Raw genomic sequence first — 144179 nt, 5'->3', positions numbered from 1 at the left:
TTTCTCTCTTTTCCTTTATCTTTCATAGGTGTGGAGATAAGGGTTGAAAAGAAAGAAGGGGGAATATAGAAATATATAGGGATAATAGAACAAAAAGTAGATTATTGAATCTACTCCTCAACTTGAGGACTTAATTGTTACTCACAAATAAGGTTATTTTTAATTCATTGGTATAGAATTTTGTATACTGATGCAAAGTAAGTTTAATTCTGATACATTGGTATGGACTATTCTTTTTTTTAAAATAAGATTTATTTATTATGTATACAGTATTCTGCCTGCATGTGTGTCTGCATGCCAGAAGAGGACACCAGACCTCGGTGTATATGGTTGTGAGCCACCATGTGGTTGCTGGGAATTGAACTCAGGACCTCTGGAAGAGCAGACAGTGCTCTTAATCTCTGAGCCTAAGACTATTCTTCACACATTGTATACTTAGGATAATTGAGTAATAAAAGCTAACTGTTAGTTGATCAAATCATGTCAATTACTAGTCTATTTTTATCACAAGAATATTCATCCTAGGTTTAACAGATAGATATGATTCTATAGGTATATAGCGTAAAATAGTTAGATAAGATCTTCAAAAACCTCAGAGACCTACAGAATAGGCATTTAAATATGTTTTTATTATTTTAAAGATTCTTTGACAACAAGACAGGTTAACTCCTGGCAACACCCAACCTACCTCAAAGAAGATAATGAGAATCTCCTTATGGAGATGGTTTCAAATGCGGCAAATCAGCCACTGGGAAAAAATGTCCTCATTTCTACCACAGACAGAATTCTGCCTAAAAATGGAGGCAGAGTCAACTGCCAAACTCTGCCAAGACAAGTTAGGCAAGTCCTCAATAGTCCCGACCTCACAAATATGTCTGAGGGATATACTGAACCTGAAGGCTGAAGATGCTCCACCGTTATAGAAAGTTTTGGGTGACTGTTCAGGCCACAATCTGTCTCTAGCTTTTTTTTTTCATTTTGGAAGCTGCTAGCCTGCACTTCCAGTTTACTCGGGTAATTAAATTTTATTCCTTATCAAATCTCTGATGGGGTTAAAGACCACATAGTTTAGTCTTATAATTAAGCTTAGTTGTTTAGGGGTTAAGATGTTTTTAGGTCTAAATAGATGTTTTAAGTTGATAGAGATGAGATATGGTAGATATTGATTTTCACTCAGAATTTTAGACTCACCAAGATAGGAAAGATGTTTCAAGGTTGCCAAATACAAATAGCCAAAACACTATGAATGTAACATTTATATAATTCCTGATTGTTTCGTGGTTCTTCTTGCTGTGTATAGTTTATTTTATTTATGTACCATAATATAAATGTATATGTAAAAAAGAAATATAATTTTAAAAGCCTGATATTGTAAATAAAGAGAAAACTCTTAGATCAACACTTTAAACTTCTATCTTAAAAAGCTAGAAAAAGAACAACAAAAATAAACTGGCGAACCCAATTAAATAGAAAACAAGGAGAAAGAAGAGAAAACTCAATGGAACTAAAGTCTGTTTTTAAAGATCAATACATTTGATAAATTCTGACAAAATGAGGAAGGAAAAGGAGGTGAGTGCATGCGTGGCTAATACTGAGAGTGAACACAGGACAGGCCTCCACATGCATGTACACACATGTACACCGTGTACACAGCCACCTTTGTACACACATGCTCACACCCATGCAAGTATATCCAACACACACACACACATACACACACACAGACACACACACACACACACAGACACACACACACACACACACACACACACACACACACACACACACACACACAGGATTTCCATAACCAGACAGGTGGTGAAGGAATGTACCTGTAATCTCAGCACACCAGAGGCAGAAGCAGGCTGATCATGAGCTCAAAGCCAGCCTGTCTTACATAGCAAGAGCCTGTCTCAAAGCACCATGGGATGCATGGTGAACCAGAGTAGTAGAGTCCTGAGATCCATCCCTAGCACTGTAAAAGAATAAGGAGAAACGTCCTAGGAAGATATACGTATTTAAGAGCTGTGCGTGGTGGCGCACACCTGTAATCCCAGAACTCGAGAGATGGACGTAAGTGGATCTCTATGAGTTCTGAGGACATCCTGGTCTACAAAGTGAGTCCAAGACAGCCAGGGCTGTTACACAGAGAAACCCTGTCTCAAAAAAACAATATATATATATAGCTTATACACATATATTAACATCATATTTAATATTGAATGATCAAACGCTTTGCCTCTTAGAGCAGAGACGAGCCTGAGAGAGAACTGCCAGTCAGCTCCTCACTGGAGACTGTCACAGGTTCAGTAAGGCCAAGGAAATGATACATGAGAGCATGGCTGAGCTGCGGAAACATTATTCTGAGTCGGAGAAACCCAGCAGGATGAGTACACGTCATCGGACTGCGCCTGTATGAATGCTAAACGCAAACCGACAGTGAGAGAACACAGGCCAGTGTCACTCAGGGCTGGGACTGCAGTAGGAATGGGAAGGACTTAAGCATTCTCCGTCTTCTGTGACAGCAGACATTTTTCAAAGATCCTAAAACATCTGGAATAAGTTACATTCTATTGCTTGTAAATCATACCTCGGTAAAGCTGATCAACAGTTTGGGGACCAGGACTGTGACCCTGCTCTTATTCTCTCTTGATAGGGAGTAGCTGCCTTGCACCCAGGGAGAGACATGGAGACTTGAGAGGGGCGGAGCCATCCCTGTATCCTGCTACCACTGCACACACCAGGCTGTTATGACATCAAGAGGTGCTGCACACTGGCCACCCTGCTCACTCTAGGCATACCCAATTCCAGGGGCTCAGACAGATGCCACCCACTCTTGGATGCACTCACCCTGTGGAGACTTGCAGCTCAGCCTCCATCACCTCACAGACGAGTCCAGACACATTCTTTCTTCTGACAGTTCCAGCCAAAGACTCCGTGAGCTGTCCCTGGCCCCACCTGGACCACACTCTCACTGCCAAACCAGGCCCTGAGGCCAGGGGAACACAGAGTCATTTTTGTAGGTCCTCAGTGGTGCAGTGTACTCAGACTTAGGACAAAGCACCAACAATTACCAACGAGGAAGCAAGGAATGGGTCCCCGGGGAAAAGCTGGGATGTGGTGAGGAGAGATAGAAAAAGAGCAGCACTCAGGAGCAGGTGTAACGGGTGGTCCCTTCAGTGAGGGAGATGAACGGATGGGTGCCTGCCCCACTGTCACTCAGGGAGTGACAGGTGTTGAAGGCTAGCCTCTGGGAAGATCCTAAGTGACAGCCACGTCATACATCTTCTTTCACTGGCACAAAACATGACATTTTGTCTTTAATGCATTTCCCTCAACTGGAGTCAAAACTACCCTGGCTAAGGAGGGGTTACCGATGAAAAACATGGCAGCAAAGTCCATGCCTTGAGTTTGCGTGCGTCTAAGGAGAACAGGAGAAAGCATGACAGCGTGACATGTCTTAAGCTGTGATCCCAACTCCTAGATCACAAGTTCAATGCAGGCTTAGCTCTGCAAGCACACTCCAGTCCTGCTCTAGGGCAGCTGTGTGACTTGGGGCAAGTCTCTTTACCTCTCTGTGGCTCAGATGTGTCACCTATAAAGTGTGGATCATACTACTTCCCAGGGGTGTAGTGACAAATGGTGTATGTGAAAGCATGACCAGCTGTTTGCATGGGCACGGTCCCCTGTCCCTCCCCGTTCCATCTGACCGGATACTTTCGACCTTATCCTAGCTTCGTTTTCGGTTTCTAATACTTCTAATCAGATCTAGGAAAAGAAGAAAACCCTCACTTAGGAAATACAGGGCCTGTTTGCTGTGTGCAGTCGGCTTACAACATCCTAAAATGGTTTATTATGTCACAAAGCATTGCAGATCTAAACAAGAGTGATGGGGCCACAAGACCACAGCCTCAGCCACTGGTGGCCAAGTCTGAGGGAACTGGAATTGCCATAAAATCTGAAGGAGGCATCAGATGAGATTAAGTGGCCTTCACGGGGCTGGTGTGCCCAGAGGCAATCCGAGCCACAAGCTCCCCACCCCGTGCCAGGGGAGCACTGCTGGCCTCACTCTGGCCAGCCAGAGAGTCTAAATCAGCTGTGCGGCCTTGGGGCTGGAAGCTAAGGAGCTTGTGGTCCATCTGTCAGGATCTTTTGCTCAATAGCCTGGTTGTTTGGGCATCATCTAAACTGTACCTGGGAGGTTCAGGTCATAAAACACCAACAGGCTCTGCAGACACGCGCAGGAGAAGTGACCTGGAGCTTGCTTAGCCGGGAGCGTGGAGCACGATGTATTAACATGTGCACCCCCACACCCCCGTCCACCACCCTCTCTCAGAGCGACTCAGCTGAGACTCTGACGGCCACATAAACTCTTTCACGTTCACGCTGGTGAGATCATGCCCTAGCGACACTACCACTTACACACCCACACACTACCACCTGTGTTCCCCTTCCCCCCAAAACATGGCGGCACACAGCCCCTTCCGAGCACACAGTTCCCCCTTAAGGCATCACACTTACAGGCTCACAGTTACCCTCAGACCTCAGCACACACATACATGACCCCGTGTTCAGACACGTTGCTTCAAACAGACCCAAGCACCCACTTCACACTCCTCATAGGCATGTCTGCCTGCACGTACCGGAAATCCTGCATCCAAAGGCTGAGGGCTCTTCTGTGCCTACCTGAGTCTTTCCTATCTTCGCTGACTTGTTTTCACTAGAAATCTTGTTTCAAATGGGTCCCCGCTGAGCATGTTATCTGAGGGTTCCCAACCATATGCTTGCTACAAAAATTCTGCCTGTGTGTCAGAATCTGGCATGAATGAATCTCAGCTCACACACGTGTGTATACATTGCAGCCAGCAGCCAGATTTGAGTTCTCACGGCAGGAGTGGTGGGAACCTTAGAGAGAGCTCTGGAGATGAGCCAGCAAGGGCATCTGTCTGAGCACGGCTTCCAGAAAGCTCTCCTAAGTATTCCCTCTAGGATCCATCAGCCTCAAGGACCAGCATCCTAGCAGAATTGGGGATCCTTTTATGGCATGCAAGAAGGGTACAACTGGGACCTCCGGGACTCATGCCTAGAGGTGAGGATCCTCCAGATCAGAGAGAAGATTTTAAACAAACACGGGACTGCTCAAAGGTCAAGGTTTGGGCTGGAGAAGTGACTCAGTAAGTATTGGCCATGAAAGAACGAGGACCAGAGCTTGATCCGCAGAATCTACAAAGCAAAGCAGAACAACAGCCAGGTATGATGGCCACCTTTACAATCCCAGTGCTGGCAGATGGTGTGCCTGAACATGCTACCCAAGGAGGTCACCTGGCTTCCTCACGTAGTCATACATAAACACGAGAGAGAGAGAGAGAGAGAGAGAGAGAGAGAGAGAGAGAAGAAGAAGAAGAAGAAGAAGAAGAAGAAGAAGAAGAAGAAGAAAAGAAGAAGAAGAAGAAGAAGAAGAAGAAGAAGAAGAAGAAGAAAAGAAGAAGAAGAAGAAGAAGAAGAAGAAGAAGAAGAAGAAGAAGAAGAAGAAGAAGAAAAGAAGAAGAAGAAGAAGAAGAAGAAGAAGAAGGAGGAGGAGGAGGAGGAGGAGGAGGAGGAGGAAGAGGAGGAGGAGGGAGGAGGAGGGAGGGGGAGAGAGAGAGGGAGAGAGAGGGAGGGAGGGAGAAGGGATAGATCCTGGGTGCTAAAGTCTGCAGCTCAGTTCCGGCCCTCTCATTCCTCCACTCCCAGTGGACCTGGGACAACCAATCAGCTCTCAGAGCCCAGGTTTTCTCCACTGTAGTATAGGAGGGCTCAATACCTACCTACAGGGTGCTTTATGGATTAGGAAAAAAACTATTATTGTCCTTGATATTCTATCGCGTGATTCAAACGGTATCTGCCTTATAGTTAGAACTTGTCCCCAGAAGCAAAGAAGTGGTGGCCACCTTGGGCAGTTCTCAGGCTTTGAGAAATAAGGCCCAGAATAACAGCAGGGCAGCAAACGCAAGGTGTAGACAGCAGAAGGAGAGCAGGCTGCAGTGAGGGTAAAGAGATGGGCAGAGACAGGAAGAGAGCACCAGTGTGGAGAGGGTATGGGCAGGCAGAGCGGAAAGGAAGTACTCCAATTGGGAAGGTTTTTGGGGTTTTGTTCCCATCATCGTAATGGAATGCCTGACGGAACCTACGAGAGTGAAGGTTTTATTTTGTTCATGGTTTCAGGTTTCAGACAATGGTGGCTTGCTTCCCCGTGCCTGCCTACAACGTCTTTGCGGCAGATCCATGTGGCAGGTGACGGCCGTCCCCTTCATGGTAGACAAGAAGCTGTATACAGGAAGGAGCCAGAGATGATGTTCTTTCTCCCAACAGCCTGCTCCCAGCGACCAGCCAGGGCCCACCTCCCTAAATAACCAGAATCTCCCAAAATAGCACTGCTATCTGGAGACCGATTTTTGAGTGCTTGATCTTTGAGGGCAGTGGTCCTCATCCTGTGGTCGTGACCCCTTTGGAGGTCAAACAGCCCCTTCACAGGGGTAGCCCATCAGATGACCTGCATATTTACGTTATGATTCAGAGCAGGAGCAAAGTTATGGTTATGGAGTAGCAATGGTTGGGGGGGGGGGTCACCGTATGTGTGCGGCTCTACACTTGATGTTTTATCCATCCTGCCTCACAAAAGCTGCCTGACCACGTGGGAGGCAGTTACACTCATCACCAGATGCAGTAAGGAAGCCGAGGTTCCCAGAGCTTCTCCCAGTGTCCATCCCTGTCCCCGGTGTAATGTCCCCTTGATCATCTGAACAGCAGTTCTGGCCTTTTGGTTGCCGATCCATCTCCAAGGCATCCTTCCCAACTTCCTGCCTCTGTGCCAGCCCCCTCCCTCTCCCCACTCTCGTGTGTGTGGGAGGGGTGAGTGTATGCGTGCATGTGTGTATGTGTGTGTGTGTGCGCGTGTGTGTAGTGTGTGAGTGCATGTGTATGTGTGTGTGTGAGTGTATGTGGTATGTGAGTGCATGTGTTTAATGTGTGAATGCATGTGTATGTGGTCTGTGTGTGTATTTGGTGTGTGTGTGTGGTATGTGAGTGCATTGCATGTGTAGTGTGTGAGTGCATATGTGTGTGGTGTGTGAGTGCATATGTGTATGGTGTGTGAGTGCATATGTGTGTGGTGTGTGACTTTGTGTGTGTGGGAATGCATGTGTGTGTGGTGTATGTGTGGTGTGTGAGTGCATTGTGTGTTGTGTGAGTGAATGTGCGAGTGGTGTGTCAGTGGTGTGTGCGTGTGTGCATGCATGCATGCATGTGCATGTGTGTGTATCTGTGGTTGTACAGTGGGAGGTGTGATGGAGTCAACCAGCCGTTGTCAGCCACCTTCAAAGCGCTGCCTTCCCTCTTGCTGCTACTGGTTATGATGGTCTTCCGGGCTGTGTCGCCTACCATGGTTACTATCTCCAACTCCAGAGGGCCACATCAGTTGCCACAGACTTTTATTCCTGCAAATAAAAATGTGAGTTTCATCCCCAGAAAACTGCTAGCTAAAGAGGCAGAGCCTATAAACTGGCATTTTAAATGTGGCGAGCCAATGCCAGCACCCCTCAGGGCACCGCCTCCCATGTCCTCTCAGCACATGGACACACAATTCACCACACTCCCCCAGCATGCCACCTCCCTGGCTCAGAAGGGCCCAGGTGGGAAGAGTAACATTAGAAAGGGTCACCTTGAAGCAATTTGAGTCATCCCTCACTCCCCAGGATACACACAGACTTAGGTTAACCTCCTCTGGCACCACAGAACAATAAAAATAACCCAAAGCCCCCTTGTGCTCTCTGGTTGTTGTGTTTTTGAGTATTTTCTGGGTATGTAGACACTTTCAACTAATTTCCAATGTATTGGCCTCAGTGGGGAGCCTGGGCCCTTCAGAAGGCAGGCTGGCTGTTCTGGCAGCCAGAGGCAGAAGAAGCAGCTGTCACTGGGGAGCAGAGAGAGACTTCTTACAGGCAGGGACATAGATCTTCTATAATAAATGGTCTTGTCCTCAATAGTTACAAGGGACCTCCCCCTTGGGGAGATAGGGACAGGAGAGGGAGCCATGCAGACTCTGACCCACAGCAGGCTGTGCCTGGACCCTCCAGCTGCCGAGATGAGTTCCACAAGGGCACAGCCCCAGGGGAGCAGGTGCCAGCAGGGGAGATGTGTAGGGAGGAAGATAAAGAAAATCCTGGCATTGAAATGGGAGGGTCAAGCATGGGAAAACCCAGCAGAGCAGAGGAGGGTGGGAAGAAGGGGGGGAAGAGGGGAAGGAGGGCTAAGTCAGCTTTTAAAGTTAGCACTGCTCCCCCAGAGAGCACCTTTTGACCCCCAGAAGAGGAAATGGTCCCTGCGACACCACCCAGCCTGGGTCACAGCTCTTCTCTCCCACCCATACACATGCTGGATGTTTGTGCCTGGGCGCCCACCTTCTTGGGTTGTTTGTTTGTTTGTTTGTTTTACCTTCTTTTTTAATTACCATTCATTCATTCATTTATACAGTCAAACTCTTATGTGTCATATGCTGGCCTTGAACTTACTATGTAGCCAAAGATGGCCTTGAACTCCTCATCCTCCTGCCTCTAGTGTGTTAATTTCCACAGGCAAAGCCAGGGCCGTGTGTGTGCATGTATGTGTACACGTGTAGACTTCAAAGGGCAACTTGGAGAAGTCAGTTCTCTCCTAGTATGTGGGTCCCAAGGACAGAACCTGAGCCACCAAGCTCAGTAGCAAGCACTCTTACCTGCTGAGACATCGCATTGGGCCCCCCCAATAAGCTCTCTAAACCAAGAACAACTTTATTATTTTCTCTGTGTATTCTCTGCCCAGCCCAGTATCTGGTACATAGCAGGTAATCAAACATGCTGGACAGAGCACAGCATGTGGGAGGGGCTCTTAGGTCAGCTCCTTTGCTGGATGTGTGGAGAGGATGCTGGGAGGGAGACAGTGTGGAGAGGGAGCAGAGACTGGATCACAGAGACTGTGGGTAATGGGGAAAGGGTGTTGGACTCCATCCCACAGCCACGTGCCAGAGCCTCAGACAGCCCTCGAATGCTCTCCATTGGGCCATGGAGCCAAGCTCTAGCTTCTTTCTATATTTTATACTTACTTATTTTGTGTGGGGGAGTCTTGCCCGCATGCATGTATGTGCACCACATGGTTTCTAAGGCCCAAGAAGTCAGAAGAGAGCATCGGATCCTGTGGAACTGGAATCCCGGAGTTGTCAGCCACCATGTGGGTGCTGACTGACAAGCCTGGGATCCTCTGCAGAAGCAACGTGTGTTCTTAAGCCTCGAGTTGTCTCTCCAGACCCCAAACTCTGGGTTCTTGAACTCAAACAGCCAGTGTTTGGGCAGGGGTGCAATGAACCAGGACCTGCCTCCCATCCCCCCACTCACATCAATATATCATCCTCCTCTACCCATACTTTTGTAATGTGTCACCATCTACCTTGTTGCTTCACTCCAAACCAGTCTCTGTCTATCTGTCTGTCTGTCTGTCTGTCTGTCTGTCTGTCTGTCTGTCTGTCTGTCTGTCTCTCTCTCTCTCTCTCTCTCTCTCTCTCTCTCTCTCTCTCTCTCTCTCTCTCTCTCTCTCTCTCTCTCTCTCTCTCTCTCCCTCCCTCCCTCCCTTCCTCCCTCCCTCCCTCCCCTCATCTAGTCTGTGAAGATATCTCTGGCTCATAACAGGCCCATACAAACACTTCATCCATCCCTACCAATCCTCTCAGTCCATCCTGCCTCTCCACCCCCCCACCCCCCCAGTCTTGTAGCTGGGGTTTTTTTTTTCTGGTACAGTGGCTTCTTCTCACTTCTTCTGGCTCCCACTGTCTAAGCCTCATCAAAGCCAATGTGCTCTTATGAAAATATACCCTGAGCATCTTACCTCCTCACTCAGATTTCAGGTGCTGTGCATAGCCTTCCCACATCCACATGGACCATCCCCTCCGTGCATCTCTGACCTGGCCTCATCCCATCACCAGTCACTCACTAACCACCATTCGGCTCTGCTTTCTCATTGCCCTCTCCTCAGGGCCCTTGGACTCATGGTTTCCCTTACCTGCAATGTTTCTCTTCCTTCTCCCCTGGCATGCTTTCCCTCACAGTGCAGTCTCTGTTCATGCAGGGGAGGAAGGAGACCAGGACAGAGAGTGAGGTCCAGGCCTTATGCAATAACCCTGTTGGTAAAGAGAAAGGCTGAGACACACCCCGCCACCAACTGAGACCAACAGGAACTGGCTGGAGCCATTGGTGCAAGGACACGGGTACTCCAGAGCATCTGAAGATGACTCATGGCTTCTTATGATACTGAGAGAGAGAGAGAGAGAGAGAGAGAGAGAGAGAGAGAGAGAGAGAGAGAGAAATTAAAGAAGCTAATGAAACATACAGTGCATGAAGTTATATGTAGAACTACATGTAACGGAGCCTGAACTATGATTACACAAATGAGCCAGAAACCCCTTTTGTAACCCCCATAGATACTCAACAAACCCCAATAGTCACTAGTATCACAAGTCCCTGCTACATCTCTGCCGCCGGGACTGGAAACCACCCTTGCAGCCTTCTTCCTTTTCAGATTTGCCTGAACACCCCTTTGAAGACACACCCTGTGTATCGTCTGGCTCCCGCCCCCCCTGCCCCCCCCCACCACCACCACCCTCACCTGGCTTTTTCTCATTGTCACAATGAAAATGATCTTTGCTGGTAGTGTGTGATCTCGCCTGCTAGGATATATGCGTGCTCCATGACAGCTGACATGTGTGTGACTTGTTTGTCTGACAGTGTGAGTGTGGTCATCATCACTGTGGTGACACACTGTCAATTAAATTTACTATGCTGTTATTCTTATTATTGTCTTTATTGCATATACCCATGTCCCTAGCCCTTACCTCACTGCCCCGGCCTACAGTAGATACTGAAGAACCACTATTAAATAAGACAGACAGAGAAGAAAGGCTCCTGGGTTTGGGTGGAGGTTAAGTTGAGCACAAAGGTCTTTCCAGAGCACAGAAGACCCACAGTAGAATGACTTCCTCATCCTACCCAGTGTCCTCTGGGTACAAGAAGACTCAGGCTCCTGTGCAGGCTTATCCCTGAGTCACAGCTATTTAGGATTTGGAAGGACATATGAGTCCACCCACCGAGCACTGGCGCCTCCTCCTGTGTGTCCTGAATGAAACCCGTAGTCTGTCCTGTCTGTCTCCCAGATGGCAGGAATGGACACAGTTCTCTCCTGCTCAGAATGGACCCTCCTTGTCTATTCCCAATACTAGTCCTGATTCAGAGGCCTGGGCCATTCCAGGATGCAGAGATGAAACCAGCTCTCATGAAACCAGCATTATGCTGAGAACCAACCCCATCAGCTGGACCAACCATGTGGACAAGTCTAGGAGTGACCCTTTGGGCTTCATCTGGAGGGTTCTACTCCGTTCCTACATCCACCACCTCCCCCCTGCTCCTGCATCCCCATTCGTGACCCGTGAGCTGCACTGAGTTGTCCACACTCCTTTAGACACATGCCGCCCTGACTGAGACTGTCGCCACAAGTGGGCTCTACCCTCTTTCTGCAGTCAGCAGGTTCCTTCTAACACAGCGTTGGGATTAATTAAAATTTCCAGAGTAGAACATGAGTGAGAAAAAAAAAAGACACAGTCAACTCAGAGAAAATGCCATTGTTATTATGAATGGGGGTGGGGGTAGGAAAGAGGCAGAGAGGTATCTGGAGAACACACTGAAGGACTGGAGCTTGTCCCAAAGCTGCGGTCAAGAGCCATGCGATCTTGTGACCAATGTAGTGAGACAAGCCAACGGGAGAAGGCAGTCTTTGAGTGTGCTCCTCTGACCTGTCAGGGTTTTTAATGGCAAGGTGAAACCACAGATCAGACTACAGGGAGCCCAGGAGAGGAAGAGGGATGAAGGGGGTAAGGAGAAGGCTTTGAAAGTCTATGCACAGACAAAACTCTGCTCCTGGTGGGGGGGGGGGGCGGTCAGGGGACTGGTGCCTCCCAACTTGATTCTATGGCTGACAAGCTGGTTTGTGTCCAGAACCATGTTTCACCCAGGAATCGAATGCCCACTTCCTTGCGGCTGGTTTTGCTTCTCTCAACCCAGATGTTTAGTTTCAGTGGGGGTGGGGGGGTCTGGGAGCAGAAGAGGGCATGAGTTCACACTATGCCTGTGCCTACCTTCAGAGCCCTTTTCTGGGATTTCTCAAACGATAACTGAGGAAGGCACATGTGATGGCTCATCTTCATTGTCAACTGGACTGGATTTAGAATCACCATGGAAACCCACCTCAGGGTATGTCTATGGGGACTTTCCCAGAAGGTTTAGCCAAGCAAGGAAGCTTGAACGTGGGCAGCACCATACCATCAGCTGGGATACCAGATTGAATAAAATCACAGCTCACTCCCTCCTGAGTGGAGATATGAGGTGACCATCACCTCAAGTTCCTGCTGCCATGTGATGGACTTTATCCCTTTCAAACACGAACAAAAATAAATACATTCTCTTTTAACTGAGTCACAGCACAAATTACCAAAATAATAATTTTCTTTTAATGGGTGACAGCTGAGGCTTATGAATCCAGGAGTAGCCATGCAGAAATCCCCTCGCATATAAGGCAAGCTGACATTCAGAGAGACAGGGGGGCATGCCCTAACAGTGTTTGAGTGGCTGAGCCCTCCCCTGACCTGAGATTTGGTCACTCCAAATCAATAGAGCTCCTTATAACATGCACTAAATTGAATTGGGTTTCTGTCACCAGCAACCAAAAGATTCTGAGCTCAGAATCACAGGCCAAAGGGTAGATACACAAGGAGCATGCCCAAGATGGCTCACTGCAAAGTCGGCCATGTCTGGAGCCAGAGCAACCCACAAGACTTACTTCTCCTGAGCCTAATGCCCATGGTCTTGTGACCAGAGCTGGTGGCACCTGGCACATGCCCCTGCTCTACTGACAGAGCTGCCCTGGCCGCCTTAGGAGGTGGTTGGTTATCTACTTCATAAGCAGGAATGCCTGAGGTGCATCATGGCAGAGTGCAAGCTTGCCTCACTTTTTTATTTCACACTGTATTTCACCCTGGCAAGAGGGATTCTTCTTGGCTGGAAAATTGATTTTAAATCACTCTCCTCACTGCCAAAAATCCTTCCCATCCCTACCTTCCCCAGGCGCTTTGCCCTCTCTCCCCTCTGTAAAGCTCCCACTCCCACACCCCAAGGCCTCTCTCTCTCTCTCTCTCTCTCTCTCTCTCTCTCTCTCTCTGTCTCTCTCTCTCTCTCTCTCTCTCTCTGTCTCTCTCTCTCTCTCTCTCTGTCTCTCTCTCTCTCTCTGTCTCTCTCTCTCTCTCTCTCTCTCTGTCTCTCTCTCTCTCTGTCTCTCTCTCTCTCTCTCTCTCTCTCTCTCTCTCTCACACACACACACACACACACACACACACACACACACACACACACACCAGCCCAGCTCTTCACCACACTGGGTATTTTATCTTTCCCAATCCCACTTACAAATGCACTTTTATAACCAACTCCATTTGCGGCTCTGAAAGCAGTGTGGAGAGATCAGGTCCAGAGTGCGGAAGAAGTTGGAAGAGATGTGGACTGTCATCCTTGGCATCTACCTAAAGGGAGTGAGCTGGCATTGGGTACCACAAGACCAGTAAGCAAGTTCTCAGAGACCAGGCTGATCAAGGGGATGAGAATTCAGAGAAGCTTATGTGTGCCACAGACAAACAGCTAAGACCCGGACGCCGAGTTGGGAGGGGATGAGAGACAGGTAGGTGGGGAAGGAGACACAGTCACCGAAGCCCTGGCTCTGTCCCTTGCCAAGTCTTTCATGCTCCCATGGCCACTGTGTGTTGTCCCTCACAGCTCCTGTTTGCAGGAGAGATCCATTGTAAATCGGAGCATAAATTTGGAATTTCTGGGCTTCTGCTCTTTCTTTCCATCTCAGCTTAGTCACTTTCTACCTATAGAAGCTTGCCTGATGAGACTACGCAAAGCTTTATCCTTTTATGTTTAGACGTGTGTGTGTGTGTGTGTGTGTGTGTGTGTGTGTGTGTGTGTGTGTGTACACACATGCACTTGTGTCTCCAGAATCCAGAAGACGGTACCTGATCCCTTGGAGCTGGAGTTACAGTGGTTGTGAGGTTGCTAATGTGAGTGCTGGGAAGTGTACTTCAGTCCTTTGCAAGAGAAGTAAGCTCTTTTACCACTGAGCCTTTGCTCCAGTCCCCACAGAGCTTTTCTGATGGCCAGACAGTCCATGATTTAGTTTTCATGGGCTATAAGGATTCTGCCACAACTAGTTGCCTCTCCTAAATCACATTGAGGGCAGCCACAGAGCAGCATGTAAATGACTGAGGGGGGCCCCCACCTCTAAAATTTTTATTCATCTGAATACATGGTCACACCCAGGGTAACTCGTAGGCCCTCCAAGATCAGGTGAAGCTCTGATAGTTCTGGTGGCAAGCCAGAGGCTCGGCCCTTCTGCTCAAAACTATAGCATGGCAACGCTCTCTGCTGTTCATACAGCATACATGCTATGGCGTCAGGGTCACAAGCATGAACCAAACTCAAGCTTGGTTTTCTTACACACAAGCCCTGAGATCATGGATAAGCTCTGCCCTGCTTCACATCTCAGCAGCATCTACAGAAGAAATACACTAAATGGAAAATGGAGTAAGTGCTACGTACGTCTATTCGGTGATGGAATCGTGTCCGGTAAGTCCTGTGGGCTCTCTCGTAAGAGGTCTGCTAAGCATTCTGCATGGAGCATGCCAAGAAGCTTCTAAGTGATAGCAATCCCAGGCTGTAGCTGAGACCCTAGTGGTAAATAGGAGCCTGGGTGAGCATCGTACTGAAGACAAGAAGCAGCAAATCTTACTTGGAGACTTACAGGGATTCCCAGATGAGTAGCCATGGGGGGCAAAGCTGGAGATAGAACCTGAGTGGGGCAGGGTGCACAGGGCTGTGATCTGAGCAGTAGGACATGGGTTTTACCTGCACAGCAGTGGACCATGAGAAGGTTTGCCCAAGGAGATATGTGCCTGGAGGTGCACTTCCTCTGGTGGCTCATACAAGGGTGGATCAGAGAGTGTGAAGACAGAGGCAAGGGACCACTAGGATGCCCTTGCTTCAGTTAGGGCCTGAGAGGCAGGGCAGACACAATCAGGAGATGGTAAAGGAGTGAGACTGATGATACAGGCAATGGGACAGAGAAGTCAGGCTGGGCCTGGTATCAGCCTACCCCATGCCTTGATAGCGCCAAGCAACAGCTTTATCATAGGCTGATCCTAGGACCGAACTCAAAACCCAGCATGTATTCCAAAACTGAAGCAGGAAGGAGCCTTTAGGGGTCATTGCATGCATCCTTCAGTCTCTGAATCTCTGTAACCGGTCCCCACGCGCTGACCATGGGTGCCCCAAAGGACGGACATTTCACGAGTGCACAGGTGGGCTTCGTTGTCTCTAGTAAGCTGTGCCAACGAGAGGTGAAGGCCCCTAGACCCAGGGGCAATGGGCTTTTATCTAGGCAGAGAAACAGAATCCTGCTTTCTGGGTCTTTTTCAAATCAGCCAGCAGAGTCAGCCCCCTTGCCGCAGGGAGAGGAGGGTCTGGCAGGCAGCCACTGCAACCTCATGACCACTAAAATTCCACTACCCGAGTCACGACAGAGGCAATTTATCTGCAGTCCAGGGGAACTGGGAAAGGAATGCCTTGCTTCCCTTCTTGCTGTTTGGGACCATCCATCACCTTGGTTATTTTAATGCAGTATGGAATCACTCTATACCCCTGCGCCCCTCAGGAAATGTGAACAAATGAGGACTCCAGGAGCCATGGCTACCGAAGAAGGCACGTGAGTGATTACGGAAGGGAAGTTGCATTGCCACTCCCAGCCCTCCCTACACAGTGATCCCTGTTTACCCCCCCATCCCGCCCCCAAATTCCCCCTCATTGGACCTCAGACATCATCTGAGTTATCGTCCAGTACAGAAAAGCAACCCCAAAGCCCCCTGAGTCTGCACACTCCGAACACGGTGTGTTCATCGTGATGTGCTGGGCACAAGGCCTCATAACTGAAGTCAGCGAGTCAACACAACAGTGGTTCGGGTGACCCAGAGGTGGAGTTCCTAGAAAGACTGGAGCCGAGGTGAGGAAATGCACAGTGCTCAACCCAGGCCACTTAGGAACCCAGAGATGCTGTGTGTCTTTCCGCCTTGGGGAGGTGTGTTACACAGTGACGTTTGGATGCTGTTTAAACCTGATTTGAATTTCAGCTCCTCCACAGCTTTCAGAATCTGTGAATTGGATGTAGCAATGTCCACCTCATAGAGTGGTTATGAAATTTTTCATTTTAAAAATGTCTGCATTTTACTCTCCGGTTCGAAATACAAAGCTTGCATTATTGTATTTTTGCTGCTTACACAGTTCCAACCTTGGCCATGGGGCCCTTTTACCCAGTTGGCTCCTGTTTTTCTTCCACAAGATCCCCACCCCCACTGTTCTCACCTCATCTTACGTGTTCTAGTCTCCAGGTCTGGGATCAACTACCTCTCCTCAGAACCCTGGTTCCTTTCAAAGGGTGATGGTGTTTAGAGGGCACGGTCTGGAGTTCCGCATGGTCACTGTGTAGAGATGTCATTTTTTTTTTCTGGTCCCTATCTATCATCATCAAACCATCTTGGAAACTGAGTGTTTATAAAATTCTGCATTACCTAGCTGCAGTGCTGAGAGTGACTGGGAACGCCCCCCTCCCCTCCACCAAGCTTTGTGAAGGCTTTTCCCCTACAGGTGACACCATAGAGAGGCAGCCAGAATATGAAGATGATAACCTCACTGGTGGATTCATCCACTGATTACATAGATTAATACACTATGTAGAATGAATGCCATTGGAGTGTGTTACTTTCAAAGCTATATCTTGCTGCTAGGTCCTATCTCTCTCTTTTTTCTTTTCCTCCCCTCCATCCTTCTTCTCTCTCCTCTCTGAATACATACATACATACATACATACATACATACATACATACATAATATTGTTCACTATAAGTTAGGCAGCTCTACTCTGCCACATACTCCCTGTTATGACGTTTCTGCCTAGAAAGCATGGAGTGATGCCACTGTGGCCTGGGAGTGTGAAGTAGCAAGCCAGAATAAATTCTTCCACCTTTAAAATTACTTTTATTAGGTATTTTGTCACAGCAGCAAAATGAACAACGCAGCCAGGGCTATGCTCTGGGAAAGGTGTGAGTTAGCTGACGACTTTCCATCACGGGCCATGCGTGGACAAACCCAGATGGTACAGCCTACTTACTACACACCTAGGCCGTCTGGCGTGGCTGCTCTGGCCTGCAGACAACTATGGCACGGCGAGAGGTGCTTGTATATGCAAATATATCTAAGCACAGAAAGAGTGAGTAAAGATACAGTTGAAAAGGTGTTTATATGGTGGCTAGAAGGGGCTGTTATGAGAAGACTAGGTACTTCTCAGGGTGAGAAAGTGAGCTGGGAGGACTCCCTGTGTACAGGCATAGGTCATCCCTGTGCTCTGGATAGTATAAACGTTCTACACCTACACTTAAGCATCAGATTACTTAAAATTCTTCTTTTCTCCATACTAAATAACTATACATTTCTTCAAAAATTTAGCTTACTGAAAGCTTTGTACTTTGTAAACTTTTAGGTTTTTTTTTTCACTTTTAATAATACTTAAAGCATAAATGCATTGTACTGATGCAAAAATACTCTCTTTATACCATTATTCTATAAGGACTTTTTTATTATATAAAGCTTTAATTTAAAAGAAAAAACTTTTTTTGTTGAAAACTAATACACAAACACTTATTAGTATAGATCCATCAGAACCATCCATATCCCTGTTTTCTACCTCACAGTTTGTCTCACTGGGAGGCTTTCAGAGGCAGTAACACACACACACACACACACACACACACACACACACACACACCACTGTAATTTCTGTGGTAACAGCATCTTCTTCTGGAACCTTCCTGAAGGACCTGTCTGAGGCTATTCAGGAGCAAGTATCTTCAAGACTGTACCCATTATGGGGCCAGGAACGTAGTACAGTTGGTGGAGTATCTGCCTAGCAGATATGAAGGCCTGGGTTTGATTCTTAGTGCTATGTAAGCTAGGTGTGGTGGCTTATAATCCTAGAAATTGAGAGGTGAAAGCTAAAAAAAAATCAAGTTCACATCCTCGACTAAATAGAGAGTTCAAGGCTAACCTGGGCTACATGAAACCCTGCAAAAGAGAGAGAGGTTTGCCATATATTAAGTATGTACAATAGATTTCCATTATTTAGTTTCCGATCGTGTACATAACATATCCTGATCACCTATGAACATAAACATAAATATTTGGGAGGCAAATTGACAGTAGCACCATGTCCATTTAGCAAAACAAATAGCATCCACTTCAGTAATAAGGCCCATGACTTCCTAGGCCACAGGCTTTTGACCAGGCTTACAGTCCCATACATAAGTTCCCTCTGCTGGAGTGGGCCACAAACCCAATCAGAAATCGGTTGGTGGCTCCCGTAACAGTCATGCCACTGTTGCATCCATGAGCACATCGTTCCACGCTTATCAATAATGTGGCAGATTTACATCTAAGCAAGACCACCAATGCCAGTTCCTTCCCAGCAGCCCACACAGCACTTTGCATCACTGTGAATTCCAGCCAGAAGGGAGGGGGCTTCCAGTTCAGTTCCAACTTGACTTCTCTATGACATGCAACCAAAGAAATGTATTGTCTACAGCAATGGCGTCTTGCTGTCTAGTTCTGCTTGACAACCAGCAGCTACAGAAATAGCTTATAAACTTTGGAGGCCTCAGGAACTTCTCTGATGAGCAACTCGTAGGGAGACAGCTACTCCTAGCATGCATATTGTTGTTTAATGACCTACTGGCTTCTAAGAGCAGGGATCTTCCATTCAGACTTCTAGAATTCTCTTTTTTTTTTTTTAAGCTTTTCTACCAGTATGTCATGTAGATTGAGCACATCCTTCTGGTTTGTTTCTTTATTTCATCATAGAAGTAGCAGTGCACCATGAACCCTCCTCTCTGTTAATAACAACAAATTTGTATTGGTCCAGATGTCCAAGCATTTAAAAGAGCTGTCGAGGCCTGGGAAATGCTTCCACTTACCCTATCACTGTGGATTTTCCTAGGAATTATTATTATGCTACTACCACGACAACCGTCTACCTCCTCTTCCCCCTCTTCTTCTTCCTCCTCCTCTTCCTCCCCCTCCTCCTCTTCCTTCCCCTCCTCCCATGGTTTCTTCTCTCCCCAGCCACTTCTGCATTCACACACCCCTTTCCTAGTTCTACATCTTAAGGGGCCACAATAAAAGATGCAGCCTGCCTCTGACTGGAGCATTGATATGCATTGTACAGCTATGTGTTCATTTCTGCATCTGTCTATTATATTGCAGCTTGGTAAGATGAAAGAAAGATGAGAAATATAGGAGAATGCTTCATCTTGTTTGTACCTTTTATGTTAGCTCAAAATTAAGTCGTTTTTAGTATATGAAGCATCTAGGATAGAGTAAGTATGAAATAGCTTCACACTTCTCTTTCACCCCTGCAGTTCCTGAGCTCAACTCTCTCCTATTTGCCTCTGGAATTTATAAATGAGAAAGCAATCTCTGCCCCTTGGGGTTGTGGTAAACTCACTCACTGGCTATGTTTTAGGATGTGTGCCTTAAATGTGGCCTGAAGCAACAAATCCACATCAGGGTCCACGCTAACCCACTGCACTGGACCAAAGCAATGAGCTGACTTTATACAGAGTTTGAAGCCAAGCCTTTAATATGAACAGAGATGTAGCCTAGGTTCTCTCTTAAGAAGCAGACCCTGAGGCGGGGTCCAAATGTTAATCCTTTATTTGGAAAGTGCCAGAAACCGCAACTTGGGAATAGAGAAGTAATCTAGAGAAAAGGAGGGCAGTCAAAAACCAAGGAGTTTCCCTCAGCGAGGGACCACTGTGTCCTTCATGGGAGGGGTCCAGGAGATGCTGTAAGGTACCAGCCCTGACCTTATCCCTGTGCAAACAAACCAAGCAAAGTGGATAGGAGGCTTTATACACAACCCCTGACCATAGCTTGTTCAAAGGCTACTTCAGTGGAGGCTTGCACCTGAAGCACATGGCAGGTGGCTTCCAGCACCTTTGAGGAAGACCTCAAGGACAGTGCTACATCTGCAAGCCGTGAGGCACGAGGGAGAAGGGCACAGATGGTGCTCACACTCTGTCCAAGCCACCCATAATCACGCCAAGCCCGGGTTCAACCCGTTATCACTTCCTTAGCTCTTCGAGCTCCCCCAAACAGCCTGGAGGGTGACCATGGAAGGGGGAAAGAATTATAGCATCACCCAATCTTTTGGCTTAGGAGGAGAGAATTTGTCAAGGAAAAGCTGGTTTCATCTAACCAAAATACTCATTAATCTGCAACAAGGTAGCCAGGTCTACAAATTTCCTCAACGTGATATTAAAATATATTTACAGAGAGAGCAAGGTGGTATTTCTACATAGATGAATATGTAAATCTCTGAGTTTGTGAGCATCTGTGGTGGGGAATGAAAATGAGACGGTGGATACAGAGCCATGAATTCATAAAATGTTTCAAAGGAACTCTCTCCAACCGTGCGGTGTGTTGTGTTATTAAAGTACAGTAGACTTGCAAAGTACTTGTAAATTTAAAAGTTTGGTGCATCATTTGTGGAAGTTTTCCTCTGAGATTCCTTTAAGAAAGGGCAATGAGGAGAAACGAATGCTAGCTCCATCTTCTCATCCCATTGGGGAGAGGGGCTGAGATGGCTTTCCCAGTCAGGCCTCCCATCTGCCACCTAAAGTGTCCAAAGTGACCAAAGGGGCAAGCATGTAAGGACATGCAGGATATGCCCAGCATAAGTGTCGCTAACATAGTTGAAAGAAAGGGACACTAGATCCCACAGCTTTCCAAGTGAAGCCATCCAGGGGCAAGAATACATCTACTTTTCACAAGGGCATCTTGACTTCATTTGCACAAAAGGACCCTGTGAACAGCACACCTTCTGATGTCCATCACATGAAGTGCCTGAGACAAAGATGGAAGAGCTAGACATCATCCAGGATGCTAAAGCCTTGTTCAAAATGGTCATTGACTCATAACCTCACAACAGCTGCAGACAGCTGCAAAAGACCTGCACAAGGTAAGCCCATCAACAACTCCTCAGCAGTGATGAGTTTAGACAGATGATGGATAGATAGATAGATAGATAGATAGATAGATAGATAGATAGATAGATATTAATATATTGCTAGAGAGAGAGAGAGTCAGAGACAGAGGTAGGGGATAAAGCTCTCTGAGGAGCTATAGGTTGTGAGTGGTTGCTGACAGAAAAGGAGTCATTTTCTTCAGTGATGTAGTCTATTAAGTAGCCCCCTCACCTGTGGTCGTGCAAGCAACTCTAATTAATCTCAGTGGATGGGGGCAGTGGCAGTGGAATAGGAGGGAGACTTGGAACTTGGGAAGAAGAGATCCCATGTGAGTGGAACAGGGAAGAAAAGTGGTAATGGGGAGTGAAAGTGACCAGACTACATTGTATAAATGCATGAAATTATCAAGAATAAAGGAAAAAATCTTTGTTCTGAGTTTGCTGGACCGCCATACCAAAGCTCCCTAGACTTGGCAGCCTCAATAACAAAACTCTATGGTCTGCCATTTACGGGAAACAGAAGTCTCAAAGCGAGGGGCTGCAAGGTTTGTTTTATTTTCCCCTGCACCTCTTTCTTTACCATGGAGGTATCTATCATCTCTCTGTGTCTGCACAGGATCCCCCGCCCCCCTGAGCCCTGTCTGTGGCTCCGTCCTACTCTGCTCTTTTAATAAGGACACCAGTCACGTTAGAGGAGGACTCTTTCTCTTCACCTCTTTGGAGACAATCTCTAAATATAGTCACGTTCTGAGCTAGTTTGAAGTTAGGTCTTCAAAGTATAAATTTAGGGGACAAACCATAACAGTGACCCAGAAAGTCACTGAATCCAGAAACAACTTGGTCATTTCTGATTTCCCGTCTAGGACACTCTAGGAGGGCTTTTCTAGCAGCACTGTCACGTCGCTGTCAGCTTCCTTTTTGACAGAAGTGCAAATGGAACTGCAGATGCTTCGAAAGCAGGCTGCCGTGTCTCGCTGCTCTGCATCTTGAGTCACGTCAACATTGCGAGGTGGAGCCAGACCTGCTGTGACATCCTGTTGCGGTTTGAATGTGAAATGCTCACCGTGAGTGAGCTCATGATCAGGAACGCTTGCTGCCCTGGTGTTGGTGACAGCTTGGGAAGGTTACGAACTTTCGAAAGGTGAGACTTAGCTGCAGGAAAGGTTGTTGGGAGGCGGGGATCGACTCCTATAGCCAGGCCCCAGTTCTCTTCCTTTCTCTGCTTTCTGATCCGCAAAGACAGGAAATACACAGCTTCACAGTCTTGGCTGCCGTAGCCAAGAGCCACACCCATATCATTGTTCCACACCATGGTGCACTCAGACCATGGGCCGAAACACACCCTTCCTCCACTAAGTTGCTTCTTATCAAGTATTTGGTCTCAGCAGTGAGGAAAGTAAATAATATATGCCTGCATCCTACCATCCTCCAGTCACCCCCAGCTGGTTTAGTAGAAGATATCATCCCACAGACAAGAGCTCAGAGAAACGATTTAGCTCTGATCATTGAGTGGTCACCTTCCCACAGTACACCATAGGATGGGCTCCATACACTAAGACACCAGCTTCCACCGACACTGGAGTTGATACTGGATGTGAAAACACTGCTACAGTTAGGTGACTTCCGTAGCCAACTTAAATGGGGGTTGGGGGGGGGGGGAGGCTGCACGTCTTAGTTACTTCCTCATTACTTTCACAGAATGCCCTGACAAAAGCAACTTCAGAGGTAAAAAGCTTAGTTTGACTCACAGTTACAGAACAAGACTGTCTATCCTGTCACAGAAGACACAACAGCAGACAGAGAAAGAACTGTCCTGCGAGTGCAGGAAACTGGCTGATCAGAGTGCACCTGTTACTCAGGAAGCAAAGAACAAACAGGAAATGCAGCCAAGCAATAAGGTCTCAATGTGCACTTCCTAGCGATCCACTTCCGCTAGTGGTCCCCCGCCAAAGGTTCTATAACCCACTCAAACAGAGCCACCACTTGGAGACTAAGTATGCAAATACATGAGCTCATGGGAGGCATTTTACATTTAAACCACAATGGCAGCCCCGAGGCAGCTTCACAGTCTTTGGGCCCCAATTTCCTTCCCACCATTCCCTCCTTTTCCGCTCCTCAAACCCTTTATCATCCCCTCTTGGTCATTGTGTCAGACAGGCTTTCTCCTTAAAGCCAGTCAATGCAGAGGCCAGGTGGTAGCCAATCTCTAAGACTGCCACCTCCAGCCATGGTCATCACCGTCACCTCCCTCACTGTCCTAAGGTGACGCGTGAACTCCGGTAAGAATGAAGACGCGTCACTCCCTCCACCAGGTTGAAAAGACATTGTGACTTCTGCATTATTGTCTCATTTCTCTCCAGTCTGGGAGAAGTCACGTCATCAGGAACCTTCTGGTAGCACCCAGTTAGCAAGCATCCTGCCCAAAGACTCACAAGTAAGCTTATGGCTTATGGCAGGTGTGGAGCTGAGTAAGGGGGGGGGGGGGGAGGAGGGAGAATCTGCTAGGCCTTGGCAAGCTTCTGGCCCAACTGACCCACACCTGGAAGCTCCTGGAGCTCTTTTCTGAGGCATGGTAGTTGTTTTGTTTGGTTGGTTGTTTGGTTTGGTTTGGTCTGGTTTGGTTTGGTCTGGTTTGGTTTGGTTTGGTTTGGAATCACTTGTGAGTCATTTGTCATGCAGAAATAGATAATCCATACAGGCAATCTACATACTGGGCTCTATCAAGGTGAAAGTCATACAGAAAAGGCTTCCCCTACCTACATCAGCATGCTCTGCCCCAAAGTTCATCAGTAGCACTTACAAGAAATAGCCATGCAGCATGTGTCACTGGTATCCCTAATGCCTGCTGTTAAGTGGATTGTTGACCACTTCTTTAGCTTTGTGAACGCTGTTGCCGAGGAAGATGGGAGAAACCCATTAAGAGTTTAGAGCAGAGGTTTCTCTGATTCGGGTCTTCATTATCTGAGCCCCCATAGAGCAGAGGTTACCTTGGGAAGAGTCAGATAAGCTCAGGTCTTGCTTCATCTCATCCTCTCCACGTTCTGGCTGGGGGGTTCCATCCTTTCCCGTCTCATCAACGTCATTGTTTCTCTGCTGCTCCCCGGCTGGCACATAATCAATATGCTGGGGATACAATGCAAACTGATTGTAAAGTATAATCACAAATTTCTCAGAGAAAGGGGTTGGGGTGGGGGGAGGACTGCATAAAGCCTGCGGAAGTGAAATGGGAGAGTCACCGACATTGCAGGCAAAGGCTCCGACCAATCCGAATAGAGAGCCTGAGCAGTCAACAGCTTGAGAGCAGGAAGCAGCAAGAACAATGACACTATAAAAACTTGAAAAGAGAATGAGGTTGGAGGATCAAAAGAATAAGAGGGGCTCTTGAGAAAAGTGGCCAAGTGCTCAAAGAGGTTTTGCACAAGAAGAATCTGTTTAGGATGGGACTGTCAAAGTCAAACCTGAACTTGAGAATGTTATGTCATTCTGTTGTACATTTTTGTTGGGCAAGTTCTTTCCAGATATTTTTTTTTAAAGTTAATTCTTGGGTCAATCTGTTCAAAAAGTGGGTGATTAGAGAATTGCACACACAACTTCAATGTCGAGGCTGGCCTTGAACTCGAAATCCTCTTACCTCAGCCTCCCAAGTGTTGGTCTACAGAAACGCATCCCCACGCTCAGCTTGGTCTCTTTCATTTTAATATGGCTATATAACGTGAATGTGTGCACCCTCACACAAATGTGCATTCAGATATAAACATGTGGACCTATGTGTGTAATAGAAAGGTTGACACTGGGGACGGGGAGCATAACTAATGACTCTTCCACCATGTTTCTTGAGGGAGTGTCTCTAAATTAAACCCAATATGACAAATCTCCCTAGCCATCTTCTCTCCCTCTTCTCAGGCTAAAATTACAGGCAAAGCCCTTGGTCTCTTTTGAAAGGGTCACTTAAACTAATATTTTCTATTTGCAAAATATCAAAAGCCACTTGGAATGCAAGGAGTGGGGTGTGGTGGGGTGTGGTGTGGTGTGGTGGGGTGGGGTGGGGTGGGGTGGGGTGTGGTGGGTGGGTGGGGTGTGGTGGGTGGGGTGGGGTGGGGTGGGGTGGGGTGGGGTGGGTGGGTGGGGTGTGGTGGGTAGGTGGGGTGGGGTGGAGTGGGGTGGGGTGGGGTGGGTGGGGTGTGGTGGGGTGGGGTGGGGTGTGGTGGGTGGGGTGTGGTGTGGTGTGGTGGGGTGGGGTGTGGTGGGTGGGGTGGGGTGGGGTGGGGTGGGGTGGGGTGGGGTGTGGTGGGTGGGGTGGGGTGGGGTGGGGTTGGGTGGGGTGTGGTGGGTGGGTGGGGTGTGGTGGGTGGGTGGGGTGGGGTGAAGTGGGGTGGGGTGGGGTGGGTGGGGTGTGGTGGGGTGGGGTGGGGTGTGGTGGGTGGGGTGTGGTGGGGTGTGGTGGGGTGGGGTGTGGTGGGTGGGGTGGGGTGGGGTGGGGTGGGGTGGGGTGTGGTGGGGTGGGGTGGGGTGGGGTGGGGTGTGGTGGGTGGGGTGGGGTGGGGTGGGGTGGGGAGATTCTACTGAAGAACCAGCCTGTGTCCTCCCTTCTGTTGAGATGAGTTCTTCACGTCCACATTTCCCCTTCTTCCCCACAAGATTCCAGGGAACTAAATCAAACTTAACTATGAACGTGTTTTCGTCTCGCTTTACCTTGGTCCCAGTTTTCCCTTGCTGTTCACCCTTTACCAGATGAATCCAATATATGCTCTGTGGGCCAGAATCGCTAACAAATCCTGACGCTGCTCTATGGGTGCACTCTGGGGACTTTCTAGCTGCTTCACTAAGTAACCCTGGCCTCCTCAAGCCTGGGACCAGGTTGGCTCTATGCCCTCCTTTACTCTTCCTGCCCTGCCCTTCCCCAACACAAAGCACTCTGCTAATTTACCTCTGGAATTTCTCCCTCCCCCTCTAGGCCTCCTTTTCCGAGGGTAGAAATTTCCCCACCTAAAACACTAGCTTCCTTTCTAGGTAGTTCCAAACTGTTTCTAGAAAGCCACAGTGATCTGCAACAGCCCTTCCCCCAAAGCCACTCTGTGGCCACAGGTTCTGATGTCCACTCCCTCCACCCCATCCAGGCATACATTTCTTTAAGTTCCTCGACTTATTCTACAATGGTTGAGCTATACAGAAAGGCTTAACGAATCCCGCCATGAGTATGCGCACGCTTTGCCCAGCCTAAGCAGTAAAAACATTACTGCCGAGGTGAAGCCTTCCACCTCCAGCTCATTTTCAATTATTGAAGAAGCAGACAGAAGGGGTTGTATTTGAGGGCAGCCTGGGAGTTGGCACCACCACGAATAAAGCACACCGCAACCATAATTCCTGGCTTATGTGCACTCCATAGACACCACTCACTACGGACTAATGAGGAATCTATTGTTTTTCTAGCTTAAGGATGAGGAAATAAGTTCAGAGGTCATATGATGCCATAGAGTCCAGTTGTTAAGAGATAGGCGAAGGAGCCAGACTGCCTGAGATTGAGCCCTGGTTGCAGTATGTATGCAAATGCTCTCTGCCCCTAGTTTTCCAGTATCTGGAATAGGAGTGGTGTGGGGCTACTTTGTGGGGTTTGTAATACGTGTTTACAGTGAAGCTTGGGCTGTGGTAATATATGAGGGTCTGTTGCTGCCGTTACCACTACCATTACTATTATAATTATTATTTTTTGATCCTTCCATTAAAGACAATGAGGGTCTCACATTCCTATAACTACAGTCTATCAGCCCTTGCTTCTCCAGGCTCAGAACAAATCATCTAATATGCAGGAGAACTCTTAAACACCACAGGTGAAACACCCTTTTGAGGAATTCCTTCAGAGGAATCCAAAAGATGCCCCCCTAAAAAAATAATATATGTTATTGGAATTACCCTTAGCTCCTTCCAGAAAAAGAAGGGATGATCCTACTGCTGAAGACACCATCGTTTGGACACAGAAGTTAGCAAAATCAATCTGAATCTGACCTGGAAGTTTTATCCCTAAGAATCAACTCTCATAGTACTGGGGAGGAAACATGCAAGCTGCCAGGGGAGAACTTCAGTCAATATTCTTCTCCAGCTGTGATGTCTAGGAACCACACAATGACCAGATCAGCAAGACATTGCTAACGATGCAATAGTGGCACTTATATCCCGGGGGTAACCAACAATGACCTAATTGGACTTAAGTCCCGATCAATAGGAGGGAATTCGTGTCTGGCACTGTTAACTTAGCCAATTACCTATGGCTGGTGAGGTTATAGAAACCAGAGAATCTACCACTACCACCTTCCTAAACCATAATAGTCTCTAATTGCATTGTAAATACCTATGCGAGTGAGTTGGTATTCGCCTTCTTCCTCTGGGAGTCTTGACTAGTTAGAGGGTATCTTCCTCAGTCTCCATAGCCCCTACTACTAGGCGTCTCAGCTAGAGTCCACCTCATATCCTTCCAGAGGCATTCTCTGACTTAGGCCCCCAGTTTGTCACAGAGATACCCCCACCCACAGTTTCTCTTTTCTCTGCAGGCCTTCTGTCCTCCTGCCCCACCCCGCTCCTGTCCCCTCCCCAGGCCTGATCTCCACCCTCATTTCTTTTTGAGTTCCCTCCCTTACCTTGTTCCCTCTCTTCAACCACAACCTCTCATTCTGAGGGAGGTTTAAGCATCCTCCCTTGGGTCCTCCTTGTTACTTATCTTCCTTGGGTCCGTGAATTGTCCTTTGAGAGGCTCCACCCAGCAGTGCTTTAAAACAGATGCAGAGACTCACAGCCAAACACAGGGCAAAGCACAAGGAGTCAGGTGGAAAAGTGGGGGTGGGGGGGAGGATAAAAGGACCTAGAGGTGACAAGAGCTCCCCAAGAAAACCAACAGAGCCAACTAACCAGGGCCCAGAAGGGCCTGCGGAGTATGAAGCACCAACCAAGGACCATGCATGGACTGCACCTAGGTCCTCTACATGGATGTAGCCAATGGGAAACTCAGGCTTCATGTGGGTCTACTAGTAAGGGGAGTGGGGGTTACCTCTGACATGGACCGTGGTGTTTGCTCTTTGATCCCTTCCCCTGATGGGACTACCTTGCCAGGCCGCAGGGAAAGAAAATAGACTCAATCCTGATGTGACCTGATGAACTGAGCTGGGTAAGTAAGAGAGCTCCCCTTTTCTGGGGACTAGGGGAGGGAGAGAAGTAAGGAGTTGAGGTTGGGAGGAGAGGATGGAAGGGGCTATGACAGGGATGTAAAGTTAACTAACTAACTAACTAACTAACTAATTAATTAAAAAGGAAACCACCATTGGTCGAAGTGAATAGATGAGCTAACTGTGGTATGCTCATGCCCAGTTAACACATATACAATGCAACCCCTGTACCTAAGGTTCAGGTGACACCACAGAAGAAGAAAGAACGCTTTAAAAGCCAGAGAGGACCAGGGCATATTCTGTGAGACAGTCTCTTCTAAAACAAAAACAGGGCATGACACAGGGGGAAGGAGGGTAGGAAGGAAGGGGAAGAGCTGGGAAGAGCTGGGAGGAGGCGTGGGAGGATGCATGTGCTCAAGACACACCATATGAAATTCTTTTTTAAAAAAAAAGAATTATCTTTTAAGAAATGTAAAGCCTAAAGTTCATGGTTCATGATTCATCCTTTCTAGACTCGATGCTTGGTCTCATTCTGGCTTTGTATCCCGCTGGCACTGAGATCTGCCTTGTGCCTCAGTGTCTACTTTCCCCGGGCTGTTAGGGGACGTTTCTGTCCAGAATCTCTCTAGAGCTGATTACCTACCAAAAATACCTCCTCACCATCCTTTCTCCTCTCGTATCCTTGCCTGGTTTGGTGGCCTGCCCGTGGGATTTTGATAACTACCTCACCAAACAAATACCTTGAACTAGTAAATATGCCTAACCTGGGGATCTGAGTGCCATGCCACCCTTGCCTTCTCCCAACCCCGTCGCTGCAAGCCCACTTCCATCAACTCCCCACCAGCGAGGTCCTCTTTGGACAAGTCACCCATCTTGGAAATGATAATTCTTCACCCCTCCGGGTTCCACTTCCTCCTTAACTAAATGACGAGATTGGTTTTTATATCTATACCCTCTTTTTAATCAGCCTCCACACTTGGCGTTTACCCTCAGAGCTTATAAGCAATTTCAAGTCAAGAGCTGGGTTAGGCCTTCACACAAATGCAATCGCACTTTTATTGCTGCCATCATTTTGAGCTGCTGAGTAATGAGATTGATCTCTCTGAGAACTGAAAGGCAAATATGTGGCCACTTAGCAGCCAGCTCGTGTTTCTTTATCATTTGCTGCTGCTGCTGCTGCTGCTGCTGCTGCTGCTGCTGCTGCTGCTGCTGCTGCTAAGGACCGTGTCTTGTTCGTCCTCATTTCTGGTCATGATAACCTCATAGTCAGATTTCAGGGGGCGATACTCAGCCAAAGCAGACTCCGCTTCGTCCCATCAATCTCTCTTTCAAAAAAAAATTGTCATGAAGAAGTAAGCTCCCTGAACAGTATGATGAAGAACATAGTAGACTCTTTACCACAAACAACAACCATTTTGTGAAACATTACCTTGAAAGTATAAGGCAAAGGGAGAAAATGCCTCCAGGCAAGTCTACCAAGTCTCATTAGAACAATGAGAACCTGTAACACTTGATACCAAATCCACTTTCTATCTCCCATTACGCCCCCAGCAGCTCCATATTGTACAAGCTCTACCCAAGCTAGTATGACCATGAAAAGATCTTCCTTTGCCTCTACCTCCCACTCTGGGACTATTGTCTCATCCTGAGAGGAGAAGACTACTGGGAATTCTCACCTCCTTCCTCTACACTGTAAAAGTTCAACTACAGTTGATGCAACAGGGAGCACCAACCTTCCCCTTCTGGCCCCCATTCTTAGGCCAGGATTCCTACACTGGGCACAGATGGGCTGACAGCACTGTGGACAACCTTCCCAAGCCCCAGCTCATTTGTTGACAAGGGGTTTCATATTACTGAAGACAAAGGAAAATATTTCATGATGATATAAAGAGTTCATCTGGAAAATACAAATATGCAAAAACTGATATAATTGAAAAGGGGAGTAGATGATTCTCTGATAATTAGAAGCATTAATAATAATGTTTATACAAAGTACAAAGTTGATTATCAATGGTTGGTAAAACAGTTCTGCGGGAGGCTGAGAAGAAAGAAGAAGATGCAACAAACCAACCAGACCCAAAATGCTGCAGAACATGTTGTACAATGCCAACATTCTTTGAAGGGCACGTGGATTCCTTTCTAGGATAGACCTTATGCTAGATCACAAACCAAGGCCAATAGCTATTAAATAATTGGAATGAAAAAGAAAAGGATGTTCTCTGACCATACAGAATTAAAGACAAAAACAGAAGTAAAGTTGGAGATTTAACAAAGATATGAAAATTAAATAACACACAGTTAACCAAGCAATGGACAGAAAGTACTTGCTAACTTTCACGTGGAACTTCATAAGCACTTTGTGCTGAGTGGAAACAAACGTACAGCCTACGAAAAATAATAGCGTGCATCTAAAGAAGCACATGGAAGGAAATCCACCACTGTAAAGACTTGCCTTGAAAACCAAAAAGAAAGAACTCGTTGACGGCTTAAAACTCCTCCTTAAGAAACCTAAACACTAAGAGAAAACTGAACACAAAGCTAACAGAAAGTATGACATGATGACATGATGACAACTAGCGCCAAAAATAAATAAAATGCAGAATAGAAAAACAGAGAAAGATGGTCCTTTTAAAAAAAATAATAAACTACCAAAACAAGTGTATGGAAGGAAGTTCAGTGGGTAAGGTGCCTGCCATAGAACCCTAAGAATCTAAGTTGGGGGTGCCCAGAATCCATGTAAAGTCAGCACTGCGATGAACATCTGTACCCCCAGCACTCCTACAGTGAGATGGGAGGGGGAAGATGAGATTCCCTGAACCCTGCAGGCCAGCTAGGCTGACGTATACAGAGGCAGCAGTAACACCAGAACCCGCCCCAAGGTGGGGATGTGGACAAACACACAAGATTACTCAATAACCTCTACACAGGAGCCACATCATATGTGTGCATGCCTACATGCACGGACACATAGAGATGCAGGTGCCATTGTGTGTGTGTGTGTGTGTGTGTGTGTGTGTGTGTGTGTGTGTGTGTGTGCACGTGCAGAGTACTTGCCTGACATGCACAAAAGCTTGGATTTGATCCCCAGGATGATACCAAATCAGGCATGATAATATATTACAACCCCTGCTCTTGGGCGTATAGACATGAAGACCAAGATGTTCAAGATCATCCTTAGCTACGTAGTAAATTCTTGGCCAGCCTGGGCTACATGAGACCCTGTCACAGTTAGTAATATATTTCTTAAAATGTAATGTATTTGAAAAAAACCAGTAATATTGGCAAACCATTATCTAAAATAACTAAGACAGAAATAATGAATCCCCAAATTTCTCAAATCAAGAAAGAGGTTATTTTTTTTCCTACAGAAATGAAAAGAATTATGAGGGAATTCTAAAACTGACTGTGTGCCAACAAATGTGATAAGTTAAGTGAAACTGTCAAATTTCTAAAAAGACAAATTACTAAAACTAACCCAGGAAGTAGAAAATGTGAATAACATCCATAATAAGTCAAGAGATGAAATTATCAATTTTGAAACATCCTACAAAGAGAAGGCCGGTTCCAGATGGCTTCCTCAGAAAGTCACCATCTGGTGACTTCTGTCAGCCAAGGAACACCATGAAGGTTCCTTTATGGACTCTTCCCGAAAGTGAAATAGGATGCTCACCTCCCCGACTCCTTCTGTGACACAAGTACGCCCTAATTTCAAAATGAGAGCGGTATCACAAGAAACAACAACAAACTACAAATGACCTTTATGGACACACTTGAATAAATTTTTTAAAGAGTTATTTTTTTATCATTCTGTATTATGTGTATATTGGTTTGTACACATGGGTGCAGGGTGCCCTTGGAGGCCAAGGGTCCCCTGGAGCTTGAGTTGTCACGAGCTGCCTGATATAAGGGCTAGGGCTCAAAATCGGGTTCTCCACAGCAACAGTACGTGCTTTCAACCACTGAGACATTTGTATAAATTTTTAACAAAACACCAGAAAATCAATTGCAGCAACATGTAAAAAGGATTACACACCATGGTCAAATGAGATTTATATTAGGAATGTAAGCAAGTTAATATTTGAAACTCAATTTAAGTAATGTACTAGATTTATAAAGAACAAAAGTCTAGTCATTTCAAAATACATGGGAAAGTATTTGACATACTCTAATACTGTGTGTGTGAGAGAGGTGGGGGAGGGAGGGAGAGGGTAAGGGAGAGGGGGAGAGGGAGAGAGAGACAGAGAGAGAGAGAGAGACAGAGAGAAAGAGAGACAGAGAGAGAGAGAGACAGAGAGAGAGAGAGAGAGAGAGAGAGAGAGAGAGAGAGAGAGAGAGAGAGAGAGAGAGCATAAACAGGTGTTCATATATGGAAACCAAATGACTACATGCTCTATCCATCTCCATATTATCTCCTTGAGATGGGGGTGTCTCCCTGAACCCAGAGCTCACTATCTTTTAGCTTGGCTGGCCCTCAACCCTTGCAGTCTCCCCCAGTTTATAGCCCCTGCCTGTCTTCAGAACTGACATTACCGGTCCTGTGAACCCATGCTTGGTTTATCACATGGGTACTGGGATTCCAAACTCAGGTCCCCCATGCTTTCCCAGCAAGCATTACCTACTGATCAATTCCCCGGACACTAATATTCTTTTGTTTGGGTTTTTTAAAAATACTTCTAAAAAGTAAAATCTAGTTACCTTTTTTTTCTCCCTTCCCTTTCCTCTCTCCATCGCCTCCCATGTACTTCATGCTGCTCTCTCGCAAATGTGTGGCCTCTCTTTCTTTACTTGTGTTGCACATATATTGCTGAATGTGTAAGCAGAACCCGCTCACTCAATATGATGGTACTTCTATGTGTCATTTCAGGCCCGACCACGTGGGATTGGATAACCAACTGAAGGTTCTTGCCTGGGGAATGCTACTTTGCTCACTCACTCAGCATTCCTGAGTTGCCTGTAGTTTCTTGTCTAGAGTTGGGGGCCCAGTGAGCTTTCCTTCTTGCATTATATAGCATGCCTATAGGGTAGCATCCTTGTTCTGCTGTCCATTGGACAGCAATGTTGCTGGGATTTCACGGGTGAGGAGTCCCTTGTGTTTCTAGGAGATACGATTTCACCCACAGTAGGCCCCCTCTTTCTGTGGCTCTTATAACCTTTCCACCTCCTCCCCAATATTGTTTTTTAATGAAATTACTGAACAAATTGGAAATAGACATTTCCTTGACTTGGTTTCAAGGGGAAGCCTACGAACAATCCTCAATCAGCAGACCATTTTCACCCAGATGAAAGTCTGGGCACTCTTCCCCTGAGATTAGGAACAAGACAAGGGTGTCCATCTTTGCCATGCTGATCCAGTCCTGCTGCACAGTTTCTAAGGCTTATGCCAGAGTAATTAGGTAAGAAAATGAAAGAAAAGGCATACAAACTGAAACAGAAGAGAGCAAATCATTTCTATTTCAAACGGCATGCACGCCCACATATATGTCTGCATGCATGTGTACATGTGTGTATGCATATATACCACCAAAACTATTAGAATTAGTGAAGAGATTTCAATAAGGACATAGGACACCCGAGTCACTTACGAATATTTTTCTGTCACTGGCAATAAGCATCTGAAAATGAAGTTAGAAAAGAATCCCATTCATAACATCCTCCAAATGAATAAAGTGTTTAGGAATAGAATTAACAAAAACGGACAAGATTTGCACAACCACAAACATTAAAAGAAATTAAATCATCTCTAAGTGAATGGGATGATCTCGTGGATTGGAAGACTCAATGCACTGAAGGTGGCCATGCTTCCAAATTGATATATCAATTTTCCATAATCCTTGTCAAGCTGCCGGCTTCTTTTTGGCAGAGCAAGGAGAGCTAAGCTTCAAATTCATATGGAAATTTAAGAGCTAAGAAATAGCTAAGAAGCATCTTGGAAAATGGCAAAATTTGGAAGAATCGCATTTCAATATTCTAAACAGTTGACACAGAATTCCTGGGTAATCAAGATGGTGTGGTGCTGGCACAAGGAAAGACAAAGAAACCAGTGGGACTGAGTTTGAGAGACAGAAATAAACCCTTACTTTACGGTCAGTTCGTTTTCAACACGAGGACCGAGGCAGCTCAACAGGGAGGCAGCCAGCATGCAGCCAGTGCAGCTGAAACAACTGGAATTGCCCAGTGCACACGAACACACTTAGCTCCTACCCCAATTATAGAATAAATTTAATTTTAATAATAATAAAAGTAATATAAAATGGAATAGTATTATGTTAAAATAATAAATTTAACTTCTGCCTCAATTATTGACAAAGTTAATGTAAAATTGATTGTAGCCTTTAAAATATAAATTTTAAAACTATAAAAGTAAATGTATGCCACCTTAGACCAGGTAACGGCTTTTTTAAAATGTTATAACAAAGCATACCCAGTAAAATAAAATTATAGGAAAATTAGAATATACATCAATATTAACATTATTGGTGCTGTAGATGAGGCTGTCAGGAAAATGAAAAAAAAACAATTTGCAGGATGGTGGAAGATATTTGCCAATCATTTATTTAATAAGAGAGTTAGATCCATAATATATTTCAAAAACCTCTTATAACTCGGCGATGAAAAATATTAATAACCCAGTTTTAGAATGAGCAAATGATGTGAGTAGTAATTTCTCTAAGGAAGATACACAAATGGCCAGCAAGCACATTAAAAAGGTGCTTAACATCATTACTCATCAAGGAAATACAAGTCAAAGCCACAATGAGGCACCACTTCACCGAATAGGATGGCTATAACTTAAAACTCAAGCGCTAACAGGGCTGCAGAGATGGCTCAGCTGGTAAAGGGCTTGCTATGCAAGCATCCAGACCTGAGTTTAGACCTTCTGCACCCATAAAAAAAAGTAGACATCCATAGTGTCCCACATGATTAGCACCAAGCCTGTGGGACAGAGACAGACAGACCCCCAGGGGCTTGTTAGCCAGTCAGTCTAGCCAAAAACAGAGGCTTTGGTGCAGTGAGAGATTCTGCCTCAGAAGCTAAGGTGGAGAAGTGATTGATTTCATGTCTCTACATGCGTGTGGTAAGGACACACACGGGCACTCACGCACATGCAAGCACACACATACACAAGCAATAACAAAAGCTTGCAAGGCTATGGAGAAACTGGATCCTCCGTGGCTATCCCGTGGCTAGCGGGACATCAAAGTGCCACAGCAGTACATGTTGTGATGTGATAAATCTTAAAGTATGATGTTAAATGAAAGAAGACAGTCACAAAGACCACATATTGCATTTATTTGAAATCACCACTTAAGTAAGATGTCCAAACTAAGAATATCTATAAAGATAAAACGTATATTATATGTAGGGCAGAAGTAGCATATAAAGGGATGGGTATGGGGAATAACTTCTGAGGGGAGAGTCTGAGGGGGCCAAAATGCCCCCCAAATTAGACCATGGTGACAGTTGTACATACCTTCCAATACATAAATGCATGCATGCATACAGGTATACATGCAGGCAGGCATAGTACACACACATATAGACACTATTATCTTGTGAGTTAATTGTTTGGTACGTGAATTATATTTCAATAAGCTTGTTTAAAAATTTTTGTCTATTCTTTTCAACCTGGTCTACAGATGCAACGCAAACCCAGTCAAAAATCGCACTGTTTTGTGCCTAGTGACAGACTAATGCTAAATCTTATATGAAGAAGCAAATGGCCCAGGATAGCCAAAATCCTGAGGAAAGGGAACAAGAGTCAGAGAAATGCTACCCAGCTTCGGCATAATCAAGACAGCGGGGTAGCGGCAGAAATGCAGACAGACAAGTTCACAGGATAGAACGGAGAGCTCACAAATACACAGTCAACTGGTCTCCGACAAAGGGGTTACAGCAATTCAATCGAGAAAGGAAATTCTTTTCAGCAAATGACTCTGGAACAACTACCTCCATGCTTAAAAAAACACATATAGGTGCACACTGAGAGCCCCTGCCTTGGTGACTAAGGTGGAGAGAGTTCCAGGAAGACTCCCAGCTTCATTCATCCTTGGGCCTCCAGTGGATGCACTCCTCAAATGCATACATAGGAAGAGAGAGAGAGAGAGAGAGAGAGAGAGAGAGAGAGAGAGAGAGAGAGAGAGAGAGAGAGAGAGAGAGAGAGAGAGAGAGAGAGAGAGAGAGAGAGAATGGAAGCAGCTCTGAAAAAGACACTGTTAAGAAACGGAAAAGCTAAACCTCTGAACAGAAGTGAGAAACACACAGAGTGTGACCAGTAAGCGAGTGGCACCCAAAATACACAAGGAATGCTTGAAAGTCAACAAGATGATGACAAACTGTCTAATTGAAAGAGAGAGGATCTGAACAGATGTGCCAACAAACATGGGGAAATGGCAAAGAAGCCCAGGGTAGCTGCTCAGCTTTACATGAAGGTAATTAGGAATGAAAGAAAGGAACACCACTGCACTGGCAATATCCAATATTGGCAAAGGTATTGTTGTATGACCCTATCCCTGTGAAGAAATGAGCAGACATCTACTGACCTCAAGCAGGAAACTAACTGCAGGCCAGATAACAATACAAGAAAGTCCAAACTGGCAAACCAATGAGCTTATTGACTTTATTTACAGGAACATGGGAGACCAAAAGGCATCTACATCAATGAAATCCCACGCTAGCATGGGTGACAGCTCACTACCAAGCTGGAACTCTGGAGCTCCTTACAACTTACAAGCAGCAAAGGTCAGAAAGTCTCTTCCCCTCCCCATCTTTATTGCTTAGATAACCTTGAGGAAGACGGTGTCTTGTGCATTTGGTAAACTTCAGGGACTTCCTGAGACTTGTGAGTTATTTATTTTCTGATTTTTTTTTTTTTTTTTTTTTTTGGTTTTTCAAGACAGGGTTTCTCTGTGTAGCCTTGGCTGACCTGGACTCAATTTGTAGACCAGGCTGGCCTCGAACTCACAGAGAGCCACCTACCTATGCCTCCCAAGTCCTGGGATTACAGGCATGTGCCACCATGCTCCATTCTTACTTCTTAATTCTTAAGAAGCATGTCTCTAGAACTCCCTGAGTCCTGCAGGGCCGCCATGCAGCCAGGGGGACTCGTTCAATACTGACAGGAAAGTAGAGTGGTGCAGCCACTCTCAAATACAGTTTGTCAGGACCCCATAACACTGAGCACCCCCTTACCATATGATCCCCCCATCATACTCCTTGGTACTTACCCAGATACACTTACAATAGATGCCTGGGCAAAAGAACCTCACAGATAATTGCAGCAGCTCTATTATTGACTGCCAAAATTTAGCCACAACCAGGATGCCTTTTAATAGCTACAAAAATAAACAAGCCATGATGTGTATGTGTACAACGGGAAACTATTCCGCGCTAGAAAGAAATGGCCTAGCTAGCTGTGGGAAGATAAGAAGGAGCGTCAAAGACTACAAAGAAAAACAAGCCAAAAGGGAAGTCTCTATTGTTTGACTCCAAATATGTGTTATTCTGGACAATGGAGAACCATGGCAGCAATAAGATCTGTAGCCGCTTGAGGGGTTGGAACAGACAAGGAAGGTACGGCGGGTTTGAGATAGCGAAACTCTTGCATGTGAGACTGTAATGACAGATACAAAGAGTGATTCTACTGTGAGTCCTGCACTTTAGTTAACGACACTGTAGAGCGAGGGCTCAGCAATTGCAATAGATGAGCTGACCTCGCTGATGAAGGTACAGCTGTGAGTCTCCGCTTCATAATTGTGAAGCAGGAGCACAGAAATTATGGCATTTTTTCCTAAGACCAAAATTTCTGTACCCTTGTGTGAACTGGACCCAAGACGGCTGTGACAACCTTTCTGGGAACCACTTCCGAGACTGAGCTGCAGAAAGAGCCTGTCAGCTGTCTAGGCTTCTCCTCCTTAATTTTTCTCTTGCTTACTGTGATGGTAGCTATGGTGGTTTGGATAAGAATAGCCTTCATAGGCTCATCGATTTGAATGCTTTGTCACTAGGAGATGGCCCTACTTGACAGGGATTAGGAGGTGTGGCCTTACTGGAATAGGTTTGGCTTTGTTGGAGGAAGTGTGTCCCTGAGGGTGGGCTTTGGGGCTTCAAATGCTCAAGCCAAGCCTAGCGTCTCTTCCTTGTGCGTGCTGATCCTGATCTAGAACTCTGAGCTACCTCTCCAGCGCCATGTCTGCCTGCTGGCCACCATACTTCCTGCTATGATCATAGTGGGCTAAACCTCTGAATGTAAACAAAACCCCAGTTAAATGCTTTCTTTTGTGAGCATTGCCATGGTCATGGCGTCTCTTTAAAGCAACCGAACATTGATGAAGACAAAAGGCAAATCTTACATGTGAGCTGCCCAATAGAAAGATTCACATGGCAAGAAACAGAGATCCTCAATCCAAGAACCTCAAGGACTGTGATCTCGCCAACAACCCCATAAGTGAAGGTGGAAGTGACTGAGCTTGGAGGTGACTAAGCCCCAGTTGTATTTATGAGGAACCTTGAGTCATGACTTAGTTCAAATCCAGAGACCTACACTATGGAAGGAAAAAATTGACTCCTGCAATTTGTCCTTTGTCCTTCACATGCATACTGTGACACATACGTACGTTCACAAATAAATACATGAATAAACAAATTAATTAAATACTTAATGATATTAGTAACTATCAGTAAATGCTAGGTATTTTGGTTGTATGATAGACATCTTGATTATTCATTAACTATGATTTGACTCTGAAGTGTCTCCCCCTGATGTCTGAGCATCTGGGCTCTAGCAGGACTGTAGCTGTTTGAGGGCCTTATGGATCTTTGGGACACTGGTCCTAGCTGGTGGAATTAGGCACTAGGAAAAGGCATTTGAAGGTCATGGCTTCCTCTCTGTTTCTTGGGCCACAACTGCATGGCGACGCACTGCTATACCCAACTAAAATCCTCCTGAAACCATGAGCCGAGGTAAAACGTTCCTCCCTTCGCTTGGTTTCTAAGTTGTTTCTGTCAGGTATTTCTGTCACAGTAATGTGAAAAGTAACTAGTACAGTATGTGAGACCCACCCCCTCCTGACCTAAGCACTCGTGACTCATGGTTGAAAGTGGAGAAGGGCAGGTGGCACGTGCTAAGTGTCTCTGTCCACAGGAACTCTTGTACCATGAAGGTAAGGAGGCCAGTTTCTGGAACTGAGTGCCCCATTAACAAGCTATTGAAATCTGTTTACACAGCCCAATGTGCCATCAAAGGTTCTTCCCATAATGCACTTGGTGAGCCCTATCTGAAGCTGCTCCATCCAGGAGAGAGCCTACTCCTTCTCTGCCTTTGGTTTTCCAGTCTTACAAACAGATCTTTGCAGTTTCTTCAGTTTTACCTTCACTCCTTGGGGGCCTCTTTACATCATTCCACACTGGAGTGGACAGAAGCAAGAAAGAGATCTGGATCAACATATGAGAAAGTTAAGCAAGATGCTAAGATACGGGGTTTTTTTTTTTTCTAAAACTTGGCAATTTGTGCATTCCTCATGGACCAGCACTGAGTAGCTATGCCCAAGGGTCTTTGGTTTGGATTTGAAGATTGATGTAGGGTATTTGCCTACATGTAGGTGCCTGACACCTGTGTCTGTCTGAACCATTCTTCCTTCTTCTGACCCCCACCTTCCCTCTTCCCCAGCCCCCACCCCATCTTTACCCCACCCCCACCCACCCACCCCCACTCCATTGCCAGGGACTGGCTTCTGTTGCCTTCTTGCATATCATCCTCTGGGCAGCAGGGAATCCTAAAGACTGACCTTCTCTTAGAACAATGCTTCCAGGGTTGCCTGTCAGGAATACTTACTAAGTTCAGATGCCCACACCTCACTCTGAAGCACTTGGATTCATATCTCCTGGTGAATAACCTGGGATCTATTTTTAACAAGTACCTCCAGGTAATTCTTAGCATCCGTCAAGTTTGGGAAACACTGTCTTAGAACATTTTCCTTTCATCTTTCCCCTGGTTCTGGGCTGGCGAATAACTGCCTATAGCAGGCATCACTAATTGATCACAGGACTCTTTCATACAGCTGAACCTGGTTAAGACCTCACAACCCTTAACAAACACTTGAGGTGGCCACCAGTCACCATACAGAGTTACACCGAAGGGGAAGCGTAATTGTTACCACCGCCCTAGTTAATATATACTCATGGGAGCTTGGCAGCTTCCTGGCCTGTTGGTGATGGACACTCAAGTCATCCAGGTGTAATGGCTCCAGGAAACCTTAACTCCAGCTGGAACCTTCTGCTCATAACTGATGGTTCCCCAGCAAGACGACTGCAGAGAAAGCCCACGGGCTCCTGTCTTTAACATTTTCCTCATGTTTCTTCAGGTAATAGGTCTGTCTTGGCTGCAGGGAGCGGGGCATGGATTGGTAGCATGACCGTGTCTACTGTTCTTGAGAAGCATCGTGGACAGTGTGGAGCGGGGAAAGTTTTATATGGTTTTTGTCAGTCTTGGTGAAACGATAGGCCCTTGAGTTCGGTTCAAACCCCTGCGATGGCAGCAGCTCCCATAGCACCTCCTTGACTTCTGGCAACCACAGGGCCACACTTCAAATAAACCCACTAATACTAATGTTGAAAACCAATCCCCAAATTTAGACTTGATGGTATTTAGTAGTCAAGTCCCAAAGAAGTAACAAGGACTGGATGAGGTCATCAACAAGAGTTTCCACAATAGAGCTGATAACTTCCTAAGAGGAGAGGTCTGAGCTGGTTCTCACTCTGTGACTCTTTGCACCAGGGTATGATACAGAAAGAAGACCCTGACACATGCCAAGGAGATGCACACACCATGTTTTAGGAGTGTTCAGCTTCTAGAAATGTGAGTTATAGAAACTCTAGCCTATCACCTCAAAAATCTAAGGTTTCATCAAAGAAACTAACCAGACCAACACCAGATAAGAGAGTTAAAAAAGAAAAAAAAACATGCCTCAGAAAACACTTGGATCTGGTGGAGCAAACAGGAAGCTCAGTCGTTGCAGAATATGGGGTGTCTACTGAAAGCCAAAAGGAGGCAATAAGGAGGGACTTGTATCCTGGGATACAGAGCAAGAGATGTGGAGGGAAAGATGGCTGCAGGAGAAGCCTGATGGGGGATGGCATTCCAGGGGGCACAGACATCTGCATGGAAGCCTAAACTGCATGCTTCTGGGGGGTCAGCATGGTAGGCAGCTGTGGGACTAGCGGAGCCAGCCAGGAGAAAAAGTGAAGTTGAGGCATGTCCAAACCCCAAAAATCTCATCTTGAGACCAGTATGAGTAGAACTGCTCCCTCCTTGGCCTGGGCCTGCATGTCTGATAGCCCCCACCTCTGCCACCCTTGAGGTGGTCATATATCCTGACCCTGACTGCCAGGTCACAGGTTATATTTCCTCTTCCCTTCTAAGGGTCATGTCCAGCAAGTCCCTGGGTTCCTCTTCATGCAAATAAGGCATTCCCAACACCTTGGCCCTGGCCAATGATGTACACTCACCTCAAATGCCTCTACCCACTCCCCAAGGGTTTAAATAGCCTTTGTTTCTCCCCTCCCCAATTAAATGAGTTGTCTCACTGAAGCTTTCACTGATCGTTTTAAGACCTCCCTCTGATAAAGGCCAACCAAGGTCCACCAGATGTTTGAAGAACCTCTCTCGGAAGGATACAAAAGACTAAAAATAAGCCTAGTAGACAGAAAAAAAAAATTCAGAGGATATAGAAGCAATGTGGGAAGGAGAAAACAACCGTATAATTAATATCTTCAGAGATAAAGGCAGAGCCATTGCATTCTTAACCAGAACATACAATTATTAAAGAGGAAACATTCAACAGAGTTCTTGAAAATTAAAAATATTGAAACAAAAATAAACAACCCAATGGGATGGCTCTAAACCTAAGAGGAAAGAGTCTTCAAAGAGAAGCAAATGACTTCAGAGATAGAGAGTCAGAGAAAACGGAGGAACGACAGATGTCCCCGGAAATGAAAGTGAGAGGATGGGGTTACTGAAGCATAAATGAGCACTTGACTGTCTAGAGTGAATGCATCAGTTGATGCTGCAACAGTGGATAGAAACAGCATCTACTCACAATGTCCCAGAAGTAGGAACTGAAACAACACCAGGCTCCTCACCCTTAGCCCTGAAATGTGAAAATAATGGAGAAACATTTCAGAACCCACTCTATGCTTTGATATCCAAACCATCAACCAAGTGTAAAGCTTTAATGAAAAAAAAAATCTCCCATACACAAGTTTAAAAATATTGCCCACGTGAGTCCTTACTCAGAAAACTACTAAAATATGTTCTCTGCCATTACCAGAGGGTAAATTGCAAAAAAAGGATGCCCAAGATCCAGGAAACAAAATTTTAAATATACTTAATGGTTTATTTATTTTTATTTTATGTGCGTTGGTGTTTTGCCTGTATGTATAACTGTGTGAGGGTGTCATATCCCCTTGGAACTAGAGTTCCAGATGGCTGTGAGCTGCCATGTGGGTCCTGGGTCCTCTGGAAGAGCAGCCAGTGTTCTTAACCTCGGAGTCATCTCTCCAGCCTCCCAGAAACAAATAATTTAATTCAGGAGCCGTCTAAGGGAATTCCAGATTTGATGGAACAGAGAAGGTCCAGGTGACAGATGAGTGGCAGGCTAGGGCAAGAGGCAGGAAGAGAGTTACATCACCACATAGTTCAATACATGTCAACATATTTAAAAGAAAATTATAATCCTGTCAGAGAGCTTGGAATGAAATAGCAATCCCTACATAGAGAACCAAATAAGTGACAATTGTGACCAATTATAACCCAGCACAACTGTAAAATAAAGAAAATACAAGCACAGGGCACCATGTAACTCAGCCCCAAAAATAATGCAATCTCAAGAATGTTGGTGCTAAATACTGATCTCATCCCCCAAAATGATATCGCCATATTGGGAGGGTTGGTAAAGGACATTCGTGAGAAACAAAGTCATGTCTTACATAAAATGAGGTTAACAAATGATAAGTAGGTTTTAAAAAAAAAAACAGTACAATATAGAGTTATTTACAAACATGGAATTCATAGCTGGAGGACACAGCTTAAGAAGGCAGAAGTTGTAGCCTTGGGAGAGGAGCAAACAGTAGAAGGGAAGAATACTGCCTTCCCTTCAAAGCCTCATTAAATATTTTTAGATTCAGCACATGAAACTTTAAAATGGAGTGCATACAAGAGGATAGTGAGTCAGTGTAAAGTTTTTTATTATAGCAATGGTATTGCTGTGGGTGTTGAGGGAAGGGATTTTAATTCTTAGGAGATGCATGATGAAGCACTCAGTGGTAAAGTGACTCCTTCATAACGTAGTTTTAAGTCACTCATCAAAAATGATGAGAGAGATGGTAAATACATGATTGATAGATAAGTGTGTAGATGATAAAGAGATAGATGATTGATTGATGGATGGCAGGCAAGAGGTAAATGACAGATAAATAATAGAGAGATGGGTATGTAGATTATAGAAAAAGATAAATGATAGATCAGTGATTGATTGTGGGTAGTAGATAGATTATAGACACATAAATATAGATGGATAGATGATAGATAGATAGATAGATAGATAGATAGATAGATAGATAGATAATTGATAGATAAATAGATATAGTCCAAAGTATTAATTGCTGAACCCCAATATGAGTCTACAGTTGTTCACTGTGCTTATCTTTCAGCTTTTCCATCATTAAAAATTTCAAAATTAAATGTTTGGCAAAGACTATGCATATTATTCTGATAAAGCTAACATTTTTTTTAAAAAAACCACACTCAGCCTAGTGCCAAGTACACACCAACACCCCAAAATGTCAGCTGTCATTATTGGTTTATCTCCATCACCATATCATTTTTACTCACCTAAAAGGACCTAGGTAAGATCACCCCTCCTGGATGGCGACGAGCAGAACACTCACCAAAGGTCACTTGACACACCTTTCTACTCACCCAGGGTCTAGGGCTGAACACACTCTGGACGCATAACCATAAGTATCTCTCTCCCTCTCTATGACACTCTCGGGCTATTACTAGTTGGCAATTGGGGTATCCTCAGGCTTGAGGTGGTGGAGGGCGCACCCTGTGGCCTAGTTATAGGAGAAAAAGTAGGACGGAGATAGACAGTAGGGTCTTCCCAGTGTCCACTGTGAGGTGCACTACAGCACTGTGGGCCACCATGGTCTGTCTCCTCACACTCTGCACCAGGGTTGTTTGGTCATTGCAAAGCCTAGAGCCTGTGTTTTTTATGCGTTCATTTCTAAACACGCTGCCGCCACACTAGTTGGTAAGTTCTTCCTAGAGTCTAGCCTAGGAAATGTAATAGCTCATCTCCTTCCAAGCATGATAGAGATGCAGATTATAAACACCAGCATCCACCACTCCCTTCTCCCCTCCTGGATCACTGGAATTCACTTTTAAAAGATCTTGTATGAAGCATGTCTCATCTTCAGAGGACCCCACTATGGCATGCCAGAGCATGTTCATGTTAATTTTTATTTCTATTTTAAGACAGTGTCTGTGCAGTCAATATCCTCCTGTCTTCAAATGATAGAATTATAGGTATAAATCAACATACTCAATTTTCTAGATTATGTCTAATTTGTGCCTTCTACTTCTAGGTAGAAGCCACAACTTCAGAATAATAAGTTGTGTGTGTGTGTGTGTATCTGTTTCTGTGTGTATATATTTCTATGTGTTTGTGTGTGTCCATCTGTGTGTGTGCACATGGGTGTGTGTGAGTGTGTTTGTGTGCATGTGTGTGCATGCCTATGTGTCTGTGTGTATGTTTGTGTGTGTGTTCCTGTGTGTACATGTGTGTGTGCATGTGTGCACACAGGCAGGCCTATGCATACTATACACTTGGACCTCATTATTATTGTCAGGCACGTTCATTTATAACAGCAAGTCCTCCCTTTCAACAATGCATATGTGTTTCTGGGGAAGTCTAACAGGAGAACCTCTGCCCTCTCTTTTCAGCCCCTACACTGTAAACAGTGTCCTCGCCATGGTCTGTCTTGGTTTCACTTTCTTTTGCACTTTGGTGTTTCTCCTTGATCATTCTAGACTATTGATCCCAAGCATGTTTTTGAAACAAGGCCTGTAGTCCTAAGTACACAAAGGCCATGGTATGTCTGACAACAACAAAATATGTGTGCTTTGACAGTGTCATTCAAAAATGCTGTGAGCTCAATGCTCATCAGTAGCTATATATTAAGTAACTTGCCTTTTAATAGAAGCACAATAAAAGGCTATGTGCTGATGGGTCTGTGGGCTGCGGGAGCAGAGCCCTGTGTCTCTCCAAGGTGTGCAGAGTCAGTGATTCGTCATCCACGAGCTCAGTGTTTGTGGTAACTCTGCTGAACATGAACGTCCATAGATAGCAAGCATTCACTATATAGGGGCTGGATAGGTGGCCCAGCAGTTAAGAGCACTGGTTGTTCCTTCAGATGACCTGGGTTCAATTCCCAGCATCCACATGTCAGCCCACAACTCTCTACAACTCCAGTTCCAACAGACCTGACAACCTCTTCTGGCCTCCATGGGCACCGCATACACATGGTACATAGACATACATGCAAAAATCAAAAACAGAAACAAAAAAAAAACCCACTATATCCAAAAAGAAAAAAATAGTAAAAGTGAATATACAGGCATCCCCCCCTCTGCCCCCCCCCCCCCGTATCTAAGCTCTTACCTTCTATGTTTTCAACTTCTCATGGACAAGAACAATCTAAAATTATAGTATAGCATGGGGGAAGACAACATTCACATAACTTTTAATATATTGTTAGCACTAGTTATTATTAGTTTCTTGATATATATATATATATATATATATATATGAAACAGCATGCACAGGCTTCAGTATTGCCATGGATTTGACATCTATGAAATGCCTTAGAACTACTATGGGGGCATGTGTGTGTGTGTGTGTGTGTGTATTGTATACTTGTATGCACGCATTAATATAGTTACATATTCCTTTGTTTATTTTCTGAAACAACTATCAAACGTATTTCCTCAAAGGTAACATAGTAACATCCTAGGGAGTGGCTAGAAAGAGGAGGCATGAGGGAGGGCTAGAAGCAATCGAGCCGGGTGGCTGGACAAGTCAAGCACTCGCCTCTCTTTGCAAACCATTCTGGTCTCCTCGCCTGTGCACCCCGCCTCTTGCCCTAGCAACTCCCTTCTCCCCTGGGCACCGCCCCCACACACATTTAGGGCTGCCATTGCTGCCTCTACCAGAGCTCCTCATGGCAGCTGCTGGATGGACCCAGGCCTACCACTGGGTTCTTCAGATTGAGAGTAAAGACTGGGGCCAGAGAAGAAACGGATGATGGTCTGCCTCATCCCCTTCCACTTTCAGCCACAGCAACCACACTTGTAGAATCCCGCAAATATTAAACTGAGTCCAAGTGCTTTGTCTTGACTCCAGGTCACCTGTTTTCAGCGATCTTATTCTTACAAAGGCACATTACAGGCATTCAACCAGTATTTGTCAACCAACTAAACACCTTGATTATAAAGTCATTGTTTGCCCTGAAAATCTGATTCTGAAAGATCTGGTCCACTCCTAATGATGCCTTATTATTCTTGGGGACGTTTTATTTTCTTCCTGTCAGACAGACATATCTTGAATTCTGAAATAGAAATCACTGGGCAAAGCTGACATGAGTCAGTGACCTTGATTGACTGAAACTTCTTGATCCACAAACAGCAGTGTGTGTGGGAAAGCAGGCAGCTGAGATGGGTTCCAGTCTCTGCTTGTCCCCTGCTGGCTCTTTTGTTATGACAGATGGATCCCAAATCAACATAACTGGACCTAGCTTATGCCAGCCTCCATGCTGGCCTCCTCAGCCTCATCCCTACACTCATCTCCACACTCCCATACCTGTCCCTATCCCCCAGCCTGGCTTCTCATCCCCACACCTGCTCTTCCTCACCATACATGGCTTCCCATCGCTTTACACACATACCTACCCTTGGCAGGCACCACAGTAAACACAGCTGGCATCCAGAGCTATACAACTGGCCAGCACCTTAATCTTCATGGCTGGCATTCCAGGCCACACAGACAGAACCTAGTTTACACACAGCTGGCTAGCAATCCAGTCTACACAGCTGGAACCCAATCCCCACATCTAGCTGGCACCACAATGCACACAGATGTCATGTAGGGCCATATGACTGCAGCCCACACAGATGGTGACCCTGTCTAGACAGCCGCCTCCTAAAGCCAAGACCCTAAAGCCGGCGGCACCTTGCCCCCTGCACTGACACCCATGATGGCTGTTTCCCCAGGCCAGAAGCCTCTCTTTGTTCTGTGCATCATACACAGCAGGGTATGCTGGCCTCTGGACACGCTCTAGTGAGCACTCTACTATCAATAAGCCAACTAGGATGAAATCACACCGAGATAGCCATGCCTTGGCGTTGATAAGTCATTCCTGGGTGACTCTCTTGTGTTGTCACGGGGTACAACCAGGACTTAGATGGCCCTCTCAGAAAGATTCACCCATCACCAAAGATTAGACCTTGGAGAACTTCCTCCCACAAGGAGCTTCTTCCTTTGAAGGACTCCAGATTTCAAGCCATGGCCAGTGCCTCCCATGTATGTATAAATACAGTGCTCTTCGGAAGCTTCTTGGGCCAACTGTGGCCTGTGCCTCTATACAGTACCAATGCTGCATCCAGGAACCAGTCAAAAGCACGGTGCAAGCACACATCAAGAGTAAGATACCCGTGAAGGCCAGGATGTGAACCTTGCCCGTTGCAAAAGTTTAGAACAGTAGTGCTCAATCTGTGGGTCTCGACCCCTTTGGAAGTCGAATAATCCTTTTCACCGGGGTCACATACCAGATGTCCTGCATATCAGATGTTCACATTATAATTGATAACAGCAGCAACATGACAATTATGAAGTAGCAATAAAAAATGACAGGGCACTTGAAAGTGAAATGAGAGAGGCCGCATAAGGTCACCATGGCATTTCTCTGTTTCTCCCTCCCCTCTTCCATTCCCCGGAGGTTGTTCCCTGTCTGTGAGTTCATCTCTGGCTGCCCACCCCCCCCCAGCTGGATTCTGGTCAGCTTTGCTACTCCCTAAATGTGGTGCCTGTGGAAATGCCTGGGGAGAGACTCGGCCGAGAAAAATAAGGGAGCCAACCCCCTAAGCTCCCTCTCTCTCTTCCTGGCTCCACTGGCCACGTCTTCCCTATTCTATATCCTTGGACAGGTTCAGAAACTGTCTCCTCCTCCTTCCCACATCCCCAGGAAGTCAGGGTGTCCCACTGGCAGCCCCAGGACTCTCCAGCCTCCCTTGTTGGTTTCCCCGACTCTCAATCTGTCTTCTCACTAGTGCCTTACAAAGACTCCTTGTATTATCCCTTATGAGCAGGCCATCTGGGCTCTGCTGGACCCTTAACCATACAGACAGTCAAAGCGGAAAGGTCAACTCCATCAATTCCATTGCCCAAAGTCACAATTTGTGAGTACTTATAACAACGACTCACGAAGGACCTTGAAAACGCTGGATTCAGGAGTGCCGAGTAACTGCCTGGTGACTCTCCGGGTCTCGGCTGTTCATAGCTCACCTAGAACCCCTGGGTCTCTTACAACAACCCCTGTGGCTGAGCTCTCAGGAGCAGGCTTCTGATTTCTGAGATACCTGAACCCTAATTCAAACACTGCCCCCAGGCCACTCATCAGTGGCGCACGCCTTTAATCCCAGCACTCTGTAGGCAGAGGCAGGTGGATCTCTGCATTTGAGGCCAGTCTGGTCTACATAGTGAGTCCCAGGACAGCCAGGGCTACCTGAAGAAACCCTGTCTCAGAAAAAAACAAAAACAAAAACAAACAAACAAACAAAACTGCTCCCAGGCCTGTAGAAACTGGTAGAGGACTTCACTGACGCTGATTCCCAGAACCCAGGTCTGATAGCTCACAACTACCTGTGACTTCAGCTCCAGGGACATCCAGCACTGCTGGTTTTGCCCCTTCACTCTACACACACACACACACACACACACACACACACACACACACACTTAAGATAATAAAAACAAGTAAAACTTTTTAAAAGGAAAACATTGACCCCTCTCCACACCCCACTAGGATGGCAGCTTTCCACCATACTGCAACTCCAGGTCAAAGAGCTGGTCCCGCCCCTTGGCCAGCAGGTGCAGAGTGGGAGGGGCCTGAATTCAGTCTTGAACCAGGCAGTATCCTCAGCACTTAGCTTTGCACGTAGCCCAATTGGCACTTAATGCATTGCGCTGAGTGGATCAAAGAAAGTGGTCTCCAAGGCAATGCATGTGAGGGGTTCACTGGCCCAGGATCATTATGCTGAAGATGCTCACTTGAGGAGGCCCTGGGCACACTGCTAATTGGCGGGACACACAGCAGTGTCTGCTTCTCTCTTCCACCCAAATTGCCTTTGATTTATCGATACTCTGGAGAGCTGGCCACCCGTGGCAGGCCAGGGATTTCTTCCAGGTCCTAAAGATGTTCTAAGGGAGTTCGCACGACATGAGCATTTGCTTTCTCCTTGTCAAATTCCAAGAGTAACAAATGACAATAAGGAGTAATAATAATAATAATAATAATAATAATAATAATAATAATAATAATAATAATACAGGAAAGAGGGGAACTCTGTAGATGACACTTGGGAGGGTTAATTTTAATCATTAACTAGACTGGCTGAAGAACCGCCTAGAAGATTAGCACACTTCTGGGTGAGGACTTTCCCAGAGGTGATTGGATCGTGGGGGTGGGGGGAGGGGGGAGGGGGCTCTGGCCTGTGGAATGAGTGCCTAACATGATGGGATTATTAGAGGTGGTGAAAGACAGAAGGGAGGGCCAAGTTGAAAGGAGCAGGGGTGTTAGGGGTGTGTTCTTACTGGCTATGTCTACTCAGGCCTCTTCCTGCATTCTTTTTTGTCTCTACTTCCTGTCCACCAGGAAGTTAGAAGAGCATCTACCATAAACTCCCACATCATGCCATCCTGCCCAAGTATATGTGGTCAGATGACAGTGGGCCAAGTCCTCTGAAATGACGAGCCAAAAATCAATCCTTCCCCAGGTTGTTCTTGCCAAATAGTTGGTCCAAGCGACCAAGACGTACCTGATGCAATAGTACTTGCAGAATTGCAGATCTTCCAGATTGTAAGGGGCACTCTGGCCAGTGAAGTCCCACCTTCATAGAGGTTCAAAGGCTGGGGACTCTTCTCTGCCAGCTTAAGAAGTTCAGAGCAGCAGGTGCCTGGTAGAGTGCAAAGGGGAACAGGGAGAGATTAGAAAGGGTGCTGAGGAAGGTCCAGGCTGAGGCTTTCAGGATAGGCAGGATTCTGCCAGCCATCACACACCTTTTTGAGCCAATGAGCCAGGGGCACCAGCTCAGAGATGCCCAACACTGCTGAGTCAGTGAACTGTTGGTCTATACTGTAGCAGTCCCCACTCTGTCCAGCCCTGTTGACATTCATTCAATGAACATTCATTCAACGAACATTCATCTGGTGCCTCCAAAATACCAGACCTCATACTAGGAGGTGAAAACGGCACCTTCAATAAGACAAACAGAATTCCCTCTCCACAGGGGGGCAGCTTACACCCTAGCAAGAAAGACAGGCAATTAAAATTGTATAATTAATTTTATATGTATTCAGCGATAAACGCTGTGAAAAATGAAGCAAGGCGGGGAAGGGAATCATGAAGGAAGCTCTAGATGAATAAGATGGCCAGAGAGAAATCTCCCAGGAAAAATATCTGAGCAACAATCGAACAGGTGAGAAAGTGAGCCATTCAAACATTTAGGGGAGGAACATTTCAGGAGGATGTTGCAGGTGCAAAAGCCATCAGGCAGAGAATTCTGGGTATCTGAAGAGCATCAGTGATCATGGGGAGGGAGAAAGCTGAAGACAAGCAGACTGACTAGACCCTGGGGTCACTCAGTTGAAGAACCTTTCCTCCTTTCTTTCTTTCTTTCTTCCTTCCTTCCTTCCTTTCTTTCTTTCCTCTCTCTCTTTCTTACTTTCTTTCTTTAATCATTTTACAACCTGATCCCAGTCTGCTTCCTCCTCTCCACCCAGTCCCACCCTCATACCCCCTCCTCCCACTTACCCCCTCTCCATCTCAGAAAAGGGGAGGCCCCCAAGGGATATCAACCCACCCTAGCATCTCAAAGCCCAGCAGGACTAAGCACACCCTCTCCCATTGAGGCCAGGCATGGCATCCCAGCTAGAAGAAAGGGATCCAACGGCAGGCAACAGAGTCAGAGACAGCCCCTACACCCAGTGTTAGGGGACCCACATGATGACCAAGCTGCACATATGCTACATATGTGTAGGGGGCCTTTCCTCATTCCAGTGTCATGTCCATATAAGAAAGGCAACTTCCTGCAAGCACCTGGGAGCCAGGATGCCTCTTCCCCTGGAGTCTGAGCCTTATTCTCTATCAGGAAAAGAAGTTTAAGTAAAAGTCCAGGAGCCAGTGACTGGAAAGCCAGGGCAGGCAAGCTGGGCAGGGGTCAGCAGGTGGGAATATGGACGAGGGTGTCTGGGGACAAAGGGTCCAAAGGTGACTCTCCTGTTCTCTTGGCAGAACTCCTGGACCAAGAGGAAGGAAGGAAGGCCACCTTATGCCCAGGCCACCATCATGACTATAAGGGAAGACTTGGATGAGGAAATGAGTGAAAGTGCCATTCAAAAAAAGACGGCTTTCCTCTCTGCCAAGACCAGGTCAGAGAGTGGACCCTGAGGCCCATAGTGCAATGCTACCATTGCTTCTGGTCTTTTGCACGGTCCCCTTCCACCTATACTCAAAGACTACTGCTTCCTTTTGCTACCAGACCCTAAACAATCCCCAGCTGGTGTGAGACCCAGTTAGCTGACTCGGGCTGTTACTGGCCCTAAGGCTAGAGAAGATGGGAAACAGGAGGTTTAGGGGACAAAGAGGGGGCTAGGGGGGAAATAGAGGAAAAGGGAGACAAAATGTTGAAAGAATGCACACCCACTCTTGGGTTCAGCAGACAGGAGCCCCATCAATGGCTGCCTTTGCCATCACATCCTGAGTCTGTGGTGCAGTGACTAGGGTCACCCACCCTCAGCTCCCAATGTGGCCCCCCACAGGACATCTCTCACACTGGATACAGTCGGCTTCCCAGGCCAGGCAGACGTCATTCTCTGGTTTCTCCTAAGCCGAGTCCATCTCTTCTCCCCGGCAATTTTATGCCCAGGGGAAGGCGGGGGAAGGGCACCCAGGAGCAGAAGTTCAGACTGCACCAGCTGGCACGAATGTGGTCTTAGCTTAGGAAGAAAAAGGAAAACCAACCACACCAAGCTCTTGATCGTCGCCAGTTATTTTCAATTCTACAAATTATAGGGGATAACAGATTCCCCTTCCCCCATAGTTTTACTAACAATTGCTATGGCTGATGTTGAGTTTATATATGCATATGTTTAATATATGCAGATATAACAGACACATTCCACTTAGTCCCTCCCCTAGATTTTGTAGACAAGTTCCCGTATAGGCCTCAAACTTGCTGTGTAGTCAAAGATGCCCTTGGACTCCTGGATCCTCTGCCTATAAATACTACGAGCACAGGCATGAGCCACCATACCCAACACACATTTGCTCTGTTGAGTTCTTATCCCTCAGTGAACAGTCTTCCTCAAGCAGGCTGGAACAGACCCCCCAGAAATATACAAAGTAAGACACTATACAAGATCACTCCCAGAATGCTCTGCGTGCAGGGTAGCACAAGCCCATTCAGGATCAGTTTTCTGTCTCCGACTCGGCGCTATTATATAAGCCTGTGTTTAAAGCAAGGCTTCTAAAGAAACAATGACTGCTCTGTGACAGTAAAACAAAGACACTAAACTTCAACAGCTCCAAGTCTGTCACTGTGGGGACACAAACCATTTCTCTTTGTGCATGCGTTTTCAAAACAGTGTAACAGGGTGCAAACAGCAACGTGCTATCTCTTGTTTGTGAGGGACAAATTTTAACTCACACGCAAACTCTCTCGTTGGACTGGAATAATACTTTAAACACAAAAATATAATGATTAATTATTTTAAATGTTGCTTACTTTTGAAACGAAGGAGACAAATTAAAAAATTACAACATCCTCACTTATTATTGTCACAGACCACTAAGTAGGTTAAGGTCTTAATATGATAGGGTCACGTGACTACAATTCTAAGCTATCAGTCTCTTATAGTTAAAAATCTCTGCTCTATAATGTCTTGCTCGCTTTTATGCATTTTATCAGTGTGCTAATATGAAACCATCATGAAAAGAGTGCTTCATTGAGTTTCTTTCCTGATTATCACTGTATTGTTGGTTTTGTTTCATGAGCAGTACTGAATATAACTTCATTGGCTGAAGTCAAAACTTTCCCACTGGGCTGAAAAGACACCCACGAGCCCTGTTCCCACTTCTTGACATGACCTTCCTGCATCTCCTTCTTTTCCAGATCTGCCCCTTACTTTCCAAAGGTCCAGACAGCTCTCCTCTATTTCCTGTTTTTATCCAGCGGTGGGAGGGTGCCAGGTGGGAGGAGTGGGCAGAGCAGAGGTCCCTTCTCTGCTTGCCTATCCTCTGTCAGGGGAACATCTTCCCTGGGGCTTAGCCACTCCCCACTTCACTGCTGCAACCCTAGTGCTCAGAGCCACCTGCTGCCCGGAGGACTCCAGCCTGACTCAGGGACTCCTCCTCTGCCCTGGCTCAGCCAGCCCAGCATCACTGTGCAGATGGGCTCCTCAAAGCCTGCCTCTTCCAAGCAACTTGACATCTTCCAATCTAAAGGGGGTCTGCAGCCCGTAGGATGTGTCCCAGCTTAAACAGCCATATGTTAGTTTTCACCACGTGGTAGAAAGGGAGACCTTTAAAAACATGTCAGGCAAGGTCACACCCCTGCCACGGATGGGTTCTCAGTCCACTTAGAAAATCCTCCAAATGCCAAACATAAGTTCAAGAAAGACGAACAGAGAGTGAATCTGGTCTCTCACACTTGCTTTCCCTGCCCTTTCCTCCAGAATGGCTCCCCACTATGCTCTTTTAAACACATCAAGCTCCCACACACACACACACACATCATGGCTGTTGCCTTTGGTGCCCTCTGTGCCCTCTCCCTGGGCCACCCTTCCCGTGGATTTGTCTGGGAGGCTCCTTCAGAACGCCTTTCCTCGACAGCCTGTCTGGAGGCACTGGCCTTACCACTTTCCTCATTATCAATTCATTTAGCTTTGTTTCTCTTCGTTCTGTCTGAAATTACGGGATGTTTTTTTACACTTACATACTAACCTACTCTGACTCCCTTAAGTGAAGCCAAACCCGAGAGCTGGCTGCACTGCATCCACACTCAGGACTCCGAGGGTGACAAGCCCTGTGCTGAGCCTCTGTCTGAGATGAGCATCTGATAAGTAGGTTTGAAATGAGCATCTACTAGAACTCAAGGTCATACCTTGGGCTTAGAAGTGCCCCCTCCCCCAGAGCTCCATCTCTAAAATCCTAAAAAAAAATTAGCCATTCAAGAGTTGTCCTTCACTTTCCAACTTTCTCCCTCACCCTCTCTTGCCTTTGCACGCAACTGCTTCTTCAAACTTAATCGCATGGACCACCATCCATCAGCTTCAAGTATCAAAAGCTTGGGGCTGATCTGAGACTTCTTTCTCATTCTCCAAATCTAAAAGTATGTCTCACTGGTCCTATCTCCTTTAAAAAAAAAAAAAGTGCCAGGCATGGTGGCTCAAGCCTTTAATCCCAGCACTCGGGAGGCAGAGACAAGCAGATCGCTGTGAGCTCGAAGCCAGCCTGGTCTACAAAGCGAGTCTAGGACAGCCAAGGCTACACAGAGAAATGCTATCCTCCCCCCCCCCCAAAAAAAACCAAAACCAACAAAAATAAGCCTGCCTGAACTCAACATCTTGCTCTTGCCTCCTCTGGTCCAAGGCACTGGATCTCCACACTGGAAAAATAAATACAGCAAGCACTGGCTAGTCTACACTTATTCTCATCCTCATGCCCCGAGCCACCTATTTATTACACAGAACCTAAAAACCTCTGACAATGACCCCCTCACCGTGACACAGCTGCCAGTGGATCTCTAAAACTATATTCTGAGCATCAACTCAGGAACAAGAGCAGGGACTGTCTTGCAATCATCTAGCACATGAGCACCTGTCATTCACCTCCTGGGAGGCCCCTTTGGTGCCTTGGCTATAAAAGTCTGACCTCCCTCTTCTTCCCAAAGAGCCTCCCTCAAAGGGTTTTGTTCCTTTTAATTTGATATAACTATTTAAAACAAACTAGAAACTGAATACCAAGGTCAAAACATAATAGTAGAAAAAAAATGAAATGAAACCATTACCCTCTCCAAGATCATACCACACCCATCTTTTTAGCGAGTGCAGCAAGCACCCCTTCCCAGCCCCCCATGTGTGATCTCAAAATAACTACTTTTGCTTGAACCAACTTAATGTAGGCCTTCGCCCTTGACCTCTCAATCAACAGCGCCTACTGCACACAAAGTCTTGTGGCTAAGGGTAGAGCAACGGCCACATCAACCAAAACTTCCTGTTCTCTTGGAGATTGCATTTTAATGTAGGAACACACAAAGTGCATGAATAAACATAAATATACAGCATGTTATATTACTATTAAGTGCAATAAGGAAAAGTAAAATTACATTTTAAGAAGGTGATGCGGGACTGGAGACAATAAAAGATGTTTTCACTTCTATCAATGCAGCCAAAACACTCTGAGGGCAATCTACTACTTAAAAATAATTATATGCTGCACACAAAAAAAGTTTTACCACATTACTGAGCTCTTGGGAGATGTAATAAATCTCCAGGGGCTGTGTAAACAATGAGAACGTGTGACTGAGGCACTAAGCCTAAGGCCAGAGCTGAGCAGAACTGCTAGATTTACTGAGGAATACAAAAGAAATAGAGAACCATTTCCGGTTAATCATGTCACAGATTAAGGCCAACTGTGCGTGAAGTTACATCCAAAGCTCTCCAAGCACCCAAGGAAACAAAGCATCATGAGTAATAAAATCAGCAAAAGCAAAGTGAACTACCACCACCACCACCACCACCACCATCAGCACTACCATCAGCACCATCTCCACCACAACCTGCATCACCACCATCAGCACCACCTTCACCACCCACCATCTCCATCACCTACACCTTCCTCCCCCCCTCAAGGATTTGAAGTGCTTGGATTGTGAGAGTTAGAATAACTGTGAAGTGCCTAAAAGTGCAAGACAGATTCACAAAGATATACAACAATAAAAATGTAAACCGTAAGGGGAAACAGGGTAGGTTTTCTAAAACAATTATTGGGGCAGGGGACAGAGGTCTAGTGTCATAGAGGGTAAGTCAAGCTTTTGATCAGAGACCTAAAATAATGTGAGGAAATATATAGCACAGACGTCTGGAGGTGGGATGTCTCAGAAGTGCTCAACAGCCAAGAGTCAGGAGTGTTTGGTACCCACAGAATGAGAAAGGGGATACCTGCAAGGAGTAAGGGAGGTCAAGTACACAGACCATATTAAACTCGGGGATGGTGGTGGTGGTGGTGGTGGTGGTGGTGGTGATGATGATGGTGGTGGTGATGATGATGATGATGGTGATGATGATGATGGTGATGATGATGATGATGGTGATGATGATGATTCTGTGTATATCCTGACTAAGACAAAGGACCACTAGAGAAATTGACCAGAGTTTTACTTTCTACTTCTAAAATAGTGGTTCTCAACCTGTGGGTCATGACCCCTTTAGGGGTTGCCTATCTGCTATCTTGCATAACAGATATTTATATTATGATTCGTAACAGTAGCAAAATTACAGTGATGGAGTAGCAACAAAGTAACCTTATGGTTGGGGCTCACCACAAGATGATATTAAAGGGCCACAGCTTTAGGAAGGTTGAGAACCACTGTCCTGAAAGATCATGTTGCCGGGCCAGTGACAGCTCAGCAGGAAAAGGCATTTGCCCACAAGTCTGACAACCTGAGTTTGGCCCCCAAAACCCATGAGAAGATGGAAAGAGAGAACTGACTCCTCAAAGTTGCCTCCTGAGCTCACACACGCTCTTTGGAATCCATACCCACCCCCACATCGATGATGATGATGATGATAATGGTGGTGGCGGTGGTAATAAATTTTAGAAATAAATTGAGCCAATGGGACTCTGTGGACACAGAGGAGTCAGCTGGAGGGTTCATAGCTGTGAAGGTGAATACTAGACATGTCTGCAACTAGGAAGTAGATTTGGAGAGGACGAGAACTGAAAACCAAGCTTTTATTTTGTAAAGGATTTATATGTTAAATGGGTGGTAACTTTTCATTAATTGAATGTGAGATATTTCAAAGAAACAAAAAATTAAGGCTAACTCCATTATAGCTGGCCTGAGCAGGCAAACAAAACCAAACCAAACAAAAAATTAACCATGAATTGTGAGTCAACATAAAGCCAGAAATGCTAAATCTTTTAGAAGAGAAAGTGGGGAAGAGCCTTGAACTCATTGGCACAGGAGACAACTTCCTGAACAGAACACAAACAGCTCCAAGATCGACAATTAAATGGGACCTCATGAAACTGAAAAAGCTTCTGTAAGGGAAAGAACACTGTCAACAGAACAAAATGGCAGCCCGCAGACTGGGAAAAGGATCTTCATCAACACAACATCTGACAGAGAACTAGCATCCAAAATATATATAAAGAACTCAAGAAATTAAATACCAACAAACCAAATAATCCAATTAAAAACTGGGGTACAGAACTAAACAGAGAATTCTCAACAGAGGAATATCAAATGGCTGAGAAGCACTTAAGGAAACGCTCAGTGTCCTTAGTCATCAGGGAAAGGCAAATCAAAACATCTATGAGATTCCACCTTACACCTGTCAGAATGGCCAAGATCAAAAACTCAAGTGACAGCACATGCTGGGGAGGATGTGGAGAAAGGAAACACTCCTTCATTGCTTGTGGGAGTGTAAACTTGTACAACCACTTTGGAAATCAATCTGAGGCTTTCTTAGAAAATTAAGAATAGCTCTACCTTAAGACCAGGTTTTACCACTCCTGAGCATATATACCCAAGAGATGCCCCACCACACAACAAAGACTTTTGCTCAACTATGTTCATAGCAGTTTTATTTATAATAGCTTTAAAAAAAAACAAAGGAAAGTAAGTTTTAAAGAGGAAAAAAATCAGGAATTTGATGTGGGATGTGTTCAAATCAAGGTGCTCAACAGCCATGTGGAGAGACCAGGTTGTTGGGCGGCCAACACTCAACATCTATAAATTTTGGAGTCATCAACATTTCTTGTTTGTATGTATTTATATGTGTATGTCATAATGTCCACATGTATAAAGTGCATGTCTTTGTGTGTCCATGGGTATGTGCTCATGCTTGTGAGTCGTGGGTCACGCATTCCGAGTTTTGCATGTGGAGGTTGGTGGACACAGCAGGTGCCTATCCTTGCCTTCCACCTTACCTGGACACGGCTTCTTATTGCTCTCCATCGCCTCTACCCGGCTATCTGGTCTTTGAGCTCCCAGGAGTTCTCCTGCCTCTGTTTCCTGTCTTACCACAGGAGTGATTACAGACGTATGCCACTGCATCCTGCCTTGTATGGTTTCTGGGCATCTAAAAGTAGGTGCTCCTGTTCGAAGGTCAAGGACTTTTCCCACTGAGCCATCTCGTCAGTACTTGGATGCTACTTAAAGTGATACTTGGGATGAGATCACATAGGGATTGATGTAAAGAGGAAATGAAAAGAGATCTATAGCACCTTGAGGGAAGGGAGAATGTGGGGGAAAAAAACTGATAAAGAAGATTCCAATGAGGTAGGAAGAAAAGTAACAGATTTGCAGAAGGAAAGCAAAAGCAACGTAATCCCTTCTGCTAAAGATACAAATACCAGCCTCCCCGTTTGATCTCTTTCATGAGTGTCTAATGAGCACCCTGATTTTTAGCACAACCTTCATTTGTGGGCAGTGTAGGATGGGAAGTCCTTCCAAGTATTCTGAGGGAAACACTGGTTAGCAGAAGTCCCTTGTCTCAATTTATATCTCTCACACGGCAACCAGGATGATCTTGGTAAAAAAAAAAAAAAAACTATTTATTATTATTACTTTATTGTTGCTGTTGTTGTTGATGTGTACGTGGGTGTGGGTGCCAAGGAGGTGTGGGTGAGGTCAGAAGGCAGCTTTGTGGAGTCGGTGCTTTCTCTCCACCCCCTGCCAGGGGTCAAACGAGGGTTGTCAGCACAGCTCACTGGTGACCTTGGCCAGAGCTTTTTCCATGGAGACACGTAAGTGAACAAGAGCCGCCCGCTAGAGCAATCCCAGAACTGAAAAAGGGAGGAAGGTACCAGACACAGACAGCCTGTGAACCATGAGGAGGTTTGCTGGGAAAGGCGGCAAGAAAGTGCGTTGAGAAACTAAAGAAAGATTGGAAGTCAAGGTCAGTTTCTGGAAACTAAAACGGAGCTCGAATTGAACACAGGTCACTGACGGTGGAGCATGGGACTCTGTGGTTTGACTTGACAGCCCGCACACTGACTTCAGAGCCCAAGCGCTTCCCAACCTCAGGCTTGGGCTGGAGTGTGAGTACCAGGCACCAAGAAGCCGCCTCACCTCCCTCCCAGCTTATCATTCCCAGCAGGGCTCTGAGAGCATCCTTGCTGCCTGAGGGACTCAGAGCCACTTGGAGCACCTCTGCAGTTGTGACAACAGCCAGAGCCATCCTCACCCCACCCCCACCCCCCTCATTACCCTTTGTGATCAGGGCAGGGAAAACCCAGCTCAAAAGACATGTGTAATTGATAAAGTGAAGTAATGTGGGGGAATTGCTATCTGGGGAGAGAATAATTTTGTTATTCTGTGGCTCCCCTGGCAGCCCAGTGTATGCAGAGAGGAAGTTGCTGCAAACACAATCTAAGCTACTCCCTCAAGAATTGAAAAAAGTGCAGGACCAGCCTTAGCGGTTTTCAGCAAATATTGGCAGTTGGGGGGAAAAACATCTGGTGACTTCTCTTATGACGAGGCAGGAGAAGGGACACTGGGGTTGACACAAGGGTCAGGGCCCCCCCCCTTGATCTATGGGGCTGCTGCTCATTGCTAATGCCGGCTACTTTGCATACATTTTTACCATTTATTTCTCACCGCCACCACCCAGATTCTACGCCTGGGGTATAATTATCCTCCTCTTGCAGATGTGGCTCAGAAGTGAAGGATTGCCAGTAGTGTTTAGCATTGATGGAGCATGTGGTGAAGGGCGCAGGCATTGGGCTAATGCATTGCCTGATTGTATCAAGCCACGCAGCAATTTGCCAGGCAAGGTCTGTTATCATCTCCATTTTACAAATTAGCAAAAGGAGATACAAACAGGCAGGTCCAAGGTCACACAGACACAGTCAGGGTTCTGTGGCTCCTGAAAGGCAACGGCTTGCATTTGAGCCCAGACTGCTCTGATATGGAAACTTAGTTATTCTAAGTGTATAGATATTCATTAATATGCACAGACTTCGAAATCTGCTTACGTTTGATCTGTGTGTGTTTATTGGGTAAGTTCTTTATAATGAAGTTTTAGTAATGATAAAATTTGAGGCTTCTAACTAGGCTTGGCAGCACACACTTTTAAACCCAGCCCTGGGGAGGCAGAGGCAGGCTGATGTCTACGAGTTCAAGGCCAGCCTGGTCTACATAGCAAGTTCTATATCAGGCCAGCCACGACTACATATAGTGAGATTCTGTCTCAAAAGAAGGGAAAAGTGGGGCTCTTTCATAGCACTGTTACCTTTGACCACTTGTTCCTGCCTCACTGTTTCCCCCACGTCCAGCTGACCCTGAGAGGCCTAAAGCATGGGGGAGCCTGTGTATGGCCGGCCTCTTCTTGACTGCCTCCTGCAGCGTCAGGCCCCATCCCCATTTCTGGTGCAGCTACAGGCATGTGAGGGCGGCAGAGTTTGGAGGATGTTTCATCTCATCAGCGTAAGCATGCCCCGAGCCTCTGAAGTCACCCTTGCCTTTCGTTCCATTTGTGTCATGCCCAAATAGCCAGGACCAGAGATGAGTTTGCTAGATAAGAAAGCTTTTTCCTCTGAAGTTTCTAGAAAATAACTTCAGAGAATGGACTTGACTTGCAGCCTTGAGTACCGGGGTGGGTGGGTGGGGAGTCCCCAGGGTGCCACTTCATTGGATCCTTAGATAAACTGCTGCACCTCTCAAGTTAGCCTTCTTACCTTAAAGTGCAGGCAGCAGCCTGGCCTTGTAGCTGTGCAGACGGGATTCAGTGAGGCCAGCCCTCCTAGGTTCCTCCATAGAGCGAATACGCATGGCCCTCTACAGCACCTCTCTCCTTCCACTCATCACTTACACCAGACTCCTTTTGTGTGTTTTAGGAGACTGTCGTGAACATGAACTGTTATCAACCAGCCTAGCAGGTGCAGGGCACTTGGTAGATGCTGACTAAAGTTGAGTCATCCCCAGGAACTCTTAATGTGAGCACCACGAGCTGGGGGTGACTGCAGGGAAGTCCGGCCGTTCGGTTTAGCCATTGTGGTCCAGGTCTGTGATCAAGGGGTCTGGCTGGGCTTTGCCATCTTTCATTTAAGAAGGTCTGGAGATATCTAGCATCATTCACGGTTGAAGCCCAAGTGATTTTTCTAGAAAGAAAAGCAAAGCATGCCACCTCTTGCTTTAAAAAAAAATTACTTCAGTAGCTCTTCAGGGTCAAATTCAAACCTAAACGTGTTTTTAAAAGCTCTTTAGGATCTAATCTATGTCCACCTCCAGCCTCACCCGCCATGCTCTTCCTGTCTGTCTTCCAAGCACTGCTGTACTTCCTTCAGGTCCTTGAAGGATGGATGCATCCTTTGTTATCACATTCTCAGGGCATCCCACAGGTCCTTCTCATGATAGCCATCCCATGGACCACAGTACATTTCCTGTCCAATCATATTATAAGAACATATGAGCTACCTAAAGGCAGAAAGACATGGGAGCATGCTCTTCTCTTTGGTACATTCCCAGTGCCTAGCAGAGCCAGCCCTGGGGAGTGACTGTACATGCTGCGTTAAATAGACAGAACTGTTTGGGCCACCAAATGCAAGTCAGTAAGGCGTGTCACTTTCCCTACTCCCTAATCCTGTCAGCCTGGCAAGCCAGTATGGGTCTTTGGATCTCACGTCTGCAAGTAAAGTTGTTCTAATATCAGCCTAAGTTAATACAAACCACTGTGGGTCCACGTGGCATAGCGAGCACAGCTGGCTTCTTGCATTGCGCGCTCGGGTGTGCACACACACATGGATTCATTTACATGCATCTGGACAGAACCTGTCCTACTTGCACTGATTCTGACCAAAGCAACAGAAACCTGAGGAAGGAGGGGCTTGTTTGATTTATGGGTCCCAATCACAGTCCAACACCAAGGAAAGTAGGGTAGAAACTCAAGGCAGGAACCTGAAGGCAGGAACCAAAGCAGTATCTATGGATGCTGCTTACTGGTTTGATCTCATGGCTTGATTGGTCTTTTTTTTTTTTAATAAATGACTTAAGACCACTTGTCAAAAGAGAGGGAAGAATTGCCTTTCTACATCAATCATGAATCAAGAAAATGCCCCCATGTGCTTACATACAGACTAATCTGATAAAGTCACTTTCTCAGTTGAAGTTCCCTCTTTCCAGATGACCCTAGCTTGTGTCAATTTGACAAAACAAACAAACAAACGAGCAAACAAACAAGCAAAAAATCCTAAGCAGCACATCACCATAGCAGCATCCAAGGATGTACGTGTCTCAACCTTGGCATCTGATAAACGAGGACATCACTGGGCATGTGTATCAAACTGCTCTTCTCCAGTCCTCCTAAATGGTACCATCTTTTCTTCTTAATTGTATTCTCCACTGTGTCACCACTTGGCTTCTTGTCTCTCCTCTTCCCACTAATACCTTCTCCCCTATTACTGAGAGCATCTCAGCTCTGTTCTGAGACCCACACACCTTACTCAATCTCTTCCCGCGGCAAGACAGAAGTCCTGCTGTTAATGGCACCTCCACTCTTTAGAAAGCAGTTTAGCTACAATCTATCCTACTTAAGGATAACCCCAGGGGTTTCACCCAATCCCCAACCCAAGCCATTTATCAAAGCAGCTCTCCCAAGCACATCTATCATTTGGTCCAAGGATCTTTCATTCCAACTGCTTAGAGGAGAACATGAAAGATAACACTTCCTCTTCAGGGTTACAGATCCATGTATAAAGTCAAGGCGGGGCTCTCCCTCCTCCGGCAATGCTGCAGGGATGTGGTTTACATGGTCTGTGTAAGGAAAAAGCAAGGAAATTCATGCCTGGTGAGCACCTGGCTTCCCCTAGCCTTGATGATTCATGACACTGCCTTGTTTCATCCTCTGAGAATCAGTCGAAGGCTTAAATACAGATCAGAAAGGGCAAGCTACTTGTCCAAGGTCACAGCAAGTTAGACACAGAACCAGAACTTGAACCCTGCCTAGCTGGATCCCAAGCCCAGGCTTGTCCAGCACTCTGGGATGTTTTCTCTGCAATGCAAGGTCTCAAAAATATACAGAAAATGTAAGCCGGGCTTGGGTAGGGGCTAAGACAGGACTGTATCTCGTCCCGTGAGAACTAAAGAGGATCTTAGATTTATTTTGTCAACTTCATTTTACAGATAGGGAAACTGGGGTCCAGAGAAAGAAAGTGGTTTCCCTAAGGCCACACAGTAAACTAGAAACAGGTCAGACTGAAGCTCTGATTTAACGGCGCTCTATCAACCTGCCTACCTGCTGTCCCGCAGACAATATGCACGCTATTCTAATATTGACTTGCATATAATCCCAGCCTCATCCAGAACTGGAGAATAAATTTTCACCCATCCCATCCAGGGAAAACTGCCAGAAGGGTTCACTGCCAGCAGCATCCACACTCAGCACCCAGTTACTGGAAGTCCTCACCTGAGCAGTCGCAGCTGTTGCAGATTTGATCCCTCTGCTAGCTGAGGGTCCTAGCTGGTGTGATGGATACTGCGAAGTCTCCTGTTTGGAGATGCAGGAATATAGTATTTCCATGCGGGCATTCGAGTCTGGACTAGTGATAGGATAGGTCTTCCTACAAGCCAACTTTGGAGCCAGTCCTGGCCTCTTCATCTCTGGTGCAGTGCGGCACTCACAGAAACCCAAGACCAAGTGCAAAAGGAAAAAACGAAATGCCTTTGGCTCAATATGTAAAAACTCTCCGGCAATAAATTTAAGCAGTTCCATTTGGGGCTCTCACAATTTCCTCCACTCAGACAAACTGCTTTTTATTTCAAACGTTCCTGAAGGAAATTGGCCAATTGCTTACTTTGACTGTCAGGGCCATTACGCTGAGCCTGGTGGCAGGACACAAATACAACCTGGGGGTTTCTCGGATTCAGGTCCTTGTAAAACTGGCCCCTTCAACAGGGGTCCATCCTAGATGTCCTGCAGACTTTAACGCCTTGCGAATGCCTCAGAGTATGAACAGACCAGAACAGAAGCAAACGGGGCCAGGCCAGGTCTCCTGCAAATTGCAACAAGGCAATCTAACATCAGGCTGAGTACTACCGATTGGCAATTGTGTCTTCTATCCACAAGGGTGAGGTGACCTCCTCACAGCCTGGGATAGCTTAAGTGGTAAAACAAACCAACCAGAGGAAATAAGAAGCGACCTCAGAGTCCAGAGGCTCTGGTCATGGGCATAGATGCTCCACTTACGGAGTCTTTCTCTATGTCAGGTGGTGTGCTGGGCCCTCTACATGGAAACCACACTAATTTAAAGCTCTTTGCTGTCTCTTTGGACCCATGCCTGGTATACTATAAGTACTTTACAAGTGTTAGCAATTGCTGTGGATGTCAGTATTGTTTTTTGTCTTGTTTTGTTTAGTTTCAGGGGGTTGGGTTGGGTTATTGCTTGTTTGTTTGTTTGTTTGTTTGTTTAACTTTTTATTGGTTCTTTGTGAATTCCACATCATGCACCCCAATCCAACTCATCTCCCACCCTCTGTATCGACCCTCCACCCTTGCAACCTCTCCCACAAAGGAAAGAAAAATAAAATAAAATAAAAAGAAGGGACTGGAGAGATAGCTGAGCAGTTAGGAACACTGGTTACTTACTCTTCTAGACGACCCGGGTTCAATTCCTAGCACCCACACAGCTGCTCACACCTGTCTGTAGCTCCAGTTCCAGGGGAATCCATAGTGCCAGACACACACATGGTACACATACATATGCATGGAAATAAAATACCCATACATAAATAGATAATATTTTTAAAAATATCTCTTTGTGGAAGCTGCAGTATGCCGTGGTATGTCATACAGTATAGCCTTTTGCACAAAGAGCTTTATTTGCAAATGTTCATCACAATGAGCCATTGGTCTGCCTCCAAGGCCTCTGGCTTCTGCTAAACTATCAATACTAGTTCCTCACCGGGACTTCTCAGATATCCTGCTTGTTACCTTGTGTCATGAAGATCCTGCAGCTTTGGTTCTATGGGGCTGGTCCCTTCACACACTCCAGAAGTTCATAGATGGAGTAGATTTTGGGGTGGACCAACTCACAGTCCTGGATCTGGTCCTGGGTGGCGGCTGAGTTGGTCAGCCTGCCAGCTCTCCCACTCTCACACCCTCAGAGGTGGGGAGGGTGTCTCTCCTGTGCTCCTTCCATTGCACCCACTGACCGAGAGTGGAGTCAGCTCAAGCGATGTCGTGCCTTGGGGCCAGCTCACATTGCCCAGGCAAGAGGTGGAGGCAGCTTTGCTCAGCCCTACGTCACCAACATGGCCCCAGAGGGCAGTCCAGACCAAGGTTGTCCACATGGCCTCTGGTGGTAACGTGGGCCATAGACATCAACACAGGCCACAGACCCAGACACGGCAGCACAGGCCAGGACCTCACGAGGCCCTAGGTGGCAGCAGAGGCTACTCACATCCACCCAGTCCTCACCACCCTTGCTTTTCCAGTTCCTCCTCTCTTCATAGTGCACAAACCAATCGTTGCACTTCTCTTTGTCTCCTATCTCTTCACCACATACTTGCAGATCCTCGTGGTGCCCGCTTGCCTGCCTGCCCACGCTGTCATCTCTGGGTGTCTTCAGTGTGTCCTCCACCACGTGATGGCGAATATACCTCTGGGTGTCTTCTGCATGTGCTGATGTCATCATGGATAACAAAGGGCTTCCAGTCAACTCCAAGGCAACTCTCACTAGCTTAGAACAGACAACATGACCGACGAGTTCCCACACCACTCTTTATAAGCGTACACTTGACTGGACAGGTAGCGCTTGTATCATCCTCAGTTTGAGACAGAATCTGTCAATCCTGTGATTCCAGATCCCTGGCCCAGATGAATGATGCCTTCTGGGTACGGAGATCCCAGAGAGTCCAGGAAGCCTGGCTGGAAAGTGGCTCGTGTCCAGCCATCTGTGCTGATGGAAATGCTTCTCCACCCTCGCCCACAGGGCAAGAGTTGCACATGATGCTTCGGGGAAGAGGAGAAGGGATTTATTTCTTTTGGTGAGCAGCTCCTGACTCCAGCATCACCATGACAACATCTGGAAGGCATCCCTGGCCAGAAGCCAAGCCTAGCAGCCGCTTTGTTCCTGCCATGGAGCTGAGTGACTGTCTCAGGTGAGCAGGTTCCAGGAAGCTTTCTCCCAGCTGAGCAGGAGGATGCAGGCAAGGGCTTCATGAGCAAGTCACACACACACACACACACACACACACACACACACACACACCACATACACATATATACTCACACATTCACACTTAAGTATACGCACACATACACATATATACCATACACATACATACATGTACATGTACACATACACATACTTACATACACACACATATATACTACACATACATACATGTACATGCACACATACATACACATGCACATATATACAGGCATACAAACTCTCTCTCTCTCTTTCTCTCTCTCTCTCTCTCTCCAAGGGCTTGACCTAAAAACACAGAATGTGTGAGGCTGACTCCTGGTGACCAAGTCCTTTGGAAATGTGCCTTGTCCAGAGTGACTGGTTCCATTCCTCACCATATCCTACCCTGAAGCACACCTGCTTCTCCCTTCTCTGCAGATTCTGGCAGCCTCTGGGATGGATCTCACCATGACCCATCAATTGACCCAAATAGACCATAGTCACATGAATATGCTGCAAGGGTTATTTCCCAGCATTGACACCAGACTGAGCAACACCCTCACTGCTTTTAAAAAGAAAGACACCCTGGACTCCTTAGAAAACAGACTTTGAGGCCAGGAAGAATACCAGAGTCTGTTAATGCTGGTTTCCAAGGAAAGAGGGAGCAAACAGAAGGAAGGATGACTTGGTGAAACCTAGCCCGACACCTCAGAGACATGGTGGCACTGTTAGATGTGCTGTGCTGTGGAGAAAAACATCCCCAGAGCTCCTCTCAAGTCTGTGCTTGCTAAGCCAACTTTCCGGTGATACCCGAGACATATGCTGCGATGTGGCTTGGTGACAGAGTATTTCCCGGGGTTTCATTACCCCATTGCCGCTCCCCACCCCCCCCCAACACCACACACTGAGGAAAAAAAAAGAAACAGGTGCCTTACTGCCTTCTAAGGCAGCTCAGCCTGGTTACACGGGGTGTTTTGTTTTACTGAGAGAGAGTATCCAGGTTCGGTAGAGATTTGAACTGCTCATAACAGAAGAGAAAGTAGAACTTGTCAGCCTGTCTCACTTCTCCCCTGTGAGGAACTTATCAGCCTGCCTACGGGTCAGAGTCTCATTTCCATTTAATCTGAGAGTCTTTGGGGGTGGGGGTGGGGGAGGGGTACTTATTCTTTTTCTAAGTTGGGGTGGCTTGATTTGGTTCCTGGCTCTTATACTTTCAATGGTTTGGACTCAAGGCCAGGGCAATGGTCCCCTGAGGATCCCATGCCGAACAGTAGGGAGCATGAGGAGATCCCACAAGCCACAAGCCACAGGAAGAAAGGATGAGTTGACTTTGCAGGTAGTGAGCCCCCCTCCCCCATCACTGCGGTTCAAGCCAATGCTAGGTAACAGGGAGAAGTGTGCAGAGGAGGCAGGAATTTCCTTCCCCATCCAGGGCCCATCACTCGGTGCTGTCTTCTGTGCTGTCTGCATAAGATAGCCTCTTCACACCACAGCTTTTGTGCCCTTACTACTTTAAGGACCTATTTCTTTCGTAGAAAAAAAAAAATAGCATAGTATCAAAGCACAGCTAAGTCGGCCTCCTTCGCTTTCTCGGTGTGTGGCACCTCCCCAGCAGCAGGCCACACCACTCTTGCTCTGCCTGCTCTAAATACAGAGAGAGTTGTGCCCAGGGAAGAGGAATTTTGGTTTTCTGAGAAAGCTTGTAGGGTTGGGAAGATGACTCAGTGGTTGAGAACATGTGCTGCCCTCTCAGAGAACCTGAGTTTGGTTCCCAGCACCCATGTTGGGTGGCTCACAGCCACCTGTAACTCCAGCTCCAGGGGGTCGGATGCCTATGGCTCCCACAGGCACCTGAATTCACATGCACACACACATGCACACACACACACACACACACACACACATGCAAAAATGCACACACACATGCACACATGCAGAGAGAGAGAGAGAGAGAGAGAGAGAAGTTTTAAATTAAAGGAAGGAAGGAAGGAGGGGAAAAAGAAGAATGAAAGAAAGAAAGAAAGAAAGAAAGAAAGAAAGAAAGAAAGCTTTTTAGCACCAAGAAATAAAAATGTAGTGAGGTCCCTGCAGAGACAGGGACCTAGGTCTCCATATCCACCTTCCCCCAGACCCCGTTTCCTGAGGGGCTCCCCAGTGTGAATTGCCTGAGCCTGTCCAAGGAAAGAATGTGCCACTGTGAGAAGAGGGCATCTCTACCCCACACTGGGGGCAGAGCAGGCCTGATGCCATGGAGAGAGGACTTCGTGGCAGGGAAGAGCAAGAGCCCAACCATCTAGCCTCTCTCCAGTACCAGCTCCACGGGAGCAGGAGCCATTGGCTACTTCCTAGCACCATAGGAGATTTACCCAAGAGCCTGTAAGCCCTGTGGAGAACACCTGTAACCCTGGCTTAGGACGCTGAAGCAGGGCCACCTCACGCCAAGCTCAAAGTCAGTTTGGACCACATAGTAGGACTCCATCAACAAGAAAGGAAAGAAGGAAAGAAGGAAGGAAGGAAGGAAGGAAGGAAGGAAGGAAGGAAGGAAGAAAGGGAGGGAGGGAGGGAGAGAGGGAGGGAGGGAGGGAGAGAGGAAGAAAGGCAGGCTTCAGAATGTGGGTGACTTCTTAAAACTAGATTATTCTTCTTCATATTTCCTAGTAAGAATTAGCAATACATTCTTGTCTGGTATGACTGGGTGGGTAGCTTCATAGAGAGGCATATGTGAGTGAGTGTGTGTGTGTGTGTGTGTGTGTGTGTGTGTGTGTGTGTGTGTGTGTGTGCATGTGGGAGCCAACGGTTAACTTCAGGTGTTGTTCCTCAGAAGTTATTCTGTGTAGTTTTTTGTTTGTTTGTTTGTTTTCTTTCTTTGTGTTCTGGTTTTTGTTTTGTTTTTGAGACGCTCTCTCACCACCTATGAACTTGCTGAGCAGGCTCTGTTGGTTTGCCGGCAACTCCCAGGGATCTCACTGTCTCCACTGCCCCAGATCTGGGGTTACAAACACACGGTGAAACACCCTGCTTTTGAACCATGTACTCCTCATGCTTGTATGATGAGCACTTCACCAAGTGAGGTATTTCAATAAAAAAAAAATCTTAAAACGAAACTGTGGTACATAGTTGTAAGAAAGCAGGAAACAAAGTTATCTCACTTCAAGTCCAATCTCAGCAGAGAGAATATCAAGGGACAGAGACAAATGCCACAGAATAACCTCAAATGCAGACTCAGATTACAGACTTGGCCATGACCGCAGTGGAATCAGACATCTGGTACATCCACTGAGCCTTCCATATTTCTGGACTGTTCCCAAGCATGCACTGGGGTAGCCACATTTGAGGAACATGATCCATGTGGGTCAATCTGTTTGGGTTGGGGAACAAAGCTTGGAGTTGAGCATGAGTCTTGCTAACAGCAGCTCTTTGTGGTCAAGAAGCAGCGGCCGCCATAACAATCCCAGGGAAAGCATTAGGAATGCAGATCCTGCTAGAGGTTGCTTCCCAGGCGGTCCCGTCTCCATCTTCATCCCCTCTGATTTTGGCATCATCTGAAGTCGGAGAAGCTTTGCCCTACCTGTAAGCACATCCAGAAGCTGTCATCACTAACTTTCTCCCTCCGGGGCTCTTCAGCTACTTCCTTGAATTCTATGAGACACCCAAATATACTTTCAATGAACCAAATAAATTTCTCCTTAAGATACTTCAAATTGATTTCTATAGCTTGCCACCAGGAGACTCCTAACTACAGCCAGCTGAGCCTGAGAGAACACAAGTAGATGGCTCTGTTCCAAAGTCAACACCACCGTCTCCCAAAGCTGGCCCGCAAAGAAAGCTTTGCCACCAGCCCGTCCCCTGCTCCTCTGGAAGAATCGCCTTACTCCCTCCTCCTGTCTGCTTTCCCACCCACATGCCATTAGACTCGGCTTTCATGAACTTACTTCCTCAACTGGCTTAAAACTTCTAACTAACAATCATGCATATTTATGGGATACAGAGGGATTTTACATTTAAGCTCCTAAGCTGGCCTAAAACTCCACATATAGCCAAGGAGGCCTTGAACTGCTAATCGTCTGGCCTTCACCCCTGGAGTGCTGGGATTCCAGGCATGTGCCACCGTGGTCAGTTCATACAGTGCCGGCGGATTGAGCCCAAGGCTTTGAGCGTGCTGAACAAACATCCCGCCACCCCGTGGGATATGTTGATCTGCGTGTATAAAAGGACGAGACTGAGCTAGTTGATCCACTTCATCCCAAACATCATTGCTTTGTGGTGACAATAAAGTCTACTCTTTGATGGATGTGGAAATACACAAAAATCTCATCATTTCGTAGCTGCCAGTCCTGTATGAGAAGCCTCAGGACTAGTTCCCCTGTCCCTGGGAACTCAAGGCTCCTGTGACCAGCATTTCCCAGTCCTTCGTCTTGACCTTCTCAGCTTGGAATCTGGCAGGTCACCATCACACCTTGATTCCCCTTTAGTCTGCGTGTCTCCTTCCTCCCTATCTGGCCCTTCTGTTCCCCAGGGTGGAAGCAGCCCCCATTTGCACCCAAGGAAGCATTTCTCTTCTTCTGTGCAGGAGGGAGCTGGAAGCTTCTAACAGTAGCAGTCAGGATGATCGGCTCGTAAAAATCCATCTTCAGACTCCAACCTGGTCAGTCGGTCTCCTGTTTCCACGTCCCCCTCGCATTGTCCATGTCATCCCATTGCCTCTGCAAACCTCCCCCTCGATGTCTGCTTTCCTGTCCCTGAGTGAGAGGGGGGAGAGCTGGACAGAGGGCCTCTCCCACCCTGCGACCTGAGGACTGTGGCCCCACAAGCAACAGATTTTTATCATCTGTCACACATAAACATACCTTTCCTGTTGGGTCTGTGTCTGTGCATGCATGTGTGTGGTGTGTGTGTGTGTGTGTGTGTGTGTGTGTGTGTGTGTGTGTGTGTGTTTTATGCATGTCTTTGTTAACAATAACTTCAGTTCCCAAGAGGCATTGATAAGTTCACTTACCAGATTTATCAGCCAGCATTAAAAAAAAAAAAACAAAACAAAACCTGGCCAGGACTAACCTGTAACCCCCAGGTTCATTTCTACCAAACAGCACAGTGACTCAGTGCATCACAGAATCCATTTGACTTTGGTGTATATTCTTCAGAGAGAGCTCCAGTCCTCTTACTTTAAAAGTCTGTCAGAGAAGGTAACTCTCTCCTTCAAGTCCTCGGCAGCCATAGCACCAACACTGACCTGGCGCAGTCTTGAGGGACTCTGAGCTTCTCAAGTCATGCCTTGTGTGCATTAGGAAGTGACCCTTTCTCCAATGTCTTCCTGTTACCCTGGCAGCTCCTGTCCTGTGCTGAACTCACACAAGGCTGATGAGCTTCATTCATCCTGCTCCTCTCTAGCCCTGTACTCGATTTTTGTGTTCTTTTTGCCATTTTGATTTTTGCCATTTTGCCTTATCTCATTTTGCTGATTACAGCCAATGGCACGGACATAGCATTTTTTTCCATGTTGTTTGATTTACTCCTTTACAATCATGCTACTGTCTGGAAAAATTACCCCATTTTCACTTGCAACATCCATTTTCTCACCACTTCCAATTTTTGCAATTATTATTCCACTTCGGTTTCCATCGTAACCATATGTCTCTTCGAAGCAGCATTTTCAACATGCTCGCTGCCTCTGCACTTATTGGTCATAATGATAACATTTGGAAAACACCTTCTATCTGAGCACAAACACTGCAAACACACTCTGACAAATCAAATGACAGCCAAGTGGGGCCACTGGTGCCATCTGTCGGTGGCAAGAAGAGCTGAAGTTGTTTTACTATCGAGTCAGAGTAGACAAACATTTAGTTGTAAATAAAGTTTTATTGGTACACAGCCTTCCCTCCTCTTTAGGTTCTATAGATGCCTGTGAATTACACTGGTGGTGGAGTGTCATAGCTAATCTTCATTGTCAACTTGAGTGAGTTTAGAGTCATCTGAATCGGTACTTGTGGTGAGGTATGCCTCTAGTGAGGGTGTTTGCAGAGAAGATTAACTGAGTAAGTGGGGAAGATTCACTCTGAAAATGAGGGACATTATCCCATGGCCTGGAGGCTCAATGGAATAAAAAGGTTAAGATGCACAGCAGCCTACAGCCAGCATTGCGCTTTTCTCGGCTTCTAGGTTGGCCATGTGGTGATCAGTCTTCCTCCACCACCATCCTGCCCCTATGATGCTCTACCCAAGCTCATGGATGCAAGTAACCATGGACAGACCCCTTTTGAAATCATAAGGCCAAATAAGCCCTCTTCACTTTACTTTGTTTCTGTCGAGTATTTTGTCATGGTAACAACAACAACAAAAACGTAACTAACGTACCCTACTGTGTGGTCCTTAAAGTATGACCTACAGCTGTCCCCTGTACCTACCAGAGCGTGTTTCTAGGTCTTCCCCACAAACATTGAAACTCATGGTTATTCAATACTCTTTCGCAGAATGGCTTAAATTTCTCATTTAGCATATACACATCTTTGCGTGTACTTTACATCATCTGCTGGTTCCTTACAACAGCTAACAGGATGCAAATGCTGGGTAATTAGTCATTAAAGCATATCATTTAAGGAAGGACCACAAGACAAAAATATTTACCTATGTTTGGCACAGACACAATTTTTTAAAATATTTCTATCCAGAATTAGTTGGATCTACAGATACATGTGGAATCCATTGGGGGTTGGGGGATGGACTACATAACGGTACTTATAATCTTACCCTTTACAAAATTTCCCAACCCTTACTTTAGAACATCTATGAAAATTTATGAGTTGGGGACTAAAGCAATAGTACTGTGGCTAAGACCACACGCTACTCTTGCAAACGTTCCTAGCACCCACACGGAGTGGCTCACAAACACCTATAACCTCAACTTCAGAGGATCTAATACCCTCTTCTGGTCTCCTTGGCAACTGCACATATACACATAAAGAGTAAAACAAATAATTTCTAAAAAAAAAAAAAAAAGAAAGAAAAATTAATAAATTTACAGTTTTCAAGGAATATGAGCTTGAGTTCACAGTCAAAAAACAGGTGCTTATGAAATTCATTTACATGAGTTCTGAAAGGCTTTTTGAGAGAAGTCACCCTAAGTAAAGAAAGGATCAAACTCCAATGACTTAACCCAGACAGAAAGCTGCACTCGTGAAAGGAAAATTCTTATTACTACACGGCAGTGGCTCCTCCAACTCATCCTTAGCTATTTCCAAAGATTGATGCCTGGATGTTAGAAATGAGAAAGCTATCACTTCAGTGTTGCTGTGTAACAACCCTCCCCAAAATCAATGGTGCACATCATTAAGCATTTATTTCAACTTTAACATCTCTAAGTCTCCTTGGAGACTCTGACTCAAGCCACAAGGCTTTAGTGTCTGATTCATTCCCTGACTTTTCTCATTCTTGCAGGACAGCGACCTAACCACGGCCCATGTTCTCCTAAGAGTGGCAAAACCCTAAGTCCAAAGGTTTAATGCCCATACCAAGATGTTGCTTTCTTTATACCCATTGACCAAATCAAGTCACATGGCTACATCCAGCATCAATGTCTTCTTGTAGTGGTGTGAGGCAAGGAACAGGGTTATTTGCCTCAATTATAAGATGCCTGTGGTGGTTTGAATAAGAAAGGCTCCCATAGGCTCATACATATATTTGAATGTTTAGGGAGTAGCACTACTTGAACGGATTAGGAGGTGCAGCCTTGTTGGAGGGAGTGTACCACTGGGAGTGGGCTTTGAGGTTTCAAAGCCTAAGCCAAGCAGCGTTCTCTCTCTCTCTCTCTCTCTCTCTCTCTCTCTCTCTCTCTCTCTCTCTCTCTCTCTCTCTCTCTCTCTCTCTCTCTCTCTCTCCTGCCTGTAGATCCAGAGTAGAGCTCCCTCTCCAGCACTATGTCTGCCTGCATGCTGCCATGCCCGCCCCCCCACCCCCCATGAAGGCGATGGACTTAACCTCTGAAACTGCAAGCAAGCCCCAGTTTAAAATGCTTTCCTTTATTAGAGCCACCGTGGTCAAGATGTCTCTTCCCAGCAATGGAATACCATCTAAAACAATGCTTAAATAGGCTAGAAGGCATGGTACAGCAAATCCTACAAAAACGTTTGTTTGCCTCTAAGATGGTGAAAACAAGCCTCCTCCCCTTTCTCTCTACCATCACTACAGATGCTCTTCAGCTTTGGAGCTCCATCCCTGGAGATGACGGCAGTTCCAGAGCCCAGTGCTGTGACAGTGAAACAATGGTATGGGCTGGCAGACGGCTGGCCCTGGCAGCGCAGCAGCAGAGTACAGAGGGATAGAGAGAGGAGGCATTGTCAGAAGGTTCCCGCACCTGCATAGCAGCCATGGCTCCTGCAGAGGCCTGCCATACCTGGTGGAGCAGCAGAAAACCCTGAAGGGGAGCATGGTACTCAAGAGAAGCAGCCCAAGTTCTGAGGTTCCTCACAAGCCCCACAAGATTTGGGGTAGGGGGAGGCCCAGGTAGTAAAACTTGAGTCGTGCCTTCTACATGGGAACTCATAGCCATACATGGGCTGGTGGATTCTGAAGACACTCAGAGGACACAAACAGGGATTTCTAACCCTGAATCATATATTTTTTAGAGCAGAGAATGAGCTTCTTTAAATTCACACACACACACACACACACACACACACACACACACACACACACACACACACACACGTGAAAGAAGCAGGAGCCATAGCTTCTCGCCCTCCCTCCCCCAGACTCATCAAGCAGAGATTCCTACCTGTGCTAACCCAGATTGCCCAGTGAACTGAAACTAATCCTTTTCTCCAGGGATGCAGTAGCCTGATTCTAGAAGTCTCTGGAGAGGAGACCTGGACAGGATCCACCCTCCCTCCATCTGGCCAGCCCCTTAGCTGGTGATCAGTAAACAGTAAGTAAGCTCAGCCCTCACCGTGGCTAATGGCGGGCTTAAGTACTCATTACCCAAAGAACCCCTGAGGTTGGCTCTCTTACTATATTGAGTGATCCCGTGGACCCACAGAGCGGCTCCTCCTAATGAGAAGATCGACTGAACGCTGAACCTGAGCCCAGGAGTAACTGGGGAGGTGAAAGGAGCCCGCCAAGGCGAGCTGTGGGGGCCCAGAGAGCACAGCTCTCCTCATATAGTGCCCCTATAGCCACAGTTTCAGGAAGCTGAAGGGTTAATATGCTGTTACTAGTTGATAGTTGAGGCTTTTCCTTGCCAACCTTGACTTTCACCTCCGCCCTAGCTCAACCATCGTTCCCACAATGGCATATGCCTACGACGAGCTGCTTTGCCTCCAGACTTTATTCTTCCCCCTAGTCACCTGGTCTCCAGCTCTCTCTTTAATACCACCTACCACCTCTGCCTTTTCTACAGCATTTTCTATCCCAGCAACATCCATGCAATTCTCCCATGTTTGAATCAGAACTCTAGAAATCCTTTCTCAAAGCCTCACTGGTCTTTTCCTTCTAGGCATCTCTTAAAAGCTTCGCATTCTCCACCTTTCAGTGTCTCGTCACCTCTTGCATGAACCACTTCAGTGAACCTCAATGCTATGGATGCTTTTGCATCTACACCTGCATCTTAAACGTGGTACCCAAGCCTGGCATAAGATAAGAACCCAAGAAAACTCTTCTTGAACAAATGAGCACAGCGCATCCATGAGTTATTGTTCTCAGTGCCCAGTCCCTTCCCAATATCAGCTGTGTGTACTCAGACTAGTCACTTCTCACCCTTCGTATCTAGCTAGACTTGTTCTAAAGATGAAAGACAAAAATAAATAATAAAGAAGGTTGTCCCACTAATAATATAAGCAAGAAGAACCTAGGCCAGGCAGAGATTTTCTTTCTTGTCTGGTAAAGAGCAGATGATGCTAACGCCCTCATTTTTTTACCCCAAGATCTCCAGGATATCTAGACCAAGTCTTATATGACAGTTTGGCTATTTTTGTGGTTAAATCATTTTTATAAAACAGCGGTTGTGTAGTCAACCTTTACCCACATATTTTGCAAAAGCAAAATTTGGTAGATGGTCTGTTGTAAAGAGCCCCCATAATCTCCCATTCGGCTAAACAATACTTTGGACCAGATATCAAACATATACTTGACTGGCTATATCAGTCAAGTTCATGGTCACGGGCATCAGGAACATCTCTGACTATATTAACTTTAAATTTTATTATCATCATCACCACCATCACCATCATCATTATCTGGAATAGTGCTGGAGGGGCAAGAAATTATTAGGATACTGAAACACTAAAACTAAAATAGGAGCAAGAACCAAGGCCCCCTCTAAGGCCCAAAGCAGAAGAAATGATCCGGGCAGGATGCTACGTCCACTACAACAGGACATAGCTGACACTAGCCACAGTCCCACAGCCACAGGCCCTGCCACAGCTGCCTCAGCCTAACTCCTAGCCATCATTCTTGTTCTACACTATTTGCTTTGGATTGAGAGGTCTAGGCACAGCCACCATTGGCTGGGCCCAGTGGATCCGCCGGGGGCTGTCAGTAACTCATGGATTTGAGAACAGATTCATAATGTGACTGTTGACAGAGGTCAGAGGAGCCTGTGGGACAGCTCCCTGAGGTTTGTAACAGCTAGCTACCTTGACAGACAGGAAGAGGCAAGGCACAGGGTAGCTAGAGGAACCTAGAAAGAAAGAGTTTTGCAATGAAGGAGGGCCATCCGCAGAAGTGGAAGACCTTCCAGAAGAATGCATGGGCAGAAATCAGGGGGAAGATGTCATCTCTTCCCTTCTTCCCTCTACTCTCCTTTAACACGTCCCATTAACCACACCCAACTGAAACCCAGTGATCCCGGAACTCCATGATGTAGCTCGCAAGGGGCAGCCTCTTGGTGGCAGAGTGGGAATGGTGACAAAGGGAGGCCAATAAAAGGCTTCTAATACAAGCCACACAGGAGGAGGACCTGACACAAAGCTTTAGTGCTTCTGCCCACAATTCAGGAGCTGGCCATGAGACCTAGCCTGGTCATTGTGGTGGCCATCCAGTTCACATTCCCCTTGGGATCTAGGAGTACACTGTGCTGATAGGATCCATTGCTTAGAGCTATAATGCAATTCTCTGCTCCTGTGGGAGAGGAATCTGGTGGTCTTGCTTTACAGGTCTGCCTTAATTCTCCATTGGTAGGGTCATGAGCATCAGAAGATGCCTGGGCAACCCTGTGATTCCAATTGAGTGTGTCAATAAGCCATTCCCAAAATCAACCACCTTGGCCAACACAGAGAAGTCATTCTCTGCCTGTTGCTTAGCTGCTGAAGGATCTCACTGGCCAGGGGACTCTCAGTGTTCATTGCCCATGTGGCTCAAAGTCAAGAAGATAACACAAACTCTTTGTATAGTTATTGAGTAAAACCCTGAAGGAATGTTGTTTTCATCTTCCTTGGGGCTCAGGTCCAAGTACTCTGGCTGTGAAAGAGGCAGCACCTGAAACTGGATGAACCCTAACCTACCACCCAGATGCCCTCCCACAGTTGGGAGTGTGACTGACCCTTCAGTGGGCATCCCCCACATTATAGACCCATTGCTCCCGGGCAATGAAGAACAGCATATTCTGCAGATTTGAGGTCCCCATCTTACCTATTTGAAGTCTTTTCTGGCTAGAAATGGTATTATTGGTATCCAGATTAGCAAGAGGATAGAGAAGGAATACTGTGGCTTCAAAAATATGGTTCTGGAAGCTGTCTTCTGGGAAGGAATAGCAAATTGATACTTAATGCGCAACCTACTCAACTGTGCCTAAGCATGCTACTGCGAGGGTGGGGGGGCTTTCATTTCATGGAAGCCTTAGTGAGCACCTTAGAGAAAGTGCTAGCACTCACAGAAGCCTTGCTCTCACCTCCTTCCTTACCTCCCAGAAGCAGCTGGCCTGATCAAAACTAAATAACCTGATAAAATTTCAGGATGAACATCTCTGCCTGGCGCCTTTCCTGTCTGTGATGCTTTGGCACCACGGGCCAGCCTCAATAGTGCCGGGTCCCCAACATCCCATGGAGATGAGGAACCTATGCCATCTCTGGCTCCTATATGAGGCAGCACCAAGCTCTTTCTCCTGATGCCTGTGTCAAAGCATTCTCTCTAGACCTTGCTGGGAGGACTGTACTTCTAAGGAGAAAGCGAGACAGGTGGTGCATGAGGGAGTGTCCCTTTATCCCTACCTCTGTGAGCCTTCAGATACTCTGCAACAGTGGTTCTCAGCTGTCCCAATGCAAAGGAGAGTCTCAGTGCCTGTCGATGACTTTAGCTACTGCAACTTGGGGCTTAGGCTGGGGAGAAGGTGCAGTGAGTAACGGCACCTGCGACCCAGCTCAGCCCCAGGACCCATGCAGTGAAAGAGAGAAATGCATCTCAAAATTGTTCTCTGACCTCCACATATGTCTCCTCCTCCTCCTTTTCTCTCTCTCTCTCTCTCTCTCTCTCTCTCTCTCTCTCTCTCTCTCTCTCTCTCTCTCTCTCCCTGCCCTCCCCAAACATAATATAATAAAAGAAAGAGAAGACAGGAGAGATAGCTTAGAGGTTAAGAGTATTGTTTGCTCTTACAAAAGACCTGACTTCAATTCCAGCACCTATATGATGGCTCACAACCACCTGTATCTCCAGTTCCAGAGTTCCAGAGTGCCTGATGCCCTCTTATAGCCTTTGCAGTTCTCAGGCACTTGCATGGTACATAGACAATACATGCAGGCAAAACACCCATGCACATAAAAACTAAAATAAATTGAGGAGGGAGGGAGGGAGGATGGAAAGAGGGAGAGAGAGGGAGGAGGGTGAGAGAGGAGAGGAGAGGAGAGGAGAGGAGAGGAGAGGAGAAGACAGAGAATCCTCAGGGAAGTTCTGGCACTTTTACATCCTTAGCTATGACGAGTCCTTGACAACCTAACTCCAAGTGTGTCCCTTGCACCAGCAGCAGCTCTCTCACCTGTGACCTCACTGGACTCCGCATTCCTGGACCTCACCCCTTGCTTGCTGAATCGGGCTCTCTCCAATAAGATCAGTTGTCTATGGCTTCGGAGCCGTCCAGGCCATCCTGATCCCCTACGTTTAAGAGCCACTTCAGGAGCACAGAGAATGGTAGACTGTCTATAAGGCTGGATGCAGCATCTCTGTGGGGTCTGCTCAGCTCTGTTTCTGTCATGCTTCAGATAATTCATGAGCCAAGAAGCCCATCTGGGCCCCCAAAACCTCACCTGGGAACACTTAACTTTGAATGCTCTGTTCTTCACATATCACAAAATAGTATTCTTTCATGCCTTCTTTTTTTAATTACTGTAAAAAAAAAAACATGCTGCATTTCATTTTGACAATTTTCATGCAAGAATATCATGTACTTTATTCAAATTCTCCCCACCCATTCCTCTCTCTAGCTGACCCCTCCCTGTCTTCTGATATTTGGGATTTTTCAAATTATTTAAAGACAAAGATCATTGTTAACCTCCAAGACCATATGAAAACACACACTGGGACAACTGCGGGTTGTAGTTTGCCTATGGCTGTGGTAGACTAGTAGTACCACACCAAACACTGGAGCTGATGACTTTACGTCTTGGCTCCAAGGAACATCCTGGTGAACGCGGCCTGACAAAACTATCCAAGCCATATTCTCCTTCCTTCCGCCCTCTCACATCTACCTGCTGGTCTCCCATTGGCTTAATGGCCTTCTGGGACCCAGGAAAAGTCAGAGAAGGACAGGAAATACATCATCTCATGGGGACAAAGCATATGAAAGATATCCCTCGACATTTAGGTCAGTGCCCTAAAGGGCTCACTACCTCAAAGAGAAGGAAAAATGAGGTTGAAAACTCTAATGTGAGCTGGGTGGCCACTCAGGCAATGTATCCTTAAAAACACAAGGACACAAGTTAGATCCTCAAAACCCAAGTTGTAAAAAATAGGAACTGGGCCCTGTGGCCTATGCTTATAGCACCAGTGCTGAGAGACAGAGATGGAGACTGGCAGGTCCTTGGGGCCTACCAGGCAGCCAGCCAAGCCTACTTGGGACATCCCAGCCCAATGAAAGGTCCTGTTTCAAAAACAAGAAGAGGTTGGAGGGCACCTGAGAAAGCACACCCGAGGCTGTCCTCTGTCACGGCATGCCTCTAAAAATGTGAAATGGCATTTCCCACCAGTACTGATGGGATGTGACCCAAAGTTCGCACAAAAGCTATGACAGTTGTTCAGTGTCTTCCCAACCCCGGGCACCAGCAAGGCTTGTTTTGCAGATGCTTCCCCTCCGTAGAAGCTTTGGGTCATCACACCTCACTGATATCCAGCCTCAGCCAGACAGCCAGGCCAGCCCAGGGAAGAGTACGCCCTCCTTGTGTGAAACAGCCACCTTACTTCCCTTAGGCACTCCACAAAGTCAGAGGAAGAACCCCGTGACAGTTTCCACACCTCTGAGACAGATACTTTGCAGCCCAGTTCACTTGGCACATTAACCAGCCCTGGAGGCTATTGCTAGGTCAAGGCCAGTGTTAGCTGTAAACAACACCACGGTCTCAAGTATCTCACATGTGGCAACACACATCCTGGGGATGTGTCACCCGTCATCATACCTGCGCCTGCCTCCAAGCTCCACAGACACAACTCACAGGCAATTCTGCACATACTCCACACGGGTGCCCAGGCACGGAGTTTGTCATTCAAATAGAATCATGCCACAGAAAACATTTTGAGTTATCTACATAAGTAAGCCCAGGAGCCCTGTGTAAGAGGCAGATCAGGGGCTGGGTGTCTCCATAAGAAAGACCCTAAAAACCTCGCAGATCTGGGCTCCAGGTGCAGGGTTAGCTGTACGACCTTGGGAAACATCTCTGGCGTGTTTCCCAGTTTGCACCAGGGATCAGTAGGATGACTTATAAGTGGCACCTGCATAGTGCCCGACTGAAAGTGAGCATTCTGCCAATGCAATTTCTCTTTCCTTCCCTGTAGGAGAGGGAATAACAGAAATCTCTCCCCATGAAGCGCCCAGACTCATCTCCCGCGCTCAGTCCCCAGAGCCAGGCAGTGGTGCTCTGATTTCATTTCTGCCTCCCCGTTTCATCCACCGCAAAACATCGAGTCTGGTTTTGCCCCCAGCATATTTTTTTTCTTTATCTGATCCTGAGACCCAATTCTGAGATTCAGTGCTCTGTGTGCCCAATGCCCCCTCTCCACTGACTGGACATTTGGGTCCATTTCCTCCTTTCTTATCTGCCCCTCCCCCCATTGCACGCTCTACTTTCTTCTTTCTTCCCTCTGCTTAATATTTCCCTTCCTCTTTCCTTCTCCCCTCCCTTCCCCCGTCCCGTCCACCATTGCTCTCTATAGTCTAGAGTTTGCCCAACACCACCAGGCAGGCAACCTAACGCGCCATCTCAGGAAGAAGATGGATGCAGCCCCCGATCTCCAGAGCCTTCACTCAGATGAGAGAGACAGAACATGAACAAATACGTTACAGCATGTTCAGATGAAGTGTTCCCCGGGCCACAGAGAGCCCGGCACCCTCATATTTCAAAGGAAGCACGGGATCGTATGCAGAGCTGGCTGAGGTTCTCAGCAAGGGCGCATGCAGGTCGAGGGTCAAAATGATGGGAATATTTCAGGCGAGAATTTCCTGGGATGAGCTACGTTGTGAACCCTTTGCTACCCAGAGGAAGGGGAGTGAGGCTGCGGGACACTGGAACCACCCACAGTGGCACCGGTAGCGCATTATCACTGGGCATCCTAGCTGACCCTTGACCACGTGATTTACTTTGGCCAATGAAATGCAGAGAGAAGCATTTTATTCCAGGGTCCCTGTCCTCCAGACCCCTCTTCCCTCGTTGCGGAAACTGGAGAAGCATTTTTTTTATGTAATTTTTAGTGTATTAGAATTTATTCAACCTATCAGAGATATGTCAGGTACTGAAAAGCAAAACTACGGTTAATAGCTTAGTGTACAGGGAGTTAACTATTTAAAGTAAAAATTACCTTCTCGTAGAAAGCCAGATTTAAGCTCGCTAAAAATATCTATTTTTATCTCATGAAATATTTTACTGTGGTGAAATACACAAACGCTGCCATGTAAACTACGTGCAAGTATGCTAGTTAGAGACGCTTGTTGCATTCCCAGTGTTAGACTGCTCATGCCATTATGGACTTGTTAGTGGTTTTTTTTTTGTTTTTGCTTTTGTTTTTTTGTAAAAGCACTATTATGTTTCTTTTGAGACAGGGTCTCAGCTAAAGCTAGGCTCAAACTTGCTGTGTAGCTGAGAATGAGCTTCTCTGTGGTGGGGGAGGGGGGTACCTTTCAGGGTGGGGGTTACTCACCCATAGAACCCACAGGTCAATGCAGGTGTCTTCCTTAATTACCATCCACTTTATGTTTTTTTAAATAGAGTCTCTTGATGGTTGACTGTTGGGCTAGACCATCTGGTCAGTGAACTTTAAGAGCCTGTTGGTGCCTTCCAGTGCTGAAATTACAGGCACACACACCCAGGCCCAGCTTTGATTGTGAGTGCTGGCATCCAGACTCAGATCCTCATGATTACCCTGGAAGTATTTCACCAGCCATACCCTCCCCACAGCCTGACCTTTGTGCGTACTAGGCAAGCACTCTACCCACTGAGCTACCTCTCCACCCAGCAGGAGCAGTTTTGAAATGGAAATGTCAGAGACCAAACATCTGGAACAGGCCAGCAGAAGAGGAAACTGCATTTAAAGTCAGGAGCCAGAGAGAGAGAGAGAGAGAGAGAGAGAGAGAGAGAGAGAGAGAGAGCAGGCAGAGAGATTGTACACTATCTAGCTGCTTTGTTGGAGCTGTTTGTTAACGCAGCATAACCCAGCCTGCCCTGACTAATGTGGTGCTGATCATAGCCGCAAATCAAGAGACAGAAGCTTTGAGAGACCAGTTGGAGGTCTTTATACAGAACTCTGGGGTTTCTCCTCCAGAACTCCAGACATTGAAAGCCTGACTACAGTCCTCTGTGAAGCTGGGGAGGGGGGAATGGGGGGGAAGGGGGAACAGCTTGTAAAGCAACTCACGTGGAGTTGGCCAAAGCAAGACAAAGAAAGACAAGTGTTTCCAGGAACCTCAAAGAAGTCAAGTGCAAGAGAGAGCTGGGGTGGAGACCAGCATAGATCCTGTCAAGAGGGGTCATGTGGAAGGGCAAAGAACCTCAGCAGAAGGCAAGTAGGGACACAGCTGTGACCCTAGAGGACACCATGCACCAGAGACAGGTGTTGTCTGAACCAGGAACTGCAGGCAAGAGGTGCCCAACTTGTACAAAAGCACCAAGGAGAGAAAAGGTTCATTATAATTCTTCACTTGTTACTAGTTTGGTTTTGGTTGGTTGGTTGGTTGGTTGGTGGGTTGGTTGGTCTGGTTTCAGGACTTTTGAGGCAGGGTTTCCCTGTGTAGCCCTAGCCATCCTGAAACTCACTCTGTAGACCGTGCTGGCCTAAAACTCACAGAGATCCTTCTGCCTCTGCCTCCCTAGTACTGAGATGAAAGGTGTGTGTGACCACCGCCCAGCTTTTTAATTTGTTTTTAATGAGCATGCAGTGTGATGGGTTTCACTCTGATGTTTTCATGTACACATTGTCCTTATTGGCTCTTCTCCTATACCCCCTGCCCTCTCTTGTTGGTACCATTATTTCCTCTCATTTCCTTTCATAATGCATGCAACCCTCTGTTTCTGCCTTAAAATCTATTCTTCCTCCCACATCATCCCTTTATTCACACACACACACAGCAAAATATTCTGTATTTCAGTCAAGCTTATTTTACTGAACATAATAATAGCCAGTTTCATTCCTTTTCCTGCAGATGTCATGGTTTTGTTTTTCTTTATGGCTGAATAAAATTCTACTGTGTATATGCATCATGTTTTCTTTATCCACTCATCTGTTGATAGTCATCTGAGCTGGTTCCATTTTCCAGCTATTATCAACAATACAGCAATAAACATGGGTGTACAAGTCTCTCTGTGATAGACTATCGAGTCCTTTGGGTATATGCCGAGGAGGGTGTAGCTGGATCATGTGGTGAGTCTATTTTCAGTTGGGAAAAAGTACAACTTAAATATAAGCAAGGTCAGATTATGAAAGCTGGTCACCACCATAGAGAGACCTATCTGCTCCCTTATGTCTTCTCTCTCTCCCCCCCACCCCACCCCCGCCAGTCTAGCCCTGGAGACCTCAAAATCCTGCTGTGCAACATGGCAGAGAAACCGAAGTACAAAGGAGAAAATGTCAGCATATAGCTCCTTCCCCCAACATCTACAGCAGGCCTGAAATTGGGAGGGAAGTCTCCCTCTTAAGGCAAGATTGTGGGACTGCATATGCTCATGAATAAATGACTGTCCGTCATCTTACAAGCCTTAAAATGGCCAAAGAGACAAGTCTCTGAATATGCCATTGAGGCATAGTCTAGATTAGGTTAATTAAGGTAGGAAGGCGACCCCAATCAAGGGCAAAACCATCCTATGGACTGGGGTTCCAGGCTGCAAAGAAAGAAGGCAGCAAGTTAAGCACCAGCATCCATTTTCCTCAGCTTCCTCACTGTAGATGTAACGGGACCAGCTGCCTCACTCTCCTGCCACCATGACGGGCTATGCATCCTCAAACTGTAAGACAGAATGAACCCTTTCTTCTTTAAGATGTTCTTGTTAGGTGTTCTGTCACAGCAAAGCAAAAGGTAACCAGTACAGTGGGACACAAAAACAAAGTTGTTGGGGCCAGTGAGATAACTCAATGGATTAAGGTCCCATAGAGCAAGCCTGAGGACCTGAGTTCTCTTCCTGGAAGAACCACATAAAGACGCAAGAAGAGAAGCAATGGCACAGAGTTGCCCGGTGACCTGAGCACATATACATACACACACACACACACACACACACACACACACACACACACAAATAAATGTAAATATTCTCTTCAAATAATCATTTAAATAGCAATGTTTCATGAGTCCATCTCATACATCATGCATCTAGCACAAACCAAACTACAAATTTTTCAGAGGTCAACAAAGTGACATACAAGATTTGACAAGTGCATCGTCCCTAAAGAAAGTGACTGTGAGTCTAAACGGAAACTGGCTAGCCACAGGTGAGAACAGGAAGAAGCCCTGAGCTGGCTATCCTTCCGACCCTGAGGGCTGAAGTCACCACAAAACATAATCTTGACCTTTTCAGTTTCCTGTGATACACTGGTGGCAAAGGTAGAGGTGGACATTTTTAGATAGTTTACACTGCTCTGACTTGAAATTGTGTCATTAAGTCCTATTGTTCTATGATGTCAAGTTGTCCTAGGACAATGGTTGGGACTGGGAATCATTATATTAAGCCACATAAGACGGACCTAAAACAAGCACCACACCCTTTCATGTGTGGAATCTTGAAGAGGGGAGATGGCAAAGCAGAGGGACACTGTCAGGGGACAGGGTGGGGATCCAAAGGAGGAGGGTAACAGGGTCCAAGGGGATAGCTAGGGGGATATGACCAAGGTAACATGCACATATAAAGATATCACAATGAGGGCTGGAGTGATGACTCAGCGGTTAAGAACACTGCCTGTTCTTCCAGAGTCCTGAGTTCAATTCCCAGCAACCACATGGTGGCTCACAACCATCTATATTGGGGTCTGATGCCCTCTTCTGGCATGCAGATGTACATGCAGATAGAGCAACCATATACATAAAATAAACATCAATAAATAAAATATTTCTAAAAAAAAAAAATCACAACAAAATGTACTGCTTTATACAATGACTACATTTAGGTGAAGAAATTCAAAGCAAAGCAAACGTCCTATTGTTCAAACTACTTCTGAGCCAGGTAGTGTGGAAACAGTGCCCTGGTTCTGCCATCCATGCCCTCCTTCTTGTGGGCGTTTCTGCACTGCAGAGGCCAAGGAGAAGATCTTTTAAGTCTGGAATTCCTGGCGCTCTCTCTTGAAGACTGAGCGTAGCTGAGAGTGGGCCTGAAGTTGTCCCATGCTGAGCAGCAGTGGGAAGAGACAGCACCAGGCTCTAGTCTAGAGTTCAGTGTCTGGGTGGTGACAGAGTCAGGAGGTGCCTGAGTGCATGGTTAGAGGTGTGCACACTTGACCTCAAGTGATCTTAGGGTTGATTGTTCAGATCGAGTCAAAGGTCATGTCTCTCCTAGTAGACCACACCCACTGATGTTTATTTCTACAAGACCAACAGGAAGTCTCTGCCCCAACCCTTCCAACAATTTTGGAAACATCTAATTCCCTGTAATAAATAAATCTCTTTTCTTTAAAAAAAAAAAATATATCTAGAGTCTCTGTTTGCAGTATAGAACTCTGGCTAGTACATGAAAGTCCTTTCGTTTCATAATTTAATTTGGCATGGCCACAAAGAGCTGACACTCTGGTCGGAGGAAAAGTGTCACCATCTCTCCGTGAAGCCCTTCGTTGTTCATCTGACTCTTATGAAGTTTGTTGGCCTCCATTGGTTGATTGGCACTTGTTCCTGAGTTTGAATGACGCCCAGGCACCTATCAAAGCTAAGACCAAAACCTGGATGCGGATGAAATCACTAGGAAAATGCTACCTTACAAAACCTTTCGTGAAATGGGCCACCTGACCTTCTCTAGGATCAGCCCAATTTCACCCACACTTTTGGGCCCTCAAATAACCAACCCCATCCTTGTGAAACCAGCTCCACTCTCAGGCTCCACTGCTCTCCAGATAGAGCGGGATAGCTTGATCGTGCTCCTCTTCCAGTTCCCAACTCCCACCCCGTCCTGCCCTGTCCCCCTTCCCCTCCCCCCCCCCCACCGCCTCCACCCCCGTGACAGAAGCACAGCACCATGAGGATCCAGTGAACGGCTCAATGGGAAAGCCTGTCATTTGGCTGGAAAGGCTGTTTCAAGGCAAAACATTTCCACCCGTGTGGAAAATAAAGAAGGGGAACTGGGCGACATAGTGGTACCTGCCTTCGAACTCAGGACGTGGGAGGGAGAGGAGGATGCGGGAGGTTCATTAAGTTTATGCCAGCCGGGGTGACATGGTAAGTTTCAGGTCAGCCAGAGCTACAGAGACAAAGCCTGTGTCCAAAAGAAAAAACAAAAACTAAAAAAAAAAAAAAAAAAAAAAAAAAAAGTGCAGGCTGTGCTTTTCCACTGCAGCGTGAACCATGCGTCAAAGTCCCTGCCTGATGCTCCACAGCTTTCCCTTAACCCTTCTTATGCTGTCTGCTCCACTGAGGTTCCTGAGTGGTAGATGCCTTCTTTTGTGTGCGTGCGTGCGTGTGCGCACGTGCACAATGTACGGGTGTGAGTGAGTGTGGGGTGTATAGGTGTGGGGTGGGTGGGTGTAGGTGTCAGGGTATGGGGGTGCTCGTTTGGCTCTGTATGGGTGCTGGGGATTGGACTCAGACTCTCCTCCCTTCTTTTTGTACTTAGCGTTTTAGTTTACTCTGCTGGTTTTGTAGAGCTCCTTAAACTTCTAGAGAGATTAGATGCTATGGCTCATCTGCCCTCTGTGTGCACCATACACTCTGCAAAATCAATCAAAATGCTCAGGCAGGATGGAAGGACCAACTGCCAGTCTTACTGCACCCAGAGCACCCTGGCATAAAGATCTTTGCATATTTCCATCCTCTTCCCTCCATGAACCATCACAGACAAAATGCGTACAGCTCACTCTGTTTCCAAAAGGCAACGTGTCACTTTGGTTTTTGTTTTGTTATGTTTTGTTTTGTTTTGTTTTGTTGAGACAGAGTCTCACTAGGTAACCCTAGCTGGCTTGGAACCTTCCTCTGCCTCCCCTGTGCTAGGAATAAAGGCACAACTTGCAGCTGTGAATTTTAATAAATGGGTATCTACAAAATGTGTTGATTACCACCATAACTTTTAATATGCGTTTTGTACTTCTAAACCTCTGGAAAGACTAGAGGCTTCAGATGAGGACTTCAGTTTTCCCGCCATGCGCACAGCAGGGTTGACTATGCCACACAGAGCAGCAATCGTCATTCCTAAATGTGTTTCCTAACAGAAGCATTACAGTCTGGAACCCTTCATTCCTTCTAATTCCTTCCTTCCTTCCTGTATTGTCCGTAACAAAGGCATACGTGTCACTTACTTACATGTGATGCTGCAATTTCACTTCCAAAAGCCCGGACAATCTTTCCATGCGCTTCAACAGAGTATACAACATGCTCCGGCTTCCTAAGTCCACTTTGACCTTCACTAGCAACCTCTTTAGCACCTAAGAGCTGCACAGTATAAAACGAGGGCTGGTTTATGCATCATGTGTACAATATCCCTGATACAGCCCAGCTCGATGATGTGCACTCGCCTAGAGGGTAATGGATAAGCTGACATTTCCAGGCACAAATCAGCACAACACTTCACGCAGTTTCTTCCCTGTCACCTCCCTCAATCCACTGAAGAAGCACAGGCCGTACAGTCCGCAGTTCTCAGAGGTGCTCCAGCAATGCCATTTTTTTTTTTTTTCAGCAATACCATTTTTCAAAGACCGTGTTTCCCGGGTTTTTAAAAAGCCATTTGCACAAAAAAAAAAAAAATCTATGCTTTTCAGTGCATCAAGCACTCCCAACTAGCTAGAAGGACTATAGATAGCTCATAGAAGCCCTTCTCTGCTTTGTACACTACATTTAGAAATAAAATTGTACATACTGTGCAATGGCTACATATTTTAAATACCACCATTTGGATCCAAGCCTTTCCTTCTTTCCTGTCTTCTAACAAATGGGTAAAGAATAAGTATGTGTAAGGCTCAGAAAGAGTTGAACAGGAACTGGAAAGATGGCCCAGTGGTTAGGGACCCTCACTCTCTTGCAGAGGTCCAGGGTTTGTTTTCCAGAACCCATGTGGTGGCTCACAATCTTCTGTAGCTCCAGTTCTAGGGGACCTAATGCCCTCTTCTGGCCTCTGCAGGAACTACATGCACATGGTGCACTCACACATGCAGGCAAAACACTCATTTACATAAAATAAATGTTAATAATGTTTTAATGGGGGAAGATAAATTCACACCTGAATTCGCTTACAGAAGACAGGCTTTCTTACACATCCAACGCCTAGTGCCCTCAGTGTGCTAATGTGATCGGTGCTTTGTCACTGTCTGGCAACCTCTTTACCATCTACAGACCTGATGCTGGTAAACCTGGATTCGGCTTTCCATTTTACACAGTATAAACACAGCAGAACAAAATTCACAGAAAGTGCAGGGAAAAAAATGGCCCCTGAAAAGGCCCAAGAGCGAAGACACTAGTGAGTCAACTTTTATAACCGCTCCCTCCCACCTCCTCCAAACAAACCTCTGAGCACGTGCAGACAGCACCATATGGCTCTCAGGGTGGTTTCTCCATCCCATTTCCTCCAGGCAGAAGTGCATGTGAATTTTAGCAAAAAAAAAAAAAAAGACATTTACAAAGTGATCTTTCACTACATCTACATTTAACATCCCCGAGGCACGTCTTAACACCTAGACAGGCTGGGTAGGCAAGGCAGGTACCCAACCTGCCACTGTGTACCCAGCAGTCTTCAATTAACTGCACATGTGTAACCATAGTCATGACTGCAAGGGTCTTGAACGTATGTATCCTGGCTCCAAATCCTTCCCACCAACCCGGTAGGCTAGAAGTGCTCCGAATTTTCAGAAGACAATAAAATGTGGGAATATTAATATACAGAATATACCAAGGTATATACATTTCCTAACTCCGCTTTTGAAACACACGGGCAGCCTCTTTAGCATCTAGGTCTAGAGAGACCAGATGTTGTCCCGTAGGGCCCCTGTGCCCTGCAGACATATTAAACACACCGCAAAGGGAAACAAGACGGGTCCCGTGGTTCTTCCACTTTGCTCTGAGCACTGGAAACAGGCGCACGAGGAGGCTTGACTCCTCTTCCCAAAACAACATTGCCTGTGAGCTTTATCAAAATACAGTTACAAAATGTGCCGCTTTGTCACTGCTGAGATATATCAGGGGCTTTAGAACGTCTAGGAAAACTGGATATTTCAACAACAGCAAGAAGAAGAACAAGCCACACAGCACCATCAGCTATCTGCTCAATAAATGAAAAGTAGACTGTTCCTACAGATCAACAGGTAGCATACAGAGCGCCCCCTCCCCATATGTCTCACCTGGCACGAGACCACCATCTCTTCCTTCCTGGTGCCTTCTGCTTGGCAACCTCTAGCCCACTGACCAAACATGGACAAGTGTCACTCCTGGGGTTACTTTTATGTCTTTTTTTCTTAATTGGAGTACATAATGTGCTTTGAACATATTTCCCAGCCTCTGTGGTTTTTAAATAAACGGGCAATTGGAAGACCCTTGGTTCTGCTCGACTTTTTCACTGGCCAGTGTCTAAAATGCTCAGACAGAGGTTGTGAGTTTATGTTGAAAAGTTTGGGGGAAGGTTGAGAGCAGCCTTTTCGTACCAGCTGTCTGCAAATGGCTAGTGAGTCTTTCATCCATGGGCATCTCCAACTGGCCATGTCACCACAGGTCACACAGTCGCTGCTAACCCTGCAACGCACACCAATGCCCCCATGAATGTTCTGCCCACGAGTGTCCTAGACTCTGCTCACTGTTCAAAGCTGTGGAGACTTCTGTTACTAACTGGATAAGATCTCATCCAAGTGGACCACAGTGCTCATCTCAGGACTCAGATCTACGTGACTCCCAGACCTAAAGCCATAGGAGAGCTGTCCTGCATGCATCTGCCTTCTGGTGGCCATGGGAGATCCTGTGGGTCTTCCCTGGCTGCATCTAACCAAGTCATTACTGTGAGGCAAGGAAAGGTTTCTCTTGCTTTGAAACCTAGAATTGGCCTGTCCCCCCAAAATCCCCCAGCTATTGATATTCGTCCAGGGGCTATGAAAGGCCCTGGAGAGCAGGCTGCTTCCAGTTTTCACCTTGTTCCAAGCATATGTTTTGAAAGTAGAAACTGTTGCTACTACTTCAGATCCCCTCACCGTGCTCTGGTCTACTCAAAGTAAATGTTTATGGGTGGCTTGTTCAAAAGATGGATAGATGCTGCATGTGTGGACGGATGTATGTGTGGATGGATGGATGGATGGATGGATGGATGATAGATAGATAGATAGATAGATAGATAGACCGACCTAGCCATTGTCTCATGGCATTCTTTTGGAGCCAATACAAGAGCTATCATCCACTCTGGCCTCTCTCCTTTCCTGCCTCCATGTATTCTTTTGTCTGTATGTGGCACATCCACCTTCAATCACCACTTATACCTCTACTTTCCCACAGAAGCCTTCTTTGCTTTCCCTGCTGTTTCTCCCTGTTGAGATTCTCATAGATCCGAATACTGCCTCATATACTGAGCTTATCACCCCTGCAGAATAGCTGCCTGCCCAGGCATCTTTCATCCCCACTGCATGGTAAGCTCCTAGGAAGCAGTGGTCCACATGCACTTGAAACAATGTATTCTTCATACCCTTTTGTTTAGTTTTCTGATGCTAAGAAGTGAGCCCAGGGCTCTGTGCATTCCAGACTATCATGTTCACAAGAAAGCTACAATCCAGTCGCTGTTTTAGTGAATGGATGGATTTCCTTATGACATACAGACATTATAGGTCGTGACTTTGCTTCTCAACCAGGTTTTATAGCCACAGAATACTGAAGGTAATCCCAGTCTACCCACCTGCCTCTCTAGACAATGACTCATCTTGTCTTTCACTTGTCCAGGATTTGCAGTGTTTAGCTCTCCTTCTCCCTCTCCCTCTTCCTCCCTGCCACTTTCTTTCTGTGTGTGTGTGTGCATGTATGCCTGTGTGCCTGTATGCCTGTGTACCTGTGTGTCTGTGTATGTGTGCCTGTGTGTGTGCCTGTGTGTCTGTGTATGTGTGCCTGTGTGTGGGTGTGTGTCTGTGTGTGTGTGTGTTTCTGTGTGTGTGTGTGCCTGTGTGCCTGTGTGTCTGTGTATGTGTGCCTGTGTGTGTGTGTATGTGTGCCTGTGTGTGTGTGTTTCTGTGTGTGTGTGTGTGTGTGCCTGTGTGCCTGTGTGTCTGTGTATGTGTGCCTGTGTGTCTGTGTATGTGTGCCTGTGTGTGGGTGTGTGTCTGTGTCTGTGTGTGTGTTTCTCTGTGTGTGTGTGTGCCTGTGTGTCTGTGTATGTGTACCTGTGTGTGGGTGTGTGTCTGTGTGTGTGTGTTTCTGTGTGTGTGTGTGTGTGTGTGTGTGCCTGTATGCCTGTGTGTCTCTATGTGTGTCTGCATCTGTGCAGACCATGCCTGCTACTGTGCACATGTAGAGGTCAGAGGAAAACTCCTGGAAGTTGGACCCATCATGTGGATCCCAGGAATCAAACCCCAGGTAATCAGAGCTGGCAGTAGGCACTTTTACCCCGTTAGTCATCTTGCTGGCCCAGGGGTATTTATATTCACTGGTGTCCAGTGTTTATGGCAACACCTTGGCTCTGCCCTTTCTCTAGTTGCCCACCTTATTCTTCCTTAGTGTGCTTTTATTACTATTATTTAAAGGTACTTTGTAAGAAGGCATCCCTCCAAGGAGCATTAAATGTCATCTCCTCTCATTCCTCTCCAGCAGCTTGCTCTAAAGAGCAAACTCCCTTGGAGCTAAAGGGACTGACTGCCATGGTCCTGAGGGAGCCCCTAGACTGTAAAGGGTTTTCAGTAGGATAGCCAGATACTTCTCACTAAGAGACACACAACACATCTGATCACGAAAGAGTCAAAATGCCAGGATCTCCCCCAGATAATATGTTCAGCCCGCAGCACGACCCTCAGTGCGTGCCTCAGCCTAAGCCTCTCCAGACCCAGGGCTGGGAGCCTTCAGCTCTAATGTCAGAAACTGCCTGAGAAATTGATGTTACCAAAAGATGAGCGAGTGAAGAGAAGGCTGGGAGTCAGGGTGGGGGATGGGTGAGTAGATGAGTAGATAGATGAGCGGCTGAGTAAATAAGAACGACAAACGAACCATTGAGTAACATGATAAAGAGATTAATGGGCAAAGGAATAAGTGAGTGACTAATTAAATAAATAATGACTGGACAAGTGAATGAATGAATGAATGAATGAATGAGTGGGTGGATAAGGAAGTTGGTGAGCAAGTGAAGGGATGGATAGATTAATAAAAGAGGTTAAGCAAGACCTATAACTCCAGAATCAACCAAGCATGCACTTGAGACTGGAAAATGGAATTCAATACTAAAAATACAATAAAGTAATTTAAAAAAAAAAAAAAAAACCCAACAGTACAGATCAGTGTTCCCAAATCAATATTCTTCTACACTGCTATTTAGTGAGGCTTCTCAGTCCCCGCCCACCGGCTGCTGTTCCTGGAACAGAGGACCTTGTGAGAAAGTCTGAGTGACAGTGTGAGGGGTCGAGAGGTTGGAGGGATCAGAATGATAATTTACTCTCCTTGGAAATAATTGGAGCAGCGCTCACAGAGCACTCCTCTCACCTGGCCTGGAAGGAACGGAAGGGCAGGAGGCAGAAGATCATTGAGTTGTCTTTTTGTCCTCTTAAAGCTTCCTTGTAGCGCCTCAGCTACAGCCAGGCCTGGAAGTCACTGATACCCCAGTGAGAGTAAGTTTGTTTGTTTGTTTGTATGAATGTTTTACCTGCAGGTTGGTATGTGCGTGCTTGTGCCCTAGGAAGCCAGCAGAGGGTATCAGCTCCCCTAGAACTGGGGTTATAGATGACTGCAAGCTCTACATGGGCTCTGGGGCGCGTGTCCTCTGCAAGAGCAGCAAGTGCTCCAAACCACTGAGCCATCCCTCCACCCACGCCTCACAGTGAGGCTTTGACGTAGGTCTCCGGACATGGGCATTTCAGTAGCAGTGATTCTCCCGAATAAAGCAACAAATGAAAAGTTAGCTCTCCACGTGAGTGTTCCTTAGCCAAGGACTACATCAACTGTACAGTCTCTACTCAACAAGACTTATCTTCCGGCCTCGCTGCCTTACTCGGGAAGCAGTCTCCTCTCTCATGCCGCACTCTTGGTGACTCTTCAGGGGTAGGGAGTTGCCTATGGGAAGAAACCTGGAGCAGAAGAGACATGGAGTAAGATGCAGGGATGGAGAAGAGTTCCAAGAGAGGGGAAAAGCTAGAACATGGAGGTATAGTGATACCCACAATGCACATTACTTGGTTAAATACACACACACACACACACACACACACACACACACACACACACACACCAATACAGTCAGCAAAATAGACACGGAGTTAGGTTTAACTTAGGTGTAGTACATGCTTAGCATAAAACAAGGCCAGGCAGTGGTGGCCTTGCGTTTAATCCCAGCAGAGATTAAGGCAGGTAGATCTCTGTGAATTTGAGGACAGCTTGCCCAGTCTACAGAGCAAGTTCCAGAATAGCCAAGGATACACAGAGAAATCCTCTCTTTTAAAAAAAATAATAATAATAATGAAAAATAAAAAGGTGCTTGCCTCCAAGCCTGACAACTTGAATTTGATCCCTCAAACCTACACAGAGGAAGGAGAGAACAGACTCCCATGAGTTACTCTCCAATTTCCACATATGCACCATGGCACACATGCACATGTACACACACACACACACACACACACACACACACACACACACGCACATAAATAAACAAACAGATAAATAAATGTAAAACAAAATAAACAATGCCTGCGGCCCAATCATCAGCCTCAAAACCATAGCCTACACAAAGTGTCTCCTTTTGTCCAAATGCCTCAGATGGGAGACAAGCTGGCAGACGGACTTCTGTGGTGCGAGGAAACAGCTATAGACCCCTGGTAGCAACCTGGACAAAGGACAGGAAGAAAGTGGGGCAGGGTTCAGGCCAACCACTCATAAGGCAACCTTGTGTTATTGCTTCCACCGAAGCCAGGGAGTAAGAGGGGAGCTCTCAGCTAAAAGAGAAGGGATTAAACTTGGGCCACCTGCAATTGTGATGCTGCCTAGGGTGCCTTCTTTAAAAGGAAGCTTTGGGGTGTGGAGGAAGTCATTCTACTGTCTTCTGTCTACTGCCAAGAAGAGACTAAAGAAAAGGCTATAAGGGAAATGGAAGCAGAAGAATCAACCTGTCTCTTAGGATGAAGAATAAGATGATACAGGGTAGGCTAAAGATGGTTTTCTGCTCTCTGGTCCTTGTCCCGGGGGAAGATAAAGGCATGAGAAGAGGGGAGATCATGAAACTCAGATTGGCAGGAGTAAACTCAGAGTCAATAATGAGAGATGCTCCCTCCATCAGCCGGAGCCAAGATATAGAACTCATTATCTGAAGAAGGGATGCGGCTGAACGTTAAAAAAAAAAAAGCATCCTGGATCTTGGAGACATCCATTGGCTTATTTAAAGATGATGGTGATAAATTGACATCTAGAAGAACAATCTTCTTCTCCCTCAATTTGCTCCTTAGTGAGGTAGGTTAAGACGGGGCCCCAGACTATAGGTACCATGGAGACAACCTGGTACAGTGATTCAGTGGTGTCATGTTTGGTCTGGGGCTGACAGTAACCTTGAAGCCAACCGACTTCCTTCTTTCTTTCCCTCTGGCACCAATGGCAGGGGTCATCTGTTAAATGCCACTGTCCCAGGTAAAGTGAGCATCCAAAAAGCACTTAGTACAGTGTCTCAGTAGCCCCCCAGTTTCCAAGACTCCACATGTCATAGAGAATTACAAGGCTCCATCGGTGTGTTAAATAAGTCTATACTCCGCTTGAAAAGGCAGGGTAAACATGAATAATATATTGAACAACTGAGAGGCATAAGAAACCACAAGAAGTGGTTGACAAGTCTCAGGAAGCCCTGGGATGGGGTTATACAAGAGACCAGTTCAAGACTCAAGAGTTAACAATGACAGGTAAAGCAATGACAAGTGTTTAGGGTGGGGTCTGTCATCCCAGCACTCAGAAAGCCAAAACAGGGAGACCGGGAGCTGAAGGCCAATACGATCTACACAGTGAGACCCTGTCTCAAAACACAGAGAGAGGGGATGAGACCTCTGCTTGGGATGTCTGACTTTCTAACCCCAGCTGTCCCCATTTTGATCTGTGAGATCTGGGTATATAATTCCATCTCTCTGAATCTTGGGTTTTTACCTGAAAATGTATATAAAAAGAATATATGAGAGAGAGAGAGAGAGAGAGAGAGAGAGAGAGAGAGAGAGAGAGAGAGAGAGAATATCATCTTTGCACAGCCATTAAAGGGTTAACTGCACTGCACTGCACTGCACTGGCATCCAACCTGAACCAGTCAGTACTCAGTAAGCATTCATTGTCAGTGCCCTTATCTCTGATAGGGACCATTCTCAGGAGAGAAGGGATGGGTAAGGCAGGCTCACATCTTCCTCTGCTTTGTGGCTGTGGAATGGGAATGAAACCTAGGGTCCTCACCTAGCTCAAAAAACTCTAGCTGCTCGGCCCTGCCCACTCTCGAATCCTCCCCTCACCTCTGCCACCCCAGCACACAGCCCTCAGTGCTCCACTCTCCTTCTCACCCCAGAGTCTATGCATGTGACTTCCCTCTCTGCCGGGAGCGAGCATCTCTCCTCCCCGGTTCCTCACATGCCTGGCACCCTCCCCATCCCACACTCTAACTTAAATGTCACTTCCTCAGAAAGACTTTCTGTTGCCATCTGTATCCCTCAGGGTCTGACAGGAATCCACGGCACACTCATTCAGACGATTCGAGGGGGTTGGTGAGAGGACTCTCCGTGAGGGCACGGAAGGAGATGAAGAGGGCCCCCCCCCCCCCCGCGATGAACAGGGCAGGCTCAGCCTAAAGATGGAGGGATAGCAGGGCAGGATAACAGACACAGCCATCCCAGCGTGACTCAGGAGAAATGAAGCTAGGACAAGGAACACCCAACTTTATCTCCTCTCCCCTTTCTATCTCCTGCTGGGGTGCCCCTTTAGGTGAAGCCTATGGAAGGCAGATGCTACGGAGGGAGGGAGGGTCTATCCAGGTCAGGCACCCAGATGGAGAAGTGGGATGTAAAGGCCCAGGGGAGCCAAGTGAAGGCATCTGTCACAGCCACGGAATGCCTGTCATTTTGTTCCTCTCGTAGAACCTTATCCTTCTTTTCTTTAGCCATAGCTACAGCCATGTGAATATATTGAAGATTCGTCTCCCACAATTATCATCAGTTATTGGAACCCTGGTAGCTTCACTAAAACTAGGAGTCCAGTGCCTAGTGCATCACTGCACTTAGTAGACACCCTGCAAATGTCTGAGGTAGATGCATGAGTAAACAGCCAGCGGTCCGGATTAAATTGTCCCAGGATGTGAAGCTTGACCTGAAATGGTAGTCAAGGGTATCTTTATAGAAGAGATCCAGTTACACAGACAGGGCAGAGGGCATCCTGAAGACACTGGCTACTAGCTCTAGTCACTTGACCATTGACAGTGGGGCCTCTAGTATCAGCTAACAGAGGAGACTGAGTCCAGCCCCAAGACAGGAGGGGAAGAACCAGGCAGGGCTGTGGGTCCTCAGCTGGGGCTCAAGCCCAGGAGGGAGTTGGACTGCTAAAGGAAAGAGCCCAGGAAGATGCTGTGATGGGACCAGCCAAACCAGCCTCCTCCTGTGCTTCACAGGCGGCGTGATTTCTCACTCCTCTGCTTTCTCAACAAACATTTGCTCCATACACCACCAGGGATGTGCACATTCAACAGCATTGGCGTAGCTCAGAACCCCTGTAGCCCCGCTCCCCACCCACCTGCTTCTCCAGCCTCTGCTGATTTTCCCAGCCCAGTACCCACATATGCATACACTGAAACACTCAAGCCCATGTGTGTTTCTCTCTCCCCCTCCCTTCTTCTCTTTGGCCCTCCATTCTCCCCTCATCTCCCCAGTATACTTGGGAAAGACTTCATGAAAGAGGCGAAAGCTGAAAGCCAAAGAACGTGCTATGAGGTCACACTGTCACAGCATACATTATTAAACATTTATCCAAGTCATGCTCCGAGCTAAGCGCTGTATGTATTTTATCTCATGTAACTGACAGAGGCGGGACATGAAGCCAAACAGTCAGATTCCGGGGCTGTACACACTTAATGAACACACTACAAAGCCTCTCAAAGCACGAGCAGAGATGAAACGACAAGATGTCCCGAGCAGACATCAAACGAAGACAAAGATAGTAGGAAAGTGTTGGACAAGATCTGGCAGAATGTCAGCCCTGGCCCCTGTGAAAAATCAGAAAACGACAGAGAAGACTAAAGGCTAAGACCGTTGGGCTGAAGGCTTTAGCAGTGGGCATGCAGGCTATAAGATATGGCATGGAATCGTGATCACCTGGCCCCGGAGACAGTGCTCTGAACCGCGGTAAAGACCAGAAAGGCAGAGACCACTTGGTAGGTGTCAGAGTGACCCAAGTGACAAGTGACTCCTTGTCTCAGGGGCGAATCCAGAGCCCTATCGAGAGTGTAGAGAAGCCAAGGGCGTCGCCACTCTACCCAAGAATTGTTTCCACTCTCAGTGTAAACTAAAGTATTGACTCAGTCCTGGCTTCTGCCCCAGACCCAAAAGCTGCTTCTGTTTCCATTTGTCAGCACAAGCAGAACAAAAGTCACTGGCGCCGGTTAATTGCCTGTGTGCTGCCTGGAAGGTCCGTGGATCCCAAAGTCATTAGCCAGGGCTGGGTTCGAAGTCACTGACCTCCAGTCTCTCCAGGATTCTGAGGGGGAAGCTGAATTTAATTGACCTGATTAGGGGGAAAAATAATAATAATAGTTTCTGTGATGTCTTTCGTGGAAATAGACCACTAGCTGGGAGGCCTTGGGGAACAAAGAAAATTTAAATGCCCGAAGAGTTTCAACAACCGACAGGTTTTCCACTTTAAGCCTGATTGCCTCGCAGCAGCGCCCTTTCTTCCCTGAACAACCAGTGTTACTTGGGCCTTGGAGCTAAGTGGAGGCAAAGGATATCTTGCTTCCTATAACTTACCTACCCTCTAGGAGGCAGCACAAATACTCCAGAACACACTCATTGACTTGTTCAAGCCCTTGGGGGAAGTTGTGGGGTTTTTTTTTTAAAGTCATTTTTGTGGCTTATAGGTTTCTTTAAAATAAGCTCCTTTCTCTTGTCTAAACCTAAGTGTCCCTAAATCCTCTGGGTTTCTCTCTACAGGGCACACTCAGGGGTCAGTGGAGAGGGAGCCCCAATGCCCCAGATACCCTAACAATGGAGGTATATGGAGCAGTGCAAGGTTATCTTTATGCTGGTAACTTTAGATTCATTTACTGGAGGTGCTGTAACACTCTACCATGAGATGGGAGGCTTAAATCAATGAAACCGTATCTATACACAGTTCTAAAAGACAAGTCTAGGGTCAAGGTATTGTCAAGGCTCCGGCCCTTTCACACGTTCAAAGGAAGACTCCTTCTTGTTTTGGCATTCTTTGGCAGCATGACTCCAACCTCTGCCTTCGTCCCTACAATACAGAGACAAAGCCAGAAGCCCCTCCTCTTCTCTGTCTGTATCCTTCCTTCTTCTGTCTTTTATAGCATTGCTTATCACCAGACTAGAGAGTCACCAAGATAACCCAAGACAATCTAATCCTAAAATCCTTTATTTAATCATAAATGCAGTAACCCTATGTCTAAAAAGGCCAGACCCACAGGTTGAAGGATCTGGGCATGAAGACCACATCCTTTGGGAAGCTGACCAGGGAGTAATCTTTGAGCAGAAGATCTGTCTGGAAATACACGTTTTTAGGGGCTACTGAGATGGCTCTACAGGTAAGGGTGCTTTTGCCAGAACTGATGGCAAACAATGGAAAAAGAAAATTAATTCATGCTAATGTCCTCTGACTTCCATATGTATGCAGTGGGGCATACACACACACACACACACACACACACACACACACACACACTCACACACACAAAATGTTACCAAATAACTTTTGGGGGGGGTTGATTTGGTTTTTGGGTTTGGGGGGTTTGTTTGTTTGTTTGTTTTTGTTTTTTCGGTTTTGGTTTTGGTTTTTGAGACAGGGTTTCTCTGTGTAGCCTTGGCTGTCCTGGACTCACTTTGTAGACCAGGCTGGCCTCGAACTCACAGAGATCCACCTGCCTCTGCCTCCCTGAGTGCTAGGATTACAGGCATGTGCCACTGCGTCCCGCTAACAAATAACTCTTAAAGCCAATGTGGGACTTTAAATAGGGAGGGAAAGGAGACAAATACAAAAGAAGGGGAGAAATAATAGCAATAATACCTGAAAAGTAATAAGGAATCATACTATTAACTATTTACCTACAATACATGTAAGACAGTATGTAAATATACATATTTAGTTTCGATGAAAATTTCCCATCTGGGCTGACAAAGCTGTCTCTGCAAGAACCGCAGACTATCTAACAAAACCCCCAAGACCAAGCATGAGAAGCCTTCTTTTGAATTGTTGGTCAAGGTTATCCAAAAGACTCTCAAAGCGTAATAGCCTATTCACTTTGCCATTGGCTACCCAGAGATGGAATGTAAATCCCTATTGCTAAAGACACTATGCATTTTGAACACAGGAACCATATGCCCACAAACTGGATCCATCCTGAAAACATCCTCCCTGAGGACTGGCTTTCATGCTACCAGAAGGCATCCTCTAGGCTTCTAAAGGAGGGAAGCAACAAACAGCTCCATCAAGCTATGATGCCTATGAATCATGACAATGACCAGAAAGGGATGGTAGCCCTTATGGTATAGGATTGGCATAGATACCTTGGTGGTAACCAACAGTTCTCTAATTGGAATGAAAGCCCTCTCAACAATAGGGACAACGTGCCTGTTGTAAAAGTAACTTTTATTCTCCCACAATGGTCATCTCAGAGGGTTACTGCCTGCATCTGCTTACCTAGACCTAGTCCTAAAAGCTTCTAGCCTCCGTACTATCTAACGTAGACCAAGAATGCTTCCAGTCTCTGAGACTTATTGCTGAATAAGCTCACTCTTTCTAGCTCTTTTTGAACTCTGGCTGGAGTGTTCAACTGAACTGTTCTGCCTCAAACTCCTCCCCAAGATGACGGATTCAATCTGGCTTTTCTCAGTTTCTCATTGACTTTCTCTACTTGACCTCATAATAACTTTGGCAATATGTTGTAATCTTCTGGCTCCTTCTGGTTCTCTGCATCGTTCTGTCTTCACCTGTGTCTAGGTTGTTCTCTCTATAACCTGTCTCTGTGAAACTGTTTCTGAATTCCAGGAACTGAACTGCCACAAACTCAACTCCACTGTACTGCCTCTCAACTCATTGACTCAACAGAGCTGACTGACCAGAGCTGACTAGCACTCAGATATCAGCCTGCCTCTATCTCCCGAGCGCTGGGATTAAAGGCATGGACTACCATGCCTGGACCTAAGATTTTCTTTACCTGGAAGTTGTTCTATACTGGGCTGGCCTTGAACTCAGATCTGCTTTGCCTCTGTCTCCTGGGACTAAAGGCATGTCTGTATTCCAGCCAGATCACACAGACCTAGAAGGTCTTTGAATATGATCTCTTGCCAGAACAGCCATGTTCTGGAATTAAAATTCCTCTGCACCCTGATACTAGGAACATATCCAACTACTATTGAGGTTAGTGACATCATGGACTTAGGGGGGAGAACTTGAAACCACCATTTTACTAAACCAGCCCAACCCCTAATTAGATATTTATCTTTATATCCACAGATAAATGTAGTCCTCGCCCTCATCAAGGAAGTGTCTCTTTGCAATAGTCAGAGATCGTTACAGAAAACCACAACTAATCAAAATGGAGAGTTGTGGGGGGCTGGCCTCAACTGGTAAATCTACAGCCAAAGTTGTACATTCAAGTTTCAGGGACCATTGTGGAAAATAAGGTGGAAAGGTTATAAAAGCCAGAGGAACGGAAAGTTTTCAGTAAGATTGTGTCTCCTAGAAATGTCAGAGAATGAATCTACACCTGTGAAGCCTCACTGACGAGACCTGAGCAAGGACACCACCAATAGACATGCTCATGTGGACAGGGGCATGCTCATGAGGCCCATATACCTAGACAAGGAACTAAGGCAGCTAAGGGATGTTGAGAGCAGGAGAAACAGTCTTCCTCATGGAAGAATACCGCCAACTGGCTACCCAACACCAAGTGCCCAGCCCTGAAAACATATACATACAAGTAATATTATACAAACTGAATAAGTTGTATTTGCATACGTATGACTACACACACCCACACACAAGTATAACAACAATTTTTTTTAAAGAGGCCATGAATTTGAAGAAGAAAAAAAAAGGAAATACATGGGAGGTGCTGGAAGGAGGAAAGGGAAAGGGTGAGATGACGTAATTACATTATAATCTCAAAAAATAAAAATATATATATAATTTAAAAGAAATGTATCCCAGATTTGCGCAGAGTCCTGAAAACTTGCCACACACTCGCCCAAGGAAACCCAGAAGGTCCCAGAAGTTTCCTGTGTGCTCTGTCATTGCTTCCACTGGACTTAGAACCCCACAACACAGCTATCACCAGCCTTGTCTGTCTGGATTGCTCTGAGGCTCACACCCTAAGGCCCACCCTTCTGGCCCAAGAGAAGGGGCTGAGAAAGGAGGCAGGTCAGAAACCTTGGAGTCAGGTGACTGGATTAGGCTCCTGGCCCCACCTCTTCCTGGTTCTTACCTATCTCCCAGGGTCCTTGGGGGAAATGAAACACGAGTCCTGGGCCTAGCACATAATGGGGCTTCTGAGAGCACAGAATCTCCTCGTCACTTTCTAAGACAACATTCCTTCCTAACCACGAAGGATGCCTCCTCCTCCATCCTGTGGGTGTCAACACGTGGTGAGACTGAAAAGAAAGTCATGAGCAGAGAGAGTGATGATAAACCCTTCTCTGAACCAGTTCCTAACAAGCTCAGCCCCTTTGTTCTCAGGCCCAACTGATGATTCCACGCCTGCCGACCTGCATTAATCGATGTTTCAACTCTCCATCATTGTTTAAGGACGGGTCCACTGGGTGGAAATGGCACTTCCCTGGGCGCCTGGCTTCCTGGCTTCTCACTTCCCCCTGCTTGCTGCATAGGATACAGTTTTGCTCTTCTATTCGGCTACTGCTGGACAAAGAAGTGGCTGTCCAGCTCAGATCCTTGGTGTGTGAAACACCACCAGCAGATCTCATGTCTATAGAGTATAGAGACAGATGCCAAAGATCCCACAAGAAGTTCTGAGCGAAGAGACAGCAGCAGCAGCAGACGGGTGAGGACAAGCTCCCGAAATGGGATAAATGTCCTCCACAGCCTCACTCCTGCTCACCCGCTCTCCACTAGAAAACATCACAGTGTCGGGAGGTGGCTTCCTGCTTCTATAGGGCTGGCTCTTCAGCCTCTCCAAGGTCACTTGCCAAGATGCTATAGGCCAGAGAGTCTTTGGTCCCAAAAGCCGCAGGGTCTAAAAGATGTTCCAAATCCAAGTAACTCAAAATATTGCTGTTTAAGGAAACTAGTTGGGATCAGTGTTTCCCAACAAGGAACAATCTTTCCCTCCTATAGTGACATTTGACAATGTCTAGAGCCACTTAGGATTATCATGCTCAGAACAGGCGCTCCGGGCATCCCACAATATACAGGACCCTGTATTAAAGAAGTATCAAACCTAGAAGGTCCATAGGCAGAGTGGTCTGAGAGCACTCACCACAGGGATGCAGACAGGTGTCTAAGGGGTGCCCTCCAGCATCCCTGGTCATACCATAACACAGCAGGCTTGTCGGGTGAGCTGGTTCCCCTCCCAGCACTTGGGCCCACACCCCCCCCTCTTGACTGAAGCGCACACATACACCCCTCAGGGACAGCACTCACATGGCTAAGATGAAAGGCTGGAGCTGCGGGCCCCCATGCCAAGTCGCCACTTGATTGCTTTTAATTAATTCTGCTTGATTACAGCACATGGGAGTCACATCGGAGAGATAAGACGGGCTCTTTATATTCCGTCTTCATTAAAAAAAAAAAAAGTTTGGATCTGGAAGCTTTTTCAAAGAGCTATGTGTCTCCTTTACTTTTGTGTCACTTTTAATTGAGGAGGGCACGGGGAGATGCGCAGAGCTGTGCTGAGCAGAAACTTCTCAAACGGAAAACAGAACGTAGGAGGCTCCTTCTGGGATGAGGGGAGGGGGGAGGGAGGGAGACGGGGCAGCTAGACTGGGACCCATCGATCTGGGTGAGCTGCCCGGGATACAAACAGTCCACTGTGGCTGCCTGAGGGATGTGAGTGCAGGAAAGAGGGGCCATCAGCATCTCCTCGATCTGGAAGGAAGAAACAGGCTCTGACTATTCACAGACTCTCTAGAAGATGGGCAACAGGGATGCTAGAAAGAGAAATGGGAGGGTGGGTGGGCCTCAAGTATCTGTAACCCTTTTCTGCACCAGGAGAACCAGTCCTTTCCTCAGGGAAACCTTTCTCCCTGCAGATTTGATCACAGCCTCTCGGCTTCCGATTCATCTCTCCAGCAAAGAGCCTTGTTGCGTCAGTTAGCTATTGCTCCTTAACAATCCCCCCCCATAAAGCCTGGGGGGGGGGGGTTCAAGCAATAAGCATTTATTATCTCTCAGTTTCTGTGCATCAATGGGTGTGGCTGAGCTCAGGCTGTCTGGCTCAGAGTGCTGCATGCCACTGCGAAAAGGGAGGCTAGGATCCCATTTCACCGGCATGGCTCTGACAGGCCTCAGGAGATCCGCTTCCAGGCTCCTTCATGCGGTGACTGGCAGTCCTGCAGTCCTCGCTGGCTATTGGTCAGAGATACCAGGGGTTTGTTTTGTTTTGTTTTGTTTTGTTTCTGACAAACAGGTCTCTCCATAGGAGAGCTTGCCATAAGGCAGCAGGCTTCTCACGGAGCAAATGAGAGAAAGAGGAATTTGATAGCCAGGTGACCTGACCTAGCCTCTCTGTCCCTCATCACAGAAGAGATAGCCCATCGTGTTTGCTGTGCTTTCTTAGAGGTGATTCTCTGGGTCTGGCCTGAACCCAGGGAGTGGGCATCATGTCAGAGCACAAACACAGAGAGGTGGAGACCGTTGGAAAGCATCATGGAGGCTGCCTGCCACACCTACAACACTGCTGTGACCCACTTGTCTTTCTAGCATGGTTGTTCCTCGAGGCTGAGATGCCTGCATGTTAACATCTGAATTTCCAACACCCAATCCAGGGTCCGGGATATACTGAGCACCCAAGGGGTGTTTGGGAGAATTAGTAAGCATATAAACACGTGCAGGCATGTGCCTGAACTGATGGATGTACACATGAAATTACCAATCTTTAATCTTTTTATTGCACTCATTTATAGATAAGAGGCACACAGGCCACAGTGTAAATATAGACAGTTTAGAGTCTGTTCTCTCTTTCTACCCTGCGGGGTCTGGGGATCGAGCTCACGTTGTCAGGCTTTGTGGCAGGAGCCTTTACGGGCTAAGCCATGTCACCAGCCCTTGGGGATTTAAAATATTCATCCTTGGGGAAACTGGATGAGTAAAGTGCTTGGCATACAAGCATGAGAACCTGAGGTCAGGCCTCCAGCACGCAGGTAAAAGGCCACACAGTGATGTGCACATCTCTAACCCTAGCGCCAGCAGAGGGCTGAGCAGGACATGGAGCCAAAGGCCTTAATGGCCAGTTACTCTAAAGAATCAATGTGCTCACTAAACGGCTTTAAGAAAATGAAGTGGAGAGCAACTTGGGGAGACACCTGGTGTCAATATCTGGCCTCCAAATATATGCCACATGTATACACAGAGAGGGGGGGGGGGAGGGAGTGAGTTATCATCTTTGTTTATACTTGTCAAACCAATCTTTGACAATAATAATAATAATAATAATAATAATAATAAGAAGAAGAAGAAGAAGAAGAAGAAGAAGAAGAAGAAGAAGAAGAAGAAGAAGAAGAAAAAGAAGAGCCCAAAACTGCTGCAGCAGGAGTAGATGTGCCCAGGTTAGCTGACAGCCATTAGGTTACCCAGGCACTGATGTGAAACAACAGCTGCAATCATATTTTATTCCATTTAGCAAGAGCTATTACTATCCTCCCCTATTACAGTTTGGTCTCAGTCCACTCTTAAGTATTTTCTCCTTGGGGACTGCTGACTGATAGTAAGTCAATAGCAGCGAAAAAACAAAGCTTTTCATTATTTTAAGCTGCTATGCGGGTGACACTGAGCAGAGAGCAGCAACGATCAGGGGAGCAAGGCAGCAATGTCGAAAGCTAGTTAGTGGCCGTGCAAGATCGATCGGAAGAGGAGTTTGAAACAAGGGCGACAGTGGAAGTGGGACCAGGAGGGCCCAGACTGGGAGTCTCTGCACAGAGCTCAGGGGAGGTGACGGTGGGAGAGAAGACCACCTGAAACTCACTGCAATGCCAGTCCGTGCCCATTGCGCTCCCAGGATCTGGAGACAGGCTAGCAGGTAGCCACAAGGTGTCCAAGCAAACCCAACCACAGGAGACAGTCAGAGCAAGAATATGTAAAGACCTGGCAAGGAAGTGAAGAAGCTTAAGGGTCCTGGGCTCAGAGGCAGCGTTTTCCATACTCAAGGATAGTCTGAGTCAAGTGAACTCCATTATTAATTAAACGGGCCAAGGTACCGTACGAGGAGAGAGAGAGAGCTCTATAAATGAGGCCCCAAATATCAGGGATTTATATTCACCGTGCTCCCACCTCCTGAAGGGCAGGTCTGACGCTCAAGTTCATGGCCAGGATACTGGGGCATCGCTGTCCCACTGAATGGGGCTACTGGGTGGTAGCCACAGAAGTAGAACGCTGCTGTGTTCCTGGGTGGTCTGTCTTTTCCGAGATTCCTAGGGCAAAGGCGGTCCCTCATAGCCAAGGCTGCAGTGCATACTTCACCTCTGTTTGTAGAGCGCCTAGGGTTGTTGTCCTGGGGTCTTGGTCTACAACCATTCTGCTATCCTGTTGTTACAGTTAGAACAGATGTGAGGGTTAAGACAGAGAGTTGGGAACACTGAAGCTGAGCAGTATGAAAGAGTCAAGCTAACTGGGTAAGAGAAAGAACAAGACTGGTTTGTTTTTTTTTAATCTGTCATAGCAGGCTCCTTGCTGCCTAGGGGAAGCATTCCCACCCACCACCCACCATCCACCACCCACCACCCACCACCCAAAAAGCAAGCATAGACACCATTGCCCTTTTTTCTAGTAACCTCAACTTTGCAAGCGGTTACAGCTCTATGTGTATCCTTCATCTTGTGCATCTCATTGTAACAGGCTGAATTGTGGGTAAGGATGGTGCATTAGTCAGGGCTCTCTACAGCATCAGGCCAATAAGATGAGTACATATTAAAGGGGGATTTATTAGAATGCTCTACCTGATATGGGATGTGTAGTCCAATAGTGGCTGTCAAGAACGGAGTGGTGGCTCAGCCCACACGACTGAATGCCATAGCTGTGCCAGGTGAACGCTAAAGGCCTGGAGGATTCCTGGAGAGCCATGGCCTTCGAACCACAGCAGAAGCCTGAGGTTGGTCCTACCATCAGTGAAGGTCTCCCCGCAGCGGCAGCAGTGGCGGCGGCCATAGAGTAAATATGCGCTCTCCTTTCATGGCCTTCAATCTGGGCTGGCCACGAGGAGGTGCAGCCCACATCTAGGGCAGAGTCCTCCCACATCAATTAAGGCAACCGAACAATCCACAGACCCGTCGTCCACAGGCCAACCTCACAGACGTGGCCCCTCACTGAGACGCTCTTCCCAGGTGACTCCAGTTTGGGTCAAGTGTCACATATTTGTGATGTGTCTACAAAAGCCTCCACCTGTTTCAAGAAGACTGTCGGCAGCCACCCCTGAGAGATCAGCCATTAGAGGCAGCCCTTTGCCGATGCCACTCAGCTGGGTCCACTCTCTGCTCTTGAGATTGCTTTGGCCTTCTCACTTGATGGGATAAACCTTGAGTTCTTACTCGCTGCACCTGCACCCTCCCGGCCCCCCCCCCCCAGTGTGCACCTTCTCCTTCTGAGGCACCAAGATTGCTGATCGGGATCTGAAGGGACACAGGAGGAGGAGGAGGCATCTCTACTCCCCCATGACAATATCTCTGCCTCACCGTGATCCTGACTTCAGACGTCAGTGAAACCAACCCACCCTGCGTGTCCAGGAATGGAACCTAAGAAACAAAGAGGATGATGGGCTGTGGACTAAATTAGGCCATTGCAGCATGCGATTGGAGAGACCAGCACAGGCAGTTGCCAGAAAGGACCAATAGTGCAGACGCCTCAATAGCTGGAATGTAGTACCAATAAAGGATGAGGATTTTTTTGAAGATAGGAGAAACCACATATTGAGTCCATCCTAAGGGAACTACTTCTGGGAAGTTAATTAGGATAAATCGTTTGTTGTGGGTTATTTTTATTTATTTATTTAACAGCCCTTTGCTGATGCCTGCCTGTGGTGTGGCAGGCACTGTGGAGAATTCAAACGTGCTGAAGGCATGGTCTCTGGCCCCAAAGGGGACTTGACTTGTGGCAAGGGAAACAGATTCCTACACAGTTAGCAAAAGGGGGGGAGAGGAAGAGGGGGAGGGAGTGAACAAACAAGGAACCAGCAGTAGATTCCAATGAGAGCCCTGAGGCTCGGACATCAGGGACCAATTTAGCATCTCAAATCTAAGGCAGGGATGATAAGACAAAGCCTCCCCACTCCCTGGGTATTGTAGGGCGGGGAGGGGCAGCATCTTTGTTGTAAGGAATAGGAGAGTAGAGAGCTCCGTGGTCCAGTTTGCATCTGATGGTTCACTCATGCGGCTTTGTAGGTCACATTGTCTGCTGTATACACTGGGTTTAGATCTCACTGTAACTAGGAGTGACTGAACTGGATGGTTCATCTGCCTTAAAAATTGGGTATGGGGTGGTATGCCAGAGTCGGGGGCAGGGAGGGGATGCTCAGACATTTGCTCAAACAAATTTGCTCGGTGAGATGGAAATACTTCTAGAGCTGAATGGTCACCCAACAGTATAGATGTGCTTAATACCACCAAATGGTACACTTGAAAATGGCTAAGATGGTGGGTTTTCTGTTATATGGATCTTATTTACCACAATTAAAAATCAAGGGAAGACTTATTGAGTTAATCAGCATGTAACCAGGCACTATGCTATATGCTGGTTCAAGTTAAACATAAATGAGACGTGATCGCTGTCCTTAAAAAGCTCACAGTCTGGGGAGAGGGGGAACAAAAATTAAGTGACTCTGTGCACAGATATCATCTCTCCCAGGGAAGCCTTCCCAGATCCCCTCCGCCCGGGTTAGCCTGCTTCTGACTCTCCCTGGTTGTCTGTGCTTGCTTTTTCCATAATTAGCTTCACTTATTTGGTAAACATTTACTGGGCTGGGATTTAGAGACATAAAACCAAACGAAGCTTTCAGTGTGGAGGAGGAAGCAAACACTCAAATGAGTAAGTACAAAATGTGAAACTGTGTGAGCTGTACACACACACACACACACACACACACACACACACACACACACACACAAACTACTGTACCTCTCTGATGCACAGAGTGGTGTCCATGGGTTCCATATAGTACATGATTGGTGGATGGATAGATGAATGGCTTCGTGGATTGGTAGATAATGATTAGCTATGGTATGAGAGGAAGAGGGGATTTAAAAGTGGTACTAAAGTTTCAGCCTGAGCAATCAGGCAAGCACTGATGGCATTAAAAACATGGTAGAGTAGACTTGGATTTGGAGTGGGCCATTGAGGAGAGCATTAGTTTAGCATCCAATGGGCTTATTTAGAGATACCTCATAAAACATCTACCTGGAAGGCTGAGGTGCAAGGCAGAGGTTCTCATCAGAGCTAAAGAGAGCTGCCAAGCAGGCGATGGATATCTATGACTCAGCTGACAGAAGGAAGCTGTGGGAGAGAGAGAGAGGTGGGGGGGGGGGGAGACAAAGAGTAAAGGCGGTTGAGCATCCCTGGGGCTGTGAGGTCCTACTGAGCAAAGCCGAGAGAGAATCTAGCTGGAATAAATTGAGTATGCATCTGCAGGAGCAATGGGCAGCTTGGTGATGGTGCGCTGCTGAGCAGTTTAATAAGGTGAGAAGAGATGGAAGCATTGGACTAGGCCACATGGGCTCTGACGGTGACCCCCAACAGGAGCCATTTCAGTGTCATGAAGATCAAGGCGTTACGCAAGTGCGTGGAAGGTAGGATGGGAGGTACAAAGGAGAAGACTGTGAATCCAGTCACACCTTTCGGGTTTGTTGTCAAGGGCAGAGGGATGGGCAAGCCAGAGCTGTGGTGTGGTGTGGGTGGGGTCAAGGGAAAAGACCTCCACTTGACTACTTTCTTGTCGTGAAGTCTATGCGACATTCCAAGAAGTAATTCGAGCATGTGTGAGCTGGGAAGGGAAAGTGGTACCTACAGCATCTTGTATGCTGAGGGGAAAGAGGAGAGAAAGCGATACTGCTGGAGAGAGGGAGGCCTGTTTTCAGCAAGGAAGTCCTTGAGAAGGTGAGAAAGACAAGAGATGCCAGGCCCAAGCAGAGGGGTCGCCTCCGTCAAGAACGGAGACACGTCTCCCATCGTGATGGGAGCTTTGTCAATTTGTGATGGGGAGACATGGGAGTTCTTGTCTGATTGCTTCTGCAGCTCAATGAAGTATAAGCAAGGTCACCAGCTGCCAGCCAGGGAGATAAGGGAGGGGTGAGAGTGAGATGGCTGTCTCCGGTGGGGACACAGGCAGAACATGTCGCCGCGCACTGCCAGGCAGCGTCAAAAAGTCTAGAGCGTGTGCTTGGGAGTTCGGTGCGAGGCCTGACACACAGTAGAGGAAGACCCACTGGTGGGTGGCGTTAGCAGGGTTGGGGTTTTGCTAGGAAGGAGTTAAAAACATTGATGAGGAAATGATTATAATATACCTTTAGGTGGCTACAGATTGGCAAGGAAGACCCAGAGTGGCCCCCGAGCAGCCACCATCCACCTCCCGGTGACATTTGCCAAATGCCATTCCGGTCCAGAAGAATGTCTAGGTTTAGGGAGAAAAGACTCCATGTCATGGTACTGACAGGTGTCTGTGGTCATGAGGGCAGATAGGGTGGCACTCTTCTGCTGTGGATGCTCTCACCTACCCGCGGCCCTGATCTGGGAAAGTGAAACACCAACCCCTGGGGCCCACTGCCTCACCCAGGCAACTGCAGTTTCCTTTTTTCTTTAAAAAAAAGAAAAGAAAGAAAGAAAGAACCTGTCAGGGCTGTTTGCTGGTCTTCTCTGTTTAATACATTTTAATCAGAAAATTAATCAGGAAACACCAGTTCGGCAGATAATTGAACAATGAGGAGACACGGTAATTGCTGTTTAGTCTAATTAACTTTGTTAAGTCTTTATTGGTAACAGAGACTTCCTGAGTGAAACTTATTAAACGTCCTTCCGTGGAAAACTCAATTCCTATTCAAAGGAAAAGTTGTTCCTTCTCTCCTTGCCTGAAAAAGGGCGAAAGGCCCTGCAGCAGTCCTGAGCCTCAGGAGCCCGCCCCCCCCCCCCCCATCTCTCCTTAGGCTCTGCCCACTTCCTACTTCCTGGATTCACAGGTACCCCAGCTGGGAAAGAGAGTGATTACAGCCCCAGCTAATCCTGAGAGCCAGTCTGTTAGACCACCTCACTCTCCAGACCACATGGCATGCAGCCCACTACTCCTGTTCCCTTTCAGGAATTGGACCCTTCATTTCTTTTTGACGTAGGTCTCCTATAGCCCAAGATGGTCTCAAGCTCACTGTGTAGCTGAGGCTGGCCTTGAACTCCTGACCTTCTTGCCTTTCTGTCTCCTGAGTGCTGGAATTATAGGTATGCACCATTACTCCTAACTCACTTTGGTCTTGTTCGCTTGTTTGTTTGTTTTTTTGTTTGTTTGTTTGTTTGAGACAGAGTTTCTCTGTGTAGCCTTGGCTATCCTAGACTCACTTTGTAGACCAGGCTCGCCTCAAACTCACAAAGATCTGCCTGCCTCTGCCCCGCTGCGGGCTGGGATTAAAGGTACGTGCCACCACACCTGGCTGGTCTTCTTTCCGAACAATTGTTTTCATTATCATCATCCTCGTCATCATCATTGTCGTCTTCCGCATCATGGCATGCACACTCACACGTGCAGGCAGGCACATGTGTGGGTGTGTGGAGGTCATAGAACAGTTTTTAGGAGTCTACTATCTCTTTTCACCACGCAGGCCTCCAGGAATCAATCTCAGGTCATCAGGGTTATATGGGTAATACCCACTGAGCCATCTCCCTGGCCAGGCATCTCCTTGAATGAACCTGTTCAACATCGCGGGGACAGTGCCCAGACACCCCTCACCACCAGTGCCGAGCCACATGCCAGGGACAGTGCTCAGACACAAACCAGGGGTGGGGGAGCTCTCCCACATAGGTCCCAGTGGGTGCCCATTCCCTGCCCATAGGCCCCTGGTTCCAAGCTGTATAAAAGCATACAGCTGGCCTGAATTATCCAAACCACGTGCTTCTGGATGCGGCAGCAGCTCCTCCACAAGGGCCGTGGTCCCTTCAAGGGCTCCCAGACTGCGGAAAGCTGTTGGTTCAAGCACTAAATGTTTTTCTCCTTGGAGTCTCTCCTTGCTCGCTTCTCTGTGATCCTCTCAGAGAGAACTGGCTTTAATCTTCTGCCTCACTACACACAGCCACCCCCAGCCCCCACCGTCCTCCATGGAGAACAGTCCCTGCATGGGCTTCCGGTGCTAGCCGGGTGTCTAGCTCTCACAGCACTGGAGATTTGTTGAATGACCCATTACAGGATCTCATCTTGGGCTTATTAAATCCTTTCCACTCACATCTCTTCTCACCAGAGAAAGTTCTGCGTGGTCCAAGATATATGAATATATAACAATCAGTATATAAATAAAAACATTAACTGATAGTAAATCATAAATACATTTACTTAAAACACCCTTTGATACACATATGCTTTTTGTGGCTTATTAAATGTAAAAGAAAATTTACATACTAATGATATGAGTGTGTTTATTTTTATGTAGAGAATTAAGTTTTGACAGGACATTTGATCCTATATGGTATAGGACATCGTTAGTGTTTTTCAGAGTTGGTCAATACTTTGATTTCATAATTGTCAGTGATGAGAGTGCTGTTCTGCATAAATACCTAACAGGAAATGGCAAAAGTATGTTTATAGACATTTCAGAAGTTATTGGAAATTCTGTCCCTACCCAAGCCAAAATTTATAGAATGACTTTTCTTTTATGAAACTCAAGTCAGCAACTCACAAAACAATTTAAAACCAAGCATCCTCAGTACAGTCCAGAGATATACTAATCTGATACATAGATGCTGAGAACCAGCAGTAAAAAAAAATTTTAAGTCTCTATTTTCCATGGTTTAACCATTATATTTCTACAGAAGCAGGAAACATTAGGGCCAGAGAGAGATGGCGCAGTCTGGTAAGTACTTGTTGCACAAGTGTGAGGAACTGAGTTCAAACCCTGAGAATCTACTTAGGAAGTCAAGTGTGGCAATATGCTCACATAATTCCAGCACTGGAGAAGCAGAGCCAAGAGGATCCTGGGAGCCTACTGGCCAGCCAGTCTAGCCAATCAGGGAGCTCCAGGTTTAGCAAAAGCCCCTAGGCCAAGAAAAGACAAATAAAAATAAGGTAGAGGGCCGGGCATAGCGGCGCACGCCTTTAGTCCCAGCACTCAGGAGGCAGAGGCAGGCGGATCACTGTGAGTTCGAGGCCAGCCTAGTCTCCAAAGGGAGTCCAAGACAGCCAAGGCTACACAGAGAAACCCTGTCTCAAAATACCAAAAAAAAAAAAACAAAAAAACAAAAAAACAAAAAAAAACAAAAGTAGAGAAGCAATTGAGAAAGATCAGCATCACCCTCTAGAAACACACACACACACACATACACACCTATAAACCCACAAAAAAAGAAAACTTTGCATGTCCAGCGAAGACACTGACATTAATATTGTGAAGTCTGAGCGCAGGGGCTTTAAGCATTGTACCCTGGCATTGTGTGGCTGACAGTGTGCGCCATGCCAAGTGAGTGCAGGCTACAGGAGAGCCTTGCAATGCAGCAGGGCAGGCACCCCCTGAAATATCTCAGATTCATTATGCCTTTGAATCCGTCTTTGGTGGTTGTATGTTCTGAAACCTCTTTCTGTTGCCAAATTTGTCCCCGTGGGGGTGGCAGCCATGGCTTAAGTACCTGTGATCTAGAAGACAGATGTTGCCCACCACACTCAAGAGTGGGCACTCAAAATATGTTTAAGGAAGGAAGGGAAACTGGGGCTGAGAAAACAGCCGAGGCAGGGGGTCACATTCTCAACATCATGTCACATTATTCCATGGGTCCTTTTCTGCTTCAAGGGCAGAGGGTAAAGTGCTTGGTGTGCAAGCCTCAGGACCTGAGTTCAATTCCTAGCACCCATATGAAAAACTAGGCACAATGACATGTGCCTGTAATGCCAGCACTGGAGAAGCAGAGACAGGCAAATTTCCGTCAAAGCTTGCTGCAAGTCTACATGAATAGGTGGGCTCCAGGTTCAGTGAGAGACCCTGCCTCAAAAACCAAGGTGGAGAACAACTAATGAAGGCACTTGACATGGACCTCTAGCTTCTACACACGCGCACACACACACACACACACACACACACACACACGTGTACCTGCACATATACACATTCATGACCTTTGAAACCTATTCATGGAAACTGAAGGGCTTGGGTTGTTGGAGACAATCTGTCACATCAATATTTTTCTAGTGGTCTCTGTCATGTCTAACATCAATAGGACAATATTAAATTTACATAGATCCCGAATGTCAACAAAGAGGAAAGTCACCGTGAAGCATTATTCCAAGGCACAAGGAGGGTACAGTCCGTGGCCAGGTGGTTCTGTGTAACCGGTGAGGAAACGAAGGGTGATGGGGACCGGTTTGGGTTGATGCTGCAGAAGAGCATCCCCTCAGTACTGAAGTGTACCCGCCACCTGTCCTCCATCTGCGTCTGGGACTTGGACTTTCCGAAGGTGCCAGAAAGAGCCCCAGAGAATGTCTGCGGCTGGCCCCTGTCTTTAGTGAGGCGACCCACAAAGGTGGGTGATATGTAAATGACCTAAAAAGGGCATAGCTGCCAGTCCCAGGCTCTCGCATCTCAGGCCTGTCTAGCTCTCTAGCCCACTTCCATTTTTGGCATTATCTTCCTCTTCCTGGATAAACTTTCTCCATCTCTATCACTATCCCCGCATCCCTGATCCAGGATATCTGGATATCTGGATCTCTGATCTGGAAATCTCAGCAGTTGCCACAGGCTCAGGTCTGTGCCTGGAACACTCACACTACGAATCATCTGCTCCATCCAAGGCCCTTTCTCACTCATCCATGACCCTCGGTGGACCAGTACTCCAGCGAGGCTTTTCTACAGGTTTGGGACCAATGCAAGGAAAGTATAACAGACCATAAAAATGCAGACCGCGGCTAGAAGATGGGCACACTGGTAAATCTCAGACAAACCCAACTTCAAAACCTCTAGCAAACTGATTATCCTCCTACTATCCACCAGTGCCCAGATGCCACCCCAAAGTAAAGACGTCCCCAGTGAAGCTGGCTCCCACTCACAGGTGCCAGATGCCGATCACAAAGCATCTGGGTCTGAGTACAGCCAGGTGCAGTGCTGGCAGAACCATCTCCCCGCCTGGATTCAATGTAACAGTTTTTCTAAGCACTGGGCAGTCTGGCGGCTGAATTGCTAAAGACGCTTTTGTCTGAAGGGGGCACACTATGCCGGAGTGCGTCCTGATTTACATTACTGAGGCTTGCACCAGAAGCTCAAGCTGAAACAGTCACACTCAGGCCTTCTCTCCCAGAATCTGGGCGAGCACTCTCTACTCATTTACATAACTACAAGGGCCCACTCAATAGGGTCCGCCGAGTACAAAGGGACAGTCTGCCCTGAAGGTAAATTCAAGTCTCCGTCCTTAAAGACAGAAACTGCACATCATTTTAAAAATAAGTCCTCTGCTTCCAAAAATTTTAAGATCCAAGTCCCTATCAGACCCGAGATTACATAAGGAGGAGGATGTGGAAATTCTTCTCCAGGCTCCTGATGGCCAGCTCAGGCCTCTGTGCCCACAACGGACTCTCAGTAAGTAGGTGCTGAAGGACAGCTTAGACTGGGACCAGGGCAAGATAAGTCTGGGTCTGAGTGGGCACAAGACCAGAGGCTTGCACATTTTTCTATACAAACCAAGAGGCAGGGTAGGCCTTCTCACTCTCTTCCCCTCTCCCTTACTTTCATTTCAGTTGGTGTGATAAAATAACCCTGACAGAAAGCAACGTGGTAGAGAAATGGTTTGTTTCAGCTCACAGTTTCAGGCTCCAGTCCGAGATAGCAGAGGTGAGTCAAGGTGAGAGGAATTTAAAACAGTTAAGTCAAGAGGAGGGATAAAAGAATAAATGTATGTATTGCACGTGCCCACGTGCCCTTCTAGCTTGTGCTTAACTCAGTCTCTCCATCCTGATACAGCTCAGAGCCCCTTGCCTAGGGGATGGTGCCACCCACAGTGGGCTTGGTAGTCTCATATCAATTAACTTAGTTAAGACAGTCAGTCACCCACAAACTAACCCATTGCAGACAATCCTTCATTGAGACTCTCTTTCCGGGTGATTCTGGATTATCACAAGTTGGCGACTGTACCTAACCATCAAGGCAGGATGCCCATATAGTGCCCATACAATTCTAGAGATCTTTGACTTTGCTTACATTCCCAGGTGACAGCACATGGCTCTGGGTGTGTAGAGTCTGCTAGAGACTTGATTAATAACTATATTAGTAGCCAATGAAACACTTGCTTATTAGCTCCATCTTCATGAGGAAGGTGCTATCACCAGCTCCAGTGAATAAATGCGGTAGGCACAGAGAAGTGAAGACGCTTGCTCAAGACCATAAAGCTGGGACAGAGACCAGCGAAGTTTCCCATAATGGCTCCAACAGTCAGTATCGCTAGGTTTATAAGTCATATAGTTGACCTCTATCACAAGTATATAATACCACCTTTGTAGAAGCTCAACAACTATGGAAGATATGTAAATGAGTGGGTGTGGCTGTCCCAATAAAGCTTTATCTATAAAATTCAAGCAGTGGGCCAGGTGCTCCCCCAGAGGCTGCATACAGCTTACCTGCCCTTGAACTAGGAGACAATATTTGTCAGTGTCTAAATCCCTAAGTACTACCTGGACTAGGGACTCAGAAGGCACTCTTGCTTAAAAGCCTGGTTCTTCACTGGGGCCCGTGGATGCCTAAGAACTTGACATTATCTGTCATTATCTTCATTATCTGTCTCTGATACTGCCTTAAAACTTTGGGTCAAATTCTTCCTCAACACTGCATGTGGACATAATCACAGCGTAATGGAATGTTTGTCTAAAATGGGCAATCTTCCTCTTCCAGGCTGAAGACACCAAGATGGAGCAACTGAGGCTATCACAGCCATCAGATTGCCAACCATGAGTGTTTATAGTGTCGTGTTCCATACCAGTTCACCACACACACACACACACACACACACACACACACACACACACACACACCAAGTAGCACCTAGAAGTCCCCAAGCCATAGTTCTAAACCTGCTACAACATTGTGCCTTGCTCACGATGAGGCCACCACCCCCCCCCCTTTAAACAGAACTAATTACCTCATGAGAGTAACCATTGCTGCCTCCCCAAAATGGGAGCAACCATCTCCTGATGAGGATCAAATCACTTGCTGAAGCAACAATGACCTCTCCAGTGCCTCCCAGAATCAGACCTCAGCTAATGAGGCACCAAACCACAGTGAAAACAGTGCTTATCCACACCTCCCACCGGTTAGGTTAGCCCAGTTCCCCTCCTATGTGAACCTGAGGCATCCCAGAAAGGGGGCCTAAAGATGCCTGTCCTCTTGTCTTCCTGGTATAGAAAGTTCCTTTTCTGTCATGGTTATGTTTCTGTTGGGACTTTGGAGAAAGTGGCCAAATCTCATTCATTCGTTTGGCCTCCGTGAAGTCAAGCCCCAGTCTGGCCTAGAGCTTTGGTACCACGCATACATCTTTCTCTAGGGACAAAGCGAGCAGATCCCAGGAGATGGCCCCCAAAGACCCAGGTAGCATACATCAGTTACCATCCATGACTGAGCTCAGCCCAACAGCCGAGGCAGGGGGTCACATTCTCAACATCATGTCACATTATTCCACGGGTCCTTTTCTGCTTCAAGGGCAGCAATCAAATCCTCAGGTCAGAGAGGACAGAAAATAGAAGAGACGGGAAGCCAGGGAGCAGGTCGGTGGGGGTGGGGCTAGAGTGCGTGTTTCAGATGGGGGCTGGAGATGAGACTTCAGAAGTTATGCCAATAATGGTTTGCAGAGGCTTACCCTCTGTCAGCCTGAGTGAGTCACAGGAAATGTCTCTTCTGTGGAGTGAATCACATATGTTGTACCGAGTCCTCTTGTATCTTAAAACATGTCTTTGGAGATAAGGTCCTTTTTTGTTTTGTTTTGTTTTGTTTTGTTTTGGGTTTTTTTGGCTTTTTTTTTTCCCAAGACAGGGTAGCCTTGGCTACCCTGGAATCGCTTGTAGACCAGGCTGGCCTTGAACTCACAGAGATCTGCCTGCCTTTGCCTCTGCCTCCCCAAGTGCTTGGATTACAGGCATGCACCACCATACCTGGCCTGGAGATAGGAGGTAAACTGAGTTAAAAAACAACGTCCTAAAGCAACAGACTAGTGTCCTTATCAAAAGAGAAGTTTGGAGTCAGTGAAGTAGCTCAGCAGGTAAAGGAGTTTGCCACCAAACCTGACCAATTGAGTTGGATCCCTGAGACCCACATGACAGAAAAAAAGAAAAAAGAAAAAAAAAAGAAAAAGAACTGATTCCCTCATGTGTTGTGGCATACTATCATGGGCACATAGATAGATGGAAAGACAAATATATTTTTGAAAATTTTGAAGACAGGCATGCATTCTAAGAGAATGTCATAACACACACACACACGCACGCACGCACGCACGCACGCACGCACGCACGCACGCACGCACGCACACACGGCCCTCTGCAAGCCAAGGACAGAGGTTAGGAAAGGCTCTCAGGATGAAGCAAGCCTGGTGACACCTTAACCTTGGACCTCTGACCTCTAGAAACCTGAGAAAACCGGGCCCTGTTGTTTAATAAGACTCTTAGTCTTTGGACCTCTGTGACTGAAGCTTTCATTAACTAACGCCATCCTATTATGCAACTGTTCTGTCACGTCACTTCTGTCTTGTCCCCTCTTAACATCACCTGAGTTTCGCGGGGAAGCATGCAGTGGCCAGCAGCCTCACAGCTGGGAGGGATACACTTGCGATCTGACCAAGGGCCAAGGGCTGCTTCATTGCTGAGAACTTAGCTACCAGCCTGCGCTATGCCAACGCGGTGCTATGGGGAGAAAGAGACTTGAGTGGCTCTTACCACCTCCCCCAATATTACTGCCTGAGCCCACAAGGAACAGACCCCGTATTTGCAGTCTTCTGAAACCCTTGAACATTTGCCAATGCTTTATCTTGGAGGAAAAACCCTGAGTTGGCCCTGGGAAGCAGAAGTCCTGGTAACCGAACAGTACAGTGTCCCCATAGGAGGAAGCTAATTTCCCCTCCAGCACTAAGGAAAAAGCAGGGCTGTCAGCTTAGCCAGAGAAGGACCTGCCAGGTCTCCACAGAGAGCCCGCCCTTCACCGGCAGGCACCATGGGCCCTGTCTCTTCTCATTAGGCCTGAGGGGACAGGAGGCCTCTGGGCCAGTAGCCTCTTCAACACTTCCACTGAGCACCAGGGTGGCACTGCACAGACATCATGGCTGCCCGCCCCAAGTCACCTTGTCTCTTTGTGGAGGCTCACCCTCCCTACCTAATTATCCCAGCAACCTGCTCTGTCTCAAGGCCTTCTTCACAGAGGCAGCCACAGTCCTGGCCTCTCTCAGGAAGGAAGAGCCGGCTGTGGCTGTTTGAAGAAAGCAGGATTGTCAGAGGCCAAGAGGAGATTAGAATTTAAGAGGCATAAGTTGGCAAGGTTAAAAGCTAAGAAACTCGTGCACACAGGCACACACACACACACACACACACACACACACACACACACACACACCCCAATCCAATGATTATGATTTTTGACAACACAACAAGAAGACACAAAGGTGGCATCCAGAAGCCCCTACAAAAGGTAGAATCCCACCCCTGGGTCCTCTCAGGCATGGCTGCTGGGATACAGATTCTTCTGGTACTGAATACTTAAACATGGGTGTAAGCATGCAGGTGATTCTGCTGGCCTGCCCTCAGGGACCCAGAAATTGCTTACACCATCACCCGCCACCACCATGTTGGGCAGTATAAAAGGGCCTGCTGGCCACCGCAGCCCTCTCTTTCTCTGTCTCTCTGTGTCTCTCTCTGTCTCTCTGTCTCTCTGTCTCTCTCCCTCTCCCTCTGTCTCTCTCTCTCTCTCTCTCTCTCTCTCTCTCTCTCTCTCTCTCTCTCTGTGTGTGTGTGTGTGTGTGTGTGTGTGTGTGTGTGTGTGTGTGTTCTGGTGTTCTCTCCCCTTCTCTCTTCCCAGCAGTCTCTCTCCCTCTTTCTCTCCCTCTCTACCCCCTCTCTCTGCCCTCATGGCTTGCTTGCTGCCTCTACCCTTTCCCGGGTCTCTCCTCCTCCTCCTGTAAACCCCCCTTTATACCAGATCTGTTGCATGGCGTAATTTCCCAGAAGCACATCTCGGCATGGCCCTGCCACGGTACCCCTCACCGAATTATACTTCATAACAACGGAAGCGCTCATCTACCTCGGAGCTGCCATCCTGCCACTGCTACTATTTATCCCTGCCCATCGCTCCCAGGTGACACCCTCAGAACCTCCAGCTGTCCCACCCACTCAGATCCAGCGCTCAGGCTTTGTCCTGGGTCATGAAGCTCACACACAGCCCTTCCTCTCCAACCCGTGGTCTTTGGCCAGGTTCTGGTCTGCCCTGACCTAGACTACTCAGATGTCTGGTTGCTTTACACTCTGTGAACTATCCTTTGCCCAATCCATCCTTCGTTCATGCTACCCTGTCGGCCTCCTCCCTAGAAGGCTCAGGAAGGAGAATCGCCCTTTATCTTCCACCCTGGGCCTGAACTGTCGCTCTACCCTCATGGCTTTGGCTAAGCTATAAAAGCTCTCCACACTCAAACCCTCCTCTGTAAAGTGAGGCGAGAGGGCATAGGTGTGTCTACTCACATGGACTTTATTAATTTTTTTGTTTTTGATTTTGATTTTGTTTTGTTTTGTTTTGTTTTGTTTTTCCCAAGACAGGGTTTCTCTGTGTAACCTAGGCTGTCCTGGACTCCCTTTGTAGACCAGGCTGGCCAGGAACTCACAGAGATCTGCCTACCTCTGTCTCCCTGAGAGGCTGGATTAAGGGCGCATGTGCCACCATGCCCTGCTAAGGACTCCATTATTAAAGTAATCAACATCTGAACATGTTGGTAACTCCATACCGTACGGCTCTGATGATTATCAGTCTCAGAAGGAGGAGGAGCTTCCCAAAGACCTAGCACTTTGGAAGCAAATCCAAGCACAGTGACTCTCAGCACAGAATCAAAGGATTGTTGTTTCTTTATTCCCAGATCCCTCTGTTGCCCCTCTAGGGAGAAGCTCCATGAGTATATTAAAGTTTTTATGACACACATAACCAAATGGTTTGCTTTTTCCTGCCCCACACTATGTTCGTGTTCTTTCCTATTCTCTCTCTCTCTCTCTCTCTCTCTCTCTCTCTCTCTCTCTGTGTGTGTGTGTGTGTGTGTGTGTGTGTGTGTGTGTGTGAAAGATGCTCCCTAGTGCTCACACACGGGATTGTTCAAACAAGCCAAACTGGCTCCCTCTAGACCTAAGTCAGCTTGTTTGTTTCTTTTTTGTTTGTTTTGATTTGATTTTTTTTCTTTTTTCCCTTCCTACAAGACAGTGCCTTTCTCTGTATAGCAGCCCAGCAAAAGCTTCCCCCACATCTGGCCCAGGCGGGCACCAAAGTGGCCAGTTGTACCACACTGCTATCTGCAGCAGGTAGCAATAATAAAAATCAAGGTTCTACCTGTTGAGGGCAACACTGAGTGCAGCCACTGAACCCTTGAACTTGGGCAGCGGCAGGAGCCAAGTACTAAGGATTTCCTAAGGCATGGGAGGAAGAAGGAAAAGACTTCTTCCAACCACGGAACTTAGGCTGGGTCCTCAAACACAGGAATCTGCATGTAGGACAGGAGTCATAGCTAAAGGCCTACAGTAAGGGAGAAGGCAGGTGGCTGAGCCCTGCCCATGGTTTCCAGCAGGCTGTTAAAGGGTATTCTGTCTTCTAAGGCTGTGTTCACACTCAACACTTTTATATGCACATAGAGCCAGAGCCCCTGCCAGCCCCAATGAATTTTGGCAATATGGGAGCTCTGCAGGAGTCCACTGGCTCCCAGATACCATCAGGAATAAAAGCAAGAACTAATATATTGGATTACAATATATTATGCAAAGCTTCTGCATAGCAAAAAAAAAAAAAAAAACAATCAACAGAGTAAAGACAGGCTAGAAGGTGGGAGAGAGACCTTTGCCAGCTATTCACCCAATGGGGGTGGGGGGTTAATATCCAGAATACATAAAGAACTCCAAAATTTAACAATAAAATAAGAGGTAATGCAATCAATGAGTGGGCAAAGGATCTGAAAAGACAGTTGTCAAAAGAAGTACAAATGGCCGATAAGCCTCTGAACAGATGCTCAACATCCCGAGCCATCAGAGAGATGCAAATCAAACCACACTGGGATTTCACCTCACTCTACCCAGAATAGTAACCATTAGAAAAATTAAAAATAACAAAGACCAACCAGAGGCTGGCAACATGACTCACGGCCCATGTTCTTCCTCAAATGGGGAAGCTAGAATTTTAGAGAGAGATGAACTGGAAGTGGCAGGACTCCTGCAGGAAGGGGAAGGGAGGGGCGATTAGAGGGGATCGTGGTGAGGGTGGGTGTGATTAAAGCATGATACACGCAGGTATGGGAATGTCATAGTAATGACCACTAGTATGCACAAATCATTCACACTGGTCATTGTAATTAAGAACGGGACATATAGGAGACCAGAAGCCCTTTGCCATCAAGCCTGATGACCTAAGTTCAATCCTAGGGACCCAAATGTTGGAAGGAAAAACCCAAAGTTCAAATAATGGGTGGCTTCTGATCTTCACACACACATGATGACACATATGCGCACGTGTGCACGCGCGTGTGTACACACACACACACACACACACACACACACACACACACACAATGATATGACTCCACTAGACCACTCCTGAGTATAGACTTAAAGGAAGCTGAGTCGGTGTGCAAATAGAGATAGCTGCACATCTGTGTTTACTGTAGCACTATCACAATAGTCAGGATATAGAACTGGCCTAGGTGCCCAGCCAGATGATAAAGAAAATGTAGCATGCAGGCACAGTGGCGGATTACTGAACCACTAAAACGAAAGTGTTCTGCAATCTGTAGGAAAGTGGATGGAAATACAGGTCATCATGTTCAGCAAAAAAAAAAAAAACAAAACAACAACAACAAAAACCAGACACTGAAAGACAATTATCACATGTTCCTTCTCCAAGGTGGAAGCTATAATTTTTTTCCTTAAAAAAAAAAAAAAAATGACCTCAAAGTAGTAGGAGGACAGCTAGGAAGAGGGAATGGAAAAGGGACTCTCAGGAGGATAACAGTGAAAGTAGGTATGATCAAAGTGTGATACATATGCATGGAAACATCACAGTGGTACCTGCTAATAATATTACGTGTGTGTGTGTGTGTGTGTGTGTGTGTGTATTCATCAATATATACCATCGTATATGATGAATATCTTCCATATATACTGATGAATATTCATCAATAGCACATAGGAAGCCAAGAGTCCTTTGGGAGGAGACAAGGAATTGCCTTGTTCCTGATAGTCCTCTTGGGGCATCAGCATCCTGCTCAAGCTCCGACAGCCTGTCTCCTGTTACCCAGCCAGATGCCCAAACAGCCCTTGGTCCTACCTCAAGTCGTTCTGCCCATCCCTTCACCCTCCTGGCACAGGCTCCCCTCTTCCCTCTCCAGGACTGAGGCAACCTCCTCCTTCCTGATCTCCATGCTTCCAGCTTCATCCCCCCTAAAACTCAAGCTACCCCGGCTTCAGCCTCCCAGAAGCTTTTCACTGTGCCCGGGGAGGAGCCTGGCATCCTTCCATAGCTGGGGCTCTGGAGTCCAGGCAGTCCTGACTCTTGACACCCTGGCTTTAGAACACCGGGCTCCTCTGTCCCTAGGCCTTCATGGGGTCTTATTCTCTCTACCTAAAAGGCCAAGTCTTTGCTTGCAGGGTTTATTCAAAACACCCACTTCACAAGCACCTCCCCTTACCATGCCAAGCACTGTCCTGTGAACTCCGCTATCACTGAGGTACCCATGCAGGTATGCTTAACCCAAGGCAGGTAGGTACCTCAAAGGGGAAGACGCGGAAGCCCGACCTTAAGAACTGGGTCTTCCAGCTGAGAACTTAGCAATTGGTCAAGAACTGGCAGGGTGGAAAGCTGAGGCTGTGAGAAGGCCTGCACCCCACTACTCAGAAAAGGGGCACCTGTTCCAGGGAAAGGAAGCTGGGGGGAGGAGGGGGGAAGCATCCTCATCACTCCCAGCTTCGTCCCTTAGAACTAGCTGCCCCTTTTTTTTCCTGATTGCCTGTGCTCAAACCCCCGGCCACTAAAACATTAAGGCCTTCAGCTCTGGGTACAATGTCCTTAGAAGATTGCACAGACTGGGACACGCATCCCTAACGCTGTCATGGGGCCTTCACCAGTCCCTCTCTGACCCCTCCCACCTGGGTGTGTGGGGTGGGACATGGGGATGCTGGTAGGTTCCGTAGTTTACAAGTGGAGTCAGGGAGCCTCTTGCCCTCTGGAAAAGAAATCTAGACATAACAACTGAGAAGCCTCAAAGAGGCAAAACCAGCAAAAACGCAATCCCTCGCCACGGAGAAAAGTCAGCGCCACCGCTTAAAGGGTTGCTGTGTTCCGTTAGAATCACCTGTGTTTCTCGCAAAGCCTAATTGACTCCCTGGCCCCTTCCATGATAAAGCGTCCTCGGACAATCCAAGTCCTCCAACTAGGAAAGAAAGACAGGCATCCAATTGCTACTCCAAATCGAAGGCGCTTCTGGATTTGGAGTAGAGCATGGAACATCGGAGGATGGATTACGGAAACATGGAGCATTGCAGCACAGAGCACAAGCATGTGGGGCGCTGCAGCGCGGTTCTCCGTTCCATGTGTGGAGCCTTACCCGTTCCGGGGCTCCCAGCGCAACGAGGAAGGAACACCTGCCTCGCATTTCACAGGAAGCATTGAGAGCAGGCGTCTAATAGAGAAGGGTTCTGATAAATGCTTTCAAAGCCTCCAGCAGGGCCCACGCAACAGGCACAGCCTGTGGGTGCGTTTCCCTAGGGAGGATGTCCCAAGGCGGCGGCGGCGGGGGGGGGTGCTCTTTAATTAACTCAGTCAATGAAGTCCCACAGAGAGGCGCTGCGGCCACCCCCCATGTACCCACACCTGCGCGGTCAGCAGCTGGCAGCCTCATTGTTTTAAGTGATGAGCAATTGTCATCTTCCTGTGGCTCCGCGATAAATCACCGAAGAACTCCCTTCTCTTGACAGCATAAGTAATTACAGCCTGGGTGTCTGGGGCCCTGGCACCGATTAGGAGCAAAGCAAGCTCCAAGGGAGTCGATGCAGACTCATTTTTCTTCTTCAAACGGACCTAGAGGCCATTAGGTCAAATCGGGGGGCCTGGACCCTTCTTGGCAGAAAGCTTGACCTCTCTGCCAAGCATGCCTGGGCCCCACCACGCTGAAGCAACCCCCCCCCCCCCCCCCCCCGCCCCAGACCTCAACCAGTATTGCTGCACCCTGCCACCCCTCCCCCACTTCTCCCCAGCTGCTTTGCAGACACATTCCCAAACGGGCCAGTGCTTAGAGGAGAATGGATTGCAGGGCAGGAAGGAAAATAATTAGGTTACATAATAAGAAAAGGAAGTGTACCTCATCAGGGGCTCTGCCTGTGGTTCCGCGTGCTTGGGAATATTTGATCTATCGTGTCTTCTCCGTAGACACAGGATGTATTAAATCGGCAGAATAAATAAACATCTTGGTCAGCAAGAAAAATGCATCTCAGTCTGTAAGAATCTTGGTGACCCAGAAAACAACACTGAGTCTCACAGGCTGAGGGGACCCTGCTCTAGTTGGAGGGGGAGTGAACCAGGCAGGTGTGAGGAGGGGTCTGAAGGAGTTAAGCAGTCCTGTCCTTGGGAAGGTCTTGAGCAGTGTACCTGCATCAGTAACCAGGTACCACACCTGTGCACCCAGCCAAAGGCATCAACAGGGGAGCTAGGCTAAGCTGGCTCCCTGGCGGCCTCTCTCATTCCTGGTGTGTATTAGCATCATAACAGGCCCCTATCTGAATGACTCTCTCCCACCTCTGACTCTTCCCAGGAATCATCAGCCAGAAATTAAAAGGTATCCTTATGCGATAAGACCAAAAAAAAAAAAAAAATGATTTTAGAGGCTAGGGAGATGTTGGTGGTAAGTAATGTGGGAAAGCACTGCCTGCTGTAACCTTCTCTGGGAGATTCAAGATGACATCACCTTGACATTTGCAGCGCTCTGGAGAAGTCTTGCCGTACACAGCTGCCCACTTAGATTCCTTCTACCACATTGTTTCCCAAATGGCTTTGTTCAAAGGATCTTTTGTAGAATTCTCAGAGGTCAGAATGGCACTGGGGATAGAACCAAGGCTGACAGCCCAGGACTGCAGAGACCTGACCAGAGGAAAGCGACAGAGGCCCTCCACAGTCACTGAGGACGACGGCCTCAGCCAGGCTAATGCTGCTCCTATTGGCTGGGTGCTTTGTACCCAGGGTTTTCAGGTGTGGAAACTCAAATGTATCCACAGCAACGTACCCACTGTAGCATAGAAAATGGTCAAGCCAGCAGAGGGCCCTGGACTTGAGGATGTCACACAAACCCACAGATCAGTTTACCCACCCTGAAAACAGTCTTCTGGAGATTAAGATAACAAAGGCCCATCGCAGGCCAGATTGGTGTTTTGTGAGCACAACACACCCGGCACAAGGCTACACTTCACTTCTGCAGCTACAAGAGCTTATTACCTTGCAAAGCCCCTGACACTTTGAGCCCTGGCTAGATATTAGATTAGCCCCCACTACTGAACCGAAACCCTGTCTCTGCCTCCCCTTGGCCTGGCTCTTTGCCCTGGAAATGGTTCCTCACTCTCCTTCCATGGCAGTCCTGCAGACACACACACACACACACACACACACACACACACACACACACACACACACCAGACAAGAATGGCCTCCCTACGCCTGCTTGTCTCACCTTTGTTAATTCATGAAAGCAAGGAGCATCCTTCCTTACCCGTGAGGACGCTGCAGCATTTCTTCCCTCAGCCTCCTGCTCTACACAGGACCCCTGGGCCTCCTGAACCCTCCCGTGAACAGCATACTGTTTGCCTTTGAGGGCTAGTACCTGCCAAGGAACTCCAGGCCACAAAAGCTGATGAAGGACCTGGGCCTCTTGCCAGCTCATAGCTCACCTGGGTAGACAGGAGGGGATGGGGCCACAACATACCTCACTTAGCTCCCTGGGACAAACAAGGGTAGAGAGAAGGCTTGAGCTAGCCTGGAGTCAGGGATCTAGGATAAGGCACACTTCCCCTGCAGCGTGTTGAGAAAGGAGTGCCAAGGAGACTTCACAGATGGGTGGATAGATGGGACCCAGGACTGGGGTGAGTGCCCTGAGGTCACACACACACCTCACTTCCAGAGCAGCTTGCTTAGCCTCACATCAGAGAGATGACCCAATCTGGGCCATCTCACTCAAGAGAGGTTTGTGTAACTTGCCCAGGATCACACAGCAAATAACAGCCTAGTGTTTGCACTTAAGCTGTCTGACCCCTAGGACCTGTGGAACCCTCACCTTTCACTTCTAAACTGCACTATTTTTCAACAGCAGACCGTCTGAAACAAACCAGGATGGGAGAATTCAAAGGCTTAAAGGCAGAGGGGTCTGGCACTTGCTGGGGACAGGAACAAGTCAGCCAGTGGGGAAAGAGGCCATGGGTGGGTACAGGAATGACTTGGATCTCCTCTCAAAGGAGTCAAACAAGGCAGACAGAAGACAGAAGGCTGTGTCTGGGCCAAAGACACACAGATGGAGCACAAGATAAAGTCCATTCCCCCAAGGAGTTGGTTCTTATGCACCAGAGCCACTGCAGTGGCCACAGGAATAGAGTGGGCTGGAGAGGGTTCTTGTCCTCATCTCTGTCTCTGTGACTCTGAAAGGCAGCAAAGGGAGCTGAGAAATGCTCCGCTGTATCCACAAGGCGAGTCAGCCCCCAGCGGGGAAGCCTCCCAGGCCCCGCCTGGCAATGGATTACTTTGTGACAGAGATAGAGGAGATGTCAAAGTCTCGCGCATCATCTTCCCTAACCTTGGGACAAATTAAATCAAATTCTGCTGCACGGCCTGAAGGCATAAACTTCGTTAGCTGCACCAATATATTCTGCCAGGCAGACAGGGCTCCCAGGTACTAATTACTTCATTCAGCAAGTTAAACAAATGATATGATATCTAAATTCAAGGGAGAGGCACCGAGGAGTTATGGGACATACACCACTGGGATTCACAACACAATAGCTAAGCTATCGGCACAGAGCGTTTCCCCACGTGGCCTTCAGGATTGAGCTCACGGCCGGAAGTCCTCCCCTAGGACGCCCTCCCCATAGCCACGACTGTAAGATCCTTCCTCTCTAAGGACTGTATATAGCCAGTTGGTCGGGGGGCATGACTCTGGTCCTGGACATCCTGGGGTCCTGGTACAGACAAATTATCTGACTTGATACCATTGCTTTATACCCCTGTCCACTGTGTGTATCTGCCATGAGGCATTGACTGCTTCTGCCTCCCGTGGTTGCTGCAAAGGGGAAGCCATCTTGAGCCAGTCCTGGGAAGGTTATTCTCCCACAGTGAAGTCTCCATCAATGTGGAACTGTGTGTGTGTGTGTGTGTGTGTGTGTGTGTGTGTGTGCGGTCACATTGGTAACCGCTGCAGCACCACTGGCATCTCCAGCGGCTTCCTAGCACGTAGCAGCACTCCTCCTGGCTCAGGCCCAAAGACTTAAAAAAATAACAATAACAAAGCCAGTTGATGAAGATGTAATACTGACAGGGCCTGAGCTGGTAGACAAGGCTGAACATAAAACAAGCTGGAAGTGAGTCTTAAGAAGGAGGGTTCTGGCCATGCCGAACCTAGGCCTGCCGAGGGAGCCGCACTGTGTGGCAGGGCTCTCAGGACCTCCTTGGGCCAGGTCTCTCCCAAGAGAGGCAAAGTAAAACAGAGGCAACTCCAGTATTATTTTTAACTGACTGAGCAGAAGGGAACCCATGCCACCTCCCCACGGTAGTGAAGACGAGCGTGGTGACAAGTGTCTGGAGTCCACCCTTGCTGACCACAGGAAATAGCATCCCTGAGTGGGATGGAGGAGTCTTGCCCACTAACAAGGAGACAGGGAGGTGTGGTAGCCTTGGAGTCCTACAGGACAGATGGAAGTCTGTTCTCCCTCTGACTTGTATAGGAGGAGAAACTTATTGTCTATGATGACGGTATCAGTAGAGTCTGACCAGGCATCAAGAAGCCACCTGCCTGGCCCTAGGCTTGCTCTCTCCTGTTCTTGGTTCCCCAAACCCAGACCCTTGTGTGCCTACTAAGCTGCTTTCCCAGGCACTCCGACTCCCTGCTCTTACTGCCTCACGGCTTCCTGTTACTGTTCCCAATGCCTCCTTCTACAGCGTCCAGACACGCGGGCTGAAGGATGATGATTTGATGGAAATCTGGAGGCGAGGGTATCATCACTCAAAACATCAAGCCACGTAAACAATAAACTACACAGCAGATTGTGAGGTCTCAGATTAGCACCAAAAAAAAAAAAAAAAAAAAAAAAGCAGGGCCTTTTTATCATGAGGTGCCGGCTAACCGTGATGTCAGTTAATCACTGAAACTTAGAGCAGAGTCTGACAGAGATTTAATTTGAGTATGTAAATCTTAGAGGGCTGAGGACATATTGTCCCAGTTGTCAGGTTTATATACACAGCACTCTAATTACGGCTCGGGTTCCTCCTCGTGCCGCTCTTAGTATGTCAAGGGCCATTAGGTCTTGTAAGATAGCTGTCCTTGTCACCTCACCCTTTGAATTTAGGAGTGAGATGCCAGGAACTGTACAAAGACCATACCGGCAGTTACTATGGTAAACCATAATAAAAGAATTTTAATAAAGAATCCAATGGTGGAATATAATAATAAGAGGGAATAGTGTAAGGTCATACTCACTGTAGGTAGGTAGGTAGACGTGTTGAAGGACAGATAATGGATAGATTGACTGGCAGGGGATAGATTAGATAATTAATAGATAAATAGATGAGAGATAATGGATGGGTGGGTAGACAGATGATAGAGATTGGTTGATTGATGATTGATTGACAATAGATGGATCGATAAATAGATGGTGGCTAATAGATAATAGATGAATAGATGATAAATCAATATTGAATGCATAGATGATACATTGACTTATTGGTTGATAATGATGAATAAATAAATAATGGATAATAGATAGATAGATAGATAGACAGATAGACAGACAGACAGACAGACAGACAGAAGATAGATGGTAGATAGTATGGTGGTTTGGATGAGAGAGGCCCTCCACCAACTCAGGTGTTTGAACACTTAGTCCCCATTTGGTGGTGCTGTTTATGGGAATAAGACAGACTAGCTGAAGGATGTTGTCATTGCGGGCAAAGTTTATGGCCTCGCCCCACTTCCGGTTCTTTCTCTCTCCTTCCCCCACTCCACCCCCGTTTTATGTTTATAGTTGAAGATGTGATCTCTGAGCTTCCTGCTCCTGCCACCCACTGTGCCTGCCACTTGCTGCCATGCTTCCTCCCCACGGTGGGCCCTCTGGAACCATAAGGCAAAATAAGTTCTTCCTTTTCTGCAAGTTGTCTTGGTCACATTGTCTTATCACAACAACAAAATAACAGATGATAGATAGATAATAGATAGATAGATAGATAGATAGATAGATAATAGGCAGATGATAATAGATAGATGATGGGTGAAAGAAAGGATGGTGGCTAGAAGACGGATCAATAGGTGATAAATCGGTAGGTGATAGGATAGATAGATACACAGACAGACAGTGTTAAAAGAAAAGCAAGAAAGCAAACTAAAGCACAAAGTAGGTCACAACTACTGGTAGGTTTAGAAACGAAACTTATCTTTGTGTTTAAGACTTCCATTTTCTTTGAAGAGAACTTTTGAGCCTTTTAAAGGATTGCAGCTAGAGACGGCCTTGTTTCTAAGACGCCCTTGAAGTTGTTGAGACACAGAAAGGAAAAGTTTTCTACTAGAGGATAACTTCTTTTTTGGTCAGGGTGGGATAGGTCTTTATTTACCCTGAGGAGGTGAAAGTGAACATCAGATGATGCTTCTATTCTTGACAAGGAAGCATTGGAGTAAAATCTAATTGTTAATCTCGTGCTTAGAATGCCCCTGTCCTTGCTACTAGGCTAGAAAGGGGCCTTTGCCTGGTGTTTACTCCTGGGTTCTTACAAAGGCAGACTGGTGTAGTTAGCAATTCTCTTCCTGAGTGATGTGAGTAATGGAGCCCCTTAACTTTTTATTTATCTATTTAGGACAACAGAAACTTTCAGAATGTATTAACCATGTCCTCACTAGATGGCCCAGTTTCTATGTGTGATGGGTTCACATTTAGTTTTGAAAAAGAACTACTAATGCTATGTCTATAGCCTCCGAACATACCTTCCCTGCTGGTTTGTAAGCACCCTGACTATCCCAGCTACAGAGTCCCAGCTGCAACTTTTACGAGAAGAGCTCCATTGCTTCGTCTTGTCTCTGGAGCAGGGATAGAAGCACACCAATCCATCCAGCTACCCCCAGGGACAACCGCCCTCCGCCCTGGTCAAAAAGCAGCTTTGCATGACATCCACTTCCAGAATGTTCTGCCCCTCCAGCCGAAGTCCTGAGAGGAGATAAGGGACCATGACAAAGTGGGCCTCAGGTCCCAAGGAGCCTGTATTCATCAGCACTGCATCCTGACAACCCAAGGTAGAACCTACCTCCCACTTCTGAAAGGCAAACCGAGGCTCAGACTAGTCAGTGCTCTCCGAACAAGGATCACTTCCCTCTAGTCTTCCCTCACAATTGATGGCCCAGAAAGAATTTCCGACCCAGGTTCACCCACCTGGCTACATGTGATTGGCCGGCAGGAAGCACATGACTCAGGGTGAGCCAATCAGAGTCTCCCGCCAATACTATATTGAGGAAGTTAGAAACAGTAACAATGAACTCAGGGCTTGTGACAAGGAGAGAGAAAACTGAATGAGAGAAACAAGTAAGAGACAGAGATGAACAGAGATCAAACAACGCCATAGAATCACACAGACGAAAAGACCCTCTGACCCCACTATTAGCTCTCAAATCGCTAACTTAATTTCACATATCAAAGCGGATGCTGACCACCAGTTTCTCTCAGAATCGCCCATTCCTGTAACAAAGTCCTAGCTGCTCTCTGCACTTCTTGCCCCGCCTCCTGCCCTGAACCTCTCTAATCCCTGAGCTTAACTTCCTTTCCTTCAGTTTCTCTGATTCCTAAATCACCTCAGCCATTGGGTTTACAGTCTCTTGCTTTCTTGGTCTTTTAGTCCTCTGATCCTCTCTTTGCTCCCTCTCTCTTTTCTTCGGCTCTCGTTCTCTCCCTCCCCCCGACCCCACCCCACCCCCACACACACTCCCCCCACCTCCATCTCCTTTCATAGCCCGGCTCAGCCTGCTGCCCTGGTTCAGTCTGGACCCTTCCAGATGCCTCTGGCTGTTTTCTCTCTCATATCTACAATAAACCTCCTCTTCAACCATACCTTGGAGCAATCCGTCATGTCCTCATTTTTTTTCATTCATTCACGAGTGTCAGCCTGGCTGTACAGGGTGACTGCTTTGCCTCTTGGTAACTTCCTGGTCCATTATAAAGGCTAGCTTGCCTTCCAAATATGACCTTTGTATTCCTGAATCTTGTTTCTATTTTTTGGTTAAGCCAAGTTGGTCTCTGATCATTACAAAAAAAAATCTTAGTCAAAATATCAAAAATAGTTAAGAGTCTTGTCCATGCTCTGAACCTAGATCTGGGGACCTAGATCCAGAGAAAGGATCCAGATCACCCACATCTGTGATGACACATGCAAACCCAAAGCCTACACTCTGTGTCCTGGACCCATCAGAGTCTGAAATCCCCAGTAAGGGGTAAGTCGTCTTCCATCTAGCCCTACTGCATTAACCTGAGTGCCACCCAAGCTACTAGGGGATAGGAATTCCTAGCTCTCCTAGACACTGTCTTTGAACTGGTTTTGTAGCACTAGGCTTACCAAAAGGCACATGATTCTAAGCTTGTCGTTGGGAGGCCTGGTGAAAGCCAGGAGCTGTCCACACCCACACCTCTGGCTCTTAGGATATGCTTTGTCATTCATCTACAATAAAAGAAAAGATGCCTTTTCTTTGATCAAATTCAGCATTTAGTACATCAGATGCCCTGAAGCCACTGAACAGAAGGCAAGAGTGTCACAAAGCCACAAGCAGGCTGGGAGACTGTCCCCTTGAAAGGCAAGTGTGGGAAGAGATAGCAGAATAAAATCCAAGACTGTGGGAGAATTCTACCCTAAATAAAGGATGCAGCATTCTTGCACAAACCCTGATAAGTGTTTCTCAATAAATGCTTGGCTAAGAAACTCATCCTGTCACTCACTTGGGCCCTTACCCCTTCACCAGGCTCAGTTAACCGCAGCCAGCCAGTATGTCTTCAATAGCCTCAGATCCTGTCTTGCATGTTGGTACTGCTGTTCAATAGACCCTCTTCGCCCCCTCCCCCACAAAGAATAGAAAAAAGCAACTCTCTAGAGCCAGATGTGTTGGCTTATACCTGTAATCTCAGCATTTAGGAAGGTGAGGCAGAAGGAAGACAAGTTCAAAGCCAGCCTGAACTACATAAGAAGATCCCGTGTCAAAATAAATAAACCATCTCTGGCTGCCATTTTTCCTCTGTCCCTATCTGGTCCCCACACCAGCAGCTGCCCAGTGAGGGATATGCCAAAATCAGCCCTGCTGTGCCACAGATTAGTCTCCAGTAGGAGCGCCTGTCAAGGTGTCTGGGGTCTTGTTACCAGAAGAGAGAGGCAGAGCAGAGCTCTGGGACAGATGTGTCCAGGTTCTTGGCATCCTATCCAAAAGGATACATGGGAGTGGCAAAATTTTTTTATTTTAAAAGCTTTTACAGATATCAGGCGTGGTCAGCTTCACCCCAGAGATGCAATGATGGGTTGACATACATAAACCAATAAATGTAACCCACTATATAAATAAACTCAGGGACAGAAACTACACGATCATCTCATTAGATGCAGAAGAAGCCTTTCGAGGGTGGGGTAGGGTGGGGTGGGACTAACATCCCTTCATGATAAAAGTTCTGGAGAGTCTATAAATACAGGGGACCCATCTCAACATGATAAAGGAAATATATAAGAACCCCACAGGCAATATCACATTAAATGGAGGAAAAAGCTCAAAGCATCCCCACTAAAATCAGGAGCAAGATCCACTCTCCACTCCTGTTAAGCACAGTGCTTGAAGTCTTAGCCGGAGCAAGCAGACAAGAGAATGAGGTAAAAAGAGATAACAATAGAAAAGGAAGAAGTCAGAGAATCCTTATCTGTAGATGATATGATTGTCTGTGAGGGATAAAAAGGAGAACAAAGTTTCCACCAGAAAATTCTACTAAAGCTGATAAACACGAAGCAAAAGGATACAAAACTAATAACCAAAACCAGTAGTCTTCCTATATACCAATGAAAAACACACCAAGAAAGAAATTGGGGAAACAATCTCATTCACAATAGCCTACAAAATACCTTGGAATAAACCTAACCAAGGAAGTGAAAAATGTATTCAATGGAAATTGAAGACACTGAAGAAAGACATTGGCAAAGATGTCAGAAGATGGCGAGACCTCCCATGCTCGTGGGACTGGTAAGGTTAACATCGTGAAAATGGCCATCGGCCATTCAGATTCAATGCAATCCACCCAAAATTCAGTTCTTCTCTTCTCAAAATGCAATTCAAGTCTTCAAAACAATGATCTCAAAATTCATATGAGAACACAAAAGACCCAGATGGTCAAACCTATCCTTGACAATAAAAACTCTGCTGGATAGATCACCAGCCCTAATTTCAAGTTATACCACAGAGCTATAGCTATAAACTAGCACAGTACCGTTGCAGAAACAGACACACTGAGAGGTGGAGAAGAATTAAGGACTCAGATCTAAGCCAATGCTCTTCCTTCTACCCAACTGATTTTTGTCTCAAAGGCCAAAAACACACATTGGAGAAAAGACAGCATCTTCAACAAATGGTGCTGGTCAAATTAGATAGCCACATGTAGAAAAATTAAACTAGATCTTTATCTCTCTGCATAAAACTCAACTCCAGATACACCAAGGACCTCAACATCAGACAGGATGCCCTGAGTCCAAAAGAAGAGAAAATGTAGATCACACTTTAACTACAGGAACAGGAAAAGACTTTCTGAATAGGATGCTGGTAGCAGTAGGACCAGTAACTGATAAATGGGGAGCAGCAAAGCCCCTGTGTTGAAAAGGACTCATCATTCGAGCAGAAAAGACAGTCTACAGGAAGAGAGAGGAAAAAAGCCTCTCCATCCATACCACTGCCAGAGGTTTAGTATCGACAATATACAAAGACCTAACTAAATATCAAGAGAACAAGAAATCTATTTTTAAAATGAAGCATGGGACCAAATAAAGAATTCTCAACAACAACAACAACAAAAAGAAATACAAATGAACAAAAACTATTTTATAAATACTCAGCATCCCTAGACATCAGGAAAATACCAATTAAAACAACTTTGAGATTTCTTATCTTACATCAGTCACAGTGGCCATGATCCGTGTCTGTTTCTACAGCAGTATCATGCAAGTTTTATAGCTATGGCTCTGTGGTATAATACAATGCTGGTATGGATGGAGGAAAGAGGAACACTTATTTGTTGCTGGTGGGAGTGCAAACGTGGGGCAACCACTGTGGAAATCACTATGGAGGTTGCTCAAAATTTAGAACTAGCTCTCTCACATGACCCAGGCTATAGGCTTCCAATCATACAACCAAAGGACTTTTATATCCTACTGTAGAGATACCTGACCATCACCTTCACCGTTGCTGTATTGACAAGTAGGAAACGGAAAGACCCTAGATGTCTTTCAATGGTGTGAAAAATGTGATAGATTTATACAATGAAATATTATTTCGCTGTAAAGAAGAATAAAATTATGAAATTCACAGATAATCGGCGAAAACAAAGACAACCATTCTGAGTAAGGTTACCCAAACCCAGAAAGAGGAGTGTTTCACTTTCTCTTTCATGGAGGCTGGCTTTGAACCTTTAGATACATGTGCTTAGATTGAAGTACTCTTAGAAAGCCGGGAATTCATAAGGGGCCATGGGGGAGACTTCCAGGAATGGGGGATAGAACATGGGTAGTAGGAAGGGAGAAAGGAGAATGATGGAACAGCAAGGGATACATGGAATGGCAGGCAGGAGGAGAGGGGAGTTAATACAGGAAAGGAGACTTAAACCAAAGGCCTTTGAAAATGTCATAAAAGTACCTACCAGTGCAGAGGCATCCTAAAATATTTGCATATGTGATTATGGAAGGGGTTTAAACGGAGTTACCTTATTATGGAGAAATTATGCCTCCCTCGGACACCACTGGTTACCAAACAAAAAGCCAAATGCCAGGCATCGATTACCTCTTTCTGAGTTGTTGATCGATGGTATTCCACGGTGCCTCCCCTCTCTCAAATATAACAAGCTACTGGCATCTCCTTGATACCCTCCAGCACTTGGTGGTAAACACCTCATGTGGTGCTCCTCTTCCCCGGGGAGGGGGAGGGGGGCTGTTGGCCTCCAGCCCACTGAGGCAAGAGTTTCTGAAGATGAGACTCACAGCTTAGAAGGCCACAAGCACAACAGAGATCAAACACTCCAGGAAACACTTCAGGAGCTAGTCCATCTTTACTCAGGAAGAAAAATGGCTATATAGTCCTTGGGGAGTGGGTGGGGGGCTTCCAGTATAGGTGAACATAACTTGTTGAAACCAGGCACTTTAAGAATTCTTATTTTACATTTGGCAGCAGGCTTCTATCATATGGATGGGAACACAGTGCCTAATTATCCTATAGGTGCAGGGAGGGGAGAGCTAGGCAGAAGCTGTGTCAAGGGCCATATGGAAATGTAGTTAGGGGCATCTGTGTCTAAAGACACTCTCCAGATGGAGTCAGGCAGAGAGCCGGAGGCCGTGCTGGGAAGAGGGAGTCTTGCACCTAACTCCAAGCTCAGAGTGGCTGTGCGGACCAGGAGGACTGCAACCTCAAACAGCAGGGTTCTTCCAACAGCACACATCTGAATCATAGGGTACATCAAGCAGGTGGTATCTTCCTTAGGAAATATGTTGAGGGTTTCCTTGGAGGTGGGTGTGATGCTCTGTGGGCATCAGGGAGATAGAGCAAGTGCACCTGAGAAGAGGGCAAACAGCAGGATATAGTGGGGAGAGGTTTCTGTGCCTCTGGACACAAGTGAAAGAACACAGTCCTTGGGAAACACAAGGAGGTGGACAATCTGTAGAGATGGTGACCCAATAAGAATGCTGGGGACCATTGAGGGAAGGTGAACAATGGGACAACACTGTGACCACGTAGGCTAAGGGACTTGAAGACACACTGTTAAATACTGAATATTATTAGGTTTAAAATATGCCTTTTCCTGGATGTGGTGGCAAGCATCTGTAATCCAAGCACTCAAAGGATTCATGACTGTCCTGGGATACACAGCATGACCCTGTGTGGGAGGAAAAAGGGAGGGGAGAGAGGAAAGATGGAGGAAAGGAGAGGCGAGAGGAAGGAGAGGAAAAGGGGGAAAAGAAGGGTAGGGTGGGTATCTTGGCTCATGCTACTTTGCGCTGTAACACACACATGTACACACATACCACATGCACACACACACACATACATATACACACACACACTGCCTCCCTTGGAAAAGGTATTGGAAAAAAAGATGTGGGCTCCAGTCACTTTCTTTAAATATTAAGGAAAGATTTATGGCTCCGGGCAGGCTCAAATGAACTGAATTGAAATTCTGATGGCTTTGGGGACCTCTGAGACTGGCCAGCTCATATTTAGGGCAGTTCTCTCTCACAACACATTGGAAAGAAGAAGACTATCAAAAATGCTCAGCAAAGTGTATTCACTGTGGTTTCAAGAGAGGCTATAAGAAGCCGGAGACTCATGAGAGTGCAGAGTACTGACAAGGTTTTCCTTAGAAAGGCTAGGGGAACAAGAAAAGGAAAAAAAAAACCTCGACATGCTGGAGCAGGAAGGGACCTGGGGGGAATATCTGGACCTCAGATAGCAGCAAGTTCAAGCTGTGTGTCAGCTCTGATCTGCCTGGAACACTGGCCTTGGGAAGACTACCAAGGCTCTGTCTAACTTCGGCAAGAAAGAGTTGAATGATTGATTAATAATGTCTGCCATTGGCATCGCTATAGAAATGATGGTGTGTGTGTGTGCTAGACAGTTCTGTCCCTAACCTAGGCAGCTTTTCTTTTTGTAGATGGGGTAGAGGAGGAAAAAAACCGAAGCTTTCACAAAGCCATTTCATAGCTAGAGTCAAGTTTGACATCAAAGTCCAGACTCTTTGTATTGTGACCTCTTCTTTTCCTGTTGTCATGACAAAATAACTGATGAAAGCAATCCAAGGAAGAAAATGTTTACTTTAACTCAGAGTTCAAGGTACAGCCCAATACAGAGAAAAAGTAAAGGCAGCAGGGTGTGAAGCAACTAGTTACATAGTATCCATCTGCACAAATAAAGAGCAATGAATGTATATTAATGTTCAGCTTCCCCGATCCCTGCTGGGGAGTGGTACCACCCACGGTGGGCTGGTCTTCCCACTTCAGTTAACTCAGCCAGAGTCTCATCTCCCAGGTTATTCTGAATTCTGCCGGGTTGACAAGGAACACTAACCCTTCACAGGACTTTATTGAACTTGCCCAGCAGAAGAGCACACCCCATGTGCCCCCACAAGATGCCAGCGTAACTTTGTTTCAGGAATAGGCTCCCACACACACAGAGGCAGTCTCTGTTCACTTGAAAGATACACGGTATCTCGGAAGGACTACAGAGCTACAGAGTGGGAAACATTTCAGTGTCACCCAGATAAGTGCTAGGTGCAAGGAGGAAAAAAAATTCCATGACTAGGAAGAAAAAAGACACGTTGACCCAGGTGTTCTTGGCTGGCCATGTTGCGGTCATATTTAGTCACTCCGCAAACACATTTGAGCCCGTGACGCGGGAGCTGGAGCTACAGTTCTCCAGGCAGCTCCATTACAGAGAGGGCAGAACCAGGCAAGGAACAACGGCTAATTATGCAATTAGTTCTTCCGTGATAAATGGAGATTAATGCCACGAGGGGCAGAGGAGTGCTTGGAGGCAAACAGCCTGGGATCTGATGTCATCTGGAGATGGGGAAGCTTTCTGAGGAAGTGACATTTACGCTGAGACAGGAGGATTAAAACAGGTGATGTTGATGGATGTGGGACTGAGGGCGGCAGCAAGGGGAAGAGACAGGGGAGAGCAGAGGGAGGAGGGGGCAAAGTGGTGAGGGGCCTCAGAAGGAAGGGGACAGGACACACCCAAGGAACTGAAGATCTAAACGTCAGAAGGGCTTTTTTCTGTCAGGTGGTTTGTCAGAGAAGAGTTAGGAACCAGCTGTAACAGCAGCCTCACCCCACACCTTCCCCCACCCACAGTGTTCCAATGTGCTATAGGACTTGTCCCCTCCGGACTGACATAGTCAGCTGCATCTGCGGACACGAGGTGAGCCCTCATGCCACACTTAGCCCCATAGCCAAGTACACTCATGCAGCTAGCTGAACATGGCCGTGCTGTCCTCGCCTCCCTCGTGGCAGCCCCCAGCAAATAAGCTACACTTACAGCAAGTAGGTACTATATCCATTGGAACCAACTGGATCCCTAGGTTCAAAATGAGTCATCAGCCGAGAGCGGCCAAAAACTTTGTGTGTGTGTGTGTGTGTGTGTGTGTGTGTGTGTGTGTGTGTGTGTGTTTTGTTTGTTTGTTTTGTTTTGTTTTTTAATGCACTGCCCTGCTGCTGCCTTCTCCTGCCGATGGTGCCCAGCCCACACTTTGAATAGCAAAGAACAAGCAGGCAAAATGTAAAAGACTAGTGTTAGGATCCTACGGCAAACTGGAGAGAGAGAGAGAGAGAGAGAGAGAGAGAGAGAGGGAGCACGACTGTGTTTGATTAACTGCAATCCTGTTGGATTATCTCCCACTGAGGGCCAGGGCTTTACATGCTGGAGACAGATCAACATGACATGGTTCTTGTCAACAGAAGAAAGGTTCACAGAGCCTGGCAGAACAGATGAGCACACACAGCCACCAGAGCCCTGGAAAGAAATAAGCTGAGAGCCGTGGAGGCCGGGGGCTAACTTGTGCTGAGCAGGAAATCAAGGCAGACAGCTTGGGAGAGGAGACATCTGCGGAGGAATGGGACTTCGCCGTGTGGAAGAAGCAACTGGGTGAGCCAGCTTGACCCCAGGCAAGTAATAGATCAATATAGAAACTGATCACACTTTGGAAAGAAAAAGGACAAATGCAAAGCACTGCAGTGTGAGGTCTCAAGGTAACTGAAGGCCTAGGCAAAGAGGCCATTAGTGGGGACAGGGCTAGAAGGTGAACCCCACATCGATGATGCTGGTTCTTGGATGCCCGGCTTGGGAGGAGAAAAGATATACAGTATAGGTTTTACTAAAAAGAAAAAGTGAGGCCCCATTGGGTAGTCCAGGTCACCTGCCTTAGCTCAGGTTCCGCTGCCCCCATCCGGTCACCCAGACTTAGCTAAGCCATGCATCATGAGGAGGAAGCAGGAGGCTGAAGGCCTGCCAGCCAATACATAGCAGCTTTCTATTGTTTGAGCTTAGGTAGTCAACATGGTAAGGTCCAATGACAGTGCCTGAGGGCAAACATGAAACTCTTCTTGCTGGGATAAACACTTAGGGTAGGCTCTCAAGAAACCACAAAATAGGAAGTGGCATCCACAAAGAGCTCAGTGAAAGAGATGGGGGTGGGGGTGGGGCAAGTTGTGTCTAGACACTGGTGGCATCAGTCCTTAACCTTCTCCAACACCTATCACCCATCACACATACATGGAAGGTTAGAATGTGCTTTAAGGGGCCACATGACATAAAATAGCTAACAGAAAATAAAGGGAAAGCACCCAAGATCCATTCAGCTCCTCACCTGGAAGGAAAAAAAAAAGCAAAAACCTTCATCTCTCACCACAGCTTAAAGGCATTAGACCATACATGTGGCCCCTGGGTCAACCATGTTCCAACAGAACCCATAGGATTTAGCCCATGCCCAGGGCACATAGCCACCACCTAGCCTGGCCACCAGCCCTACTCTCGTCTGTGCCCCTGGTGTGAAACTTCTGCATATGTGCAGGCTTGCTGGCTTTGAGTCTCTAGTCAATGACTTGCCCAGCTAATCTTAGACAGAAACCCCCACCGAACTCCCCTTCCTTCTGAGGGCTTCACCCCAAGCTGCTGGGACCTCATCTACAATTATTGTAGCCAGTGGATAAACTGAGGCAGCTGGATCAGGCCTATGCAGAATCCAGGGCAGGACTTTCCTTGAAGACAAGAACTGGGTTCGTCACGGACAGAGCTGATGGTTGTCTACGCTGGCTTCTCCACAATCTCCTAGCCTCTGCTGTTTCTGTGTATTCATTCATTGCTCAAATACTTAAAAAAAAATTTTTTTTGAGGCAGAGTCTCTTACACTGTATGTAGTTCAGGCTAGTCTAGATGCTGGCCTCCAACTCATAGCAACCCTCCTGCCTCAGCCTCTCAAGTGGATGGATTATGCTCAGGTCACCCCCAGCTATTTGCAGCACTCCCTTACTGTCAAACTTCAAGTGGAGACACAGAAGTGGGCCCCTGAAGGAGGTATCCGCCACCTTCCCTTCTGGTTTCCAGCTCTTTGCAGAATGTATTCTCCACTCCCCCCACCCTCCCCCTCCAAAAGCAAGGGTGGGCCACAGCTCCAGGTGAGTGGCAATGCCAGCCGAGGACCCCACCCCCTCCAGTGAGGCTACAGTGGGAGGGGCTGAGGCATGAGGAGGAGGTAGAAAGCACAGCCCGCTGCCCTAAGCCTGAGCTGGGGAGCACGTGACCGTTTTCTAGAAGAGCCTTCTCACTGTCCAACAGCAATGAATGCTGCCCACACTCACCCCAAAATCTAAGTATCGGCCCCAGGGACCAACTCGCAGGCATCACGTTGCTTTCTTCCAGATCCCAGGACTGGTGTCCATTTCCTTTGCTGTCTTCATCCACAACCACTTCTGGTGAAGTGAAGCCAGAAGACCTGGCCTTTGCCCAGCCAGCGACTCTTCCTGCCCTCCCCGGCCTCTGCTGGTCCTTACTCCTCTTCTCCAACCCCCATCACAAGGCAACATGGCCTGGTGCCTCTGCAGTCCCAGCCATGTGATGCTGTGTAGAAAATGGAAGTGCCAGCCGGGCGGTGGTGGCCTTTAATCCCAGCACTCGGGGAGGCAGAGGCAGGCAGATTGCTGTGAGTTTGAGGCCAGCCTGGTCTACAAAGTGAGTCCAGGACAGCCAAGGCTACACAGAGAAACCCTGTCTCGAAAAACAAAAAAACAAAACGAAAATGGAAGTGCCAAGGGCAGGAATAG

The 144179-nt window shown here is 46.9% G+C and overlaps 1 long non-coding RNA gene across 1 annotated transcript; it reads right to left on the bottom strand.

Annotated features, from left to right (window-relative positions):
* Nucleotides 1–24240: 24240 nt before the first annotated feature.
* Nucleotides 24241–90481, bottom strand: LOC311599623. The gene is made up of 3 exons (XR_014779975.1): nt 90442–90481; nt 50533–50670; nt 24241–24354 (listed from the first exon to the last, which is right to left on the bottom strand). It is a non-coding gene; the product is annotated as an uncharacterized lncRNA (long non-coding RNA).
* Between the last annotated feature and the right edge of the window lie 53698 nt (nt 90482–144179).

This window comes from Acomys minous (genome assembly GCF_964271855.1).
Source record: "Acomys minous genome assembly, chromosome: 6".
In the NCBI taxonomy this organism is placed as follows: Eukaryota; Metazoa; Chordata; class Mammalia; order Rodentia; family Muridae; genus Acomys; species Acomys minous.
Note: the sequence above shows the minus strand (reverse complement) of the source record. Positions and strands in the feature narration are given on the sequence as shown.